At 37.7% G+C, this 144,179-nt stretch overlaps 1 protein-coding gene across 1 annotated transcript; it reads right to left on the reverse strand.

Annotated features, from left to right (window-relative positions):
• Positions 1-20,959: 20,959 nt before the first annotated feature.
• On the reverse strand, positions 20,960-84,829 carry RTKN2 (rhotekin 2). Its single transcript, XM_074236307.1, has 11 exons — positions 84,641-84,829; positions 74,941-75,029; positions 62,110-62,163; positions 60,307-60,424; positions 56,861-57,058; positions 42,764-42,858; positions 37,188-37,294; positions 35,598-35,729; positions 27,598-27,763; positions 22,868-22,975; positions 20,960-21,432 (listed from the first exon to the last, which is right to left on the reverse strand). The coding sequence occupies exons 1-11, from the start codon at positions 84,796-84,798 to the stop codon at positions 21,035-21,037; spliced, it is 1,623 nt and encodes a 540-aa protein (XP_074092408.1). The 5' UTR covers positions 84,799-84,829; the 3' UTR covers positions 20,960-21,034.
• Positions 84,830-144,179: the final 59,350 nt, after the last annotated feature.

Raw genomic sequence — 144,179 nt, forward strand, 5'->3', positions numbered from 1 at the left:
GCATCCTGGACTCTCTACTGAATTTCCTCCATGACAGTGATGAACATACCTTTGGCAAGTGTATGTGTTTCTGTTTTATGCTTCACTTGAACACTTTTCTGCTGTTACATTTGTCAAGGAAACTTCTACAATATTGACATTTACATGGGAGACATCTTGTCAGAGGAGAGCCGTCAAGGCAGAATTTTTGGTCTATGTCAATTTTTTTTTAGAGTAAACAAATACTGGATTTTCTATTACCTAACATCTTTTATTCAGTTTTGTGATAGTAAAGATATGATTTTCTGTGGAATAATTGCTACCTATGCTCCTCTAATTCTCTGTTAGCGATGTCCTCAAATTGTATTTGAACTATTAACATAAAAATGTTATGTAGATGGGAAAGGAGGCACTCATTGATGTTCTCTTTGTCCTCCATTTTAGTAAAAAAAAAATTATTAAATAAAGAGCTCTTGCACATCTTTGCTAGCTTTACCTCCTTCTTATACCTTGAAAATCAATCCTTTGTGCTCTCAAAATTGTGTTGCCTTCAGTATGCATCTCCATTAGTCTGATCCATCTTCTTTTCCCATCTTCCTTTTCTCCAGTGCCATTTTCATTTACTCAAGAAACATAACTGGGTCTGTGATGTTAAAAGTCAAATGGAATTCTTACTGTGATAATTGATGAAAAGAATATTATGAAAATCTTTACAGATTTTTTCTACCTTTTGTCTATTTGCTTTCTTTCTTCCACTCTCATCCTTAATTACCCTCTTGATAACTGAGCATAGTTGGGTTTCCTGCCAAACTTTCGTTAGATTGGTTTTTCCTTCCCGTGCTTCTGTTTTTAGAAGGCAATAAGGCTTTACAGCTTTCCACACTTACCACACTCCTCCAGAATTGTTTACAAATGAGTTTATATTCTAAACTAGCATTACCTTTGGCTGCCATATCTCTCTTTGACAAGCAGATCAAATGTTTGTTGTCTGAGAAAATTTTTAGAATTTTTTGGTTTCCTCATTACGGCAATGGTTTCTATCAGTTAAACCTCTGTTCACAAATGTCATAATAGGTGTCAATGTGTTTTCCTCTGTGTGGTTTCCATTTTTCAGAGTCAATAACTTGTTAAATAGGACAGACAAGGGTTGTTTTAATTACATACCATATCCTTTTCTCATTTTTATTTTTCCTTTCTGTTTTGTACTAATCTGCTCCTTGCCCTCACAGGTTGGTGGTCTCACCTCAATAATAAGCCATTTCCTGTTTGTTCAACCATAATCAATTTCATTTTAAATGCCATTTGTGTTCCCCATGTCTGGAGGCCCCCAATTCTTTTCTCAAAGTTTTAATGATATAAAAACACAAGGCTTTTATGTGGTGTACAGATCTTTGACCTCTCACATTCCTTTCTCATTGTAAACCATATTTTCCCAACATATTTTCAGTATGCCAGCCTTTGCATTAAAGTCACCGAGTGCCATAGTATATATTGATTTAATTTGGATGGTTTTATTGAATTTTTCATTGGATTTCACTTCCTCTTCATCTTCTGCAACAGATGTTGGAGTAGAAGATGAAATTATTTTCATGTCAGTCCTTTTGTAAAAGTTCATCATGAGCACTGCAATATGAGATGGTCCAAATGCCTCATGAAATGATGTTGTTGCTTGTAGCCTTTGGAGGCAGGCTAAAACCAATTCTCTCCATCTGTTCATCTCTCCAAGGAGAACCTATAAGCCTTTCTTCCCCTGAACTGGCATTTTTTCTTCTATCTTCATTTATAGCTCACACTTAGAGTATCCAAAACAAAATTAATGTTTCTAAACTGCCTAAGAACTTGGTAATCCTTAGCACCCATCCCCTTTTCTGTTACTTTGCTACTCTCAGTGCAGAAGGAGATGGGAACTGCATGGGACCACCAAGGAAGATTCTTCTTTCATTCTTCATTCACCATGAGAATTGGTCATCAAACAGGATTCAGCATGTTGATGATGAACCCACTAGAATGGGCCACATAGTCTATCTGCACCCTATTTGAAATCTTGCCAGTCTGGTCAAATCTGCTCTCCTCTGGTGTAGCCCTGGAGAGCCCAGGGTCACCTCTATAATAGGAGAAGGCATCAGAGGAGGATTGTGTGAGCAGAGTAACACAATGTTCCATGAGGCTGTTTATGATAAAGGTGTGCAGGTTTATTAGCTTGTTTGGGAAGTGAAGGCTTTGACGTGATAGATGTATTGGGACATGCCCTACAGCATCCTTGCAATTAGTAATCCACCCAGGACTCAGATTAAGTGATGATTCAGTGTCTCTGATCTCCTTTTTGTACAATACTTCCTTTCTTTGTGTAGCTAACTCTGTAGCTTTCTGATCCCCTGTGTACTCTCAGAACTTTCACACACACACACACACACACACACACACACACACACACAAAATTACAGAGTTCCTCTCAAAGGCACAGGTTCAGGAACAGAGAAGAGGGAAATCCAATTTGAGGAGAGAAGTGAAAAAAGAAGCGACATAGAGGGGACAGATGAGCAGGAAAAGAATACATAAAATCCTCCTATTCTCTTCCTATCTTTTCTCAGCCTTCTACACCATTATGAAGAGAAGACTTAGAAAGTGACCTCCCAGATGGAAGCAAAATATTCTTCTGACCTAGAATCAAAGAATGTGAGAACTGAAAGGGGCTTTAGGGGTCATCAGACCAACCCCATTATTTAAAGGATGAAGCCATCGAAGTCCAGAGAAGGGAAGAGGCATATCCATCATTCCAGAGCCAATGAGGGCAGGGCTAGGATGAGGACCTCAATCTCTTGATTCTAGCTTTGGGTCTCTTTGCCATTTACAATGGGGAAAAGAGAAGCTGAGAAGTCACACAGATTTCTATATTATACTGTCAAGCAATAAAAATTAAATGCAGTGAAATTTCCCAGCCAAGCTTTAGTGTCCAATTGATTTCAACTAAAATCAATCATCAATCATCATAATTGAATACTCTTGGTAGAGTCTTAGGAAAGAACTGGATTGACTGTTTTGTCAGCAGAGTTGCGCTGGTCAGTTTCTCATCGGCCTTCCTCTTTAGGAAACAGTCCATTTGGAAATCTTAAAGTGTCAAAATGTCACATTCAAAAAAACCAATTAGCCAATATTTATTGACCAACTCGAGTTTGGCTCTAAAGCTTCTATAATCAACTCTCACACTCAATCCCTTCCTCATTCAACTCATTTTTAACTTTTGTGCAATTTTCTTTATGCTGACCATCTTCCTTTATCTTCCCTTCTCCTTTGGATTCTTATGACCCTCCTGTCTCCTGGTTTGTCTGACCACTTCTCAGCCTACTGTGCTGGATTACTATTGATAGCCCGTTCCCTAGTTAGAGATGTTCCCCAAGATTCTATCCTGGGATGACTTTTCTCTCTCTTCCTTTTTTTCTGTTTTATTTTGCAAGGCCATGGGGTTAAGTGACTCGCCCAAGGTCACACAGCTAGATCATTATTAAGTGTCTGAGACTGGATTTGAACTCAGGTCCTCCTGACTCCAGGGCTGGTGCTCTATCCACTGTGCCACCTAGTTGCTCCTGCTCTCTTTCTTTAGGATTGCCTGGCATCATCTGTCCTATGGACCCCCCAAGCTAAGCATGTCTAAAACAAAACTGATTATCCCCCCATAAAAACAGAATCCTTTCCTAATCCAAACTTCCCTATTTCTAATGGGAAATGTTATCCTTCTCCCCTACCCAGCTTCATAAGCACAGGTTCATCCTCAACTACTCCCTTCCCAACTTCTATCTCGCAGCCCTGAGGAATTTTTTTCCAGTTTCTGGTTTGGAGGTATTGATCCGGGTAGGAAAGAATGAAATAGTGGCAGGATGGATGGCAAGCTGGCTAGCATTGGTTGACTGGATCTGTTTATTTGGTATTTCAAGTCCTTCACACTGTGTCTAACCAGTATTTCTAGGATCCACCACACGTCATGCTAAGCTCCCCATACTTTGTCTTCCAACCAAACTGGGGTTTTGTTGCTCTCTGTACATGACATGCACCTTCCATCTCTGGGGTACTCTAGATATCTTGGCAGATGGTGAAATCGGGGATGGACTAAACCCTACCCCTAACTGGTCTCTTTCAAGAGTGATATAGTAAGAAAAAGATAAAAACAAGTATTAGGAAATCTGAATTCAGTCCCGAACTCTCCTCTAGTTTCTTTTTCTATTTGATGAGAAACCCCTTCCAGATTGATTTTTTTTTTTGATGAGGTTTTAAAGCCATTCTCTGCCTCATTTCCTACCTAATCATTGCATGGGCATTGCCCCAATCAAACTGAGACCTTTAAAAAACCTTAACTTAAAAAGCCAAGATCTCTCACTGCTTTGGGAGCCCTCTTCAGTCCTTTTTTACCTTGTCACTAGACCCAGAGGGCTCCAGAGGAGAAAATGAGGCTAGGGACTGCATAGGCCTCCCTCACTTAAATCCAATTCACTTGTAAATCAAAACATCCCATTCTTGAAGTCAAGGTCCTCTGGAAAAACAAAGGATAGACTATGACAACTACTACTTAGTGTAACCTTGGGCACTTCCTCTCTCTGGGTCTTAGTTTATATAAAATGAATTAATTGGATTAGACGACCTCTAAGGTCACTTCCACTCCAGTGGACTCTCTAAATTCTAAATACCAAAAATGACTTTCAGGGGCGGCTAGGTGGCGTAAGTGGATAAAGCACCGGCCTTGGAGTCAGGAGTGCCTGGGTTCAAATCCGGTCTCAGACACTTAGTAATTCCCTAGCCGGGTGGCCTTGGGCAAGCCACTTAACCCCATGTGCCTTGCAAAATCTAAAAAAAAAATGACTTTCACTAGGGTCAATAGAAAAATGACTTGAATGAACAAAAATACTTAAGACAGATTTGCCAACTGAATAATATTCTATCCAATAAAAGCTTTCAGGTTTACTTTCATTTTTATAGCTTGGTTTTATGAATTTTATACAATTTTAGTGACATGCTGAATGGACAATTAAAGAAGTGTGAATTGTAGTCATAGAATAATTTCAAGTCTTTATGACAAAATCCTATCTATTTTGATGAAAATGCTTCTAATGAGTTTGTTAATTTTGTTTTTGCTTCATTTCTCTGTAGAATTCATGGGGACAGAATCAAATACTTCTTAGTGCTGGGACAATGGAAAATTTCAGATTTTATTGTACCCAAATAATATGTTATAATATGGATTTTTTCCTAAGAAAATCTTGCCCATACCTCATGGCAGAGTTACTTAAGAGCAATTTCCAACCCAGGCTCCCTTTGGTTTGAGGAATGGGGGCGGAATTCATGGAAAGAATATTGGAATTGGAATTGGAATGTTGCATTGAAATCTTGGCTCTGACACTTTCCAGCTGTGACCCCAACTACTGATTTTAGCTCAGTTTCCTTATCATCTATAAAATAATAATTGCATACAAAGAAATACTTTCAGGAGCAGCATACAAGTTTGTAATTTTTAAAAAGTCTCAGATAGGGACATAAAATATAAAAACATTTAAAGAAACATAAGAAACATATTTCAAATTCATCAGTAGACTATAACCCTTTTGAAAACAAGAGTTCTATTTTTTTTGTAGTCCCGGGATCTTGAGGAGAAGAAAAAGGAAGAAGAGGAAGAAGGAGGAGGAGGAGGAGGAGAAGAGGAAGACCAATGACAGTAATAACAATAACAAGGAAGAGAGGAAGAAAGTAGAAGGAAAAAAAGAAAGAGGAGGAGGAGGAGGAGGAAGAGGAAGAGGAAGAAGGAGAAGAAAGGAGGAAGAGGGAAAGAGGAGAAGAATGTGCTCTTTGTGGACATTATGTCTTTAATTATTACATGTGCTACCAGAATGAAAGTTGCCGCTCTCCTTGGATTGGACTCCAAGAACACCCTACCTTCTCCTCACCTGAAATCCCATCACCACTGAGTTGGGTCCAGTCTTGATACTCAGCACTTCTTCAGTATCCTCAGTTACCTCTTTACAGCCTCCTTTTGCATTGTCTTTCCCTTTTAGACTGCAATGTTTGCTGACTGACTAACTGACTGTCCCAGCTATGGTTATAGCGATCTGCCTAAGACCAAACTACCAGGAGAGAAAGCAGAAATTGAATTCAATTCAGCAAACCTTTCCTAAATGCCTGCCTTAAAAAAGAGTGTGGGGCCAGGGGCTGGAGGACATGCCAAATTTAGCAAAGGCACAATTGCCATCTTTGCAGAAGATATACTATGGAGGGGAATTGGCATTCTCTTGTCCCTTCTCTGTGACTGGCTCAGATGGCTCCCCATAAGGCTTATCTCTACCTTGAGGAGTCCCTAACCCTCTTCAGCACCTAGCTCAAGTCATCCTGATGTCTCCTACCCCCTCCTCAACACTTCACACTCTGTAGAAATGAGAAGCTTTTTATGGGAAGGGCTTGGTAAACTTTAAGGCTTTATGTAACAGGCCAATGGATATTAGTGCCTATTGATGGATATAATTGACACAGATGCAAACCTGGAGGGAAGGAGCTGAGAAGCCCCAGCAGGACCGTACAGGAAGGCTTTAGCCATTTGCCAGAAGGCCCACAGAGCAGTCAGGATGGGTGATGGTAGTGGCGGCAAGGACATCATCTATCCCTGACCCAGCAGCCTCTGCACCCATGTGGTTTCACTCACCACATCACAAGGCCAAGAACATTGGGACTCCTAGATGATATTGGGAGCCTAAGATTGGGGCTGTGTAAGCCACTTAGTCAATGAGCAATCATTAAGCTCTATCTGCATAGGATGCAAATCAAGATAGAAACACAGTCCCTCCCCTCCAATGGAGGAGACAACAGGCCAATAACCAGATCTATGCAGGCGATCTCTGAGAGAAGGCTTAGGACTGCAGTGGAGTGGGGGGAGGGCCCAGGAGAGTCTTCCTGCTGAAGTGGGGAAGCCAGAACATATAGGGGAGTCGGCAGAGCATTCTAGGGGAGAGTCAGAAAGTTGGGAAATAAAGTAAGAGGCACAAATGGCGAGTGGGGCGGCAGGAAAGGCAGGGAAGGTCCAGGTGTAAAAATCAACTTTTCTATCTGAACCTGAAAGTAACAGGTAACGTTGGCCTTTATTGAGCAAGGTGGTGACAGACCTTATGGATATTAAAGAGTCATTTCAGACATGTCTGAGTCTCCCTGATCCCATTTGAGGGTTTCTTGGCAGAGCTACTGGAGGGGTTTGCCATTTCCTTCTTGAGTTTATTTTACAGATGAGGAAACTAAGGAAAGCAGGGTTAAGCCACTTGTCCAGGGTCATACAGCTAAGAAGTGACTGAGGGCAGATTTGAACTCAGGAAGATTGCAATTTCCTGCTTCCAGATTCTATCCACTTCACCACCTAGATGTTCTAATCAAAGCGATACTTGAGGAAAATCACTTCAGCAGGCAAATGGAGCATGGAGGAAGGAGAGGCTTGGCCCAAGGAGACCGACCAGCAGGTTACTGCCCTAGCCCAGTTATATAGTGATAAGAGTTGTCAGAAAGGTAGACACGACAATAGCCTAAATTTGGGGAGTGAGTGTGAGTAAGCATGAGAATGGCACTGAGGTTGGGAACCTTGGCACATGGAAGATGATGGCGCCTTTGGCAGAAATAGGAAAGTTGGGAAGACAGGAGGGTTTGAGAGGAAAGATGATTTCTTTTGGATGGGTCAAGTTTAAGATCATACAATTCAAAGATGTCTAAGAAGACGCTGATGATGTGAGATAACTCAGGAGAGACATCAGAGCTAAATATAAAGATCTGGGTCTCATCTGTAAGGGTTACAGTTGAAACTATTGGAGCTGATGAGATCACCAAGCAAGAGAGAACTCAGGGAGAAGGGAAGAGGACCCAGGACAGAGCCTTGGTGGGCACCCACAGTTGGTAGGCAGGACATGAATAATAATGATGATGATAGCAACACCTAGCATTCTTATTGTACATGGAGGTCTGCAAAGGGCTTGACATAGATTTTCTCATTTGGCTCTTACAATAACTCTGGGAGGCTATTATCACTCCCATTTTATAGGAGCAAACTGAAACTCAAAGAAGTTATGAGGGGCGACTAGGAGGCGCCTTGGAGTCAGGAGTACCTGGGTTCAAATCTGGTCTCAGACACTTAATAATTACCTAGCTGTGTGGCCTTGGGCAAGCCACTTAACCCCGTTTGCCTTGCAAAAACCTAAAAGAAAAAGTTATGATTGTTCAGGGTCACAAAGTTAGTAATTATGAGGAATATCCCACAAAGGAGACTGAGAAGAAGCAGGGAGAACCACCAGGATGGAGCATGCCATGGAATAGAAATGGAATTCTATACACTTTATACTCCCATCTTTTGCCTTTTTCCTCACCCACTCAGTCTCGCTGGTGAAGCAAATCTTTATCAGTCCTTATGTCTTTAAGGCTGGCTTGATTTTGTCGCTTGGTTTAAAGATCAATTTGCTCCTCCTAAGACTGTGGTCATTATTATTGGACTAGTTTATGTATGTGTTCTTGCAGGTCAAGTTGGGGGTACCCCTAGCATGGCAGCTCAGAGGTGGGTGCCACAGAGATAATATTGATTCATATATTTATAGCTGCTTAAGAGCAGAGAGAGCCTGGGAATCCAGGTTGAGTAATGTGGTTTCCAAAAACTTTGGTATCTTGACCTGTACCTTCCAATGAGTCCCTTGTAATGAGGCAGCTAGGTGACTTGGTGGCTCCAGTGGTAGACCTGTAATCAGGAAGATCTGAGTTCAAATCCAGCCTCAAACACTTAGGAGCTGGTTGTGTATACCTTAGGCAGGTCAGTTAAGCTGTATGCCTCAGTTTCCTTGTGTATAAAATATCACAGTGGCAATATTTGCAAAGCACTTTGCAAACCTCAAAGCTATGTAAATGCTAGCTATTGTAACTTTGTTCATTTATGAGGAGACGCTAACCTTAGGAATGGATCTTGTAAAAGCGCTATGCTTTTCCCATAGGCAAAAACTGTTGACACCCGAGACACTCTTGGAGGTCCAGTGAGCAGCTTCCTCTTCTCCCCTCCAGTTCAGAGTTAGGTAGGTTCCAGTTTAAAGGCAGGAGACCTCTATATTGTTCATTTCTCTCTGATGGTTCTTAAGAATAATCAGCATCTCGTATCTTGACCATTTATTAGATCTTAAAAAGAAAATTTTTCCTTCCAAAACTGATATTAGAATTCTAACACTGATTCTAAGCATTCTAATTCCCATCCCCTTCTAACTCAGAAAGAGATGATGGAGCCGAGGTAATGTTCTGGCTTTCCAACCACATCACAAGTTCCGATTTAGAAAAAATGTTAGAGGTCAACTCCTCTCATGCTCTCGATTTTGCACATAAGGAAACTGAGGCTTAGAAAGTTTAACTGGCTTATTTGAGGTTATATTGTAAAGATCTGAGGCAGGTTGTGAAAAACATCTGCTTGATTTCAAGTTCAGAAATCCTTTCCCTTCTAAGTATCATCTTGGGGTTTTGTTGTTCAGTCATTTCAGTCTTCTCTGACTTGCTGTGACCCCATTTGGAATTTCTTAGCAGAGATACTGGAGTGGTTTTGCCATTTCTTCTCCATCTCATTTTACAGATGATGAAACCGAGGCAGAATTAAGTGACTTATTCAGCTAGGAAGTGCCTGAGGCCAGATTTGAACTCAGAAAATTTGAATTCTTCCTAACTCCAGGCCTGGCACTCTATCCACCTAGCCACCCATCATCCTCTTGGAGCTACTATGTTCTATCTAATATAACCCATTTTGGGTGATCTGTCACTAACATTGGTTCTTTTGCAACATGGCTAATATGGAATTAAGTTTTGTATGACTACACATGTAAAATCTAAAGCAAATTGCTTGCTTTCCTAAGGAAACAAGAGAGGGAGAGAAATTGGAACTAAAAATTTTAAAAAACATGGTAAAATTTTTTTACATGTAATGGAGAAAAAAATTAAACATTTGCATTTAAAATTTATTTTTATTTTTGCCCAACTTTGCTTTTCCTTTGAAGATCTCAGATATGGGGACACCTGAACCATTGTTCAAGGCCCCTTATTTTGATGAGAATGGATCTCATGAAGAGAAAATATTATAACAAACTATGGTGGCATTCACTATTGGTATTTCAGTGACTCAACGATTCCACCCACAGAGACAGTGAACTTTGAATTAACTGCTTTAAAGAGCACGGTGAAGTAAATCTTGATAAAAATCAAAGGCTGAAGAAATCTTGTTTGACAGAAGGCACGAACAGAAATGCTCCAAGTGCATACGGCTCGGGGAGAAACACTCCTTCCATGACAGACTAAATGAATAATAACAGTTCAAGCATCTTGAAATGCCGTATGATCAAAAGGCAGAGACATTTAAAAAAAAAAAAGTCTTTTAGTACCCAGGGGGAGCTCAAGCCTGGCCCTGATGTTGGGTCTCTCACAATGCCTGAACATGTTCTTGTGTCCGGCCTCCTGCTTCCGGTGGCGGCTGGAGGAAGGTTCCGGCATTATTGGCAAGAGGAAGCCAGGAAAGCAGAGGAGACCCCCTGGAGCAGGGGAAAAGGAGAATCCATGAAGCCCCCTTGGGTGCTCACTCTGAAAACTAGAAGAGGCTCTGGGGGTTCCCCAGGGTGGCAGGGGACTGTGATATCATGGATAGAGGGGCTCCCCTCCTTGTCTTAGCTGTCTGAGAATGAAAGAGGCCTAAATGCCACAATTCTGCAACCGAGAATGGCTGACAATAACTATTTTGTGTACATATATGATCATATAATATATAAGCTCTATAGCCTATTTTAGTATATATGTATATGTATATATACATATATATATATATATATATATATATATATATATATATATATATAAATAAAATCCCCATTTTGCAGGTATAAAAATGGAGTCCCCAAATGGTTCCTGATCCTGCAACGAAATGAGAAAGAGTACTGGATTAAGAGGTAGAGGAGCCGAGTTGGAATCCTGGCTCTGCCTCTCTTTACAGTGGTGAAGTCTCTGAACCATCCTGGGTCTTGCAAAATGAGGATGGGCTAGAGGATTTCTAAGCTCCACGTCTAGGTCTGCACACCTCTGACATTTCTACAGCTGTTGTTTGGCCTTCATTCTCAAAGAGGACCATGGCATCAAGGAGATGATTTCATGATGTCATGTCATGTCATATGATGTCATAAGAAGGGAGTTGGGCAATCTTCAGAATCACTTTCTCCTCTGGAGTCATCCAGGTCCAGTGGTCAGATATGAATCAGGATGACTGGAGATGGTCCTGGACATGGTGAGACACCTTGCCTTTTTTAATCTAGGGCCTTTAACTGGTCTCAGTTGGACTGAGGCAACATTCATTCAGTGATGAAGGCTAGGGTAAGGTAAAAAGTGGGATCTGACCTCAATCCTCTCCTGGTTCCAACATGCAGCACTTAACTAGCTGGTCCTTGAACAATAGAAATATGGTCCATTCCAGGGCTCATCTTCAAGGCCCTTCCAATTTGGTGGGACCCAACACTGGGCAGTGATGTGGGGCAGAGCCTGAAGTCAGAAATACTCATCTTTTTGAGTTCAAATTCAGTCTTAGACACTTCTGAGTTGGGTGACACTGGGTACGTCACTTCACCCTGTTTGCCTCATTTCCTCATCTGGAAAATGAGCTGGAGAAGGAAATGGCAAGTCACTCTAGCATCCTTGTCAAGAAACTAAAAATATATTTATTCTTGCTGGCATAGCTTCAAGAGCTCCTGCTCAAGTCAGCATCATAAAGAAGTGTTGGGAAGACTTCAATGGAGGTTGTCTTGCTTTATGTTCATTGAATAACAGGTATCTGGGTTTGTGGAGGGCCACAAAGCTAAGAAAATTATACAAGCAAAATGTTGCATTGTCCTTCTAGGACCAACACACACAAGTTCATGCATGTGACAGATTTTGAATACTGAGGAAAACTCATTAACAAGAGGGAAAAATCTTTTCTCATTGGTTCAACAGAGTTCTCTGAGCAAGGCCTGGCTTCATTTCCTTTGTATTCTCAGACCTCAGCTCAGAGCCTTGTGGCACACAGGAAACAATAAATGTTTATTAACTTGATTGGAAGTCACGAGCTTAGAGTTATGAACTGACTTTCGGAAAAAGACAGCTTTTAGGTAGCAACAAGAGTGTTTTGTTTTGTTTTGAAAATTCCATAAGCTTTTGCATTGGAAAAATGGAAGCATTGTGCTAGAGGTGTGGTTTTTATGAAAGAACCTCTCACTCAAGAAATATCCCAATCAATGTTATCTCAAGAAGCTGTTAGGTGTAGAATGTAGAATGCTGGGTCAGGCATGAGGAAGACTCATTTTCCTGAGTTCAAACCTAGCCTCAGACAGATTAGCTGTGTGACCTTGGGCAAGTCACTTAACCTTATTTGCCTTAATTTCCTCATTTGTCAAATGAGTTGGAGGAGGAAATAGCAAACCATCTTAGTGTCTTTGCCACGAAAACCCCAAATAATGTCATGAAAAACTGAACAACACTTGCTCAAAAATGGATTACAAACCATCCTTGCCTGTCACTCTGCTATGTCCACTATAAATTCATCTCAGTGTCTTAGGGGCCTTCTTTATATTCTTGTGACATCATGACAATCCCAAGGGAGTTTATGAGCTGCTCATTGAGTGGTTAGTCTTCCTCCATATTCAATCCTTAATTTTTTCCTTATTTGTTTGTTTGTTTTTAGGGGTTTTTTTTGCAAGGCAATGGGGTTAAGTGGCTTGCCCAAGGCCACACAGCTAGGTAATTACTAAGTGTCTGAGACCAAATTTGAACTCAGGTACTCCTGACTCCAGGGTCATTGCTCTATCCACTGCTCCACCTAGCCACCCCTGAATCACTATCTTAGGAGATGCTCTGACCACTTTCCTGCTTGTGCTCTGGTCTGTGGTTGACCACAAGTGCTCCCTGGGCAAGTCTGGGGCCTGGACACATGCTCAGTCATTCCATTTCATGAACCTAAAAGCACCCATTGTGTCCTCCTTGGAAATCAGTCACTTTTTCATCAGCAATTCTACTGGCCTCCTACTGAACCATCTTGGTGGACACAAGAATTCCAATCGACCTTCACTCTTGAAATCAGGCCTCTCGTGGCCTTCTTCTGCCATGGCGTTTTCAGCCAAGTTTCTTCTTTCTGGAGTCAGTCTCAGATTGTTTTCCCAATTGGAGGAGGACCAAACTGACATTCAGCAGCACGATTGCCATTCACTTTGAACTTGAATTCAGGATCAGATGAAAATCTTTTCTGAATCATTTTTGAGCAGAATGTGCCAAAATGTAACCTAATATGCCAGTAACAAACAAATTGAGTCAAACAATGAGCAAAGACAACAAGTGTGAAAAGCAAGTAAAAAAATCTACAAGCACTGTAGATGTTTCCAGTTTTTAGACCCCAAGTTTTTTGAACAAGGGTACTTCCTATACATGGGGAAATATGGTACATAGTTGAAATATATTTTTTTAAATTAGACCTGTGATTCTCTTGGTTTAAGGAAACACTAGTGTAGAAAGTCAAAGTCCCTCCATCAATGCAGGCGAGTATCTGCTCAACAACTTAGTTTTAGTGAGTGACCAAGGACACTGGAAGGTTAAATGATTTGACCAGAGTCACAGAACTCTTAAGTATCAGAAGCAGAATTTGTTTTTTTTTTTTTAAGGTTTCTGCAAGGCAAATGGGGTTAAGTGGCTTGCCCAAGGCCACACAGCTAGGTAATTAAGTGTCTGAGGCCAGATTTGAACACAGGTTCTCCTGACTCCAAGGCCAGTGCTCTATCCACTGGGCCACCTAGCTGCCCCCAGAAGCAGAATTTGAACCCAGTTTCCTGACTCTTAAGTCCAATCCTCTATCCACTAGACCTTGAGGTCTTCCACTAGGGGAGTTATAAGCATGGAAAATAAGATAGTCCCTCCCTTCAAGGAGCTAATGGAGGAAGAAGCCATGTACACCAATAAGAATTGGGTAGAATCTGGTAGGCAAAAAGAAATTATGACAGAAGGCAACAAAAGATGGGAGGAAGGAAAGAACAGTTGCAGCTTGGGCAAAATAGTCATGTAAAAAAATGGAAAGGGAGCATTTTGTAAAGCAAGATTTTCAATTGTTGAAGTTGTCACAGAGTTTTCATGATGGGGATGGCTGACGTTAACAGGTCAAGATGGGGAGGGTAGGACCAGATAGAACTAAGAGCTAACAATCCAGTCTGCCTGGAAATGGAAAGCATGCCATCTGTGACTGCATTGGCACAAGGCCAGTCTTCTTGACTCTAAGGCTCACCTTCCCTTTATCAGACCGTCCCTTAGGAGAGATGATTATATGGATCAATTTAACACTTGCTGAACCCTGCTCTTTATTTATTCTCATCCCCAACTCTCCTACTCTTGATCATTTCAGACATGTCTGCCACTAAATGTGACATTTAGAGGTCTTACTTCCTTGGTATCTTTTCTCCCCCATGTAACTCATAAAGTACTGTGGGTAACATACCAAAGTCTACTTAAACCAATAATGTATCTCCCTGTTACCCACTGGCTTCATTTGTGATTCAGTAGGCTTTATTTTTTTCCCCTTTGTTAAAATTACATGAAGAAACATATGGAACATATTTTGATTGAAAACACTCATTGATATATGGAGCCAGTAATGAATTTTCATTAAAGGGAACATGCTCATATGACCACATACCCTTTATGACTACTTCTGAAAATGTAGTTTGTGCAATATTAAGTTGGCAATATTTGGTTTGCACTTCTCAAAAAAACTATTTTTAAGGGGATGAAAATTCACCCAACTTATTGCCTTGTCTTCACTTCCTTTAAGGTGTAGTTTTAATAGGCCCTCTTACATGAAGCCTTTCTTACTGCTACCAACTACTTTGTAAATATCTTTATTTATTTCATATCAAAGCTTCATATTTTAAGTTTCTTTCATTAGAATGAGAAGGGTCTTTTCATTCTTTGAATATACATCCCTAGCACAAAGCCTATTCCATGACAGGTGATGAACTGCAGTCCATCTTGGTGATCCTACTGCATCCTTCAGGGAGTAAAGGTCTCTCCATGGACAGAGCAAGCTCATTCCCACACCAAGTGAGGTTTTAGCATTGGGTATACTATAGGTTTGGAAAATCAAATGAAGACCTAACATGGTAATTGAGTGACGACTTCATTGCTCTTTTCTCTTCCCATCCCCATCTCTTAAGTTGTTCCTGGGGAATAAATTAGGTGCTAAGGAAGGTGGCATTAAAATAAGTGGTCTCTGAGTGGCAAGGAGAGACAGTTTCTCTCAAGTGCCTAATTTACTATCAGAGTTACTTAAGACATGGGGGAAATTCCACTTCACCAGGCTATGAGTAAGTCTACAGTTTCCATTTCATGGATTGTTGATAGTATGGACTATGAAAAGAGGAAGTCTAGTATTCAAGGAAAGGTTATAGGCAAAGAGCGTGGGATGCTAAGTATGTCCAATTCTGCTTTTGATAAATGTTAGTTACATCAGACAAGGCTATGAGGACATTAGTTTTACAATTAACACAAGCGCCTGGCATGTCTGTCTATTTGCCTGAACTCAGGTCACATACTGTTTATTATTGTCAGTATTAACCCAGAGGAAAGTTCTTTGAGGAAGAGGCAAAAAAAAAAAAGGTACTCATGAATTGGTTCTTTGAATTTATATAGTTGCCATGAACTCATGGCTTCTACTTGCTTAAAGAAATATAAGTACTTGATATAATAGATCCCTTTAATCCATAAATTCAATTTAACACAGATTTTTAAGGGGGGAAACACAGAGAAAACAAATTATACATATTTCTGAGCAAAAATAACATTCCTTATACAATTTCATTTCAGAAGAAAAATTTTATTTTTTAAATAAAAACATCCTAGCTGTTAAGACTAAAAAGCATTAACTGCAAAGTTAGACCATCCAGAACAAACCTTTGCCTGTGATTGGTACCCATAAAGCAATTAAAAGTAAATATGTAAACATTTAACTACGGCAATGTCTTTGAAATGTAAGTGTAAAAAGACATCGCCATCGACATTACAGTTGAAGACTAATGGAACATTTAAGACGTACCAGGAAATTAAACTGTCATCAGTTAAAGTTTAATTAGTGTTTTAATATTTCACTCTTAAAAATACAATTTGTGTTTTGCTAAATTTTTACCATATTGGGGGAAAAAATTCTTAGAGCAATGGCATTTCTCTGCCAGTTCAGAGTAAAGGATTCTATCTCGACTACCTCTCCTCTCCTCACCCTGCATTACAGGTGATTGCTTTCTAGAATGGCATTTCACATAAATTGCACCACACTGCCCTATAATTCCATTTGGGGCTGAACTAATTAACTTCTCGGCAGGTGGCTGAGGTGCTTTGAATCCATGCCTGAAGAAATACTTCACTGCTTATACAATACAAACATGTCTAACTGACCTTACATGGGTTGTCTCTAAATCATCACAATTTCCATTTTTAATAGCACCAGGTAAAATACATTTAATAGAAGCCTAAAGGGCAAAGATAAGGCATTTATAAATGGATTTAACTTCCCATACATTTGAGTCCGCTTAAAAAAAGGCGCTCTCATAGGTCAGGGGCTACCTGAGAAAGTTAAAATAGATTTTGCAAAACTCATGGGAGAACTGGCATGTCTAATATTTTCTGAAAAGCTGTTTACCTTAGGAGGTGTAAATTATTTGCTAACCAAATGTCTTCTAGATTTACATCTTGGTCCCTACTCTGTGATTCCATTATTTTTGTATTTAACCATACTGTGACTGTTAGTGCTTAAAAATACATTAATGCTATTAGAGGGAATTCACATTGAGAGACATAAAATACAAATTTGCTACAAAAGTAGAGTCTTCTTCTATGCATTGGAATATCATCACAGAATTGCCATCCATCTATTAGCTCTATTGAGTTTCAGCAATTAGACTAACAGTACTAAGACTAGGTTGAAGTTTCTAGTCAAAAAAGGCTTTGTTTCTAGTTTATCGTCTGTCGACACGAAGGAACAATTTAAAAGGGCAAACAAAGAATGTGAAGGGGCAGGCCACTGAAGCTGAACCGGCATTTTTTTACAACTCAGTATACATTACTCTATATCATAAACTGCTGCCTTTCATTGGAAATGAGATAAAATGAACAGGACTTTGAGGAACTTCATCATGTGTTCAACTCAAAACCTTACAAACAATTCCTTCAAGGGAGATTAGAGGACTGAAAGGTTTTTGTATGATAAGGATGTCTTCCCTAGGGTGTGTATGTTTGGGAGAGGCAAAAGGGAGACAGCTTCTATTTTAGAAAACATTCAATTTAATGTGTTTGTTTAGGGGGAAAAATAAGCAAACATTCCATACCATAGCAATCATGTATAATTGAAATTTGTGGGGATAAGGAAATTTAGAAGTAATTAGAGAACTTGATTTGGATGAGGAAATAGTTTAGATGACTGACCTATTGATAATTAAGCAACTCTTAAAACAGGAAGATTTCAGGGAGCCATTAATATAGTCTTATTCCTGTTCTTTGTATCTTTCTCTAATATTTCCATATTATGTAAATTACATACAAACCTTTTACAGGCATATTTTCTAAAAGTTGTTTCTAGTAAACATTACTTTATGGAGATATCTTTTCACATCTAGAGTGATGACATTTATTAGGTCATGGCATGGCTATGAGACAGTAAAGTCCCTGTTCTATTATAATAACTTTGGAAAGAATTTCATTAATTTATCCTTGATTCTTTTTTTAGAGCTAACATCGATACCTTAATGGCAATTATATAGAGTTGTCTACACCAGAGCATAATGGAAAAATCTTCAATGTAAAATACTTTTTACTACACTCCATGCTCTCATGCTACTTAATCTAATAAACTGTAAGCAAACAGGTCCCAGATCTCACCAATAGCAAGAAAGGAAACTGCTTAGTTTTTTTTTTGAGGCAATTTAACTCTTTCCAGATATTATCCTAACAATAATAAGTTATTTCCTTCAGTGCACAAATGGTACCGGAGATACCTCAGAGTCAGTGAAATTCTAAAGGGCAAACAATTTACTTGGGGTTCACAAAGTAGGATCAGATTACCCCAGACTAAGACCTTATTGCATCAGATGCTGGATATTCTGCTTAATAGTCTCTTAATTCATATACATTTCTATTAAATTACCATCAACATAAATTTTCCTTTGCATATTTATAAACGATCTACCTACCTATTTGGAATATGTTCATATAATCTACCTATCTATGATCACTATATAGCCCTTAAAGTATTATACAACTGGGAATTATCATTCACTTTATTTACAACCTAAGTTATGATTCAAGATGTAGAATTATGTGGACATTTTTGGATATAGTCAGTGCAGGACATACTTTACTTGATTGTGCATATTTGTTAAAGGTCTTTCTCCCTTTCTTTCATGGGAGAGAACAGAGAAAGGGAGAGAAGAGATGTTTGTTTACTGAAAAAATATAAAATTTTGAAATAAAGAGAACCAATGTTATTCTTGCCCATCAGTAAGTGTCTCCAGTTCATCCATGTCCAATGGTAGAGCAACAATGGAGACATCTATCTCTAAGACCTTCAAAGTTGCCCACTGAGAAAACATGACTGGTGTGCAAATTATTTTTTTTAGCCAGGAACTTTTAACTCACATCAAACTAAAATCCCTCTCTGCTGTAATTTACATGAGAAATGAGAAGAATGGAATTCAAAAGTTTCAAGAGAGGTTATACATAAAGTGGTTCCAACTATGAAAAGAGAGAAAATGGCCTATCCCAGTGACACAAGCCATTTTGCCTCTGGCATAGTCTAGATATACAATTAAGTAGAAACAGATGACACAAAATACTATCTAAAACAGCCGTATTAAAAAAAAAAAGAATTATTTTACATTTTAATGCTGGTATTTTCTTTTTAGACTTTCAATGTCATTTGTTAAAAGGGCAATCAAAACTGCAATTAATATAAACTTCTTTGACTGGAGAAAGGAAGTTAGTTTTATTTCTAGGATTTCATGGTAGAAACGTCCATAAATTACACTAGCCAAGCATTCAGGCTTGCCTTCTCATCAAGGATCTTGTCCCATCTCTCCTTGCTTCTCCAGTGGTTGGGAAATTCTCCTTCCTTTCTATATATCTTGGTCAAGCAAAAACATGTATATGAGTCCTGTTCATACAAAGAGCCACTATTCTATGTGTTCACCTATATACAGATTATATGTGTGTATATATATATATATATATATATATATATATATATATATATATATGAATAATGTATATATACATATACACATATACACACACAAACACACACATATTCTACACATAAAAATTATATATATGGCAATAGATATTATCAGGGGGAAAAAAGGCTCCAGTTAAATTAACAGAGACCCTTTTGGCCAAGCACTTACTTTGCATTGTAATAATGCAGCCCTGATCCAAGATTTGGAGCTTTTAATAGCTTTAAAAAGATCCCCAGAGATTAGAGAACAGGGCAGTAATTTAATCCCTGTATTTTTATTTCCTTCTTCCAACAACATTTAGAATTCACTAAGATTTGAGATGGTTAGTGTTGCTACTGACACCTTATGGAAAATGCTTTGTTTGGAAATTTGGATTAGATTTTTTAAGAAACAACCCTCTGTTCTTGCTTACAAGGAACATTATGACAAGAAAAAAGGGTTTTTTTGTTCCTTTAAGGTGTTCATCTGTTCCTGCTGTTTATTCCTCTCCTTGAATTCATAATCCCATTTCTGTCACCATGATTAGTTGCTATGGAAATTACCACCTATGGAAATTATGTCACTGTTGTAAGAATCTGACTTTTGTTAGATAACAGAGACAACACATTATAAATCTTTAACCAAGAAAGGAAGAGCAGGTTTAATACAAATACTATTTATCTGTGTTAAATATGGAAAATTAATACCATATTCAACTTTTCTGAGAATTCCTAATCTGCCGGTTCCTTTGAACACAACTGCTAATTAAATGTTAAAATGTTGGCCAAGCACTCAATTACAAACCAAAATTTGAAAATCCCATGTTACACAATAGGAAATTAGCACTGGATAGAGAAAAGTGAATTTCTTATTCCATAGTGCATAGAATAGGTTGTCATGTATGATTTCTGAAGGCAAAAATTGGATATTTTTGACTTTTAGGGACTAATGGTAAAACACAGCTATGGGGCTCATCAAGGAAACAATTTTGAAGAGTGCATTAAAAATTCCTTTTTAAGATGAAGAATTCAATATGATTCCAGAATTTATCCCAAGAATTTAAAAGGTCAAGTCTATAAACTGGTGACTAATACTGAATTGGAGCCAGTAAAATGTCAGATGAGAATTCCAGAATATTAAAGAAACTTTCTTGGGTGGATTCAGCAATTTGTGGTTTGAATAAAACTTTTGAAATCTGAATTAAAACAAACTTTGATTCCCATTAAAATTCACAGGATGAATACATGACACATATTTAATAACATAAGTAAAGATTCTCTCCCCAACAACCCTCAATTTTTCAGCTCTATTTTTCCTGGGGGCAAAGTTTACACCCTGGTGTGGAAGTAGGTGCAAGTTAACTCTTCCAGACTTGAAGACTACATTTAGAAACTGACTCATTCATTCTGTTGTGGAAACTACTTGGAGACAATTAGAGAGAGAACATAAATATACCCCCCCCAACACAGTTTTCTCCCCTAATTAATATTATAAGCCATTGCTGCAAATCACTATCCATCGCAATATAAATAGTTACCACAGCCATTAATTAATAACACATCTCAAATGCCTCTGAAGCAACAAGCCTTAATGGCAAACAGCAACTAATATTGGCTTTTGCTAAGCCATGTATTTAGTAAGAGCTACATTTGGGATTGCAACCAAGATGTTGGGTCAAGAATATTTTTGATGGATTTCTGTCCTGGTGCTGGTACTGGCTTGGTCTCTACATCTGGTTTCATACCTGAAGAGACCAAGATCTCATCCTAATTCAACTATTATCTCCTCTGGAAAACAGCTGATGAAGTGCTGTCATAGGTTTGTGTAACCAATGTATCAAAAGATGAGGTCTGAGACACAAAGCTCAAATTTTCCCAGATGTTCTCTTTATCCAACTGTTCTGCCTTTGTCTCCCCATTCTTACCACATGGTGGCTTATCTGAAGGAGGCAGAGGGGCTCGCCTCTTTTTTCCCTTCCCATCATTAGTGTTTAATTGTTCACTTGTTGGAGACAACTCAACATTTTTCTGGAAGACCATTTGATGAGTTCCATCAAAGAGTGCACCCCATGCGGGTGATGCTTGTTTTTCACCAATGAGGAATTGTCCATTAGTATCTTCAATTTTCTTCTTTATTATATCAGTTAAACTCTCAAGTTTCACAGGAGAATCAATACCTATAATGATTTTAAAGGGGAAAAAACTGATGATAAAATTCCAAAGTTACAATAATTTTTCACTAGAAATTGACTATTCATTTCCTAACATTTCCTAAAAGCTAAGTTAGATGCTGTGACACCCCGGACTAGGATGCCTGCAATAAAAGATAAAAAAAAGTAAAAAGCTAAACAATTCCACATTTATGTTATCGAATCTCTGAACCTCAGCTTATGCCATCTGGAAAGTGACTGATTTGTATTAGATGCACTCTATGATCCATTTCAACTCAAGGTCTAAAATGTGATGATTCTAGGGTTCATAATCAATGCAATTCTCCTGGAAGCATCTGATTAGAAGAACTCTACTCATGAAAAGAAAACACTGTTTGGGGATGTTACCCCCAAACTAATACTGTTCTTGAAGTTTCTTCTCCAATTTGGAAGTCTTTATCATGTACATACAATCACACACATAATATATAAATTTAGAAAGTACATCTGTAGAGTGCATAACATTACATATCTTACACACACATTCATAGATTTATATACATATATAGGAATAACTCTAGGTGGAAAAATTTCCCTTCAAGTAAGGGGAAAGTTTCCATTTTCACAGTGGTGTGCATCACAAAATTTTAGACTATTGCGACTAAAAAACATTTGTCCTCCAGACTGCCAGTCTTTTGGGGGGGGGGGGAGAAGCCCAGAGACACTGAGTAAGGCCTCTCCACTCACATCTCTCTACCTTCTTCTGTAAGGAAAGGATCCTGGGCATAGTTAGTTGAATATTTACTCTTAAACAAAATATAGTATTTTTGAACACTCAGCCAGGCTTGAGGAGTGTGTGAGTTTAGATATGAGGATGATAGATTAAAATAGAAGGTAGTTGTGATTTCCTATCTATTCACAATATGGCTGAAAACTCACAAAGCTTAGATTTTTAGATACCCTTTAAATATGGGAGATTGGAATATCAATGAGACTAAAAGTTTCAAACTTTTCCAAGTACCAAACATTGCAATTTTCTTTGGCCAAAGATGAAAGCTTTCCATTCATTAATATTCATTTTCCAAAACCACTTAAAATGAATTTAATAAAAGAGAAAAAATTACAGTACATGACTGTAATTTGGAATATTGTAAGCTTTCATTTTCAAAATTTTCATCAGCTACTCAGTTAATGTTTATTTCCCCTGTACCTTTATTCATACTGAAGTCTTAAAATTGTGTTTGATCTTAAGCATTCAAGCTATGAAAAATGCGTATTCATTAATTTTGTATTAATTCATATATTAAACATGAACTCCTTAGGATGTAATCATAGTCTTTTTTCATTCATTCTGACGGCCCCTAAAAAATTCAGCATTTTAATGTCAATAGAACAAGCTGTTTGAATACAGACAATGTTGTTTTTGTTACCCTGCAGCTTGGAAAAGACAAATCCCACTTACTCATATCATGGTAGACTGAGGTCGCCTCTTTTGTCAAGAACAAAGGTGGTTTCCGTGGTGACATAATCTCAATTTTCATAAGTTCTTCACAACAATGCTTCCATTGGCCTGAGAAAGAAAAGACTGACTAGACTAAAATATAAATGCAAATCCATATAGTTTATTTTTAACAGATGCTGGTAAATTTAATTTGATTTGTGAGTAAACCTGAAAAAAAAAATCACCTTTCAATAAACTTGCATAAAGCCCCTAACTCTCCTTTCTTATAGTTTTAAAAAAAAACAAACTTCAAATCTTAATGTAATGACAATACTTTAAAAATGGGAAAGGAAATATTTTTTATTAAAAGAACAGTAACCACCACTTTATGATTCCCACTCATGGTTAAAATATGGAGATGTTCATTTACATAATGAGAAAAAAAAGCAGTCGAGATTTAAGACAAAAGCAAAAGCAAAAATTGTTGCAGTTGAAATTAGATAAAGCTAAAAATGTGTAAAAAACAGTAGTTTTGAAGCATGATTTTAATTTGGGAAAATGTAACAAAGAAATAAGAACTGCCAATTTAACAAACAATTGTTCTATTATCTAAGATGATTATCCTTCTTTTGACAACCATATAATGTTGGAAAATCACTCTCTTTTCTTTAAGTGAAACCAGTTATTAATAAAAGATTGGATAGATATCATACAATCTATTTCTAACTTGAGCAAATTTGTTTTAGGAGAGACATTTTAAAATGAGTAGGCATTGGAATCTGAAAAAAATCTAATCTTGGAGAAAGTTAAATTTAAAGAGCTTGCGAAAGATTAACTGTTCTTTCAAAACTTTTATTTTAAAATCAACCCCTCAGATTGAGCTCCCTTGGCAGGGCTCCAGGAACCTACATTCATCGGCTGGTTCCTTCCTTCTCTCTAGGACTTTTTGAGGACCTACTATGCACAGGTGATAGTGCCGCTCACTATGTGTTGTTAATGACCCACAGTCCTCCCTGGGCACAGTGTTTACGTCCTCCAACAACCATGGTACAAAGGCATGGGGCTTTTAAAGAGGGATTTATGGCCTACAGTTCCCTGCATTTTATTAGGTTCTCATATCCATGCTCAGGATCCAGTCTGACTGGTTTTCCTGGCTTGGAGAAATTAAAGACATCTCATTTTCGGGCAAGTTATCTGCAGTTTTCTGAGTTTTGTTCTAAAATACTAGCGGGTTAATTAATACAGTTACAACTGCTCAATCCATTCACCTCAAGTAAATAAGGAAAATAAAAAACCTTTCAGTATGTTTTATTACGGCCTGTTAAGTAAGCTCTATGGTAAAGATAGGGAAACAAGAAAGACAGCAATTTATGAAAGGAATAAAATTCTGAGGATCAACCTTGGAGAGTGCTCCAAGCCAAGTTTGAATCTCCGGGGAGCCAGGCCTGGTCCTTGCCCCCTCTTTTCAATAAAGACATAAAAGCAGGCTGCGCCCCTCCCTCCCCCTCTCCCCCTGCAAACCAAGCTCTCGTCTAATGAGAAAATAATGAAACAGATTGTGGACAAGCCAAGCAGGATGTCTCTGCTGCCTTTGCCGACAAATTCTGAAATGTAGCATTTTTACTGTGCCGATTAGCTGAAGGAGTTTCATTGTTAAAGGGCTGGTGGAATTTGGTAAAAGATACTAATCTTGTTTGAAATTGGAACCTAATACCACCTTCCTCACTGTACCCCTCACAAGAGCAAATCCCACTAAAGACAGAAGCATAAATTTAGGTGAAATGTTGACTGACTGAATCTTCAACCAAATGCAGATATTCTGGCAAGGAAATAGAATTGGTGCATATGGTTGTGGGTGGCTGCATCTCACCATCCAAACCAAATCTCCCTTCAGAAATATTAAAGACAAATGCTGAGTTCACACAGAAGCAGCCTCCACTCTGCAGAGGGAACAGGAGCCTCCAACCGGATAATTGGCCATCACGTGTCCCTCATCATGTACATGGCCGCTATGTGGGCTGAAGTAGGGCCAGGTGGGCACTGAGGAAGGAAGGGCTACAACACCTCAGACCCAGTTGCCCAAACAATCTCCCCGATGCCTCTGCCAGACGGGGCCCTTACCCCCCTGCCCCCAGAGGGTCTCTCCTGCCTCTGGTGGTGTTCAGTTGTTTCAGCCATGTCCTACTCCTTGTGACTGTACTTGGGATGTTCTTGGCAAAGATACTGGAGTGGTTTCGCCACTTCTTTCTCCAGCTTATTTTACAAGACAAACAGGGTGAAATGACTTGCCCAGGATCACACAACTAGTAAGTGTTGGAGGCTGACTCCAGGTCCAGCACCCTTTGCTAGATGGGGCCACCCAGCTGCACACTACTGTCTAGGACAGCCGAGAACGTCCTCTGCCTGGGTCCAGAATGGCAGCTGGGAGCTGGAAACTTGGTTGCAAGTGTTTGGGAAGTGGTCCAAGCCAAAGAGCATGGCTATACCCAGTGAGGAGTCTCCACTCTGCATTCAAACCCACTGCACTTTCCTATGGCACTCCCCTCCTCAAGTCTATCTACTCAAATACCTTTTACCTCCTATTACAATATATTTTGAATCAAGGGATGGTTTTTAGGGGGAAGATGGGGCAAATCAACTACTTGTCAATAAGTATTTTTATCTACCTGATTCTTCCCATGTGGACAGCAAGAATAAACCTTTCAGAGAAATGATGGATCTCACAGAGCATCTCAGACATCTGATTCAGAGACAATTCAGACAATGGTAACCATGTGTTAAGATAGAATTAATATTTTTTTGGTTGATTCTGTTATATATGCAGTGCCATCCAGTTTTCTTCCTCACAAAAGTATTCAAGATACATGTGAAACTTTGGTGTAGTCTATATGCTTTCTTCCCCATTTGTTGCTTATTTCCAAGTTCTATGTTTCCAAATGTATTTTTTTACAGTCCTATCTTCTCCTTTGCATTGGAATCACTGGATATTAAGTAGATAGTGATTTTAATTTAGAAAGTCTTATCAAATTCTTGAAAGCATTTTTGGATCCTCATCTTCTACAACAGACATTGGCACAAAAATTACTATTATCTTAATTTTTTTGGGGGGAAAATGCTCATCCTGCTCTTTGGAATGCAAGACAGCTATGTCTCCCATGAAATATTTTTTTTATTGCCTTGAGACATATGGCAAAAACCAGTCACAGCACTTATTTGCCATTTTTGGAAGGACCTGTGAGAAACATTACCCTTAAGCTGCAATCTCCTTTTTAATATATGTTAATATTGATAGGATTCAGTTGCTACAGTCATATGGCTGTTCATTAGTTAATATAGAATTCCCAATTTGGAATACCAAGTAGAGTTAATGTTGGTTTCAAACCTTGTGATTATTAGAACTTCTATTTCCTTTTCAGCTTAGGGTTACCATTACTCCCCAAGAAGAAGGCTTTAAAAGAGTTCATAGCTTAAGACAACCTGATTTACTCCACCTATCTCTCAATGAACTTCTCTCTTAGACTTTAAATGTGGGTGTACTAAAACTCTACTGGGTTCTCATCTATTCTCTCTAGATATAGTGTCCCCATCTCAAGGCAGATGACTCCCAGACCAGGTGAGTCTCTCTCCTGAGCTCTGCCTGTTTCAGACTGGAGGCATCTCAAATGCAACAGGCCCACAAATGAACTTATTCTCTCTCATCATCTCCCCCCATGCGCTGGCAAGGGTACCATTGTCCTTTGCATCCATCAGGTTGGCATTATGCTTGGTTACCAATTCTTTCTCACCCCATATATTCAATCCATCATCAAATTTTATCATTTCTACCTCCACAATATCTCTCAAAGATGACCCCTTCTCTCTATTCACATGATCATCATCCCCCATTCAATCTCTTTACCCCTCTCATCCATTTGATTTTTCTTCCTGTCAAATCTCTCCCTGTCTAATCCATCCTCCTAAGAGCTAACAAAGTAATTTTTCTAATGTATGGGTTTTATCAGGTCACTCTTCAACTCAATACACTTCAGCAGCTCCCACTGTCTCTGGAATTAAATATCCACTCCTCTATAAAGTTTTTAAAGCCCTTCACAATCTGGCCCTCAACTACATTTTCAACTCTTTAATTACATAAATTAATACATTAGCCACAGTCTATTGAAACTGGCTTTTTTAATCACATATGATGCTCTTTCTCTTCCTTCCACACCTTTATATGAACTGTTCTCCATGCATAGGCTGCCATCTTTCCTGCTCTCCTCAGCAGGCAGTGCCCATATTTACCTCCTTTACTTTGTTTTTATTTTATTTATTTATTTATTTATTTTGTCTTTTTTTTTTTTTTTGTAAGGCAGTGGGTTTAGGTGACTTGCCCAAGGTCACACAGCTAGGTAATTTTTAAGTGTCCAAGGCCAGATTTGAACTCACGTCCTCCTGACTCCAAGACTGGTGCTCTATCTACTGTGCCACCTAGCTACCCCCTACCTCATTTACTTTGCACAGACTTTGAATATATTTATTTGGAGGTAGACTTCTTGAATAAAATGTATGTTCCTTTTCCTATTTGTATCCTCCTCCTCCTCCATCCTCCCCTCCCATTCTGCAATTAAGGAAAGTGAAGCAGTGAGGTCCAGTCATACAGTGAGTAATCTGGGTCTTACTGACCCCTCAATTCTGGTGCTCTTGCACTCCCATCCCCCAACAGCAATGTTACACACAACTATGACCCTAAAAAGCCTCAAATATCTACTTACTGAGGTCAAAAAAATGTTGTCTAAAAGCATCCATCCATCCATGAAGCTCTTGTGGACTATCGGCAGCAAAGGTCTGTGTGACTGCCTTGCCAGCCATAAGGTTGAGAATGAGGAAACGATTCACCCTTTTCTTGGGATCTCTTTCTATAGTGCGGATTCTGGTTTCCTAAAAGATAAAACACCAACAGATGCTTAATTCAACAATCCACCCAAATACTATGGTGTTCAGTTGGCACAGCTGCCCAGGACACAGTGAGAAATCTGATCAATCCAGGTCTAGAAGGACTTGTTCCTAGGATGATTTTCAAAATTCAAACTCATATCAAGAATGCAGGACTTTTCAAAAGACTATCATGTTAAAGTGAGTTCTCTACAGAGGCTGAACTAAATTTCATAAGATTAAAATCAAGCTGCTGTTTGAATCTTCCTTGGTGTGAGGAGGAAACTTTTATTTGCAGCTCTTAACCTGGGCAATGAAACAAGAACTGCATATAATAACTGTAATGCAGAGTATACCTTATCTCTACTTCCAACAGTAATAAACTGGAAAAGAATCCGTTAAATGCTCCTCATTCTGACATTCATGCCAGGAATCAGAAGGCTCAGCTGAGGCAGGGAAAGGACAATAGAGCTTCTACAGTAGTGAGACATTTTGAAGGTTTCCTCATTAACATTTATTTTATATCTATCATTCATTTATAAAGCTCATAGCTAAAGGTCTATAAAGCGATATTACTCCCATAAGATGTTCAAATTCAATTTTTTGAATGCTGGAAAGCACTGGAAAAAAACAGATCCAAGTCCTTGAAAAGGCAAGAATTCTATTGGGCCACAGAAAGGGAGGAGAGTCAGGACACTCCATACTGTTAGATAAGGTCTAGCTGAATGCTGAGGGGGTAGAAGGCTTCCTCCAGCTGCTGAAAAGGAAATAACATAATTAGGCAGACTCAAAATGGTTATAGGACCCAGACTTCAGAGAGCAGTCATCTCAACTTAGGGAGTCAAGAGCAATGAAGGAAGGCTATGACCTCTGTGTGCTGATCAGTTTTTAAGAAATAATTTCCTGGTCCTTTTCCCTTACTCCTCCCAGACACCCATACAGTTATCTCATTGAATAATTTAAAGAGAGAGAGAGAGAGAGAGAGAGAGAGAGAGAGAGAGAGAGAGAGAGAGAAAATCTCTTTCTAGAGTAGATAAATTAGAAAAAAATATGACAATGTGCATCATGTTCTACATGACAAAGACCCCATGGATCCCTGCCTTTGCCCTTGCCCACCTCTTTCAAAGGAAGGGGAAGGGGTACTTTTGCCATTTTTTTATGGGGGGGGTGGTTTGTTCTTTGGCATTCCGCAGAATTTCCCCTCCCCACCTCTCTAAATTTGAATTCCTTCTGTCTCCATTCCTATTTAGCCTGTATATAGCTCACTTTGTATATTTAGTTTGCCTGTTGTCTAACCTAATAGACTGTTAGTTCCCTGAGGACAGGAAATATCTTTTGGTCATGCATTATGTCCTGTGTTGATTGATAAATAAATGTTGACTGAATCATTATTCTGTGGTTATGTTTCTCTCCATTTACTGTGTTATAGTCATTGTGGGTCGATTGGTATTTTGCTCTGATTGTTTTACCTTGCATTCATGTTTCTATGTATTCACCATATTTGTTTCCTAAAATAGAGTCACATTTCTTTACATTCACATACTGCAATTCATATATCCTTTCCCCTACAGGGTATTTACTTTGTTCCAAGGTCTTTGCTACTACAAAAAATGATGTTATAAATAAGTTGGTGTATTTTGGTCCTTAGCATCTCATTTCCAAAGGACAAGTATATTTCAGTCACTTTATTTTCAATATCAAATCCTTATCATAAATTTAATACAAGTATCCTCTTCTCCATTTGACTGATTCTCTTTTTACTTAAATGTGTTCATTTTGTTTGTGCAGAAGCTTTGAATCACATTTTATCAAAATTATCTTTTACTTGACTCTTTCCCAAGCTCATTTCCCATATATCTCTTAACCATAACTGGAAAAATACATAATCTGCTTTTCTTCTAATTTTTTTAAAATGGCACATTTAACATCCAGGTTATATATTCATTTTGAATAATTATGAAATATGGTATAAGATGTTGACTTCAGTCAGATTGCTTTCATATAACTACTGGTTCTTATCAAATAGGGAGTTCTTTTCTAAGTAATTAATGTTTTTAGGTTTATCATATACTCCATTATTTATTGTGTTCCATTATTTCCAATTCTTTCATGTCTACTCCCTATCATTGATTTATTCATATGTAGCTTAAATGGATACCAAATGGTTTAGATGACTGCTACAGTTTGAGGTATGGAAGTATCATTTTCTTTATTCCTATTTTTTTTTTTTTGCGTTTTTCCTTGATAGTCTATCTTTTGTTTCTTTAAATAAATTGTTTTATTTTGTTGGGTTCTAAAAAGTATCTTTTTGATAATTTGATTGCCATAGTATTAAAACTGTATATTTTTCAAAGTATTTCCATTCTCATAATGTTGGCATGGACTAAACCATGAGCATGAAATGTACTTTCAATTGTTTATGCTGTTCGTTATTTTCTTAAGGAGTCGTTTGCGGGAACAATCTACACCATGATTGTGTGGATGACTTGCTTCTTTAATATTCTATCAATGCTGTGGATAAAGGCCCCCAAAGCAAGTCTCTGAAATAGCTGCACAATGTGAAGACTGAGGGAACAGCTATACTCTGGATGACAGAATCAAGGTCTGCTGTGGTTCCTCCACAGGGCAAAGCCTTGAGTTGTATGTAAACTGGATTTGACTGAGGCAGAGTGAACTCTTTCTTCCAGAACCAAGAACTAGAAGATCCTGCTATTCTAAAATAAGGAGCCCTATCCAAGATAAAACCAAAAATCAACTATCAAGACAGACTGGTTTAAGTAAAACACAGCCAGAAAAAGATCAGCTAGAACAAGTTTGTGATGAACTTTAAAGTAGTTTGTTTTTATCCCAGGGTTATAAGGGAGCAGCCCCTGAAGTTTCTTGGCCAGGGGAGAAACATGTTCAGATCTGGGCCTGAAGAATCACATTTGGTGATATTTGTGGGGTAGAGACTGGAGTGAGGAGGGAGATTGGGGGCAAAGAGATCAAACCAGTGGCCTGTGCAATCACATGTTGGAGGATAAAGGATGGCCTCAATGGGTGATGAGCAGAGAGCTGACAATGGACAAGGGAGAACAAGGAATCATGGCAAGATGGCAAATCTGGAAGATTAGAGGGATGACGTTGATGGAGCTGAAGGATGACAAATTCTGAAATGTGCCGTACTTGAACCCTAATTATTTCTCTCTTCTTCCAGAGTAAATAATTCCATTTCTTTCTCTTCAAATATTTGTCTCTCTGCTCCTCATACCAAAAGAAAGAATTGTCTATAATTTAAAAGGAAAAATTTAAAAACAAATCACATAACAGGATAAGTTCATTAAAATGGGTATAAAATTAATAAAAGTAGGCAAGAAGGGGAGGATGTTAAGGCTTGCATCAAATCTCACAAGCAAACAATAAACATGATTAATGGCCTACTAGGGGTTCAGGCACAATATTCCATCCTGGTGACACAAAAAGAGGAAAAAAGATTGCCCTCAAGGAGCTCACAGGGATCCGTATTTGATCAAAGGCCTTGATAAAGATAACAAGAAACATGCAACCAAAGGCTATTAGCCAGCAGATAGGTTGTGAAAGGATGTGGTCAAACAGCTCTCAAAATAAAATTTTTTTTTAAAGTATCCACAACTATTAGAAGAATGCTCCAGGTCAGTAAGAATAAGGGAAATGTAGATGCATACAATTCCCAAGTTTTTCCTCACACCCAGAAAGTTGTTAAAAGTTGACAAACAAGGGGAACAATTAATGATGGAGTGGTAGCAGAAATGCAAGAACCCTAATGCATGCCACCCATTCTAAAATGCAAATAAAGAGATTTCAAGAAGCATATCCAAGGAAGTTGAGGAATGACCAAAAAAAGGGGGACATATATATGTGTGTACACCCCCCCCCAAAATTTGTAACTTTTTTTGTTGTCACCAAGAATAACAAAAAGGGAGAGCCTCAGCAGTAAAAATTAGGTAAACACATTGTGGTATATGAATTCAATGGAATGTTATTATGTTGAAAAAAATGATGAATATAATAAGTGAATTTTACCAAACATTTAAAGATTAACCATCCCAATATTAAACAAATTATTTGGAATAATAGGCAAAGGAGACCTATCAAGTTCCCTTTTATGAAACAATTATGGGGCTGATACCTAAGCCAGGAAGAGCAAAGATGGAAATAAAATTATAGGCCAATGAAAATTAATGAATGCAAATGATGCAAAAATCCTAAATAAAAGCTAAGTAGGATATATACATATATATAACAGCAATATACATATATATATGAAAAACAATACATCAGAAAGATTATACACTTTGACTAAATGGGAGTTATACCAGAAATTTTGGAATGGTGTAGTATGAGAAATTTTACACAATTAATTATATCAATAACAAAAATTACGATTACATGAATAGATACAGAAAAAAAGATTGACAAGAAGCATAGGTCTAAAGGAATTTTTTCCTTAAAATGACAATAAATATCTATTTAAAACCATCAGCAAGCATTATTTATAAAGGGGATAAGCTAGAAGTCTTCCCAATAAGATCAGGAGTGAAACAAGGATGTCCATTATCATCAATATTATTTAATCTTGAACTAGAAATGCTAACTACAGCAATGACATGAAAAAAGAAATTGAAGGAAAATTGAAGGCAATGAGGAAACAAGATGATCACTTTGAAGATATGATGATATACTTAGGAACCCTACATATACTTGGAAAATCTGAAAAGCTCCCTAAAACAATTTTAGCAAAAATAGCAAGAACTAAAATAAGCCTACATATATCATCAAGATTTCTATTTATCACCAACAAAACCCTTAAAGAAGAGATAGGAAAAGATTTAAAATAACAGCATAAAATATCTGGTACTTTATCTGTAGAGACAAACCCATGAACATAATTATAAAATGTTTTCTACAAATTAAATCAGATTTATTATAACAGGAGAAACGTTAATGTTCATGGGTAGGTAGAATCAACATAATAAAAACAACAATTTTACCTAATCTACTTATTGCCAAATATTATTTTATTGAGATAGAAAAAGATTATTCATCTGGAAACACAAAAGATTAAGAATATCAAAGGGATTAATGGAAAAAAGAAAGGAAATTTAGCAGTAGCAGATCTTAAACTATATTATAACTATCTGGTACTAATTAAAAAAAGAAAAGTGAATCAGTGGAACAGAGTAGATATATAAGCAATAAATGAATATAATGACTTCATGTTTGACAAATGCAAGATTTAAGCTTTGAGGATAGGAATTCACTATTTTGATAAAATTCTTGGGAAAACTGGAAAGCAATCTGGCAGAAATTGAGTATAGACCAATTTCCTATATCATTTACCAAGATAAAGTCTAAATGGACATAAAATCTAGATATAAGGGAAGATATCAAAAAAATTAGAAAAACATGGAACATATATCTATCAGATTTAAGGATGCCCATCAAGTGAGGGATGGCTAAACAAGCTGTGGTATGATTGTGCTATAAGAAATAACAATCAGGATGACTTCAGAAACAACTAGAAAGACTTACAACAACTGATGCAAAATAAAGTGAGTAGAACCGGCAATAATGTATGATGAAGATTGATGGGTCTCCCTCCCTCCCTCCCTCCTTTCTTTCTTTTTTCCTTCTGTGCTCTCGAAAAGCTCAGTTTAATGTGTACAAACAAGACATATTGAGGCTAAATTGTATAGAATCAACAAAGTTGCAGGAGGATGTATGGAGGATAACTTAAGATACAAAATGACTAGTATGGAAATGTTTCATATGATTGTACATCCATAACCTATATTGGATTGCTTACCATCTCAGCAAGAGGAGAGAGAGGCCTCAAACTAACAACTCAAAACTTTTAAAAAAATGTTAAAAAATTGTTTTTAAATGTAAATGTGGGGAGAAGAATAAAATATAAAAGATATTCTACCATACTGACTCTCTTCCAAAGCATTTCCCATCCATATTTCAAAATTATTCAATATTCCTTGTAAGAGAGGATCAACTTAGGGTCAGCTAGGTGGCACAGTGAATACAGCACCAGCCCTGGAGTCAGGAGTACCTGAGTTCAAATCTAGCCTCAGACACTTAATAATTACCTAGCTCTGTGATCTTGGGCAAGTCACTTAATCCCATTGCCTTGCAAAAACAAAAGAGAAAAAAAAGATAGGATCAGCTTTCATGATGAGCTCAGAACAGAAATAACTGTGAGGTATTACAAAGAGAAGCTTGCTCCCTGCTCCCCAAAGGTGCTCATCAACAGTCACGAAGGAGATCATGTTGAAGAGGTATTCCACATATATATTTTTGTTCAGGTGTGTCCAACTATGTTCCCACTTGACAAAGATATTAGAAGGGCTTGCCATTTTCTACTTCAGTTCATTTTATAGATGAGGAAACTAAGGTAAAAAGGTCACTATGCCCTAGGCATATCCTCCAGTTGTACAGTCCCCCTTACTTTTGCTGCACTGCCTCTGTGGAATATCTCCAATTTATCCTGAATAGGCCTTATTTGTACACAGTCGTTGGCATGTAGTCCCTTCCATTAAATTCCAACTTTTTGAGGGTTGGGGCTATTTTCTGCCTTTCTTGGTCTATTCAGGACTTAGCACAGTATTCTGAACACAAAAGGTAAATATTCAGCAAATGACTGATGGTGAGTGTGTTTGTATGTGTGCATAGGTGTACAAATGGTCAACTGGGCAGAGAATTCAGAGGGGAAAGAGGGCAGCTCAGTGGTACAGTGGATATAGCACTGGCCCTGGGGTCAGGTTCAAATCCAGCCTCAGACACTTAATAATTACCTGTGTGACCTTGGGCAAGTCACTTAACCACATTGTCTTACCAAAAAAAAAAAAAGGGGCAATATTGCTTTCAGAAAACTATAGAGCTCCTTTAATTACCACCTGCTCTGCTCAAAGGGGCCTCTTTTAATCAGGTGCTGTTGAGTCCAGAGAGAGCGATGCCAAGGAGGAAGATGACAGAAGTGAACAGGCAATCTGTAGAACCAACAGCGAGTTCTGAAGAAAAACCATAGGAAAGATGTCCTGCCTAATATTGACCCATTTTCCCACTGAAGTCTTTAATTTTAAGCTTCTGCATAGAATTTTATCTCTGCTTTCTATGAAATTTTTTTCTCCCATGATCTGGATTTTGAATAGAGCTTTTAGAGCAGGGGGCAAAGTGCAGAGGCTGTTCCCCAAGGGGTACCCCTTTTCCCCACTGGGCCTGTCAGCCTTTCCAACAGCAATCTGGGTCCTAACTCATAGGTTCTCAAAGAGGAATGGACTGAAATGAGAAACAGAATGTGCTTCATTACAATGCCAATGGAGAACCAGATAGTCTTCACATCATACCAATTAACCAGTGCTTAGACATAGCCTTTGTCTTGGGTGCTGGTTTCCCAGCTGAGACCTTAGTACTCTGTCCACAGGATGGGGATGAAGCCACTGTCCTGTCCCCTATGGTGTAAAGGGGTGTGGAAGATTTTCCACCAAAAAAACAGGCTTTGAGGTGGAAAGAAGAGACTGAGAGACAGATTCACCATTTAAAAAAATAACATTTTTGTGAATAACATGTTCCCAATGACTCATTTAAATCTGGGGGGGGGGGGGCAGAATTGAGGTGGCTAACTCAGAAGAGACCAAAAGTCATGTCTTTTTCAGAATTTTTTAAGGAAGGGAGAGGAGGGAGGGGAAAAAATGTGGAACTCACAATCTTGCAAAAAATAGGTGAAAACTATCTCTGCATGTAGTTGGAATAAGAAATTAATTAAAAAACAAAAGATTTTTTTTATCCTTACTGGATAAAGAGCATCATATTTTACCTTGTTAATAGGCACTACCAAAGTGGGTTCTATTTTAGCTTCAATTTCTTCTGGGGTGTAATAGCAGATGAGCTGGCCACCTCTCAGCACACAGTAGAGCCTTGTCCAGATAATTAGGCCTTTGACTGTTAGCTGAAGAAGAAATAATGAGCAAATTAATGGCTTTTCTCCATTTTGCTAATTTTAATAACATTTTGAAATTCTCCAAATTCACCCTATTTTGACAATTTGAAACCAACAAGAGACGTCCCTGTGAAGTAAATCAATTGACTGAGATCAAAAAACTAGTTTGCTTCAGGGAATTCAAGTCCCAAATTTCACAAAGACTCTAGTCTTAAAAAAGAAATAAAAAATACCACAGAGCTACTCCCCACACAGCATCATAATCAATACATTGTTCTAGGCGATCTTTCACCGGATGAAGCAAGTCTATTAACAATTAGTGTTTCAAACACAGTAGCAATCCATCAAATGACCCGGCAAAATTAGAAAAATAACTTGGTGATTTTCAAAATCTTGTTTTGCCACACTTTGCTGGCAATACTGGAAATGTCAACCACTCAGTAAGAATGCAGATTTTCTTTTCTACTAATAATGGAATCTCTCTTGGAAAAAAGCTATTGATTCACTATAGTCCATAATGAATTATTTACTGGATGGAAATAACTATTTATGGTTATAAATAAATCAGTAGTAGGTGGCACAGAGGCAGATTTGGAAGCCTGGAGGCCTCCACAGTGCCAAAGCCCATCTCTGCCAGGAACTGCCTCATGGGAAAGGTGTCAAGCATCCCCCCCTCCTCCCCAAATCAGGACTCCATGAAAAGGGGCCTTTGGTTGCTACTAGACATCTAGCTCAACTTACTGGGATGGGAGAAAATGGGGGTGGGAGGGAGGAGTCACTGATATACATCAGGTCTTTCTCTGCTAAAACCCCCTTTCCCACAGATACCAGTTCTTGACTGCTGTGTGTCCCAGACACTTGGTGTAATCTGAGACCTCTTCTTTGAATGTTATTAAATGCATAAAACAAAATCCATAGGATTACACTGGAAACCAACTACAGTGATATTATCAAAAAAAATTTTTTTTTACATTCATGGACCCAGGACACATACATATGCAAACACATACAGTCACACACACATATGTCCTTGCATCTCTGACAGTGGAGAAGGACACCCTCTTGATACCAATCCTCCTCAAACCTCTCCAGATGTTGGGGGCAGCTGAGTATCTTCCAAAGTCCCCCCAGGACCAAGCTTTGGAGTGGGAAGCCAAAGAGCCCGGGAACAGGAAGCTCTGAGTTTCTACTCTTTGTTGGACATTCCTCTTGTGGGCCCAACTCCAAGCAAGATCATCTCAGTTTATAATGAGTACATAAACACACCCATATTGGTCTAATGATTGATCAGATTTAGACATAACACTTTAATAACCCCATAAACTCTGATATTCCACAACAGACTTTTCCCTATTGGAAGAAGGCCAGGGAGCAACATCAGTATATACAGATTTAATTGGGTGTAATATTCTCTATTACCTTCAACAGACATTCACTCTGCTACAGGATATAGAAAAACATTCTAACCTGCTGATTAAGAAATCCTTTGAACGCATCTTCAGACATGCAAGCTGGCTGCGCCACTAATCGGCAGCACATGTTGCCGTATAAGGGAAGCCAAAATGACGACTCTTCTGTTTAAAAGAAAAAAAAATCAGAAGACAAATCACACCCATTGTGTAGTGAGAGAAACTCATTTAAAGCCAGTTACAAAATCCATTTTAATTTTGGGATATATTATTTTTTGGTAGAACAATAGGTTTTAAAATTCATGTTTTTTAGCTTTATGTGCTGTTTGGATGTTTATTATTCCAGTACTGTCTGAGGCTCATTCTATACAGAATATCAATGTCCTGATCAGATACAAACAAATGCTAGAATAAATCCAAGAGATCAGGATGAAATTTGTGGGTCTGGTCAGGAGGGCCACAAGAAAGAAATGGTAGCAATAGCATTTATCCTGAATTTCTTCAAACAAGGGATTTTGGTAGGTTACTGTGTGTGTGTGTGTGTGTGTGTGTGTGTGTGTGTGTGTGTGTATGGCTGGGGTGGAGGGGGCTGGTCTACTGTGATGTCACACTATTCACTAGACTTGTTCTAAGAAATTGTTAGGAAGAAGCTGATTCTATGGCAAATACTATTTTTCTAACTGGTTTAATATTATGAAAATTAATCGCTTCCTTTTTTCAAAAGTGACTCCTAAATAATAATGATCACATTATAGTAAAAGTTTCAAACATTCACTTTAAAAGAAAAATTACTTGCTGTTAGAATATTAATAATATAAATATGAATACTCAGTAAACAGAATTCAGTCTTTGGTTTGGTTGGGTGGCTTGCAGGGCTTAAAGGGAAAAGAATAATGAGTTAGTTTAACTAAGAATCAATGGAAAAACCATGGAGCCTTTTGATCAAAGCCCTTTTCCAACAGGACACAGCAGGATAATACACCAACACTTCTCTTGGGCTTCTGAGAGACCTGGTTTCTCAGCAATTTGTTGAAGCTGCTACTAGCTTTTCAGAATGAATGGGAACCTCAAACCCATCAAAATGAAAAAAAAGATGAAAAGCAATGAAAGTCATTGCTCATAGCACTGTGACAAATAAACTTACTTCTTCAATGTTGTTTCAAACAGGTTCAAATGAGTTGAGATTTTTTTTTTGAGACAAGTCAAGATAACAGTTATTTACTTATGTGAAAGATGAGAGGCAATATGATGGTTAAGAAGGTTCAGGTGGGAGTCCTTCCTCCTCCATACTGGCTGTGTGACCATGGGCAAGTCATCAAACCTCTCAATGGCCCTACAATGCTCAGAGAGTCTAATTTGGAGGTGACTTGCCAATCTGAATTGAGGAAGGGGATTTCCAGACTAGGTGTTCTTTATATGAATGAAATCACAAAGAAACACATTTAGCCCCTTAAGGAAAAACAAAAATTAGTATGAAGGACACTTGGGCAACAGTGATTGAAAAAAAATAATATTTACCTATAAGGTTATATTGTGCTGGGATAACTAACGTCTGTACACAATCAAGGTTATATTAGGAAAAGACCCTTTGATCTAAAAATGGAATTTTGGAGGAATATATCCTGAAAAGGTTATCAAAAACAAAGAACTATCAGTTTAAAGATTTTCACAGAAGCACTGCTGTTGTATAAAATGGGAATTGATCCAAGTTCAACGGGAGGGAAATAGTTTTAAAATTATGGTATATTAACCAAACAATCAATAAGTATTTATTATGTGTTTAATATGTGCCAGTCACTGTGCTCAGGTTTGGGGATAGAAACTTTGCCAGAGGTGGAAGGGATAATAAAGACTGATTACAGGGAGGGCAGACCTACTGTAGGTTTCCTTCTGATTTCTCTGCTGAGGAGAATCACTGCACTGGAAATGACAGAGCAAAAATGATTAAAAGGGGGTTGGGTTGATGTCCAAGATAAGAAGAGAATGAGAAAGCAATCAGTTGCCCTCCATGAAGTTAATTTACTTGTCACAGATGAACTTCATGTTCAGGTCCTCAAAGAAGTGGCTAATGCGATGACTAAGACTGTTGCTGATGGAGGAAAGATCATGGTGAATAAGAGAGGTGCCACATAGTTGGCCCAATTTCCAGTTTGCAAATTGGAGCCCATAAGCTTGATTTTGTCTCTTGGGAAAATTCCAAAAAGCGTCCTTAAAGAGATGGTTGATCATTAACTAAGAAAGGGAAACTTTCATTACCAAAAAAAAGGCAACATCAAGAATAGATCATCCCATACTAACCTCATTTCCTCTTTTGGACATGACCACAAAACTAGGAAATGAGCAGATGCTGTGGATTTTAACTAGATTTCACTAAAGCTTTTGATAAAACTGCTATTTTGATATAGATGGAGAGTAAATGATATTATTAGATGGACTGAAGTAGTTGTTAATGGTTCCATGCCAACCTGACAGAAGGTCTCCAGTGGAAGGTCCAAGGCACCTGTGCCTGGCCTTGTGTGGTTGAACATTTCTGGCAATGGCTTGAATAAAGGCAGGCTTATCCAATTTGTAGAGGAAACAAAAATGGGAGGAACTGACAATACCTTGGATGACAGAATAGGGATCCAAAAGGTTTGCCATTGATTTGAAGCTATTTAGTTGACCGACATTCATTGGGAATTGATATAAAAGTTTTACACAAGTGTAAGATGGGAGTAGCATAGTTGCCAAACAATTTGGTTGTTTGGTAGATCTGAGAAACATATGGGGGATTCATTGGGACAACAAGCTTAACGATGTCTTCAGAGTGATAGAGCAGCCACAGAAGTCTAAGGCTTTTGAACTGCAATGACTGGAATAGTTTCCAGGAAGAAGGAATGGTAGACTCCTCTCAGACAACATGGGGTCTATTTAGTCTGGAGAGGACATGAAGAGGAAATTTGTTCTGGTTGGTTCCAAAGAGTAAGTCAAGAACAACTGATGGTAGGTACAAAGAAGACAATACAGACTCCATGTCAGGAAAAATTTCTTAACAATCAGAACTATCCAAAAATGAAATGGAGGACTTCAAGTCGTGGCAGGGTGACCACTTACTTCTACCATATGTTATAAAGACAATCTCATTGGTGTGTGGGCTTGAGTGCCAAGTTCCTTAATTTTGTGATTCTATGATTCCAAAAAAAAAAAAGCAAAACCAATCTCTGATTGAATGGAACTGAATGGAACACTATATAAATATAAATATGAGGAATAAAGCTAGAAAGGCCTTCAGGAAAAAATGCAAATTGACATAAGCAAACCCAAGAAAACAGTACAATAACTGTACTCACAGAAAGGGGAAAATAAAAGAGAATGAATGGACAAAGAAGCAAACCTGATGAGCCTGAGGAAGGTGTGAAGGGGTCAAGGGAACTGGACCATTCAACTAGGGCAGCCATTTCCATAAAGGTCAGGCAGACCAAGGGACTTACAATCATACACAACTTGGGGAAGGCCCGCATTTAGACTCTGAATACCTTTTTGGAGCTAGTACAGCCTAAAATCTAGCCAGATCTGAGTTGCAATCCAACCCAGCTTTTCAGTGGCCCTGGCCAGTACACCTTAATAGAGAAGAGGGGCCACTAAGTTGTACATAACGAGCCCTACAGCATGCAAACAACTTAGTTTTTAAATGTGATGTTAACTATGTTTTACTGTATTTTCAGTTGTTTTGCTAAATATTCCCCAATTCCATTTTAATCTGCTTCAGGCTGTACCAGAGGGTTACAGGCTGTGTGTTTTGACAGTTCTACTCTAAGCAACCTTCTAAGACTGGTAGATGCAGATGATGTATCAATTTGCATTAATAGAGGGAGTTTCTCTTCACCTGGGATTTCCCCACACCAACCTGTATCCTTATCCAGTTTCCTATAAACACTGGTCACTACATTTAATGACTAATCCCTATATTACTTTAAAATAATTTGTAAGTTCACCATTATTGCAAAGCTATTAAGAATGTGCTAAAAGGTGACAGTTCAAAAGTTTTCAAGTATAACATAGAGTGTTTAAAACACATAACACAAAACAGATTATTAATTATTTTATAATTATTTATTTTAGCTCTTTACTGAATTAACTGAACTTTGATTAAATTTTCATTCCCAAAATATACTAAAAATCTTACACTGAGCAATACTATAACTGATCCAAGACAACATAAGCTAGTTAGAAGGCAGAGACAATTTTCCACTTTTTTCTTCATATCTCCAAGAGTTAGCACAGAGGTCCAATAGTGGGATCTAAAGAAATGGATGTTGAATGGAACAAAGTAATAAGAGTGAACCTAGTCCTCTGGTGAGCTAAGATAAATAAAAGGATCCTCTCTTAAAAGAAAACAGGAAGTCAAGATAAATCTGTTTTTGGGAAGATGAAGTCTCTTGGATGGCTGAGATTGATTTTCTCAAAAGAGGAGCAGTATTTTTGTGTATTTTTTTTTTTTTGCCTTGAGACCATTGCTGGATTATCATGCCAGAAAAACAAAATGGTGGCTATTCTTATTTATTTTTAAATTTGAGGACATCTGGAGGAGTCAACTCCACTAATTTTAAACTCTATGGTATCACAACACTATGCCCAATATTTACCATATTAGATACTAAGAGATAAGGAATTTAAACATTATATTAGATGAGACCATGATAGTTATTTTTGAGTTTGAATGGCTTCCTGGGAAAGCTGACAGTGCAAAAAAACCACAACCCAATAATTCCAATCCACACTCTTTCTCATCAGAACCTGAACATTATTCTAATTAGTATATGGTCATTAAACTTGAATAGTGAACTTTATTCATTATAATTACTATTATGTTGATTTTATGCCTCACTCATAAACCAAAAAAAAGAAAAAAAAAAGAAAAAATTTTCCAAAATCAATTTTTTTTAATTTCCTTAGGTGGGATTCATGTGTGTGTAAGCTTCCTAAATTCCCATTTCCTCCAAAGCAGAGCAGATGTGAAGAGATAAGCACTTTTGTCTACTCGGCCATCCCCTGACATCTATCTCTTGCTATTGCCTACAAGATCACCCAGAAGTACTAAAAAGGGGAACAGTTAGGTGGTACACCCTGGAGATAGGAGGACCTAAGTTCAAATCTGATCTCACACACAGTTCATATTTACTAACTGTGTGACCTTGGGCAAATCACTTAACCCCACTGTCCCACAAAAACAAAAACAAAATACTAAGAAAGGAAGCCCCATTCCTTTGCATTGGACACCGACATCATCTGCTTCTTACCACTGGGGGGGGCATTTCAATTTCAAGTTTGTTGGCAAAGTCTCCAGTTGCCCCTCAAGGTTCTCAGAACAACTGCAATGGGACTGTTTATTTCATAAGAGGGAAGATCTTCCTTTTGGCTCCTATTGTGATGGGAATATCTCAGACAAACACTCCCAACCCTTCCCAACCAAATTCTCAATTATTCTGTCCCTAGAAAGCAAAGAGGAAAGAAACTCTCAAGTCTGCAAGTCAACTGTCAATAGTATTCAAGAACACAAATCCACTGACAGTTTAGAAATGCATCTTTGAGAGAAACATGTTAAGATGTGAGTTCTGTATCAGCTATCTGTTTTATGAAGATAAATAGACTTACCATTTCCAGCAATAGTAAGAGTATGGGTCTTGAAGCTGTCTTCAGTATTTTCCAGAGTCAAAGTAGCATGGGCTAGCAAACTGTACTTTACACCCCTAATAGCAAAAAACACATTCTAAGTAAATATTTCAGAACAGATCCTGAGATATCTTAAAAGATAAAGCATTTGGATACCAGAGTATATGTGGGGAGGAATTGGGGGGGGTCTGATTCTATCCCAACCACTACATACTAATACCCAGATAGTGTAATATGCTTATTTCTCTTCCATGTTTAACTAATGTTTGCAAATTATTTAGGAAATTCTCTATAAAAATACACAAATATGCAAACACATAATCACATAAAAAGATGTTTCTTTGGAACATTTACTCTAGTTTTATTTTTCTAAAGTTTAATTAGTTCAAAGTTTTGAGCTTTTCTCCATGGTATGAGATGGTTAGGTAACTTGTTTTTAAAACCTCATCCATGTTTTCTTATTTTTTTGTCTTCTACATTTGCTATATACTAAAATAGCACCCTTGTTAAAGCTTCTAGGAATTAGAGCAATCAATTTCATCATATTGCACTGAGTACACTCTCATCTAAAATTGATGAGAGAAGTAAGTTAATTTTCCTGCTTTTTGTTTGTACCAATTTTCAAAAATAGTCAAGTTGTAATGGAGAAGAAGCTGGCATCAGCATCAGGAAGACCTGGGTTGTGACCCAGAATGTGTTCTGGATGTGTGACCCTGGGTAAGTCACTGAACTTAACTGCCACCAGTGACTAACACTTTGTGGATGGAACTACCTCATCAGTTTCAAAAACATGTTAATTAGTCCTTAATGAACCCTTTAATTTTTTTTAAAGGATAATGAGATTTAGGATTGCCTTTGGCTTAAAAATTAAAGGTATAGATATATCTGATCACAGCAGAATTAATTATCTCCAATGATGTCTGTTGTAGAATGTTATAATACTAGTGCTAAAGGGCAAGTAGAATATTTTTGTTTATATATATATATATATATATATATGTATATATGTATATATGTATATATGTATATATATATATGTATGTATGTATGTATTTCTATGTTAGGGAAGTGTGGGAAGATATCATAAACAAGAGTCAGTAAAAGTTGAATGCAAATAAAACTGTTTGCAGAGCTAAGACTGGTAATCTCAGGATGGGTTCTCCTGCTGATGAGGTTTACAACCTCTATGATTTAGTCAATGTTTTTTGAAAATTGTCATATTCCCTAAATTCATCACCCTACAGCAGTCTGATGAGAATCAGAAAGATTTTAGAATTTCTGCTACTCTGGAAAAGCCTTTTGTCAAAGTAAAGAACTAAAAACAAATTAAATATCCATCAATTAGGTAATGACTAAACAAAGTATGATTGTATCACAAGAAATGATGATTATGAAAAATTTAGAGAGGCATGAGAAGGCTTAGATGAACTGATGCAGAGTAAAGTAAGCAGGAATCAGGAAAACAATTTATACAATAAAGATGGGGAAAAAAAACTATAACAAAAAAGTAACTGAATATTGCAATCACAATGCCCAAGCTGATCCCCAGGAAAGAGACTTCAAGAAATATACCTGCCTTCTCTTTGCAGAGGTAGGGAACCAGACTGTGAGATACTGCACAGAAAGTCACTCTCAAATGGATGGGTTAGTTTTTTAAATTTCCTTTTTGTTCTTCCTTTTATTTTGTTCATCATTACAGTGATGGTTTGATGAAAAAAAAAGAGGACAATAAAATCTTCTGAAAGCTTTTAGAAGTCTCAAATTATGTCAGAACAGCCCTTGCTATATGATTTCTAATAAATTTTTCAGTCTCTATTTTTATTTCTTAATCTGGAAGTAGCATTTGAGTTTTGTTTTGTTTTTTAGGTTTTTGCAAGGCAAATGGGGTTAAGTGGCTTGCCCAAGCCCACACAGCTAGGTAATTACTAAGTGTCTGAGACCGCATTTGAACTCAGGGACTCCTGACTCCAGGACGGGTGCTTTAACCACTACGCCACCTAGCCGGCCCTGGAAGTAGCATTTGAAAAGGTTCTTGGAGAAACTCCTTGCAAAAGAGGAGGGATGGTCATTAACATACCACTGTTGTCACTTTCTAGGAAATGATTGGAATCATCCAAGAAAAGTCACTAAACTGTTCATTTCTTTGACCTGGTGATCTCACTACTAAGTAGATGGGGGAAGGGATGTGTCAGACATTGTGCTAGGCACTATACAAATATTATTTAATCCTCTAAGGAGGTCCAAGACAGCAGAAAAGATCTCATACAAAGCAACATTATTTACAGCAACACTTTTTGAGTTAGATAGAAAAACAAAACTGGAAACAAAGTGAATACTCGTTAACGGAAAATGGATGAATAAATTGTAGCCTATGAATGATTATAATAAAAATAAGAAATTTACAAGTATGATGAAACTTACCTAAACTGATGTAGGTTGATGTAAACAGAACCAGAATGTTCTGCCCAATGTCTAAAATAATTTAAAAACACTAAAGAAGCAGCAGAAATACGATTAATTATAATGACCAATCTAGAGAACACAGAATCAAAGCTGTCATCTGATTGTCAGAAGGGCCTACACAAAACCTACCTGATCTGAATCATTCTGGAAAAAGTTGTACCACAACTGACAAGCAGTCATAAAACCTCTCCCACCTCCCTGGGCAGCCCAAGGTACTTCTGGACAACTTGAATTATAAGGAAGCTTTCCCTTACATTAAGCCATACTTAGGCCTTGTTGCTTTTTAGCAGCTGTTCCTGATGTTGTCTACCAGGGCTAAAAAAACCCCAGCCTACTCCTTCTTCCATTTGAGACAAGTATCAATTCTCTTCTCCTAGTCCTTTTTCGTCTAAGCTAAATATTCCAGCTCTTTTAAGCAATCCTCATGGTTGGCCTTCTCTGGAAGCTCATCACTTTATCACTGTCCTTCATATGATTTGCTTAGGATTGAACACAGCACTGAAGAGGACAGAGGGTCAAGTGACCTCTTTACCTCTCTTGATGGAGGGGAGTCCAAGTCACCTTGATGACTCAAAGACAAGTGTTATTGAACCAGGTACATCTCTTCCATTTTACATCCACAGAATCAATTTTTTTTTGGGGGGGGGGCTGTTTTTTGTTTTGTGTTTTTGCAAGGCAGTGGGGTTAAGTGACTTGCCCAAGGTCACACAGCTAGGTAATTATTAAGTGTCTGAGGGAAGATTTGAACTCAGGTCCTCCTGACTCCCGAGGGTGCTCTATCCACCGTACCACCTAGCTGCCCTGAATAAATTTCTTTTTTTTCCTTTTTTTAAGATTTATTTTTATTGAAGATATTATTTGAGTTTTATAATTTTCCCCCTAATCTTACTTCCCCCCCCCCATGGAAAGCAATCTGTCAGTCTTTACTTTGTTTCCATGTTGTATTTTGATCCAAATTGGGTGTGATGAGAGAGAAATCATATCCTTAGAGAAGAGACAAGAAGTCTAAGAGGTAACAAGATCAGACAATAAGATATCTGTTTTTTTCTAAATTAAAGGGAATAGTCCTTGAACTTTGTTCAAACTCCACAGCTCCTTATCTGGATACAGATGACACTCTCCTTTGCAGACAGCACAAAATCGTTCCCGCTTGTTGCACTGATGGAATGAGTGAGTCCTTCAAGGTTGATCATCACTCCCATGTTGCTGTTAGGGTGTACAGTGTTTCTTGAATTAATTTCTTAATCCAAGTATCAGGCTTTATACTTTCCTCTGTTAACTTTCATCTCACTAAGTCTACGGCAATCCAACTTTGTCATTCATTACATTAAATATCATCACTAACATTGTGTCCTTTAAATTTAATAAGAATGGTGAATAAGCTTTTATATATTAGCTCAAGACCAAAAATGGGTCCTTGAAATAAATTCCACTATAGCTATCTTTCTAAGCTGCCGTTGAAGTAATGACTACTCTCTGGGTCAAGTCATTCAACCAGTTCCAAAGTCATCTAATGACATTTATTAATGAATTCACATCACTTGTCTTTTCCATGAGAACAGTATGAGATCCTAAAAAAATACTTTGCTAAAATCTAAGTAAACTATCTACCCCCTCATCTACTGGTTTGGTAACCCTAGGAAAAAAGGGAAGGGAAGGGGAGGGAAAAGGAGGGATTAGCCTAGTGTGTTTTAACGAAGTTGTACTGGCTATTTTTAGGATTGCTACTTCCTTTTATAGAAGCTTACTAAGAAGATCTTTAATAATACACTTTCCCAGGAATTGAACTGGTGTTCACTGATTGCCAGTTTATAGACTCTGTTCTCTCCCATTTTTTGAAAACTGGAACAGTGTTGTCTTTCCTCAGACCTTCAGTACATCTCTGGCTTCACTACCATGATCCCTCACATACCAAACAGTTGTTTGTTAATCACACCTGCCATCCCTTCCAATATCTAGTCATGGACATTTAAGTGGCCTCTTATTCTCTCCTTTCTTGTGTATCAACTACTGATTAGCTATTTTTAGTTAACATTTAGACAAATCAAAAAATTACTGGTTGCTCTGCTTTGAACAAAATCCATCCACAAATGTCTGGATAACTGAAGTCGCCCATCATTATTACATCATGCCAGTGAACCAACCTTGTCATCTGTTTCCTGAACCCATCATCTGTTTCTTCTTTTTGTCCAGGTGATCTATAATAGAGTCTGAAGACAAAATTGCTTCCACATGTTGCACCCCCATCAGTTGATATCCAGTCAAATGCCCTCCATCATATTCTTTCTGGTTCCTAGAATTCCTAATATGGTCAAACCTGCATAATCTACCATGCTGCTGCTCCCCCTTCTACCTGTTCTTTTCCTTTCTTTAAGGAATAACTAGTAAAGTCACATTCCTATCAAGGCTCTCATCTTCCCAAGTTTTGTGATGTCCATTTCCTCTTGATGTCAAGATATCAGGGGCCCAAAATTTTATTTTGAAACTTTTTGTATTTATTTCCCTTGAACTTTGGAGCTCTAACAGCTACTTTTCCTGCACTTCTTTCAATGATCTCTGGACAATGGTTTTCTCCCTTTTCCTCTGGTCCTTTGTAGCTAAAGTCTTTTGATTACATTTGCAAGACATTCAGCATATGCAACCTTTCAAGACTGTTGGATATGCTCCTTCCTTCTCTTAGCAGAAGGGAGGCGGGGCTATGAAAAAGAACAAAAGTAAGTTTTGCTTAAATGTTTTTCTTTGCTTAAGACAGGGTTCAATGGGTGACAGTTGAGATTCAGAGGAAAATGACTAATGTAAAAACACTTGTGTTTTTTTTTTAAAAAGAATGAGGTAAAAAAATGAGGCACTTTAAAATATCAGGAAAGAAAATATTTTTAATTTTATCATATTGTTTTTTTATCTAAAGATAAGATTCTAGACATTTATATGGACACTTTCAGGCTTATAAAACACCTCATTTTTTTGATCTTCAAATAAGCCCTCTGCAGTACACAGTAGATATTATTATCTCCATTTTACAGATGAGAAATGTCAAAGGTAAGATTTAAACTGAGGACTCTGTTGAATCTAACTAAGGCTAACACATTTTCCATGCTAACAACCCCATTGCTTTTCTATATTAGTGATTCATTATAATTTAATCACTTTCAGAAAGCTTCAATGTTTTTCAAAGCAGTGAAGTATTTTAAATAAAGTCCATCTCGCTTTTCCTCTATGCCTTATCATGGCATGGAAGTGACTCAAGGAGTCTCTAAAGTTATATTGGGGAGCTTTAAAAGGTACTCCCCAAAAGTAGTAAAGGACCACAGGCCCAGTCTAGTTGGGGTCAGAGAGGATACTCATGGCAAGTTTGCCACCAGGAATGTTTTGAGAGGAAGGTACAATAATTCACAAAAGTCATGAGGAAGGGCAATATCAATGGAGATAGTGTCCACCCTGATGGAATCACAGCTGCTCCAAGGATTCAAGTAAGTGCCTCCTTTACACAATAGCTTCATATTCTTTTTTTCTGTTTTGTTTTGCTTTTTTGCAAAGCATTGGGGTTAAGTGGCTTGCCCAAGGCCACACAGCTAGGTAATTATTAAGCATCTGAGACTGGATTTGAACTCAGGTCCTCCTGACTCCAGGGCTGGTGCTGTACCTACTGTGCCACCTAGCTGCCCCCTACAGCTTCACATTCTTGACAGATCCACATAAACCACTTTTCCAAATTAATCTTGTTGTTAAAGGTATTAGGGGCACTTTAAAAGAATCCTAAAGTGACTCATTTTGTAAAGTGATTATCTGTTTGTAAAACCAGGTTTTCATCCTAAGTCCGCTTAAAGCAAGGAATACCTAATAACAATAAAGCAGTGATTTATTGAAATCAGACCTAAGTGACATAACAGACAGTTCACAAAGGCACCTAATCAGTAAACAGTGAATTGAAGGACTGAGACTTTAGCTACAAGTTCTGTAAGACCAAAGTCCAATTATTGCCAATAAAATGGAGAAACGAACCCAATCAGGAAGCATATGAACAATTTTCCCCTAAAAGTTCTGAGTCTTCTTTTAAATAAAACAATGCATGTTGATAGTTCAAGTTACCTCATTGTTCAAACATGACTAATTATAACAATTCTGCCAAAAATAACAATGACCTCACTTGAAAAATATTCTTGTCAGTATTCTTCTTTCCTTCTAAAACATTACATTCATTCCTTTTAGACAGCATCAACACTGAGTTCCCAAAAATTTAATCAGTGACTATTTTTCAAACCAAATAGACTAATCAGCATGGCAATTTATTGTCCAGAAAATGTAGAAGAAAACAGAGGGGCACTTTCAAAGGCAAGCTGGAAAACTCTGCCATGCTTCTAAGATTCACAGCATCCTACCCCAGAGAACAAGGTGGGACATAAACCATTTCTAATGTTAGCAATGTTCCTGCCAGACGACAGAATATCACTGTAGAACTGGTGTTCTCATTACTGAAGAGGGAGCAGGAGAGAATTGTAGAATTTTAAAATCCTATGATTTTAGGGATGAAAAGGGTATTAGATCATCTCTTTCAACCTTTTGTTTTATGGAGAAAAATTAGGTTTAGAGACATTTTGACTTAGGCAGTAGTAGAAAAAACTAAAAGGACCTGGAGGTTTAACAGATGAGGTGATTTGAGGCCCACAAAGGTAACGTGCCCAAGGATACCCACCCAGTTAGTATCTATGCCAGCACCAGCACTAGAATTCCAGACTCCCAATCTTTCCATCAGCTACACTGCCATTCTTTCCAACTGCTCATGGATGGATCTGGAAACACTTCTCCATTAAGGCTGGTTGGTTCATGACACTGCTTCAACACCTGTTACAAATTTCTAATATGTGAATTTTATTAGAATATTCCTTCCAGAACCGAACCCACTGCTCAGATACTGTAAGTGCTACTCTTCTTGAATTATGTACATATTTTTTTCTTTGTTTGACTTCACTGGGAAGGAGTAAACTTGTTCCTTTCATTTCCCTCTTCTAGTTCTATATACATGAAACCATCCTCATTTAAAAAGTCAAGAAATCGAGTGGCTGGGTGGCACCGGACCTGGAGTCAGGAGTACCTGGGTTCAAATCCGACCTCAGACACTTAATAATTACCTAGCTGTGTGGCCTTGGGCAAGTCACTTAACCCCATTTGCCTTGCAAAAAAAAAAAACCAAACCAAAAAAAAAAGTCAAGTAATAAGGTTGAATGAATTTTCTTAAACTGAAATAGGACAAAACAGCACAAAGACAGGTTTCCATATAGTCTATCTTTGGTTGTTTGCTGCTGGCACAAAGTCTCTGGTCAACAAAATTACTCTCAACCAACAGCCTAAGTGGGATTTATCAGAAAAAGAAGTCATCTATTATGCTAAGAAAACAGAAGAAAGGTGGTAAAGCTTGATGGTAGCATTTTTGTGATGCAGAACCATAATTTCATTGGAATTGAGAACTCTTGAGTGAAGGCAACTCTTCTAGTGGTCACCTTCTCTAACCCTAATTCTTAATAGTTTTTGAAAGTTGTCTAAGCCATTGAGAGGTGACTCCCCCAGGGTCACCCAGCCTGTATGTTTCAGAGGCACAAAGATCCTTCTCAAAGGTTTCCAATCTGACTGACAAGAAGAAATGACTGCTGCCAAGAATAATATGTGCTTACTCTTACCCACAAATTATATAATTTAAGACATATTAGTCAATTATGCAACTTTCAAAAATCCCTTTCAAAAGTCTCAAAAGTATAGCATCAGGATCTTCAATAAACTATTGATTCTATTATTTGGTCATCTTTTGGCACAAAATGGTGATGAATTAAGAATCAGATTCTCCATTTCTAAACCTGTGCTCAGTATTCTAAACAGTATTGCCTTGGTGTACATTCACAAAGCTTTGAAAGAATACTGGGAAACAAGATGGTCAAGGACTGGCAGCAACTCGCCCAACATTCCCCACCAATGTTAAAATGTCTCCAAGATTAAAATTTTGCATCAGCAGAGCCAAAGGAGGTCAGAGTAAGATATGTTTCAAGTCCAGGAGGTCAGCAGGGGAGGTTTGTGACACAGTGGCTGCAAGCCCAGAGTCCAAGGGGTGGGCCTTAGAGGGGCTGCAATAATGGCAGCAGCAGCAACTTCAGGAGCTCCAGTTATCACAGTAAATAGGACAGAAAGAGATTACAGGCAAGTTTTGGTGGCACTAGGTAGAGCTGGCACTGATTGCCAACTATTGCCCATTTGTAGTTTCGGGTCACAATTCCAGGGTAGAGAGGAAGGTCTAAGATCAGTCACAAGGAGGCAGGGATCCTCCTTTCGAAGGCCAAGGAAAGCACTAGTGCTGAAGGTTGCACCAGTTAAGGGAATTTGGTCAAAGGTCTAGGGCCAAGAGGAACACTAGGGCAGGGGAACCCTTCCTCTCCCATGTTTACATCATCTCAGAAGCACCAAAAATTGCAGACCCCCTCAGAACTAGCTCTGAAAACAGCAGCATGAAAAAACCAGAAGCTTGTCATAGTGCCTCCTCATTACAGGTGCACAATGTCTGACTTTATTTTAAAATCCAGTCAAGAAATAGGCCTTTAAAATGAGCAAACAACAGCAAAAGAACTGGATCATAAAAAGCTACCATGAGAACAGTAAAGTCCAAGACTCAGAATGAGAAAGCAGCTACAGGTAAAGCTTTGAAAAAAAATGCTTATTGGACCCATGCCCAAAAAGAATTATTGGAAGAGTTAAAGAAAGATAAAAGTGGCAGAGGCAAAATCGGGAAAAGAAATGAGAGTGATGCAAGAAAATTATGGAAAAAAAAATTAAGAGCTTCTCAAAAGAGGCACAAAAATACAAGAAAATAATACCTTACAAAAAATTAGATTAATGATGAGAGGTATAAAAAATTTACTTAACTCTTTAAAAAGCAAAGCTGACCAAATGAAAAAAGTAGACTGAAAGCTCACTGAAAAAATAATCCTTTACCATTCAGAATTGGGCAAATAGAAGCAAATGACTCCATAACAAACAGTAAAACTAACTTAAAAGAATAAAAAGATAAACCTGGAAAAGATCTAAAAGAGAGATTATTTAAGAATAATTGTTCTAGGGAGGCTAGGTGGCGCAGTGGTTAGAGCATCGGCCTTGGAGTCAGGAGTACCTGGGTTCAAATCTGACCTCAGACACTTAATAATTACCTAGCCATGTGGCCTTGGGCAAGCCACTTAACCCCATTTGCCTTGTAAAAACCTAAAAAAAGAAAAAGAAAAGAAAAATTGTTCTAAAGCTCATATCTCAAAAGTCACAAAGGAAAAGTGCCCTGATTATTTTGCCCTGGAGGGCAAAATAGAAATTGAAAGAACCCACCGATCATCCCACGAAAGAGAACCCAAAATGAAAACCCCCAGGAATAGTCAAATTCCGGAGTGCTAAGGACAAGGAGAAAATATTGCAAGCATCCAGAAAGAAACAATTAATGTATTAACAACCCACAGTCAGAATCACATAAGATTTAATTAACAATTCCACTTTAAAGGAGGGCTTGGAATATCATATTCTAGAAAGCAAAGGAGTTAGGATTATAACCAAGAATAACCTGCCCAGAAAAGCTGTCTATATAACCCTTCAGGGGAAAATATAAATAAACATATTTAATGAAACAGAAAACTTTCAAGGATTCCTGATGAAAAGATCAGAGCTGAGTAGAAAATTTGATTTTCAAATACAAGATGCAAGAAGAGCATAGGAAAGAGAAAACATAAGGGAGTCAATAAGTTTAAACTTAATATTTAACAAATATTAATTTAACTGTTAATATTTAATAATTATTGATGTTGAGGACTTCCAAACATCCCTGTTGAAAATACCATAGCTGAATAGAAAATCTGATATTCAAATAAAAGAACTGAGGTAAATATAAAAAAGTAATCGTAAGGGATTCAATAATTGTTCCTACAAAGATGCTACATGTAACTCTTTTAACAACTTCATTATTAGAGCAGTTAGAAAGAATCTACAGAGACAGAAGATATGAATAAAAGTCAATTATGTTGGAATGACCTCCAAAATAAAAAAGTAGGGGTAAGAGAAAGATGCCCTGGAAGAACTGTAAATGAAGTAGTAGAATGACGAAAAATTTCTCAAATAAAAGAGGTCAGCAAAGAAGAATTTTTATAGTGGAGGGGAAAATGGGTAGAGAGTTTAATGAGGGGGTGAAAGGTATCTGAACCCAATAACATGCTTTTTAAAAGAAATACACTTGTCTTACAGAAGTAAAACAAAGGACTGAAGCACAATTTATTAAGCTTCAGCTGAAGAAAAAAGCCAGAAGTAGCAATCTTGATCTCAGACAGAGCAAAAGCAAAAAGAAACTTGAAGGGCATAATATCTGGTTATAGACAATGAATTAATATCAAAAAATTTTATAGCAAGTTTCTCTGATAAAGGTTTTATTTCCCAAATAGTGAAATAAGTCAAATTAAAAGAGCTATTCCTTATTGATAAATGGGTAAAGGATATGAAAAATGCTCTAAATCAGTCCTGATTAGAGAAAGGTAAATTAAAACAATTCTGAGGTAGTACCTCATACTTATCAGAAACGTTGGAGGGAATGAAGGAAAATAGGTTCACGAATGAACTGCTGAAGGAATGGTGAACTGGTCCAACTATTCTGGAGAACAAGCTGAAACTATCCAAAGGGCATATCCTTTGATCTAGCAATATCTATTAGGTCTGGACCCAAAAAAGATAAAAGGGAAAGGACCTCTCTATATACAAAAATATAATATCTCTGTTGGTGAAGTTGTGAGTTGGCTCAGTCATTTTGGAGAACAACTGAGAAGAGGCTCATTAAGAGGGGAATTGGCTGAACAAGGCACACGATTGTGAAGGAGCATGATTGTATTCTAAGAAATGATGGGGGGGTGATTCAGAAAAAGATATATGAAGAACTATATGAACTGATGCAAAGAGAAGTGTGTACAGTAACATCAATGTTGGCGTCTTTGATCAACACAATGATCCAAGTCAATTCCAAAGGACTAATGATGAAAAAATATTATCCACCCCCAGAGAACGCATGAACTGTGAGTACAAATTAAAGTACAATTTTCTTTTTTTGTGATATGACTAATATGGAAAAGTTTGGCATGGTATAATTAATATCATACTGTTTGTCTTTTCAGTGAGTGAGGGAGTAAGGGGAAGGAGGAAGAAATCTGGAACTCAAAATTTAAAAAGAATGTCACAACAAACAAATAAAAAAATAGGTTTGTTTTGCTTTTAAAAATAAACAATGGAGAGGCAATAACTATTCTAATCCCAGCTCGACCATGACCATGCCATGTGGTGTTATTTGGGCCCATCTGTAAAATGCCTGTTAGATTAGATTGTCCCTGGGGTCCTTCCCAGCTCTCCCATTTTATGAATCTACCATCCTACCTAAAAACACCAGCACTATGGTGTTTCATAGCCTGTGAAGCTTAATGAAAATGAAAAGTACATATCTTTTCTGGGAAAAACTTCTGGAATAGAAGGATTAGCATATTTTTAATGATCACTTTTTCCCTCTGTATTTTGCATTGATGATTTATATTGATAAATGTTATTAATACTTCTAAGCCTAAACACCACTTAATGAAAAAGTAGAAGCTGAGGTGATAGGAAATCACACATTGGTGATTAAAATGGATTTATCAATTAATTTTATAGGTATCACTGGACTGGACATCTCCTTCAAGTGATATAAACTGTAAAATCATGTGCTAGTGTTTTTGTTTTTAACAAAACTACTATGATGTACACATGCTCCCTGTCCCCTTCAGAATAGTCATCTCAGAGCATAGCGATCTAGACAAGGATGTCTTAACGCTTTGGTGGAGCTTCCTTTATCTTTGCATTGAGAAATTAAGCAAGCAGAAGCAGTAGAACATTGTACACGGTAACAACAATATTGTTTGATGATCAGCTGTGAATGACTTAATTATTCTCAGCAATACAATGACCCAAAGACAATTCTGAAGGGCTTATGTTTGGTGAAAAATGCTATCCACTTCCAGGGAAAGAAATGATGGCATCTGAATGCAGATTGAAGAGTAGGGTTTACTTTTTTTTTCTTTTTTGGTCTGCATTTTCTGTAGTAACATGGATAATATGGAAAAGATTTGCATGACTACACATGTATAATATATCAAATTGCTTGCCTTCTCAAGGAAGGACGAGGGGAGGAACTCAAAAATTAAAGAATGCCAAAAATGTTTGTTTACGTGTAATTGAAAAAAAAATTAAAAATCCTTCAAGGATTGAAAAAAAATACCTCACTATAATCCTCCAAGCTAAAAAAAAAATTGCTTTAATTAAAAAAGAGAGAGAAAAAGATTTGCTTTGAGAGTCAGGAGATGTTTTTTAATGACAAAGAAGCAATTTGGTGGAGTAGAAAGAACCCTAAATTTGGTCAGAGAATCTGGGATAAAACTGTGGTCTAAAAGGTGAGTCAGGGGGTCAAGGTCCCTAGACACCAGTTTTTTCATCTGATAAGATTTAGAATTGGAGAAAGGCCATCAGTTCCAATACCTCATTTTATGGATAACAGAAATATAGAAAGATGAAGCCTTTTCCCCAGGGCTATTGTTACAGCTACTAAGTGTGTGAGCTGAGATCTGAAACCAGGTCTCCATATGGACCTTCTTGAGGGCTACCATAGAACACAGCCAATGTGAGCACATGGTTTTCTATGTCAGTCTGCACAGGGATCTTTAATAAGGGTCAGGAACCCCAGTTTCTATTTGAGTCAATACCATGGCAGGCCATCAAGCTGTCTGACTTCCCTCGAAAGTCCTACATTTTAAATTTGCATTAAGAGACAGGCAATTTCATTGCAGCTATTCATTTTAGAGAAAACTCATTAAACATTTTCAGGATTGATCATTCCAGGACCCTAAATGCCTTCAATTTATAGAGAAACTACTGACATGCCAAAGTGCCATCAACATTAAACCCATCAAAAGTTTTGGTCAAACATTTGTGGCTAGGTGGCTCAGTGCCTGAGTTCAAATCCAGCCTCAGACACTTAATAATTACCTAGCTATGTGGCCTTGGGCAAGTCACTTAACCCCCACTGCCTTGCAAAACAAAAAACAAACAAACAAAAATAAAACCTTAAAAAAAAATAAAGAATTATAGACCTGATGGCAACCATTCATTGGCCAACAAAAACAAATTTAACCCTGTTGAGTTGGTTAAAATTTTAATAAGGAGGAAGGCATAATGGACTTACTGCTTATGAGAAACAGCAGGATGTCCCAACTATTTAAGACAGAAAACAAGTAAACACTCCAAGCCACAGATAACCCTTATGAGCAATGTAGACCCTAAGGTTTCCCAGCCAAGTCCTCTTCAATGAAAACAGGCAGACTCTAGACTTCCTAACCTTGAGGAAGTTATCACTAGGGGTACCCTCGCTGATTAATTTTTGGGACAACAGTAGCTTCCTTTCTATATTTGCATTTTCCCCCCATTTAAAATACAAAGGTATACTAGACAGAGGCCAAAAAAATATGATATTATTTGACATAAATGCATATTATATTCATATATATTAAAATAGTTCTATTTAATTAAACTACTTACACCCTTTCTGGATTGATGTAAAAGTCATTTTCAAGGTCATTTCCTTGAAGCACACAACTGATTTTTTTCCCAGCAGCTTTATTGAGAGATGTCCTCAGTCTCTTGGCCAGGGTTTTTGGTGCATTGGTTAGAGATGACTGGTCTGCACAGCAACTATATACCTCTACCTTTATCTGAAAGTCTGGCCCCGCTTCATTACTAAAAACAAAACACATTCATAATTTTAGCTGTTTCAGTCAGTTAAAAAAATGGAAATGTAGAAATGTCATAAAAGACTATTGATAAGAGCCAAGAAATTTCTCATTGGGGAGGCTAGGTGGTGTAGTGGATAAAGCACAGGCCCTGGAGTCAGGAGTACCTGGGTTCAAATCAGTACTCAGACACTTAATAATTACCTAGCCCTGTGGCCTTGGGCAAGCCACTTAACCCAGTTTGCCTTGCAAAAACAAAAACAAACAAAAAAAATTTCTCATTGATGTTTTCTTAACAGATACTCTAAATCAACATTTGAAATCGGCTTATGTTAATATATGCTAATAAGTCAGATTCTCAAAGTCCTTACTATTTAGTACCTTAATCACATGAGTTATTGAAATTTTTGGTTACCAAGGAATAGTTTACACTGCTTACCTTAGCTCAGAATAGATATTCAAAAAAAATGTAATTGGTCTGGATGATTTGCTTTTCCCATGTTATTATTTTTGTCGTTTCTATCATGGACATCCTTCTAAAGTATTTACATTAAGTGCCTCATTTCCTGAAGTAACTTTATTGCTCCAAAACATTATCTTTTGCTGAAAGATCTTGTGTCAATATCCCCCTCTCAAGGGCTAATTTGTAGAATTTCCCCTAAAGTCTGTAATGTTGGCAAGATTCTCTACCCTCAGCCCAGTCTGCCCCTGCTCCCTGGCTACAATTCATATTTCATTATTTGGTTTAATTTGGGGTAGGTATAGCCATATTAGGGGATGACATCATAAACCACAGAAATATGCTGAGGCCAGTTTGGGCCATTCCAGATAGCCTTTTCCATGACACCAGCCTCTTCACAACAGAAAAGTATAGTGTTTATAACCAACAAGAAAATGTACTTAGGACCTAAGTAAGTGGATCATCAGCAGCAGATGCTGCCTGCAGATGGAAAAATGAAAAGCCTTAGAGACTTTAAAAATGCAGCTTTAGCCTTTTAAGATTTAAATGAACAATCTATAGTTTGGATAAACCCAAGAAATAACTTCCAGATATTTCTGTAGTTTATTATTTGGCAACTTTTAAACATACAGTATTCCTAGTAATGACTAACAAATGTCAATATTTAGAGGAAAAACAGAGATTCATAAATACTGAATTCTTATTAAAAGAAACAATTATCATAACAAAAAGCACATTCTAAAAAAGCATTTTAAACATTTGTCAGGGTTTATTTTTTAAACAATTTAAAATATTTACCAGGATGATTTTTAGTTGTAAATTATGGGTTTTTTTTTTCAAAATAACTTTTAATTTGCTTTTTTTCCTACAAAGAGTTTTTGGAGCAAAAAAAAAATTTGGTTTAGTCTATTTACCACACAAGCAAAATTCAGGTTCATTCTGGCCTAAAAGGGGATAAAAAATATTAGTTAATGGAGATAAAAATCTCAGGTAACTTGAAAGAAAGTACTTACTTTTAACTGCCAGGCTATTTTTAGGAAGAGTGTTATTTTTCAAGACCTAATCTGTCCAGGTAATGCCTTCAGTATTCCAGACACAGCCTGGCTACACCCATTTTTGCTACTGACTGGCAATAATGTGAACTCTTTGCTTTGAATTCTTTGTGTGTAAAATATAATACAGGAAGAGAATTAAAGAGCTCTAAACCCTACAACTTATCATTAGAAAGCTTGACACTAGGACCACACATGTTGGGCTGTGTTGGTCCATGGTCATCTTCAATGCAGCAAAAGTCCATCATGTCCCTTTCACTGATCATGTGAAAACTCCCTTAAACTCTTTCAGTCTTAGAAAATTAATCTATAAAATGGGAATAACAATGCCATAGAACTTATCAGTCCAGGTTATAGGGAGGAGCAAATGAGGGGTGCCTACCACTCTAGAGAAAGGCGAACTAGTATCATTCTCTGGCTTTCCAAGGACTAAAAGTGGTCACTAGCATGACCAAGGCACAGTTGCTATCAATTTTTGGAGACTCAAGGAAAAAACAGGAATCGCATAACGATGGAGGTTCAGGAGGATCTAAGAGTGCTTTGAAAAGTCTTCATTTAGTCAACAGTGATTTTTAAGATTACCAAAGAAGTGGTTTTATAATCTGACAATAAAAACCTGGAAACAATACCGATTATCTTCAGTTTCTTTTTTTTTTATTCTTTTGTGGTATCAGAGGGAAAAAAAGTATCACCAGACAAGAAGTCACTAGAGCCAAAAGGATCGCTGTCTCCATATTTCACGATCACTGTGGGGTCAAGCTTACATCATCATCATCATCATCATCATCATCATCATCATCATCATCATCATCATCATCATCATCATCGTACTAGCCTCCTTGTTTGGGATTCAAGATATACTTGCTTAGACCAAATGTGACTCATTCTCTTTGGGCATTCTTAAATTGAATTCTTAATATAAACTATTAAAACTGATATAAAAATATTCTATATTTTGACATATTTCATATTCCAAATATATGATATAATGATATGGTTTCCTTTGAAATTTTTATATTATTTTAGGCATTTTGAAACATTCTGAGAAGGGTTCTATAAAGCTTCACCAAGCTGGGTCCATGCAGGGGTGTACTGGAAGATGTTTAATAACCAAGTTTGAGGAGTAAAGGTACAGGAAATGTTCATGACACAAGTTTAATATGCATTATTACCTTTTTTTGTCCATCACTTTTCTATGTCTAAGCAATCAATAAAACTACAAATTAAGTTTTGACTTGTAGCATTTGTCCATTTTTGAAGTATAAATGCTAACACAGAAAATATAATAATTGATTCTCACAAGCTAGTGTGAGCTGACTGGCACAGAAAGTTAAGAAAGACTGCTCTAAAAACAAATGCTATTTTTATGAAATTCTAAAAAAGTTCTATTTTAATTATGGTAATAGATCGAGAAACTGAACCCTCATAAATTTTAGAAAAGCTGATCCAATCCAATAAATCTTTAAATATTCATTGTTATGAATATACTAATTCCACATCAAGGATTTTAGATTTTAAATTTTTAAAAATTGCTTTCAAAGTAGATATATTCTCTCTGCAGTCATGATATTTTCAAGTTCACTTCTCAACATGTGTTGTATCTGAAAAGTATTTAAACAGTTGAAATAAAATGTCATATGCCTCCCAAATAATTCAAAACATGAATTCTTAAGTCATGTGCTATTATGCTTTTTTAATAAGAGATTAGCCTGTCTTTTGTCTTAGTAGATGAAAATTACTCACAATATAGTTACATTTTCAAAACATATGTCAGTGATTGTTTTATCAACAATCACCATGTCAGTGTCAAAGATCTCCGCTCCCATCTTGAATAAACAAAAAATGGCATAATGCTGTGATCCTAAAAAAAAAAACAGAAAAAATTTTATCTAAGGAAACCAAATGATAATAACAAGGTTGTCCTTTTTTAAAAAAAGCATGATAAAGAATTTTAATATGAAAGTAGTAACTGAAGGCATTATCCCCCCAAAATTCTTCTTTTCATAAATAACAGCCCCCAAATTACATAAAGGGCATGTGCTAAAGTTTGTATGTTAGAAACTTGAGCTCATTTTCCCATAGAATCAATGTTATATATGGAAGAATATTAATATTAAGTCTTTGAGAAGGATTCATAGAAGGTTCTCTATAGAAGAAAGGAAGGAGGTGGAGTAGATGGTTAGTGATGCTTCTAGGGAGCAGCAGTAGTGAGGAAGGGAAGGGTGAGCAGCAACACTGCCATCCTTCCTTCTCACCAGGGTCACGTCAGCTTCTGGAGCTAAGGGAGAAGTAGGAGCAAGGATGTAATGAGGGGCAGGTATCATGGAGAGAAAGGACAAAGCCTGAAACTCAAGAGGAGAGAAACTCCTGTGACCAATGGAACATCTGTGTAAGGGGCAAACACTTTATGCATGGGAGGGGATACATGATATAATTTGAATACTGTCTGTATCATTCTTCACATTTTATTGTTGAATCTGTTTAGCAGCTTCACCAACACAGAACACCTCACCTTTATGGAACTTAACTTCATTTAACTGGAACACAGCTGAAAACCAGTCAAATAAACAACAGATCGCTAAGCTGCCACAACTGATGTTACAAAGTCCATGAACCAATAAATGCTCATGTATTTTAGTCCCAGGAGAGTCAATCTCCTGGTGCCCTTCTCACTTCAGATCTGTTTATGCTGATTTAGACATAATTTCAAAAAGCCAAGTTATCTGGTTTCCAAACATATATAGAGGAAATTTGATGTAGCAAATCAGAAGGGAGATTTTACTGTAATCATTGGAAAGATGATCTTCCACTTTGACACATGCTCCTTTCTAAAGGTGCCTCTAACTCCTTCCAGGGAATAATAGAACACTAACCAAATTTCAGACATTTCATGCAAAATTAATCATGCTTAATATGATCCAGTTATTAAAGAAATATCAATCAGTAGAAAAATATGCTGATATAATACAGAAGAAAAAATGAATTAAATAAAAGATCTTTGGGAATTTTTTTTCTTTGTGGACTCTCTGAATCCACTGACAACAAAGGTGAATGTTATGTTGGATAACAGCTGGAAATGATTTGGGGTTAATCTCCGTGACCTTGGAAAGTACATGAATTTGTAAAAGCCATCCAAGACGCCATGAAATGTTGAAAATCAGAGACTAAGCTGCAGATTCTTTCCCTACCCTCTACACTACATATTCTGAAATATTGGAATGAGTTATAAATAAGTAAAGAGGCAGTAAAGTATTTCGAGCTGCCAGTCCAATTATAAATATCAACTTTCTTCCCCTCACGACTTCTCCCCTATTTACTTTAACCATAACTATAGCTTTGCACATTTTCCCAGGGACAACCAAAAATACACTAGATATGCATAATTCTAATTGGTGGGAAGTTACAACTGAGAGACAGTATAAGTCTGTTAAATAATTCAGCAAAATTCTTTCAATTAATCAAATGATATTTGCATCTCATTGTGGAAAGAGACTAGCTTTCAATAATCCCACATCTGATTTAAACTAAGAAAATTTTTACACATACCTTCTTTATTACTGAAATGATCAGAGTCTTTCCACATTAATGGTATTCGAATATCTAGAGGGAGAAAAAGAAATGATTACGTGTAATAATTTTCTTCCAGATTTCATACCTTGAAGTTATCTTAGACTGTGAATTTCATAATGGATACTGACTACTAATGCAAGAAAGTTTATTATTTAAATGTCCCAGTATGAGCTACCATTTTGTTTTTTAAAAAGTGCTAAGTTAGAAATTTTAAATCTTACAGGTCTTTAATATTAATGAAAGATTACTAAAAATAACATCTCTTAGAAAAGAACTATAATAAATTTACAATTTAACATTTTCATTTTGTGATATTCTGCCCTTGAAAAGTAGATCAGCTATGGGAAAACTATTCTGTGTATTTGTTTTGTATAGGCATTAATAACAAATGGAATGGAAAGGGCAACGACATATGATTTTATAGAATCAAAGAATGCTACAGCTAGAATGAACTTGGAAATCACCTTGTTCAATCTTTTTTTTTTTTTGCAAACTTGGAAACTGAAGCCCAGAGAGTTAAGCTCCAGGATTGTTCTAGGTCTCCTGACAGTCCTGGCACTTTCTTCTATGATTTCATAGAAGAGTCCTGGGGGGTGGCCACTAATCCCAAGTTTTTTGTTTCATACAGGAGGAGGAGGCAGAGCCAAGATGGTGAAGGCAAGGATGCGTGCCCCTAGGCAAGGTCACATTTACAGCAAGTAATGGCGCTTCTGCCTCCCAGTCCAGTGGTGGCGGCTTGGGACCTTCACTCTTCAGGCTGTATCTACTCCTGGCTCATAGCTCTTCCAATACTCAAATACTGATAAGAGGTACCATGAGCAAACTGATGCAACTAGAACAATGGAAAGTGCACAAAGCCATTTTTAAGCAAGTGAAATGAGTGGCCAGTAAAAGAAGGTAGAACTGAGTCTCAATCAACCTGAGCAGACCTTCCTTTAAATTTCAGATATGGAGTTTCTAATAATACTCCTTCCAGAGTCTCTAAAACAAAGAAGTTCCAATTGTTTTTGTTTGAATTTTTTGGACAGCCCTCTCAATTTTCCACTTTGTTATGGAAGAGACGAACTTACTTCATGAAGGCTACTAATAATTCTTCCTTGGCATCGGTCTCCCTTCCTGATCTCTCTGTACGAATAATCACACAACACAGAGAAGCACGTGTGGAGAATGAGTAGATGAAATGGTTCTTGGACCTCAACCTGAAGGAGGATATTGTATCATCCAATTGTGTCTACAGACACAGCCAGGTGGCGGGTGAGTTTCAGCTTGAAATACCTGGAGATTTTTGCCTAAATTATCTAGATAATTGCTTCAACCCTCTACTCCAATTTATTTCCTGAGAAACTGCCTAAAGCAGGTCTTTAATCCCTACTTAAAACTTTTTTTCCCTCTATCATCACTTACCAAGTTTACACATGAAATTTTCACACCTATTAATTATGTCAGTTTTAATTAGTTACAAATCTGTATGGATTTAAGCTAGATACATTTATGAAGTGCTTCCCTGTTAGACCCCATGAGATCTTGACTGTTCAATTAGAACTTTATCAGTCTGTCATCATCATTCCCTCCATATTTTGGCTTTCTTTCTACTCTCTGATCTCAACTTAGCACTGGAAAGGATATCTAAAAATCTAAACTAGGAAAACAGGTAAATTGAATTAATTATTTACTCTAAGAATAGATTTTTCATTTCTGTGAAAAGATTACAGGGAAGAATCCTCTAAATAGTAAGCTCCTTTGGCTCACATAAACCATGATTCCATTTGTACAAGTGTGATTTACAGACCTTTAGGAAACATATTTATTGCCATAAAGTGAGACACATCTGTTGAATGTCATCCATCTCTGAGAACAACTAATGGCTTTGGGGGAAAAAGCCCAACAGCACTATTCCTAACTAAAAGAGAGAGGGCAGACTTGCTGATCCTTATTTTTCTAAAGAGAAATCAGAAGTCAAATCAAGGAAGAGAGTAGACAGAATAATTTGATGTTTGATCTAAATTAGAAGGATAAATGTTTAAATAATCCATTTTACTTGTTAATGGAGAGATGACCTATAAGTAGCAGAACAAGAATAGGAATGAGACTTCCTATACAATAATGTTATCTGAAAAAAGAAATTATGAAATTTTATAACAAAAGAGCCATTTGATAATTTAAAATTCACAATATTTACTAGCCAATGTCAAAAAGTTAATATGTAAGGGTGAAAAAGGCAACATATTATCTACTAGTATGACTACCAGTACTAAGATTTAGATTAAACTTTGGTTAAAAGCGATCATGTAGGGGTGGCTAGGTGGCAGCCCTGGAGTCAGGAGAACCTGAGTTCAAATGCGGCCTCAGACACTTAATAATTACCTAGTTATGTGAGCATGAGCAAGTCACTTAACCACATTGCCTAGCAAAAACCAAACAAACAAAACAGCAATCATGTAGGGGTAACTAGGTGATGCAGTGGACAGAGCACCAGTCCTAGAGTCAGGAGGTCCTGAGTTCAAATTCAGATGCAGACACTTAATAATTACTTAGCTGTGTGACCTTGAACAAGTTACTTAACTCCATTGCCTTGCAAAAAACAAACAACAAAACATATTTTAAAAAAAGGATTACATACCTGAGGAGAAAATATGCTTATATATTTCACCTATATGAATTCTTGTGAAAAAAAAAGGTGGAAGTAAAAAAATCTTTGCTTTTCAAAAGCCAAAAGTTTATGCATACATGAAGACATATGCATATATCTTTAAATACCTACAAGGAAATTCCAGATCCAAAGCAAAGTCTTTAGTCAGGAATTTAGTGCAATGGTACCCAATTCCTATTTAATTGTCATTGACTATAAATTAGTTAATTTTAGAATGACATTAATTCCATTGAGTCATTAAAGGTCCTATTAGTAATTTATTTCCCTTATACACTGAATTGCTCAAATGGCAATAAAGGTACAAGATCTTTTTTGAAAATTCCCTTCTAAAGAAATATGTATATTTTATTTATGAAATATTTACTGAATCCTCATTTGTGAGACAGCATTATAGGCGCTTAATAAATTACAAAAAATATTTTCTTTCCCTAAAGGAACTTATTCTCTATTAAAGAGTATTACTCAAATAATGAGAATTAGAAATCTCTGCTAAAAGTTATAAGAGCAATGTGAAAAGGAAACACTACTTAAACTCCCCAAACAGATCAATTTGTAAGGAATAGCTTATAGTTCATCAACTAAAGCAAACTTAATAAAAATTAAAAAATTGAAGCAAGCACAATAATAGAACAAACAACAAAATGACAAGTTTTCCCCCAGGATAAAGACAAAAATGGCAAAATTCCAGTTTTCATTAAGACACTGTAATCAAAGTTAAGATGCTAAAAAAAACAGCTTTCATCACCAAAGAAGGAAACCAACGTTGGACCCAGAACAAAACTAAAATAATAATAATAATAATAATAATGATAATAAGGACCCTTCTAGAGGCAGCAGTTATAGTCACAATATAACAAGCTGCTAAAAATCATTTTTAAAAATGAGCAGACAAAGGAGAAAGAACCCAACTTCTATCTAAGTTACTATGGGAATAAAGAAAACCAGGACTCTTCTTCAGAGGAGAATGCTGAAGCAAAAACATTGCCTCTCCTACCCACAAAGAGTCAAATGGTTACCTACCCAAAAAGAATCCACAGAAGAATCCTAAAAGACTTTAAAATTCAAATAAGAGAGATCTAGGAAAAATTTTAAAAAAAGAACAATCCAAGGAAAACAAGATTAAAAGAAAGCCAACAACTGGAAAAAGAAATCCAGAATGTTAAGCAAGTAAACAACTTGTTGAAAATTAGAATTAGGCAAGGGAAAGCCAGTAAAGTTACAAGAGATCAAGAAATATTAAAACAAAATATAAAAAATGAAAAAATAGAACAGAATGTGAAACATCTCATAAGAAAAACAACTGATCTGGAGAACAGATCAGGAATAGAAAACAAAAAAATAATCAGACTACCTGAAAGCTATAATTAAAAAAAAAAGAATTTTGATACAATAATAAAATATATAATTAAAGAAAATTATCCTGAAGTGTTAGAACAAGAGGGGAAAGTAGAAACAGAAAAAATTCACCAGTTACCTCTTGAAAGAGATCCTAGGAGGAAAATCTATAGCAGTATCTTAGTCAAATTCCCAAACACCCAGGTTGAGGAGAAAATACTATAAGCAATATCAACAACAACAAAAAAACCCAATTCAAATATGGCATGGCCCCAAGAATTACACAAGAACTTGCAGTGCCACATTAAAAGAGTGCAGGCCTTGGAACACTAAATACCAAAGAGTAAAAGAATTGGGATTGCAACTGAACATATAATCAGCAAAGTTAAGCATAATCTTGAACAAAAAAAAATGGTAATCAATTAATTGCCAAGCTTTCAGGATTTTATTGCAAAAAGACCTGAACTTAAGAGAAAATTTGACATATAAGATCCAAGAGAAATAAAAAGTAAGTATCAAAGACTAATTACAAGGAATTCAAGAGGGACAAATAGTTTATTATTTATATGTGGAAACGCAAACCATATGTCTAAGATTGTCATAAATAATTGGGTAGATCGAAATTAAGACTGAGGCAGAGCTGAGTGTGTTGTGTTTCTAAAAAGTAAAATGGTATAGGAAAGGATAAAAAGAAATTATCTCATAAATGAGGGGTGAAAGGAAGAACGAATATAGAGGAATTATATGGGCAAGGAAGGTTAGTAGTTCTGAAATCTACTCTTATCGGAAATGAGTAAAGGGGACAATACATGTATATCTAGAAGAGGAAGGGTACTGAGTTAAAGGGTAAGGGGGGTCTAGAGGGGCATGAAGATTAATGGAAATGGGGGTATATAAGAGTGTGTGGTGAGGGATTTTTAGAGGGAGTAGATTAAGGAACAGGAAGGCAAGGTAGAAGAAAAGCAGGAGTGAGGAGGGGTTGTTGTTTTCAGGAAATGTTATCCAAATGAGAGATACACACAAACATAAAATAAAGCTCAAGAGTAGAATTTATCATGTCAAAAAATGGGATAGTAAACATGATCTCAAATAAAGTTCAATCTAAAATAGATTTAATCAAAAGAGAAAAATAAGGAAGCTATACTATATGTCAGCCATGCTAATCAATATTTTTTAGACTATTTAAAATAAATAGCTTAGCATGAACTAGGAATATTGTGGTGGTAGAGGAAATGATGAGCTGATGGAATTAGAAAAAATTTGGACTTATGAAGGAAGACACTATCCACCTTTAGAAAAACAAGGATAAGTAGAGATAAGCATAGTATAATTTTACATAAATGTATATGAATATATGTGCATATATGTGTATGATTATGCATATATATGTGAATAAATATGACTAGTTTTAGAATATGTATTGTATATATTTGTTTGTATATCTGCATTTAATTCTAGCCTTCATGGTGGTAGTGGGGAGGAAGGGGGAAAAAAATAAGGTAAAAAAGTGCACAGCCGAGAACAAAATTAAGTCTACAAGAAAGTAAAAAAAGATGGAAAATTTTAACAATGTGCAGTATTCTATAGACTTTTTTGAAATGAAAATTTATTTCTTTATATTTTGAATCCTCTCTAAAGTTCTGCAGTTTTTTCCTTTTCTTATTTTGTATTTAAGCTTAAAATAAAAAAGTATTAATTTTTTTTAAATTCACCTAATTTCCTTATAAAGAATTGAAAAGGTTCCATATGTACAAAAATATTTAAAACATTTATTTTTTGTCATGTCAAAGAAGTGAAAACTAAGGGGCTATCTCATCAACTGGGCAATGAATTAAAAAGTTATGATATATGAACATGATGGAACACTACTGTGCTATAAGAAATGACAAATGGTCAAAGGATATGCAAAGATTACAGATTACAGATGAGATCAAAGCAATCCATAGTCATATGAAAAATTGCTCTAAATCATTACTTATTAAAGAAATGCAAATTAAAGCTTCTCTGAGGTACCACCTTACACCTCTCAGACTGGCCAATATGACCAGAAAGGATAATGATCATTGTTGGAAGGGATGTGAGAAATCTGGGACACTATTACATTGTTGATGGAGCTGTGAACTCATCCAATCTTTCTGGAGAGAAATTTGTAACTACGCCCAAAGGGCAACAAAAATGTGCATATCCTTTGATCCAGCAATACCACTACTGGGTCTATACCCTCAAGAGATGATGAAAAAGGGTAAAAACATCACTTGTACAAAAATATTCATAGCAGCCCTGTTTATGGTGGCAAAGAATTGGAAATCAAGTAAATGTCCTTCAATTGGGGCATGGCTTAGCAAATTGTGGTATATGTATGTCATGGAACACTATTGTTCTATTAGAAACCAGGAGGGATGGGAATTCAGGGAAGCCTGGAGGGATCTGCATGAACTGATGCTGAGTGAGATGAGCAGAACCAGAAAGACACTGCACACCCTAACAGCAACATGGGGGTGATGATCAAATTTGATGGACTCTCTCATTCTATCAGTGCAACAATCAGGGACAATTTGTGGCTGTCTGCAATGGAGAATACCATCTGTGTCCAGAGAAAGAACTGTGGAGTTTGAACAAAGACCAAGGACTATTACTTTTAATTTAGAAAAAAAAAAGTCTGCTATCTTATTGTCTGATCTTGCTCTTATACTTTATGTTTCTTCCTTAAGGATATGATTTCTCTCTCATCATACTCAATTTGGATCAATGTATACCATGGAAACAATGTAAAGACTGACAAATTGCCTTCTGTAGGGGGTGGGTGGGGGGGAGTAAGATCAGGGGAAAAATTGCAAAATTCAAAATAAATAAAATCTCTAAAAAAAAAAAGAAATTATGGGAATGATTCCAGAAAAACCTTGAAAGACTTGTATGAACTTATACAAAGTGAATTGAACAGAATCAAGAGAATAATTCATATAATAAAAACAATATTAAGACAAACAACTTTGAAAGACTCAAGAATTCTGATTAATACAATAATCAATGATGAATGTCAGAGGACTAGGGATGAAACATGATATTCATCTCCAAATAGAGATACAGATTGAAACATATTTCTCAAAGGATGGGGAAGGGGATTTGTAAGGGAAAGAATTTAGAACTGAAATAAAAATTGAATTAAAAGTTTTTTTAAAGAAATAAGATGGAACTGTACAATTCAGATGTCAATTCTATTTTTCTATCAATGGAAATGGTCTTACCCCTGGAAAGGATAAAACAAAGACTCAAACTGCAAAAGATGGCAATGGTAAGGAAGGTATCTACCTAGCTCACCTGTTAGCTTTCCAGTCATTTAATTTACTTTCATTATATCCATGGGCACTAAAATAACTTATAGATATGATCTCTGAAAAACAAGTATGGATGGGCAGATGTTGCAATTTTGGCAAAAATTAAAGCTTCTCTGAGGTACCACCTTAGTGGTAGTAATTTGTAGTAATTTGGCAAAAAAATAAATAAAAAGATGCCTCAAACTATAGTCATTCAACCTGATGTTGATTTCTAGTTAAAAATAAAATAAAATTCTAGAAAAAAGTAGAGAAGATTCATGAATACTTAATAAAGCTAACAAAAATTCATTTCAAAGCCAAGTCTCAATAGAAAGGCAGACTGAGGAAGGCCAAAGTCTAGATTTTAGCAAGACATTTGGACAGTCTGTCATTATAAGATATGGAATGGATAAAACTACAGTTTCCATCAGGTTTGGAAGTGATAGACTATTAGGACACAAAAAATGCTGATAAGTGGACTGATAATTAATGGACAAATGCTAATTAATGGCCAACTGAAGAAAAGTTTCTGGGCAATGTCATAATGTCCATGCTTAGTCTTGTTCTCTTCAACATTTTTTACAGTGACTTAGAAGAAAGCCATAAATGATATGTTAATAAAATCTAAGGCAGGAACAATGCTGGAAAGGGCAGCTAATACATTGACATTATATAGATATAAAAAATGTCAGCAGGTCAGTGGGTTACAGTTAACAGACTGAAATTTAATTAGAAAAAATGAAGATCAAATATTTCTGCCTAAGACAGTTTGTAGGCTCTTTTAGCCTCTTCACTGTGCTGTGACTTACACTGATTAAACTTTCTTTAGAAATGGTTATGGTCAATGTCAAAGTCTGTTCTTTTATCCATTTCTCATTATGTGAAGTTAACAGCTTGTTTAAATAGGTCAGGTATCAAATATCTCAACTATATGCTGTATCACCTTACTTTGTATTCTTTCATCTATTTTACTACTGATTTGGACATTTGCTTTTAGAAGTCAGTGATCTGACTATACATAGAATATTCAGGAATCTGATTCAAAAAGTTGTCATTTTTGTCTGCTAAAATGTGATTTTATTTGATGCTTGCCTGGTTCAATACCTCCTCTTTCTGAACCCTTTTCTCATCCATGACTGACCTGACCCCCCTCCCCCTTGCTATATCTGGAACCATAGAACACTCTCTCCTCTTGGATACTCTACCCTAAATTTTCATGACACCGTTTTCTCTTGACACTCCTACCAGTCTGATCATTCTTTCTCGGTCTTCTTTGTAGGTGGATCCCTTGCCCCCCTCCCAAGATTTTGTATTCATTTTCTCTCTCTCTCTCTCTCTCTCTCTCTCTCTCTCTCTCTCTCTCTCTCTCTCAACTAATCCAAGATAATAACTTTCAGGTCTGCAAATATAGCCCTAGGTTATGCCTGAAGCTCTAGTCTCACATATCCAGATACATACTGGAAGTATGAAAATTAAACTATATCCCACAGGAATCTCAAACTAAATATGTTTAAAACTGAACTTCTCCAAAAGTTTCTCCAAAAACTCATCCTTCATTGAAACTTCCTTATTTTTGTCTAGGGTACCATCATTCATCCAGTCACCCAAGTTCATGATCTCAGTTATGACAACTTCTCATTCTTGAATATTTAAACTGATGACGAATCCTGTAACTTCTATCTCCACCACATAGCTCACATTATCCCCTATTCATCAATCCTCAAATGGTTTCCATGTTAGTCCAGATCCTTGTTATTGCTCATCTAGACTTTTTATTGCAAATACTTGTAATTAGTCTCTTAAGAGCCATAAGTCTGTCCCTATTCTAGTCAATTCTGCACATGGCTGTCAAACTGATTTTCCTAAAATGCAGCCTGGTCATATCACTGCCCCACTAAATTAACACCAGGGTTTTCTTGTTACTATTTGGTGCTCTTCCAGAGTTGGTCCAATCTACCATGCCTCCTTTATTAAACATCACTTTCATATACATTATAATAGAGGTAGCTAGATGGTATAGTGGATAAGAGTCAGAAAGACCTGAGTTCAAATGTGAACTCAGACATTTGATTCTTACTAGCTATGTAACTTAACCCTGATTGCCTGGAATCCAGAACTATCTCCAGTCATCTTGATCCATATCTGGTCACTGGATCCAGAAGTGATGGTGACTTAGCACCACACCCCCTCACTCAAATCCAATTCACATACATGTCATGGCATCACCAGCTTGATGACATGGTCTTCCTTGAGAATGAAGGACAAACTATAATAATATTATATTATAATATAGCCAAAGAACTTGTTTCTTGAACACTTGCCTCTGCATGGGAAGTGCCCTCTACCTGGAGTCCCTGAAGTTCAGATACCACAGGTACCTTCCTGATTCCCCCCCAGGTACTAGCACCTTCTTCCCTAAATTATCTTGTCCCTATTTTCTATACTCCTCTGGGTGTGTGTGTGTGTGTGTGTGTTTATGTGGTGTGTTGTCTTCCCTAAGGCAGGAACTGTCTCAGTGCTATCTTTGTATCATCAGTCCCTAGTACTGTGCATGGGTTTACAGTAGTACCTAAAAAATGAAATGTCTTCTGTGTCCTTCTCAAAGCCAGTACTCAAGATATGTAGGTGGTAACTTTGGTGTAATCTATAAGCCTTAGGCCTCTCTCATTTCTTACTCCAGTACTATGATTTCCAGTGTATTTGGGGTCATGCTATCCTCACGTCTACTAAAGTCACTGAATAATCAAGTAGATGTTAATCTACTTTTAAAATTTATTTTACTTTTAATTTATGAAATAAAACAAGCATTACTATAATGTAGTAAAAAAGATGATTACACATGAAACTGTAAATATATTATGTGCAACTTGCTATTCCTTCTAATTACATAAAATTTGTTGTGTATTTTTTCTTTTTTTTCTCCTTCCCTACCCCTCCATTACCATTAGACACAAATAGCTGTGTGTGTGTGTGTGTGTTGTGTGTGTGTGTGTGTGTGTGTGTGTGTGTAAAATTATTCTATCCATACTTCCAGTTATTCTAGATGCAGATAGTGGTTTCCTCCATAGGTCCTTAAAAGTTCATTTGCATATTTATAATAATCAAAATGACTTATTTGCTTAAAGTCATTCTTAAAAATATTGCTGATACTGTTTACAGTATTCTCTTGGTTCTGCTCATTTTGGTCTTCATTATTTCAGGCAAATTTTTCCATGCTTTTCTAAGGTCACTGAGTTCATCATTTCTTATAGCATACTAGTATGCCATCACAGTCATATACCACAGTGGGTTCAGTCATTTCTCAATAGATGGATATCCCTGTAAATTTCCAATTCTTTACTATAAAGAGAGCTCTTATATATATTTTAGAACATATAATTTCTTTTCCTTTTTCCTTAATCATATACGGAAAGAGATCGAGAAGTAGTATTGCTGGGTCAAAGGATATAAGCAGTTTAATAACTCCTTGGGCATAATTCCAGATTGCTCTCCAAAATGGTCAGATTCCACCAACAATGAAATGTGCCCTAATTTTTCCATAATCCCTCCAACATTTGTTGCTGTGGCTTTCAATCATTTTAGTCAATCTGGTAGGAGTAAAATGATATCTCAAAGTTGTTTCAATGTGCATTTTCTCTAGTCAATAATAATTTAGAGCAATTTTTCATCTGGCTATAAATTGTTCTGATTTCTTCATTGGAAAACTGTCTATTCATATCCTTTGACTATTCATCAATTAGAGAATGACTCATATTCTTCTAGATTTGACAAATGAGACCTCTGAGAAACTGTCCATAAATTTTTCCTCCAATTTTCTGCATTCCTTTTGATCCCAGCTACATTTGTTTTATTTGTACAAAAATTCCTTAATTTAATGCAAGTGAAATTATCCATTTTATATCTAACTTTGCTCTCGGTGTCATTTGTTCATAAATTGTTCTCCTATTCATATATTTCATAAGTAATATATTCCATGTTCTTCTAATTTTCCTGTAATCTCTTTTCATTTCTAGGTCATGTATCCATTTTGACCTTATCTTGCTTGGTAAGTGGTGTAAGATATTGGACTATGTACAGTTTCTGCCATAGCGCTTTCCCATTGATGGTGATATAATTGGTAGGGTCTTCTTAAGTTCATTCTCTGAACCAATGCATAATTGACAATTATTTTCACAATGGCAAAAGCCCATCATGTATATTGCAAAGGAAGATGAACAAATATCTCAAAAAGTTGTGTTTCTTAATGTGCTTGTTCATACAATAAAACCAACTCCTTTATTTGCCTCTTCAAAAGAAACTTGTGAGTCACTGATGCATTGAATGGCAATTGTAGATTTGTTTCAAGTCAAGTGAAAAGGTCAAGATTTATGTGACTCACTTCCTCTGGGAGTACGTCTAATGGTCAGTCACTGATAAGGAGCTCTCATTTAGGCACAGTCCAAAAATTGTGACTCTTATTTTTCTCTGCTCCAAAAGAGAAGGAGGGAAGGGGTGTCGTTATAGAACCATTTAAAATCTTTCTTTATGGTTGTCAGACCCAGTAATTCATCACTAAATGACCAGACTAACTGGGAAACGTCTCTCTGAACTTAGCTAGATTGGTCATCAAACACCAAGATGGAGTCTGCTGCTGGGACCATCTCTAGAGTCCTTCTGTCTGTCACAGGTATTAGTACCTGTTGGAGCTGGTACTCCCCCTAGCTAGGACTGGGATCTCACAATAAGGCATCTATGCAGGAAAAACAGACTTGCCCTGAAATATAACAGGCTATAATTCAGGATAAGAATTATCTATCTCTGGATACCAAAGTCACTCGATGAGCTGGAGAGAAGGAAAACCTGAGTTCAAATTCTGTCTCAGATACTTCTCAGGTGTGAGATTCTAGACAAGTCACTTAACCTCTGAGCCTCACCTTTCTCTTCTGCAAAAGTAGGACTGGAATAGTATCTAGTTTGCAGGGCTGTTGTGGAGATTAAGTGAAATGTTATTTGTAAAACCCTTTGCAGATTTTAATGTACCATCTACATTCTAGCTATTCTTAGGATCCCTAGAGGTCTTCTGGCAGAATTTGGGGGACCCTGGGAAGACAACGTGGACCAGATCCATGACTTGAATAAGTCTGGAGGGGGTTGACTGACTGAACCCTGTGTTTCTTCCAAGACTGCCTATGGTTCTGTGACTTTGCAACAAAACTGGCAAGCAAATAAATAAACAAACAAACAAACAAGCAAATAAATGAATAAATAAATAAATAATAGTAATAATTTTAAAAAATGGTGATGGAAGGTAAAAGGAGAAATATGGGCCTGAACTGGGTGATGGTTGGTCTGGAGCATGAGTCTTAGTAAGTAGGGTGACCCAGCAAAATCTCTCTGGGATTTCTGAGTGGGAGAGTGATGGGATAAGAATGGTTTTTTAAGATGAATCTAACAGCATTACAAAGAATTTAGTCACTCATTATGCTATGAACAAGGTCATTAAACTTAGGAATAATGAATGCCACATACCTGAGAGTGCAATCTTTCCTTTACAAGCAGTTCGTTCTTGACTTTTAGAATCCACACATCTGTCACTTACCAAATGACCCAACAATGAACTGGAAATGATAAAAAACAAAAGCTTCATTAACTTCCCAAATATGAAACTAAGAGAATTAACTCATTCTGACCAAAGAGGGTGCTTCCCCTCCCCCACTGCATACAACTTGTCTAGGTAGAACTGTTTGCATATTGTTCCCCCATCCATTGGAACATAAGCTCCTCGAGGGCAGGATCATGTTGTTTGTTTGTTTTTTGCAAGGCAAAGAATGAGGTTAAGTGACTTGCCCAAGGCCACACAGTTAGGTATTTATTAAATGTCTGAGGCTGGATTTGAAAGCAGGTATTCCTGACTCCAGGGCCAGTGCTTTATACAGCCACCCCTAGGACCATGTTTTTAACCTTTCTTTGTAGTTTTAGGGCCTAGCTTCTGGTTTATAGTGGGGGATTAATAAATGCTTTGCTGATGATAATTATAGAATTTATGCACATATGAGTGTCTGTTCCTATGTATGTATAAGTAAATGTATACATGCATGCACACTATATTTACAGAATTCTTCCATCACAAAAAGATTGGGAGGTATATAGTGCAGACATTATTATATATGATCTAGATTATTTATAATTGCATTATATAGAAACAATTATATTTAAGCATATATTATTTTTATCATATATTCACAGATGAAGAAATTGAGGCTCAGCAGGGGATGTGACTTGTCTATGGTTATAAAGAAAGTCTCAAAGCCAGAATCCAAATCCAGAGTCCAGCTGCTTCCCAGTAACAGACCACACTGGGCTGGGCAGCTACGTAGAAATGAATCAAAGGGATAGTTTGTAAACACTCAAAAAGGGAAGCAATCCTTAGGAGCCAACATTGGCTCACTTAGTACAAGTCATCCCAGATTTGTAGGCAGACAGTTGATCATGGAGATGTATAACCACACACAAATCATTATGTGTATTTATTATGCATGCATACTTTCCAAAGTAGAAAGCATATACTAAAAATAAGCTGAGGACTATAGGAAGACATGAAGAAATAGGAAGCAAATGACTCTAACCTTGAACCACCACCAAATAACACTCCTCAGGATAAACATTTAATCCCAACCCTGCATATCCCTGATATTCTATGTCCTCATCTAACTCCTCCAGGTCAATTCTAAATTTTTTTTTTTTGAAAATGTATTTATCTAAGTCTTATCTGATTTTAAATAAAGACTAAGGAAAAGATCAGGTCAATGCTTGAAACAGGAAGTCATCTCATTTATTTTCTACAGTTTAAAATTATCCTCATACTTTTCAACAGGACTGCAAAGACAACTGTTGTTGAGAATCACCGACTCAGCTTAACTTTGTACTGCTAATGGAAACAATATATATTAACTTCCCACTTTAATCTCTAGATTCAAATACTTCAACACAAAAATTTCTGGAAAAAACCAGTTCATTTAGAACCTTTCTATTATCTAGGATACTTGAGTTGATAAGTGACATGGGATATTTAAAGGACATGGATCAGATTCGCACAGGCTGGGTTGAAATCTACAGTGGTTGAGGGTATACCCAAGCACCGAGACCCCAGTTCCACGCATATGCAGACCCTTGCCCAAGCTAGACAATAAAATGAGACTAATTCTGCAAGCCAGTCATCAGCCTCATCACTTTATTATCAAATCTCAGATAAAATACATTTTATAGTACATAAAAGGAAATTCATTTTCCTTTGAAATAGAATTACCATTCATAAATTCAAACTCCTATCTTTTCTGACATATAAATGAGATTTCTTTCAAATTTCTGTAATAATAAGCAATGAGCAATATAATCCATCAAAATATGAATTTCACTGGAGATAACGGGAAGGGCTAATAAGTCAGGTTATTTAAACAGCCGAGTAGATGCAATGGAAGGGTTTGTAAATTATTCTAAAGTTAAAATCCATTAAACCTAATTATGAATGGCATCAAGATGAATAACGGTATGCCCAGGTAGGTAAAGTTTAGAAGCATTGGTTCTCTGAAGTAAACACTGGACATGACCTACTCCTGGTTTCTTTTTCATCCCTCCTCCAATCTTTTCAACATCATGGCAGCAGATTGAATAAGAGAACCCCGATGGGGTCAGTCTGAGGCAGCCCACAATGGGGAATAGGCTCCTCTCTCACTCTAGAGGGCCATCACCAGCTCTGGCTGCCATGTCACACTGTTGGATCACCTGAGGGGGCAGTTCATTCAGTTCATTCAATTCAATTCAACCAATAGTGCCCGATGATGCTAGGTGCCTCTGGTTCGGAAGCTGAAAAATGGCAGCCTCTATCCTAAAGGAACTTTTGAAATCGGCCAGGGATAACCCATGAATACAAATAATTATAACATGAATAAGAATGTTAATAATTATACTACAAGTTAAGGAAGAACATTAGGCAAGGAGGCAAAGGGATTCCCTGGAGCTGTGCAGATCAAAAGACCTTATGCAAGGGTGTACCTGGCTGGGCTGGCGCTTGAAGGCAAAGGAGAATGTCAACAGTGGAGCTTTTAAAGGAATGAATATCGGGCCTGGAAGGATACAGAGACAAGAGAGGACAAGATGAGATCCGAAAACCTCTTTCTGAGTCATTTGCCTAGAAGCAGCATTTAAAAGTGTTGTGAAATGATTTGGGCAGGGCATTGAATGCCAATTTAAGTAGGTTATTGATTATCTGGCCAGGAACTGTGGAGCTTCATCAAATGCCTCCATGAGGAAGATGGTAGTGCTATGAGAAATAAAATCGAAGAAGGAGAGAGAGAAGTAGCTGAGCAGTGAGTCAGAAAGTTCTTAGAAAGAATTTTGAGCAACTCAATAACCATTTATGATTTCAGAGGACCAATGATGAAGAATAATCTTTATTCTATTTTGACTCCATCACACTGTACAATATATTTCCATGCTACAGAGAGGTGAGAGACATGATATTTGAGATATCCATTCTTAGACATAAACATAGATAGAATATTTAGTTTAATTATGATGCTTGCTATAACGTTCTAAATTTTTTAACAGGGAGGAGTTGGAAGAAAAAATGCTTGTAAATTTAGAAAATCAAATTAACTAACTTGAAAATAAAAGTACTATAAAGCAATTTTTTTACAAAGGCCTTTTTTAGGTCAGACTAAATCTGCCTTTGCAGTCAGCTCATTGATTCTGGTTCTGTCCTGGGTGGGGGGGCAAACAAAACCAGTCTAATTCTCTTTTCATATCATACCTTCAAATATCTGAAAACTGCATCTGTTCCTTTTCACTACCACCCTTCCCCTGGCACCAAGAACATCTCTTCTCTCTCCAAGGCTAACCATGTCAAGCACCTTCAACCATTTCTCATATGACATAGTCTCCTGTGTCCTTCCCATCCTGGTCACTGGCCTCTGAATATTTTCCAGTATGTCAATGACTGTGGGAAAGGTGGCCCCTAGCACTGAGCACAAGACTCAAATAGAGTCTGGGCAAGGCTGAGACAACAGGACAACCATACCCACGTTGATGAAAGCCTTCTCTCACTGAAACCTCAAATTACATTTATCTTTAAGTATCATAGTAGATCTCTTAACTCATATTAAGCTTGTAGTCCATTAAAACCTCTGACTCACCTTCTTCTTAGGCACTTACTTTGAAATCACTAGTATAACTTCACTTTTGTCTCTATTAAATTTCATCTTATTAGATTGTAATCAGCATTCCTACCTCGAGAGCTTCTATTTCGATTCTGTCACACTATGCATTATATTTCCATGTTACCTTTATGGCAAGTTTAAATTTGTTAAGCCTAGTACCTAATCCCCCCCCCCCAAAAAAAAATTGAAAAAAATTGAAAAGCAGGCCCATAGATACCCGGGGCAATCTCCAAGTTGATATCAACCTCTAAATGGCCATTTTGAATCCATTCATTCAACCCACATCTCTTCAGCTCAAAAATAGTACAAGGATCAATGCTTTGCAAAAATCTAATGGTATACCTATGGCATTCCCTTGATTTACCAATCTAACAAAATGGAAAGTAAGTCAGAATGAAACGACTTGACCTTGAAAGCTATATTGAATATTAGTAATCACTACTTACCTTTTTAAATCTCACAAAGCAAGAACGATGCTAAAAATAAGTTAAATTTAATGGTTTCTAATCTGAAGAGTACTCCCTTTTAGGTTTGTTTCAAAAAAAACTATCGAATGAAATAATCATGTGGTTTTGTATGTTCTTTTTATTTGAAACGATTAATTATGTAGACTCCCTAATGTAAAACTATCCATAGCATAAATCCAACTTGGTTACAGTGGGGGTTTTTTTTGGATTAAATACTATGATGTATAAAGATTTTATCTAAAAATCTGAATAAAAATTAATATTAGTCTATAAACTCAGTAGTTTTCCTTCTTTGCTGTACTAGTATTCTTTCATTCATAAAAAGAGCCTGGTAGAATGCTTTTTTTCTTGATTTTTGAGAATAATGTGTATAGTATGACATTCGTACCAAACTGTTCTTTAAAACTATCAATCCATCAGTCTAAAAGTTCCCAGCTCCCTTTGGTAGTTCTTTAAGAGGTGTCCTCAGTTTTGACAACTGTGAGATGAACAGATTCTGATAATGCTTACTATTTCTCTAGACTTTGATGGGATGTTATCTTGCTTATTTGCTACTTTTTGAATTGCTTACCTGTCCTTTTAAATTGGATTAAACATTTACCCCTCTAATTCTCTCAAATTTTTCTTTTTGATTTCTTTGATTTTCATCAGATCCTAGTTAAAAACCTCACTTTCTACAAGAAGTCTTTATGGAACTAACTTACTGTTAGTGCCTTTCCTCTGTAAATCATCTCCTCTATTTTCCTTGGGTATATATAGTTGTTTGCCTGTTGTCTTTTCCATGAGACTGGGAGATCCTTGAGAACAGAGCCTTTGACTAGTACAACACACATTTATGTTCAAAACTCATAAAATATAGGCATAGGGCCAGCTAGGTGGCACAGTGGATGGAGTACCAACCCTAGAGTCAGGAGGAAGCTGAGTTCAAATATGGCCTCAGGTACTTAATACTTAGCTGTGTGACCTTGGCAAGTCACTTAATCCCATTGTCTTGCAAAAAAATAAAATAAAATAAAATAAAAAAGATAAAAGAACTGAGTCTTGTAAAAACCAAAAAAAATAAAATATAAGCATAGGGGGATTTTTAAAAAATACAATTCTCTCACAAGTCTTATTAGTAATGGAAATACTCCATTACAGCTGTTTTTATTACAGCCAATACAGCCATTTCTTTAAATACAGGAATAAAACAAGGAAACCCATCCTCATTATTATTTGATACAATTCGGGAGTTGCTCATAATAACAATATAACAAGAGAAAGAAATTAAAAGCATAAAGATAAAGAAGTAAACCATTCCCTTTTGCTGATGACATGATAGTATACTTAGAAAATCCTGGGTAATGCAGAAGGCTAATTAATTAATAGTTTCAGCCAAATTACAGGCTACAAAACTAAATAGCATTTCTAGATAATAAAATTCTATATAAAGAGATGATAACAGAAAGGAAAATTCTGTTCTAAAGAAGATTAATCTGCAGAGGAACAAAGGTACAGCTTCAATTATAAAATGTACCGTAAACATAAAGAACTTAAAGAACCATTTATTAAGGACCTACTATGTATGTATCAGGGACTATGCCGAGTCCCTTACAAATATTATCTCATTTGATCCTCGCAACAACTGTCGGAAGTAGATGGGGCTATTCTCATTCCCATTTTACAGTTAAGGAAACTGAGGCAGAGAGTGATGAAATGACTTGCCCAGGGTCACAGCTAGGAAGTACCTGAGACCAGTACACTATTCATTGTTCCACCTACTTGTCTCCTAGAAGGGTAGATGTCTTTTTAACCAAACAAAAGCTAGAGGTAATTACAAATGATAAAAAGTGATCACTTTTATTACATGAAACTGAGAAGCTTCTGAACAAACAAAAATTACTGCACCAAGAAGAAAGGAAAAAGTGGCAGGAAGAGCTAGATGGTACAATGGTTACAGCCTAGACCTGCCATCAGGAGGACAGAAGTTCAAATCTTGCCCTCAAGACACCACCTAGCAATGTGACAAATCATTTAACAACTCTGAGTCTCAGTTTCCTCTTCTGTAAAATGGGAATAGCAGTAGCTACCTTCCAGGGCTGCTGTAAAGATCAAATCAGGTATCTGTAAAGCACTTTGCAAAATTTTAAATTCTATAAAAATACTATTAAGTGACTCTGGCCAAGTCACTTAACCTGTCCGAAAACCTGAATGAGAAAAATAAATCACATCTACCTCGCAGGTTTGTAATGAAAATCAAAGGAGATAATATTTGGAAAGTACTTATACTTAATTCTAGTGGATTCTGAGACCAAGAATTAAAAATACTCTTTCTGATACAGCAGTTGATGGTTAAGCAAACATCAGCGTGATAAATCTGTTATTATCAATAAAGAAGTCTACATTTAATAGAGTCAGTTGGTGGTCAGACAAGGAGCCTGGCCCCAAGCAAAAAAGCCCCTTCTTCATTCTTGGAACTGCGGTTTGCAAATGATCTTGTACTGAGTTTTAGGTGAATATATTTTATTTTTTATATTTAGAAAAATATTTAACTAAGGTTGAAAGTATTTCTGAATGTAGGGACTGACCTAGTTGCAGTAAAGTGAAATGACCAGCAGAGGACGACAATTAGCCATTTTCTTTCAAAATGTCTTTTAAATTGAGTAAACAGATTTTTTTATATTTTCTAGTCTTCCAGGTGAGGATTTAACAAAGCATCACTTTGCTAAACTGAAGAAGATCCAGGACAAACCAGTCTAACAATAAAAGCATCCCATGTTTTCTAAAGAAGTGTTGGAAGGATGGCAAATACGCCTCCTAAGGAGGGTGTACCGTTTTTCATGAGGAATTCTCAGTTATGAGAGGGATTCAGATGGATCACATCCAGCCCATGGGACAAGCTTCTACTTCGCCTCTTGATCCAATAGAATTTGTTAGTTTTTTAAAACTATTTTATTGAGTTTTCATCTTTACATATCAATCACAAGTAAATGCCTCCAATTTGGAGAAGACTGAGCCCTCTTCTCATCAGAAACCAAACCATCAAAGCTTGAAGGACAGAATCGAGTCAGACTTGTAGGGAAGCTGGTCCAACATATTTATGAACACAAGGCAGCCATCCCATGTTAGATGCAAGGGAAGGATGGAGAGGAAAGGGAACCAGGGCTCCCAGAAGAGGAAGTCCCCTCTCTATCGATGCAACTCAGCAACTTATCTACACTTCAAACAAGAGACAGGGCATGTACTCCTTACTCCTGGGAAAATCTATATTGCCTATATTTATTATCTACCTAGATAATAAAATTAAATACATAGGATTACAAAGGAGATAAAGAATTTTTAAACCCCAAGTTTATGGACCCCCTGAAAACTATCCAGCCCGCGGGGGCCCAAGATTAAAAAACCCTGTTTTAAGAGAGTGCCTGGGGGCATCTAGGTGCTGTGAAGAAGAGGAAAGAGAAAGAAGGAAAATGATTTTGAGAAAGGCCTCTCTGATAGCCTCCAACAAAAAAGAAAAGAAGGAGGAAAAAAAGAAGAGAAGAGAAGAAAGTTGCCGAAACTACTGGACCTTAGTGACTTGACAATCACACAGACAATACATGATAGAAGCAGGACTGGAAGTCAGGGGAATCCTGGCTTCAAAACCAGGCTCCACCCACTCGATACCCTGCCTCTCCTTGCATGATAGGGTATAAAGAATAAGCAGTTCATGCAGATAACTTCAACGGTACTTTTAGAGAAGCACTCCTAAAATAAGGTAGAAGGAGGAATGGGGAGTTGGAAAAAAATCTGCAAGTTCCTCCGATTGTACCCATCTAGACCCTTGGGTAGGCATAAAGGCCTTACTCCCCTCTGAACCATTCCAGTTTGGGGTCAGCGAAGGACTTTCACCTATATCATCTCATATATCTACATTTCTATAAGGCTGTCGGGTTGAGAGATGGGGGAAACTGAGGCATATAGGATGATCACACGGGTCTATGGTCACTCACACTATTAAAACTCTTCCTTTCCATGGCACTACATTTTCCTTCCTTGTCTCAGGGAGGATCTCTTTTAGTCAAACCACACAGCCTAGGAAGCCATCTGATCCACCCAACTCAACACTGTCACTCTCCAAAAACAAATTTAACAATTAACATGGCGTCCTACTGATCTAGTCTGGGAGCATCTGAGCATCTGACTGCCTAACTAACCCAGGAATAATGTAATTTTCACATTAACATTATTCTTCCCTATCTTTGGGACATTGTCTCTTTAAACTTCACTATTACTTGAAGGGGAATGGGGTGTGGTTTTCTCCATGTTACATACCAGGGGTTTCTAACCTTTTTTTGGCTTTTATTTGGCCTGACAGACCAGTGATGCCTATGGACCTTTTCTCAAAATGAAAAATGAATAAAATCAAACCCATTGATATTTGAAGGTTAATAAAAATCAATGTCCCATCTAAATTCACAGGCTGACTACAATCTCAACCCAGATTCCTGGAGATTAACAGACCTCAGATTAAGAACCCCCATCTTAGGCAACCAAAATAATTCATCTATGCATGAAGAAGACTGCAAAATCAAGGAGAACATCATTCAAAATGGAAATTTGGATCTGAAATGGACAGATAATTGAGTGAAGATGTGTGGTGACATTTTTTTTTAACATTTTACTTAATTTTTTGGTTTGTCACTTTGTTTCTGTTATGCTGCTAATTCCCTCCATCTGCCACTCCCCTTTCCACATATCAAGGCAGTTAGAGGAAAGAAGGTAACCTCGGCAGCATTCAGGAGGGAGCTGGGAAATCACATGTGTTCTCAGCTAGGCAGTCTTTTTTTCCCTTTTTCTCTTGCCTTTGTTATATAACAGACAACCCTGCTAGGACCAGCCTTATGTAACATTTTTATAAATGAATAATTTTAGAGCAGCAGTAATAATTGGATTATGAAACAGCCACTGCCTACCTCCCTGCGCCTACAGATTGAAAGATCATCAGACAGGGAAGGCCCAGGAAAACATACTCAATCAGAAATGTGACAATGGTATAACATTTTGGATGCTGAGAAAGGCATTGGTGGGTACGGCAGAAGAGAGTGCTGTTAAGGAATCAGTGGAAAGGCATGCAAATATCTTTTTTTCCATCTAGATGTATGAGTCTAAGCAAGTCACTCTTTGTGAGTCTCAGTTTCCTTTTCTGCATTGAACTAGATTATGCCTACAGTCCCCCTTCCTGCTCTAAGATGCTATGAAATTCTTTTGCCTACCCATCTCAATTTTCAAAGCTATCTATTTGCTTACCAGGAAAACTTCCTAACAATTAAAGCTGTCCAAAGTGGCTCCAGTCACCTCAGGGGGGAGTGAGTTCATCCTCTCTAGATCATAGGATAAAAGTCAGGAAAGCACTTTGGAACCCTGAGAGAGCTATCCATGTCTTTCTATAGCATTTACCTTTAAAATAGTATGGGCTGCTTTGACATTTCTTCTTGAATCCAAATTATGCAGTTTCCATTCAAATGTTTAAGTTCATTCAAAGCTATAAATTCCACTTGGAAGAGCAAACTTGAATCTGTAACTCACCGTCTTTGGGTTCCATTTCCCATCTGCTCCTCCAGTGTCTGTAGCTCTTCTGTATAAGCCGCAATCCGAGCATTGCAGACCATCAGATTTTTAACTGCCTGTAGGAGTTGGTCTTGTTGAGTACTCAGTGAAAGGAGTTTGCATATTCCTTCACGCATTCGGTTCTCAAAGTCAAGTTTTCCTTGAAGGCTGCCATCCTAAAAGAAAGCAAACTGATGGTGAAAAGATTGGGGAATAACAAGAATGGTTGTTTTTTTTTTTTATGAAGAGAAAGGAAGGGAAAGAAAAAGAGGAAGAATTTAATTTTTCTATCCCCCAGCATAAGGTATTGTACCTGTTAGATAATTCATATATGTTTATGGAATTGAACTACGCTTGTTCTATATATTTCATGAGAATGCAAAGGACTAATTGCATTTTCCACTTATGTGACTCTTAATTAAGCTGCTGATCTGAGGGAAGGGATCATAATTATAGGTGCCAGCAAAGCTTACCCTAACATTTATTTCTCTGACTAAAAGTAAAACTTCCTTCTGGATGTAGTTTAACAGATAAACAGAAATATCAATTTGAATAAAAAGATGAGTAAAAGGCACCAAAAACTTTTTAAACTTAGTATCTTAAAACTGATCAGGAAATGTGAATAAATTAGTCATTTAGAAATTCACTACTTTAAGGAAATGGGTAATCTCTACAAGAAAAGGAAACTGATGCTTAAGAGTATTAACATTTTGCATAGATTACCAGGAGAGATAAGCTTTACTAGATTTCTTAATTTTGCTTATCCAAATGAGGTATATTAATCACATGCCAAGAAAACCATTTATTTAATTAGAGTCCTTTGGTGTAATTTTATTACATTGCAAAACACTCTGGTGTTGTGGTGAGGAAAGCTTGAATTTACTGTGTAAATACATCTAATGAATGAAGGATTTTCTATCAGCAATGCCTTTATACCTGTTTAATTTAAATTATCCCAGGTCTTTTCTTTTTTCTAAACAATACTTGCCAGTTCCCCAAATGAACTTCTTTAAAAGAACTAGTAAACAATTTAGTCTTGTTTTATTTGGCCTTGAGTAAGTCCCTGAATGCTGCTGTGTCTTAGATTCCCCTCCTGTATGATAGGCACAAAGTGCCTCAGAGTTAGTGGGAAACATGCTTTGTAAGCTATAGAGCATTACAAGTAAATGTGACCTGTTTTGAGACCAAGCTTATTTAGGACCCAGAAAAGTGTATGAGGCCACAGGGAGTTGAGATGAGCATCCTGAATCTCCCTAAACACAACTTAGTTCCCCAGATCTCTCTTTGGGACCCAGAGCCATCCAACATGAAGCTAGCCTAAAGGAGGATGGGAGCTGAATCTGACAGTCAAGGAAATGGGTTTAAATCCCAGCTGCCATTTACTAGCTGGATGATCTTAGGCAAGTGATTTACTCCCTCTAAGATTTTTTACTTTTTTTGTGTGATGGACTCCATTGGTAGTTGGGTGAAATCTATTGTTACGGCTGTTTCCAGAAAATGGTAAGTTTCAGTGAGAGACTGGGAGATGTACTTTTTTCTCCTTCCAGACTCAGAGACCCCCTGAAATCCATCCGTGCAGGCCAGGGTTTGAAGGCCTGGGATGATCTCCAAAGTCTAAAACTCTGTGGGCCCTCTCTGAGTGGACCCTATTTCCATGTCAAGTTCAAAAGCTGTCATACCCGGGAGACGCCACCAGATGGCGACAGCTACACTAGAAAAGCAGCTTCTACCTCTCACCACGCAGGGTGCCCCCAACATCTCCCCCAACGCTCACTGCAGATCTGAGGGGGGTCCAGAGAAAGTCATTTGCTTTTCTGAGGTGACAGCTATGTAGCTCACATTTCTTTGGATGAAGGTTTGTCCTTAGGAGGTAGATGTGATTATTAGCCCCACTTAATAAGCGAGGAAACTGAGGCAAACGAGTGAAGTGACTTACCCAGGGTCATACTGCTAGTTAGTGGCTGGGAAGTTTGAATTCATATCTTCCTGACTCAACATTCAGCCCTCTGAACTATGTGGAAGGGGAAAGGAGAGGAATACATCTAACAAGAAACGGATTCTCTTCCTAGGAAGGCTAGTTAGGTTACTTAAAGTCAAATAGACTGGGGGCAGCTAGGTGATGTAGTGGACAGAGCCTGCCCTGGAGTCAGGAGAACCTGAGTTCTATTCTGAACCTCAGACACCTAATATTTACTTAGCTGTGTGACTTTGGGCAGGTCACTTAACCCCATTGCTTTGCAAAAAAAAAAAAAGTCAAATGGACAAAGAAAAGAGAGTCTGTAAGTCTCTGAATCCATTCAAGGCCATTATAAACCACTTCTCTCTTTAAATGTGATCAATCAGCAGGCTAGTTTTCCACATCAGATAGAGATATTACGATAGTTAAATGTGTTCTAATGATAGCAGTCAACATTTCTAGAGCTTTCCTCATACTAGGGCCTGGCTCTGAACAAATATCTCCTGTTATTCTCACAATAACTTTTGCAAAGCAGGTGTTCTTATAAATTCCCATCTTACAGTCAAGGAAATGGAGGCAGATAGAAGTTTTGTGATTTGCCCAGGGTCACAAAGCTAGTAAATGTCTGAAGTCAGATTTGACAGTTGGGAGGAGAGTCAGAGGCAGAGACAGAGAAAGAGAAGAGGCAGAGACAGAGAGAGAGAAAAAAAAGAGAGCATACACATATATACTTAACTCTACTGTCAGAGAAAATTCAATGACTTGGAATAGATGTGGAGTCAAGACATTTGATTCTGGTTTGTGCAGACAAAGGAAGTTGGGCTCTTTGAGGAGTCAAAAGGAAAGAATAGAAGGAGTGTGTGTGGGAAGAGAAAAATTCAGGGTAAATCCACCCAAGGTTGTGGCAACTCTTGAATAACCGAGTACAGATCCCAGAATGAGAATTCCTCGTGAAGAAGAGTTGCAGATCTGACCCCTGGCTGCCACCTCTGACTAGTCTCCCTGCCCATCCACTCCTCAGCCACCAAAGGGATCTTCCGAAAGAATGTCTGACCACCCCCCTCTGTCCTAACTCAATAACCTGCACTGGTTTCCCATTAACTAACCCTGGCCCTTCCTACATTTCTGGTCTTCTTCCCCCAACTCCCCTCCTTGCCCACTATGATCCAGATCCACATGCCTTTCCACTGGTTGCCTCCCAGAACCCCCTAAGTCTGGGGTGCTCTCCCTCCTCATCTCTGGCTTCTGGTTGGTTTGTTAAAACTCAATTGAGAGAGAGGGTACTTAGATTCAGCACACTTTTGGACAGGGCCAGGATGAAAGGAGAGAATAGAATGAGAGCGGGGAGGAATAGAGTGGAGGTACAGCTAGTAATAACAACTGTGGGAAAAATACTGAAGCAACCCCAGAGACAGAGCCATTGGAATCTGAACAGTCTGAAGTACATTTTTTTCTCTCTCTATTCTGGAGGTTTCTCATTTTCTCGGGGCGGGGGGGAAGGAGGTTTATGTTTATTCTTACTCTTATAACATTCAATTTATATCAGTGTATGGCATGGAAACAATGTAGAGACTGTCAGAAGCCTTCTGTGGGGGGGAGAGGGAAGGGAGGGTGGGGAAAATTGTAGAATTCAGAGCCTTGCAAAACATGATGGGTACATATTACTATTGTATATAATTGGGAAACAAAATGTTAAAACGTTAAAAACAAACTCAATTGAAATCCCATCTTCCTCAAGAAGCCTTTGTTAGCCCCCACCTCCATCCGCCTTCCCTGGGATTGTCCTCTAGTTAGACTGTATATGATTTGTATGTACAGTATTTTCCCTGTAACATCAAAATGCCCTCCTAGAGGGCAGGGTCAGCTTTTCTGTCTTTCTTTGCATCTCCCCAGGACCTGCCACGTTGTAGGTGCTGCCCAGTCTGGCAGTCAGTCATAGCCTCCAAGTCCTTCAGACTGGCAGGTCAAGGGTCCAGGAAGACACAGGACTCCATCCTGGTTGCCATAGGCACAGAAGCTGAGGACGTTGGGAGTCCAGAGCAAAGAGCAGCCTTGGTCACCATGGAAAGGAGCGTGGCCGTGGGGTTCAGGGAGAACCCACTTTAGGGAAAGGGTTGGGGGGTCAGTTCTGGCTCTCAGTTTTACAGACAGGAGGGACCTGGAATCCAAACCCCCTCATTTAGCAGATAAGGAAAATAGGACAGTGATGTGCCCCAGGGTCAGCCAGCCAGGACACATCTGGGGCAGGATTTGAAGACCCAGGTCATTCCTCCTGCATTGGGTAAATCCAGCTAAGAGAAGCTCTCCCAATGTGGGGACAAGGAAGGCGATGTTTTAATCATTTAGGAAAAGCACGTTAATACTTCTGACACTCATATGACTATGGTACCATTAATTCATTTGAGTCCTATTAACACCTCTGCAGGAAAAGATGGGAAAGGATTTATAGTTCCCACGTTACAGATGGAATAATGGAGGCCCAAGTCCCAGGTTACATGACTAGTAAAAGGTACTTTGTAGATGGGCTCAAATCTCTAGAGCTGGGAGGGACCCCATAGACTATCTCATCCAACCAAGGAAACTGAGGCCTTCTAAAGAAGTTAAATAACTAGACATAGGGATCGAGTTTCACCAGCAGACCTTGAACCCAGGTCCTGGGAGCTATATACTTTCCACTGGTTGGACCCAAGTTTTTCAGACACTATGGCTGTCCAATGAACAAGAAATACTCAATTTCTATGAATTATTTCTAAGTATCCTGGTGAAGTTTAAACTATGATCTGGATTTTATATATTTGCAAAATAAAGGTAGCCCTTTGACCCAAAGGTGTGGATGGTAGATAAAAGCCAAAGGATTGTGATTTTGAGGGTGGAGTCTTATCAGAGCTAATCTCTTGTGGCCACAAAAGCATTCCAGGAAGTAATTGTATTAAATTTAATTAACTCCCAAACAATGGAAAGTTTGCATTATGGTACCATAGTAGGTACAGTGAAGAACATCTGAATTCAAGAAAACTATCTCAGACTTACTAGTAGGTGACCAGAAGCAAGTGAATTAAAATCTGTCTCAGTTTTCTCATCCATAAAATGTGAGTAACAATGGCACCTACCTCAAAGGACTGTCATGAGGATAAAGGAAATTGAAATATGTAAATATTTTATCCTTAAATGCTTTATAAATGCTAACCATTATTATTATCATTTCTATATTTTGAGGAGATAAATGCCATTTTTGCCTGTAACCCCCCCCCCCATTAAATCCTCATTTCTTTAGGAAGCAATAGGGTACAATGGAGGCCAATAAATGATGCAGTGGATGAAGCTGACAAGCCTGGAGTGAGGAAGATTCAGTTACCTGAGTTCAAATCCAGCCTCAGACACTTACTAGCTGTGTGACTCTGGGAAAATCCTCTCTTTGCTTCAGTTTCCTCATCTGTAAAATGAGCTGAAGAAGGAAATGGAATACCATGTCTGTATCTTTACTAAGAAAATCCCAGGGGCAGCTAGGTGGCACAGTAGCTAGGGCACCGGCCCTGGAGTCAGGAGGACCTGAGTTCAAATCCAACCTCAAACACTTAATTACCTAGCTGTGTGACTCTGGGCAAGTCACTTAACTGCTTTGCTTTGCAATAAACAAAAAACAAAAAAAAAGGAAAATCCCAAAAGAGGTTGAGCACAACTGAAAAATGACCAAACAACAACAAAGGGAACAGTGGAAAGAAAGCAGTCCTTGGAACCAGTCTTTCATTCTCCTCCAGCTCTGCTCTTTACTACCTGCTGCATGACAACTGACACATTATTTGTCAATCTAATCACTGTGCCTCAGTTGTGCTATTTGTAAAATGGAAATAATATTAGCTGTGAGGAACCTCCCAACCAGAACAAGGAAAGTGCTATGTAAACTTTAAAGCATTTCAGAACTGTGAGTTATGAGTTGAATTACATTGCCCAGGCCCCAGAGCAATGTGTCCAATACCACTTTTAATTATCATTGCCTGAATAATGAGTGAGGACAGGACCCACTGGACATTCTGGTCCAGCATCAACTCCTACTAAGAGTTGTCCTAGGAGGATGCTAGGAAATATTTCTTCAATTAAATAACAACCCCACCTTGAATTTGCATGGTATGTCTATAGTTTAGAAAGCCTAAACATTATCTCTAGTGATCTTCAAAACAACCTGATGAGGAAACTTGGAAATCCTTAATGAGATGTTATTTCTTGTGGGTTAGGATACCTATAAATCAGTCACAGAATTATTCTGGATGAATTGTCTTCAAGGTATTACGATATCACTGAAACCACTGGAGAAAAGCCTGAAGTTTATCAATGAACTTAGTAAACACTTACTGTAAAGGTCAGGAACTGGGGATACAATACAATGAATCAAACAGTCCCTGCTTATAAAGATCTTATATTGTACTAAGAAAATGAGGGATTACTTTTTTAATTTTTTGAATTTCATTTAAGGCAGTGGGGTTAAGTGACTTGCCCGAGGTCACACAGCTGGGAATTATTAAGTGTCTGAGGCTACATTTGAACCTGAGTCCTCCTGACTCCAGGGTTGGTGCTTTGTCCACTGGGCCACCTAGCTGCCCCCCAAAATGTGGGGTTTCTTAACAAAAAAAGATGCATCAGAAAGTAATACAAGAGCCAGAGATGAAAATTCAAGTGAAAATCCACTCTTAAAAGCAGCTTTTATAAGGTTTGAGAAGTGATGGTAGGGAGTGATGCAAGGTTTTAGTTGCCAGGATGGATGGATGTGTAGAAATGTGGGACAGAAACCGAGTCACAGAGAGCTCTGAAGTCTGAAAATCGGACTGAGATTTCTTCTGGTTCTTGCTCTCGTTAAATCAACCTAGTAAGTGGTAGGACCCCAAGGAACCACAGGGGTGATCACTGAGCTGCCTCACCAGCCCGGAGGCCCTGAGGTCACACATGGAATGAGGGATACTTGGGCTCCGAAGCCCAGCCTGAGGGATCAAGTGCCCTGAGTGATGCTCATGGGAAGAGGGAGGATGCAGGGCGGCTGGCCTCCATCGGGCTTCCTGGAGGGGCCGGGTAGGGGGCCGGGAAGGGCCTACTGCAAAGGGCCTTGGAGGTGATGAAGACCAATGCCCTGGGAGGAAAAGGAGGTGACCAGAGCTCCAGAGACTGCCCCAGGCTCACAAAGTCAAGGAGGAGTTGAACTCGGGTCTTCTGGCTCTTCACTGAAGACTTCTGTTCATATTATGTTGTCTTTCTCTAAACTTGCCCCGAAGCCATTGATATTTTTATCATCATCAAAAAATAAGGCAAGTATTCTGTAAACTGAAAATATTAGAGAAAGTTTGGGGGAAATGTCTGTTCAAAATACGAGTTCTCCCAAAAGTCTTCGTGCAAAGGAGCAGGTCGTGGCGCAGGGGATGGAGCCCGGCCCTGCAGTCAGGAGGACCTGGGTTCAAATCCGGCCTCAGACCCTTCCTCAGACCTCGCCGTGTGGCCTCGGGCAGGTCCCTGAACCGCAGTGCCCTGAGGGCGCCGGGTGCCACCCTGCGCCCCCGAGCTGGGCCGGGCCGGGTACGGCGCCCGGGGTCAGGCCGGCCTGCGGGCTCGGGCCCCGCGCCCCCCGGCAGGTGCCCCCCGCCCCCCGGCCCCCGCCCCCCCCCCCGCCCCGGCTCCCGCCTCCCGGCTCCAGCCCCCCCCCCCGCCCCCCGGCCCCACGACCCCAGGTGCCCCCCGCCCCCGGCCCCCGCTCACCTGCGGCCCGGCCCCCGCCGGGCGCCCCCCGGCCCGCTGCATGGCCCCCCGCCCCCCGCCCCCCGGCAGGTGCCCTGCGCCCCTGCGCCCCCATGGCCCCCCGGCCCCCCGACCCGCCCCCGGCCCCCGCTCACCTGCGGCCCGGCCCCCGCCGGGCGCCCCCCGGCCCGCTGCATGGCCCCCCGACCCCGGCCCCCCCGCCCCCCGCCCCCGGCCCCCGCTCACCTGCGGCCCGACCCCCGCCGGGCGCCCCCCGGCCCGCTGCATGGCCCCCCGCCCCCCGGCAGGTGCCCCCCGCCCCCGGCCCCCGCTCACCTGCGGCCCGGCCCGCTGCATGGCCCCCCGCCCCCGGCCCCCGCTCACCTGCGGCCCGGCCCGCTGCATGGCCCCCCCGCCTGCCGCCGCCTCCCGCCGCCCCTCGCTCGGAGATTTGAAAAATCCCGCCCCCGGCCCGGCCCGGCCAGCGCGGGGGGGCGGGGCGGGGGGCGGGGCCTCCCGGGCTGAACCAATGCGCGGAGGGGGAGCGCGGCCCCGCGGGCGGGCTGCGCGTGCGCGGCTCCGGGGAGGCGGGCCGAGCGGAGCGAGCCGCCCAATGGGAGCCCCCGGCCGCGGCCCCGCCCCCGCCCGCGGCCTTCTCCCGGAGTCCGTGACGTCATCCCGAAACCTCGGCCGGGCCGGCCTCCTCCTTCCCGGGAGCTTCCGGCCTCCAGCCACCAGCATCCATGGGGCGCCGCCTGTATGCCCTCCGGAGGGGCGGCTGCGGCTCCGCATCCGCGCGCCCCCGGGGCCGCGAGCCACTCTTAAGCGCCTGCTGTGTGCGTCCGCGTCCTGCCAGCTCCCCCAGGCCCGGGGAAGAGCCCCGCGTGCTGCCAGCCTCCTTTATGGGTGGGGGAAAGCATTGGGGGCGCCTGGTGCCCCCGAGCGGCCGCCCAGCAAGCCACGAATGAAGACATGAACAATAACTAAGCAAACAAATGGAAATCCGTAAATGTCGCAGCTCGCCCCGGAGCCTAAGAAGGCGGGAGGCCCCGGGCACCGGCTCCGGGGCTCAAAGTCCGGGGCATCGTTATCTCCTCCAGACTTAGAACCAGGCCTCACCCCCGGATAGGGCTCGTTCCTCCGACCATCTCCAGGCTAAGGAGGAACCCATGCCACCCTCTGCCACGCCCCCGAGCTGGGGGCACCCTCTGCCATACCCCTGAGCTGAGGGCACCCGCCATGCCACCCTCTGCCACGCCCCCGAGCTGGGGGCACCCCGCTTATCCCCACCCCGCACCTCTTTTCAGCTTCCTTTTACGCGTTTTTCACTATTAGCTCTTTGTAAGCTCTCCGAGGGCAGAGACTCGCCAAAGCTTACAGACGACAGCTATAATACCGAAACACAAGTACAGCCCTGATAGAAGGGCCTTGCTAGCCACTTAAGACTGACAGAATCACCCGAGGCTCCCAGGTCACTTTGAGCTGGCCAACTCTGGCCAAGCCGCAGAGGGCAGTGGAAGGCATCCGGGAGGCAGAAGTTGCCCCCGGGGTCCAAGGCGAGTGAGCCCCCCCAGGAGGATGGGCATTGTACCTAGGAAGGGCTTAAGAAAAGCTGCTTGTCCTGACAGAATTGTATGGAAAGGCAGTGCTGATTGCTTTAGGGTTTTTCCAACCTTGTTAGCTATTCCCAGCTCCTTACACAGCGACTGGCCCTTAGTGGAAGGTGAACAGGAGTTTGTGGATAAACTGAAAAGACAAGTTGTATCCCCATTTTATAGATGAGGAATATAGAAGGCAAGTGGCCCCGGCACTCACAGCCCTATGGAGGAACCAATAATCAAAACACCCGTCCCTCTGGCAGAGAAGCTACTTTCCCCAATTTCATTTCGATGCCTCCCAGTAAAAGATAGTACCGGCGTTACCATTGTCATTTTAAAGACAGGGAATCAGAGAGGAAGAGATTACCCAGAGTCATTCCCAAAGTGACAGCTGGGGTTTAAATGTATTTTTTCTGACTGCAAGATAAAAGTTCTTTTCAACTCTGCCTCAGTGACTCACAATAGTCCCATGAAATCTTGAGGAAATCTAATCATAGAATTTTAGGAGTGAGAAGAGAAGGACCTGAAAGATGCTCCAGCCCATAATTGTAGAAACTCAGAGCTAGAAGGGATCCCTGAAATGCATTTATCATCCTCCTCCTCCTCCTTTCCCCTTTACAAAAGCCCAGATGAATAAAGAGACCCAATTTCCACTTGAATACCTCTGATGACAACATCTTAAGGTTTTTTGGATCTCAACAACTTTGAGCAGTGGGCAATGCCCACCTCCTAACCAAGGTGTGAGAGAGATGATACAGACTGAGACATGTATCTTTGCCTGTGGACATCGTGGGGGATTATTTTGCTTGTCACAAGGGCAAGCTTGCTGCTTACTTGTCACAAGGAAAGATTTTTTTTGGTGTTTTTTTTAAGAAGTGGTGTTTGGAGGTGAAAGATAATGAGGTCTAGAAAAAAAGAAGCATGGGAAAGAAAAGGGTCCTTGTACCAAAAAGAGAAAAGAGAACAAAAACCAATTTGGAGGGATAGCAGAAACTTTAACACACTTATATGCTTTTTAAAGATAGACGAGTTGTTTGTAATGAAAATTCATAGTGTCCTGTTTTTTCCTATTATTCATTGCATACAGAAATGAAAGTGTTAAATGGACTTTGCTAAACATAAGATAGGGATATGTGATTGTGTTAATATAGGGACAACCCAGAAGAGGAAGGTTCCTCTGCCAATGCAGGTTGGTGTTTTCTCTACAATTTACAGTCTGAAAAGAGTCACCTAGAGCATTGGAACATTAAGGGAATAGATTAACAAAAAATAAAATATTAAAGCAAAAGTAGGTGGCACAAAGATCCACAATTTCAGCAGAAGACTCCCTTACAAATACAGGTACATCTCAGTTCATACAAGATAAATCTAAGAGAACTGTCCAATATCATCTCATGCAGAATAAAGGAGGCTCTATCCACACCTCCTCCTCCCTTCAATTCTAACATGTGGTTTGGGAGACCATAATAATTCTCATTCAAGGCTTATAATAGGCGACATAGCAAAGTAGAGACTGAGTTGGACTTCACCAAACCTTGTTTCAGACTCTGTATGGGAAATCACCTAACTTCACGAAACTTCTGCTGTTGAATCTATAAACTAGAAATCATAAATCAATCAACAAGCATTCATTAAGTGCCTAGTACAAGTTGGACGCTGTCCTAGGTGCTGGAGATACAAAATGTTGTGTTCTGGCCAGGAAGGAGCCTGTGCACATACACAATATTTTAGGAGGTTAGAAGAGCTTAATAGGACCTTGGGAGAGGAGGAAATAGTTTATAGAGGAGGAAGTTCTCACCCTAGGTGAGGATGAAGCATAATTCAGGCATGAGGAACAGCCTATGCAAAGACCCTGGGATGGGAGATGGAATGTCATAGATCTAGAGATCAATTTGACTGCACTGATGAGTGAGTGAAACAGAATATTGTAACACAAATCTGGAGAGGTGGCTGGGAGCCAGGTTGTGAGGGCTTTAATTGTCAAGTCTCTGAGTTTGTATTGAATCCTAGAGATAACTAATAGTCACTGGAGTTTGGAGAGTAAGGATGTGACTGTATTTATTAACTCACAGGGTCATTGTGCAGATCAAATGCAACCAGAACTTTATATAGAAGTCTGAAGGGCTTGTATAGAGATGTCATTTATTAAAAGTTATCTAACTTGGGGCGGCTAGGGGGAGCAGTGGATAGAACTGGAATCAGGAGGACCTGAGTTCAAATTTGACCTCAGACACTTAATAATTACCTATCTGTGTGACCTTGGACAAGTCACTTTAACCCCATTGCCTTGCAAAAACCCAAAACAAACAATTATCTTACTTACAGATAAGAAATTCTTGTCCAAGTCCCACAATGTGAAGAGACAGAGATACAATTCAAACTTAGATCTCTCCGATATGATTTTGGATCTTGATTACCTTGGGTCTTTGAGAGTAATAAATAATACAAATAATCAATCAATAAAGTCAATCATCAATAAAAGATTTAGCTCCATCAACAACCTGGTGATGAAGCTCTGTGAATTGAGCTAGATTGGTCCTTGGATAAGGTCCACACCACACAACAAAAACCTAAACTTTGAGTAACAAATAGTTAATAAAAGCCTGCTTTGCTCTGGGTATTGTGTGTCTGAATCCTACCTCAGTCAATTAGTAGTTCTGTGACTTCTCTCAACTTTTTTCCTCATCTGTAAAATGGGGACAATATTTAGCATCTTAACTTATTCATGTCTTTCTTCTTATTTGTAAAAGAGAGATAACTACTTCGTGTTGTCATGATGGCCCATTGAGATAAAGTATATAAAGTGCTCTATCAACTTGAAGTTTTTGTTGTTTGGAGAGGCTGACTAGCCTTCAATAAGCTACAGCCAATGAGGGGATCTTGAGTTTTGGCTCCAAAAATATCGTTATAGGATCCTAGATTGATAGCTGAAAGAATCCTTAGAGCTCTTCTAAGCCAAAAAGAAGAGAAGATTGAGATCCAAAGAGAGGGTACTTGAATAAGACTGAACAGGTATAAGGAATAAGGGTCCCCATGTGGAGAAGGAATAATATGCTTTTAAGAATCATCAAATGTTAGACAAAGCAGTGAAAAAAAAAGTGCAAGTCAAATGTAACAACCCCAACCCCACATTCAACTCACTGACATATTTCCTTATTCATTCTACCTCCAGGTTCAAACACAGTCTCAGGTATATTCGGTAAGAAGTACAGGACTGCCACAAATTGCAGAATCTCTTTCTCTGACTAGGTCTGGGTAAATCTCTTAGTTTTCCTTTGAAATCTTGGAATACAAGGGTCTAGTAAAAAAATCACTATTAATGACAGTTTATTAGTCATATTAATATCATAGAATGCCTAGATATACAACCAAAGTAGACCATGCTGTGATATGACTTGAAGTCAATGTTTTTTCTTCCCCTCCCTACGTGTGAGGTCCTCCTGACTTTAGGTTGAGAATTGCATTTATCAAATCGCTTCGAAGTAAAATCTATGATATAGGAAGACAAATTTGTCACCTCTGTGACTGTAGTGTACCTGAAAGATACAAGCATTGTTGTTGTGGTTGTTGTTGGTATCATCACAATTTTACAGGTGAAGGAAGTGAGGCAGAAGGAGGTGAAATGATTTGCCCAGGATAACATAGCTTGTAGGTATCTGAAGTAGGATTTGAACTCAGGTCTTGCTGACTCCAAGACCAGGGTTCTATCTACTGTGCCACTTAGCTACTATCATTATTCTTCTTATAAAATGTACCTCCCAACTCAAGGTTGTAAGTAAAGGGTGTTAGAAGTCTTCAAACTCTCTATTTTTCTAAGTTATCAATCAGGTGGAGGAATTCATTTCTGTCTCAAGGAACCTGGGACAGGCACTACCGTGTCGAAGTAGTTATTTTTTCCTTTAAACTCAAAATACATAATCATCCTTTGAAGCTGATACAGCATCCAGGTGGGGCCAACCCTCTAAATAAATCTCTCCCTAAAGACAAGAATCATTTTGGCTCCTTCTTTCCCTTTATTCTATAGCCTTTCCTTTTTTTTTTCCCAAAAGAGAGGTAAGAGGAAAAAGAAATCAAATAAACATTTTTGCACCAATTTTTATCTGTTTCCAAGAATTTTTATTATGAGATTTTATTTTTAAATAACTGACAATGATTTAATTATGAAAATTTAAATCATCCAACTCAGATCTATATATAATGTCTCCAGAAGCCACTAGATCAGGGCATTTCCCTGGCCACTCTTTTACATATATGTGGATGTATATACACATATATGTGTATGTATGTATTCTTATTTTTTATTTATTTATCTAAGGCTTACAAAGTACCTTAACCTGGGAAGAGTCTTACCAATGTAGGAGATTTATAGCAGTCAGTTTGTACCTTACAAGTTTCTGAAATCTCTGGATCTCAGGTTATGAACCTTAAAAGAGAGTTTGAAATATACTTATTTTGGATTGGAAAGTACTCCTGAGAACTGGGAGGCAGGAATATATAAGGTCTGGATTCCTCTTTTGAAAAATATTTTATTTGTTTTCCAATTATATATAATAGTAGTTTCTACCTATCATTTTTGTCAGGTTTTTGAATTTTACACTTCCCCCCTTCCCCAACCCAGAAGGCAGCCTGATAATCTTTACTTTGTTTCCATGCTATACATTGATCGAAATTGAATGTGTAGAGAGAGAAATCATATCTTTGAGGAGAAAATAAAATATTAGAGATAGCAAAATTATGTAGTACATAAGACACTTTTGTTAAAAAAAATCGAAGGTTATTAATAGACTTTGGTCTTTGTTTAACTCCACAATTCTTTCTCTGGATACAGATGGCATTCTCTGGCACAAGTACTCTAAAATTGTCCCTGATTATTGCATTGATGAAATGAGCAAGTCCATTAAGGTTGATCACCACCCCCATGTTGCTGTTAGGGTGTACAATGTTCTTCTGGCTCTGTCCAACATCAGTTCATGCAAGTCTTTCCAGTCTCTGAAATCCCATTCCTCTTGGTTTCTAATAAAACATCAGTGTTCCATCACATACATATACCACAATTTGTTCAGTCATTCCCCAATTGATGGACATTCACTCGATTTCCAATTCTTTACTACCACAAACAGGACTGCTATGAATGTTTTTGTACAAGTGTTGTTTTTTCATGATCTCTTCAGGGTATAGATCCAGGAGTGGTATTCCTGGATCAAAGGTTATGCCCATTTTTATTACCCTTTGGGCATAATTCCAGATTGCTCTCCAGAAAGGCTGGATGAGTTCACAGCTCCACCAACAATATATTAGTGGCCCAAATTTCCCACAGCCTTCCCAAAATTGAACATTGTTCTTTCTGGTCATATTGGCCAATCTGATAGGTGTGAGATGGTACTTCAGAGTTGCTTTAATTGCATTTCTCTAATCAGTAATTATTTAAAGCAATTTTTCATATGACTATGGATAGCTTTGATTTTCTCATCTGTAAATTGCCTTTGCATATCATTTGACCAGTTGTCAATTGGGGAATGACTTGTTTTTTTTAATAACTTTGACTCAGTTCTCTATATAGTTTAGAAATGAGTCCTTTGTCAGAAATACTAGTTGTAAAAATTGCTTCCCAATTTATTACATTTCATTTTATCTTGGTTACAGTAGTTTTGTCTGTGCAAAAGCTTTTAATGCAATCAAAATTATCTAATTTGTTTTTAATAATGTTCTCCATCTCTTCCTTGATCATAAACTGCTTCCCTTTCCATAAATCTGACAGGTAAACTATTCCTGATCTCCTAGTTTTCTTACAATATTGTCTTTTATGTCTAAACCCTGTACCCATTTTGATCTTATCTTGATATAAGGTGTGAGATGTTTGTCTAATTCAAGTTTCTGTAAGTGCTGGATTCTTAAACTGTGTAATAGAGGTCCTCCAAGAGTCTATGAATAGATTTCAATTCAGTTGAATTAAGAAAAAAAATTCATTTTTCTTTTCACATATCTGAGAGATTTAGCATTTCCTTCACTTATTTAAAAACATCATTCTGACACAGGCAAAAATGTCCAAGATAAAAAAAAAAGTTAAGAACCTCTGATCTAGGGGAATGATATGCTAAGGTTTTCTCTTAAGTTAAAATGCCAAGGTCACACTGAATGGGAGATTCTCTTGAAAGGGCCTTTTTGACCAAATCGGGCATGTACTTACAGTATTTGTAGCATGGCTTACAGGAGTCCTCTCTTTCAATGTCACAATTCAGTGAGGATAGGTACTATGAGATTGTTTTCTCCATTTCATAGGTGAGGAAACTTCCAATGTCTCTCTTAGTTACTGTATAAACCTTCATTGGGGCGGCTCTGTTATGCAGTGATTAGAGTGCCAGTGGATAGAGTGGGCATTTCCAAATGGTCATGTAGCCTTTGCTTGAAGATTTCCAGTGAGGGTGAAGCCATTGCTGTCCACAACAGTTTGTTCCCTTTTCAATAGTTCTAATTTTAAAAATGGTGGCTAGTAAATAAAGAGGACATCAAAGTAGATAGAATGCTGCACCTTAAGTCAGAAAGATTCATCTTTCTGAGTTCAAAAAAGTCACCTGACCCTGTTTGCTTCAGTTTCCTCATTTGTCAAAAGGGGGAGAAGGCAATAGCAAATAGTATGTTTTCCAAGAAAACTCCTAATGGGGTCACAAAGAGTTGGACATGACTGAAATGACTGGGCAACAACATCAACGGCAGCAGGCAGCAGCATTACAACTCTTCCTCAGGTTTAGATAGTCCTAAGTGTCAGGGGCTGGGCTGGAGTCAGAAGACTCTTGTCTCTTCTGTGGCCAACTCTTACTACTTTAAGTATTATCTATAATCATCTGAACATAGAAACCCAATTCTTTCCTTAGCATTGGAAGTCCTTCATGGTAAAGCTCTCACCTACCATTCTTAGATTTTTCTTCCTCCATGCCTCTTCTATTACCACTACCAATAGATCAAACTGACCTTTTTTGAGTTTTCCTGAACTTGGTGCCTAAGTTCCCACCTCCTTGCCTGTTGAAAGGTTAGCCAGACCTGAAACAGACTCTCTCCTAACATTCCCCTTTTACAAGGTTTTGCTTTCCTTCCCAACTCTTCTCAGATGGTCCCTGACTGGCTGGAAGCCTCTTCTGATCCCCTTCATGGTTAACCTCTCCCAGGCTTAAATGAACTAGTTCTTACTTGTGTCTGCCAAGGTTCTGTCTGCCCCAGTGGGACACAAGTGCTTGGAGGGAGAAGATGCCATTGATGATGCGTTTGCCTCTGAAGTGCCTAGTTCCTCACTGCACACGTGGAATAGTACCTGTAGAAGGAGAAGGGCTGTGGGAGGTTAGCCAGCCCAAATGCCTCATTAAAAGGAGGAAACTGAATTCTTGGGAGACCAAGTGATATTCCCAAGATAGTAAGCAAGGTGGAAATTCAAACCTCAGGTCCCAAGATTCTAAAATCCACACTCTTACCTCTGTAGTTGCATTGCTGGGACACACTAAATGTGCATTGGTTTAAACTGAATTATACTGTCTGGGTTTCACTTTCCCTATTTCTAAAATGAATGGGTTAGACTAATTTGCCTCAAAGGTCTCTTTCAGCTTTAAATCTCATCATCCCAGGACCTTATGAATACTTTCTTTTGGGATATATAGTTTTATCCATGTGGAGTTTTGTTTTTGTCTGTCTGTCTGTCTGTCTGTCTGTCTGTCTGTCTGTCTCTCTCTCTCTCTCTCTCTGTTTGTCTCTCTCTCTTTCGACTCTGTCTATGCTTCTCTAAGTCTTTCCCTCTATTTCTGTCTCTGTCTCTCTCAAACTAATTTCTGTATAATGTGACTGATAGTCTTTGAAAATTATCTGGTCAAAAATGCAATATTACCTTGTGGTCAACCAGGTCATTCTCTGAACTTGATTGGGCTTGTCCTTAAATAATAGTCTAAGATCAGACTGTATTTAAAGTTCAGTACGACTTGCCAAATCTTGCCATCCAGTGGTATAATTTTGAGAGTTCAAAGTTATTACCAAGTTAGTATGAGATATCAGGAAGAGGACTTTGGTGAAAGTCTGTTTGGAAATTTTATTTAATGTTTACTTTCCTTTAAATCATAGTAAAAACTCTTTTGAAGGAAAAATTTGTTTTGAAGGAAATCTTTTAGCATTAGCTTGGCAGATAGTAATTACTTAATCAATTCTTATTGACTTGAATTACAATATTATATGAGGAGGTGGGGGTTGGACTGAATTAGGCAAGCTCAACAGTCCTTGTGGGGAGCTTCTACACTCCCCACTTCTTCCCTGTTGTAGACGTCAGCAAGTTTTCAGTGTAACAGAGCCAGAAAATCTGGAATATGAGTCAGGGTGGGTGTGGAGAAGGGGCGTCCTAGAATCTGGCCAAAAACCATTCCCTGCCTGGGGTCTCTACTGTTGGAAATGTCACATAAAAACGGACATAATAACTGTTTTTGGTGATATCAGCAGTAGCCCCTCTCCTGATCTCCAGTTTATTCTGTTTCCTGTATCTAATATTGTCCACAAGACCCTGGGGAAATTATGGTGAGTCTACAAATAGAATCATATAAAAATCAAATGAAAAGCTGAATATATTTAACATGTCAAAGCAGTGATATATTATTCTATCTCATTTATTCATTTAGTGAATGCAGAGGAAGCCTGGTATGGTGGACTTGGAGGTAGAAAACCCTGGGTTCCACTGCCTCCTTTTAAACTCAAAACATATCATTTGACTTCTCTCAGTCTCAGTTTCCTTATCCGACAGATGAGGTTAACCATATATACATTACGCACTTCACAAAATAGCAAAAAGTCTGCCAACCTTAAAAGCATTATGTAAGTGTGAGATCTACTCACTGGACCCTCTACCTTGGAAAGAATGAATAATGGAGTCTTTCTATTGGAACATCCTTCAGAATTAGTTTTCAATCTGCCTTGAAGCTGAAAATGGGGTGACATTTGCAGTTCTTGTTTTGAAACAGGCCAGCATCTTGAATAATATCTGCCTGGCTGTTTGACAACTCTCTATTTCTCAGGGAAGAAAAGACAAATGACTGTTGAAACTGGGTGTTAGCCAGTACAAAGTAGCATCAGAGTTCAGCACGGAGAGGAAGGTTGTTTCTGGTGTCATCATTTGCTGGGAGCTAGATGGCAAGATTAGTGGACAGGGAGGCTGTCTTTATTTGTCCTATAAAGAACTATGCTCATCAGAGCCATCTCAGTAATGATGGTAATGAATCGATATGGATAATTACAATTGAAACTCTGAGGCCTCATCTTCTTTGCAAACTATGTCTTAACTGATTCCATATCTCTTCTCCTTTCCAGTTTACAATGGTCTCTCTACCTCAAGTCTCTTCCTACATGAACCCATCCTTCATATAACTGTCAAAATGAGGGTAGAATTGATCATGTCCTTACTCAATATCTTCTGATGATTCCTTATTACCATTAGGGTTAAACATAAACTGCTCTGTTTGTCATGGCCCTTCACTACCTTGCCCTAACCTACCTTTCCATCTTTCCCACATGCTATAGTTCAGCCAAAGTGACTTCCTCCTTTTTCATACACAGTCTCCATTTCCCATTTCCATGTCCCATTTACCAATTTCTATGCATAGAATTTATTTTCTCTTCTCTTTTTTTTTTTTGCAAGGCAAATGGAGTTAAGTGGCTTGCCCAAGGCCACACAGTTAGATAATTATTAAGTGTCTGAGGCCGGATTTGAACCCGGGTACTCCTGACTTCAGGGCTGGTGCTTTATCCACTGCGCCACCTAGCCGCCCTCTCTTCTAACTCTTAACATCCTTTCTTTCTTTTAAGACATAGCTTGAGCACCAACTTCTAAACAAAGCCTTTTCTGAACCCTCCAGTCCCTGAGCTCCACCATCACTTTTGTATTGAAAATATAGATTATGGACCTATTCAGTTGAATCAATATAGAGCTGGAAAGCACCTGAGACATCATTTAGTCCAGTTCCCCTCAGATTTTACAGATGGGGAAAACAGAGACTCAGAAAGATCAAAATAACTTGATCATGGTCATGAAGATATTTGTTGTGGAACTACTGGAAGACAATATACTTCTTCACAAAGTATGACTTCATATCTAGTCCTGTTCCCACTGCAGGTGGGATATCTCACTGAGGTGAGATAAGGTTTTGATATCTAATGAAGAATAATCTTATAACCTGGCCTTATGCAGTCCCCAATATTTTAATTAAAGACTGTGAATTTGTTGATAATATCAGGTCACCCCAATTACTCTTATCTTTTACTTAATTTTAAAATGGTGGTTCACAGTATTGGGAAGAGCTCTCTCAAGACCCATTATTACTACATGGCTGTCTCCTTATGTTCATAGACTATGCAACAATGTTCAAAAAACTCTTGCAGAGGTTGGTTCCGTCCCTCCCATCTGTAAAGCCAAGAGTTACCAGTGCTGTATGGAAGGCTTGGCAAAAGGAAAAAAATGGTCATTACAGCTAGGCAGCCCTGCTGTGATTTTTTGCATTTCTGTCCACCTTGCAAAATTGTCAGGATTTATATGAGATTCAAAAATCAAGGAGGAACCCTGTGGTGGTGATGATGGCAATATCCTTTTAAAAGATGCTACTTTAGTAATCCCACAAAAGCATCATAGTATAGATTATACTGACTTTGCAACAAACATGCATTCATTCATTGAAAAGTAATTTCCCCCTTGCAACATCAGTATTTTGTCCCTTCAAAGAAATACAATGAAATCCAACAATGATGCATAATTGTCAGCTGTAGGGTGATAATTTAATTTTCAGCCTTTGGGAAGGTGGGGCTGGAAGTAAGTGCATCATGAGAATTTGATCCACTCGAGGAACACATGCCATACCACCTCTGAGGTCACCTTCCTAGATGGACACAACTCCAGGTTGAAGTTTCCATGGGATTTGGATTGTGGATCCTTGCATTTGAGTCCCAACTTGTGTGCTTCCATTATTAATTTTCCAATTAGTTTTTGGGAAAGGGTTTGCTAAGACTGTAACAGCAAGAACAGAAGGTACAGCAGAATGTATCTCCTTCCTAAATCATGGCCACACTCTCCCCTTGGCCACATCATGGCCCTGGAAAGAGCGGACAAACAAGTATGAAGATAGTAAGGCCCATGGATAGGGAACACAGGTCAAAGGAGTATCTCCTCATTCTTGGCCATAAGTAGTGTTTTTATGAAACTTGTGTTTTTACAAAACTCTTTGTTCTACTACAAGGATCAGTTCCTTAATTGAGTCCACAAAAAGTACTTTTCTCTACTATAAACATCTCACTCCCTGAGATCATTATTTTTCTCAGTTGACTATACTGACATCTTTCCTTGTTGGTCATCTTTGTTATGGTGTCTACTTCTATCATTCACAGTCGCTGGTGGAGCCTCTGATAGGATCTAAATTTGCCAGGTTTTCTGAGTATTCAGATTTTCCTATCACCTTGAAAATTTTCACAATACAATATCTTAACCTTTAGACTCTGATGGTTGGAATTATCCTTACAAAAAATTCCACATGATTGAATTGGACTGAAAGCAAGTGTAGAATATCTGTTCATGCTTCAGATACTGTTTACCTACCCCTAATAGTCTAAGCCTAAAAACACTCTTAATAAGAGGGTCTACTCTGTTGGAAGGCCTTCTGCTAGTTGCTGAAGATTGAAAAGTACAAAAATGAAAAATTCTTGTTTTCATGGCTCTTATATTCTATTGGGTGATGTGACATGTAACTCAATAAATAAATTCAAACTTCAATTTTCCCTTCCACAGCATGGGGATTAGGGGTGCAGCACCTCTGTGACCTGGAAAATTTGCCTAAAATTTGTTGGCCTTCCCTTCTTACCAGAGAAGAAAGCTGAATTTTTTTCTTTTTCTTTTTTCTTTCATGGGGTGTTTACAGTACCTCCTTATAAAATCTGAGTTAAGTATTTGGTCATAGGCTCTATGTTGTCTTTGGGTGTTATCTGCAACTTCCACAAAACCCTCCCAAATTTCCATTTCTTATGCTTACCTGCAATATATTGAAACTGTGATGGGGAAAGTCATGATGTAGAAGGAATAACTATAAAAAGAAAATAATATCAAAACCAAGAAAGTAGTACCAGCTGAAGTCAGAGAAATAAGATGCGGTCTCATAGAAGAAGGTGGTAGCTGAATTGTGCTTTAAAGGAGGTTAAGTGCAGTGGATAGGGTGCTAGACCTGGAGTCAGGAAGATCTGAGTTCAAATTTGACTTTTACATTTATAACTGTGTGACCCAGGACAAGACACTTAACACTGTTTGCCTCAGTTTCCTCTTCTGTTAAATGAGCTGGAGAAGGAAATAGCATTCTACTTCCAGAAGTAAGAGTCAAGGATGAAGCAGAAATTAGAAATAAGAGAATAATTTCATCAATAAAAATGGGAAATTTGAAATGAAATCTTTAAAGCTGATCACTGCAGGCAGACAACCCGGCTGTGATTTTTGTATTTTTGTCTACCCTGCAAATCTACAGATCTTCAGTGTGTCACACAACCCTGCAACAAACATTTCCCTCTTCCATCAAGATGAAAGGGGAAATCTAGAGATTTCTTCATTGCTCTCTCAGTCTCTAAATATAGGATTTTATGATCCTTCCCAATAGACATGTAGTCTCCCTGAATGATGATGATGATAATGATGATGATGATATTAGTTGGCATAGTTATACCAGGTTTGCAAAGTATTTTATATATGTGAACACATTTGATCCTCACAGTAACCCTGGGGGGGGGGTAGTTACTATTTTATCCCATTTCTCAAATGAGGAAACTGAGACCCATTTAGTTAAGTGACTTATCAGGCTCACACAGCTAATACATATCTGAGACAGGATTTGAATTCAGGTCTTTCTAACTCCAGGTTCTTTGTTTGCTTTTATTCACTGTGCTGACTTGCTGACTTTTATCAACTAAGATATTATGTGTTGAATTAAACTAAAAGAAATGAAATTAAACTCAGATTTCATGTGTTAAATTAAACACTAAGGGTCAACTGAAGCTTATTTGGATGAATAAATGCTGAATTAATAAACAAATCAAAATAATCAAAATCCAAGGAACAATACCAGAGACTGGGGAATAAAAAGAATTATAGACATCCAGCAGGGAGGGACCTCAAAGATATGGTTGACTAACCCCTTCATCTTTCAAATGAGTCAAAGGAGGCTCAGAAAGGGAAAGAATTGTGCCTAAGGTTTCACAGGGAGCTCCCAGGGGCAGCATTAGAATTCAGGTTTTGAGATTTCAAATCTAGCTCTTTCCACACTGCCTCCCCAAAAGTCAAACCAGATGCAAGTGACTCCATAACTGAATATCTTATTTAGGATTCCCATTTATCATTAGATGAGCAAACTTATTCATTTTGGGATATTAACAAGACGTCTTTCATGTATCATTAGAATAAATTATGTCAAATTCTCCATTAAACTATTGAGCTATTTTCATTATTAATGGCTCCATTCAAGGGACTAGCAAGACTAACCAGTCAAAGTTAATTAGTGATCAATTGGGACAGATTATTGTACTTGACTCTCATTTGCTTTCCTACACAGCAACTAATTTTTCTCTAAACCAGATCAACATACAATGAGACCTGATAATTTCGAACTTGTATTTTCTAACAACACAAACAGAGATAAATTCTCTCTCTCATTCACACAGTTTAAGAAACTGATGCTTTCTGTAGATCACTGATTGATCAGTATTGAATGGATCTCCTTCCAGCCTCTGTAGAGCCTTCCCCATCATGGCCATTTCTTTTTTCCAGTTCATTTTGCAGATAAAGGAACTGAGGCAAACAGGGAAGTGACTTACCCAAGGTCACCCAGCAAGTTAAGTGTCAGAGGTCAGATTTGAGCTCAGGAAGATAAGTCTTCCAAACTCCAGGCCCAGAACTCTATCCACCATACCACCACCCAATTATATATACTTAGTAATCTATTCCAATAAAAGTCTTCAGGAAGAACTTGTGTAACTGAGACATCCAGAGCCACTTAGTTCTCTTTTACTATTCCCTAACCCCCAAAGTCATCTCTGGGTTCCAATTGTCCCCTTGTCCCCTACATGGTGACCACAAATTTCGTGTACCCTCCAGAGTCTAGTTATATCTCTTCCACTACCACCCATCCCCCATCCACTTGATCATTTCCAGTTAAATCCCCCAGCTCCCCCTTTGGAGTTGAATTTGCCAAGAAACAAGCCAATGTCTTTACATCACTGGGCTGTGTAATTTTTCAGAGTCCCAGAAACAGACCACATCAAGCAAATTCAGTTTCAGAAGGCAGGGCAGTATATAAAATGTTTTAGGAAAAATAACTTTTCGAATGTGGTTAAAGTAAAGTATGAGTGAGTTTTGGCACTTAAAGGAGAAAGCATCTGCTATCTGGAAATTCACTCATGTGGAGTCCCCTTCCAGGCATTGCCTAATAAATGAGGTATTAGTGTCTTGTATGTTTGTGTAATTCTTTTAGCTTATGAGGGGTTGACATGTTCCATTTCTCTGTTTCCTCACAATCCACCTATCATTATTCTCATTGCCTAGATGAAGAGATGCAAAGAGAGATTAATAATGGGGGCTGAGGACCCACAAAAATATAATAGAGGAGAGGTGAGAGAGAGAGACAGAGAAAGACAGAGACAGAGAGAGACAGACAGACAGACAGAGACAGAGAAAGAAAGGGACAGAGAGGGACAGAGAGAGAGAGAGACAGAGAGACAGAGAGAGAGAGACAGAAAGACAGAGAGAGGCAGAGATGGATGAGATTGTCATTTTGCAAGAGGTAGTATTGTATTCTATCATTACTGAAAGAGCTATAGAAAAGCCCCCAATCCATTGAATAGACTGTATGTGGTGGGCTTATAGGAGGTTGTGGGCAAGAGCTTCCCAAGGTGGACACAAATGGATAGGTTGTGATCTATATTGATGAAGAGACTTTAAGTTTAAAACTGGAAAACTCAAGACCCATAGATTTCAGGAGGTCTTAAGCTTGCACGGCCAAAAAAATAAGATTTTTTTTCTCTTTAACATCTGACTAAAATTTAGCATTTCCTTCATTTCTAAATGTGGCCCCAAACCAGATTTGTATTAGCAATAATTCTGAGTTAGCTATAGAGAGAACATATCTGATCATATCACGTTAGTGTTGCTTCAGATATCCCGAAATTTCATTTACACTCTTCACTACTTAGAAATTACTATAATTCTGAGGCTAGTCTATTTTTCTTTGTAACTTGAGGTACCCCATTTTATGCATTTTGGTTTTACTAGACAGCCAAAGGGATCTATTCAAGGTAGAATAAACAGGTTACCACTCTCAAATCTAGACCAAACACCCTCATTTGAAAGATAAAGGAACTGAAATCCATAAATTCACACACACACACACACACACAAATACACAAAATACTAATACCCTCCCCCCAACCAAAAACCCAACCCAGAGTAAAGCTGCCTTCCAAAAGCTGATGTTTTGACAACTCTACTACTTTCCTTGAGTCCCAGTCCCACCTCAAGGAGAATGACTATAACAATGCAAATTGTGCAAAACCACAATAACAGTGACACTGTTAAAACTGTGAAATTATAATAACTAGGCTTGGCCCCAGAGAAGAGATAGGAAATAGGTTCCTCCTACCTTTCTTCTAGGAGGTGGAGTACAATGGGTGAGGAACTTTGTATTTAAAATGGGTATTTTTTTTCTGAAACTCTTTTTGTCTGTTTCGGTTCTTTGTAAGGAAAGGTCCTTTGGGAAGAAGTGAAAAATGAATACATTAGAATTATGAAGATGATCTAAAAACCAAAAATATCAATAACATTTTATTTTTAAAATAAAAAATGCTTGTTATTCATTCATTCATCCTCTTGATTGAGAAAGCTGAGCTTGACAATACAGATCATTCAGAACACAAATTAAGGATGTACATACTTCTGTAGGGAACCACTTGAGTAATTAACAACTGGCATTAATGAAGCTACAAAGAATTAAATTTACCAACATATGGACAGTGCTTGATGCTAACATCTTTTCGAGGAGATATATCTAAATATTTTGATCATCCTAAAATGTAAAGCTCTAATTAACTGCATTAAATCAACTTTGATTAGGTTAAGTACATAATTGAAAATATGGCAAGGGCTGAATAAAAGCCTTGAGTCATTTTAGAAAGAAGATAAAACTGCAACTGGGACCAACACTCACTTTTGTTCTCCAGTTGAATTATGTTTTTTACTATTTCACTGAACTATTGATGCCCTCATGGAAGTTTGCTATTCACCATAAAATCAGGAATTCTGGGATAGAGCCCAGCTTTTTATCCCCCTCCTGCTAATGTAGCCCAGCTGCTGTAGGACAGTGGCCATCCATTCTATTATGCACAAAGAAAATGATTTATTTTGACCCTCATGTTCTGCAAATCTTTTAGCAGGTCATCCCTTAAAAGGCAGTTCATAGACTTGTTTCTCCATAACGAATAAAATTCTTTCAGTAAACACAAGGTTATTTCTTTCATTAAATTTCCAGCAACAAATTTCTACTTTAAACCACACATAAATTAAACATTCCTTCTAATTCTTTTAATATCTTTATTTTTCTCCCAAAGCAACAGAACTGTAACTAGGGTGGGTCAGCTAAGACTTTTTCCAAGAATTTATTGGGATTTGACAATATCAGACATTTGGCTATAAGAAACAACAGAATTGAGCACCTACTTACAAGAATAGGCAGTTAAAATGGGAAATTACCAGGTAATGAATTTCCTTCTCTGCCTTAGCACGCCCCTTTTTACCTGGAGTTAGCAAATACTTTCATGACCCAGATGCCCACTCCAAATGAATTTCCCCAAAGCACCCATATTTTCTATATATAGTCTTGAGGACAAAAATTTAATATAATCTTTTGACATAGTTTAGGTTTGCTTTTGGGGATGAGAACACGTTACCATGGTAACAGCAACAACAAGAGTACAATAGCAACTAATTTTTCCTACAGCATTTTAAGATTAGCAAAGTACACTATGTATATGGTTTTATTTGATCTTCTCTCTTATCAACAATGTTATAAAGTAAGCACTATAGGTATTATTGAACCCATTTTATAGATGAGAAAATTGAGTCTGCTCTCCAAAACTAATTTACCCAAGGTCACATAGCTAGTGAGGGTCAGAGGTTGGATTTCACAATCACAGAATTTGAGAGTAGGAAGGGACCTTAACAGCCATCTAGTTCAATCCATATATGAAGAAATTCCCACCATAGCATATGCATGTAACTCCACCCCTAACATAGACATATGGAGGCCAAATTACATGGATGCTGACTTTGGTAGTTGGATGAACAGGGTATAAAGTGGTCTGGGAGGACATGGACAGAATTCACACATCATGAGGTGTGGATGGGTTTTCATTTACACATTAGAGAGAATAACCACAGTGATCAAGAGAAAACATGAAAGAGGAGACAAAATGAGCCAAGAAGACATGGGTTACCTTAATGACCAAGGGCAAGTCAATTAACCTATGTGATATTCAGTTTCCTTAACTATAAAATAGGAAGAATAATCATACCTAAAGGCTGATTGTGAATCTACAATACGCTGTAAGAAATACACCAACTAATCATAGATCCAATGAAGAAAGAAGTCATAACATAACAAAATAAGCCCATTCACTGCTTTTCCATTACTTTTCCTCCATAGTTAGTCCTTTTTTTCCCCAACCATACATTTCATGGATGACATCCTTTATCCCTTTTGGCATTCCTCCTCATTTGTGATCTTTTGCAACCTGCTCATACCCAACATACTCCTCTCCATTGTGTTTTGAGACAGATTCCACTTTGGAGACTACAATGTCCCATAATATGCAGTCATATAAGATTACCAGGAAAAGATTAGTATCAAAAAGATGAACTTTCCTTTCAAAAAAGCTTTCACCCATGAAACCCACACATGAAAATAATCAGGAAAAAATCCTAAAGGGTGTTATTTGTGACATCTGAATAAGAGGCAATTAACAATTATAGGAAACTATCACCTTTGAGGTTTTATATTCTTAGTGGTTGGTGCCCTTGATGTAGTCAAGAAATTATCTCCAACAAAGGGTGTGCTTCTGTTTTTCCTGAAGAAATTAGATTGTAAATAACAGAGAGGACAGGGATAGTCTGTCTCTTTGCATGTGTTAATTTAATGGACAGAAACTGATGGGGAAATTATTTTAAAAATGAGATGAATATTAGCTGTATGACATATCAATTTGCAAATATTCATTATGACAAATAACAAGAGGAATAGAACGCCTTGTTTATTTAAGTGATCAGAAAACTCATTTAGAAGAGTAATGGGCATTCTCCAGAATGTGACATGTCAAACCAGTAGAAAGCAAAGCCTGCCTAGGTATACAAGACTATTTCTGAGCAGAAGAGATTTAAGTATAATCCTAATCAGCCGGACAATCAGTCCATCAACAAGCATTGATTGAGTGAGCCAAGTATACATCCTTTGAGTGAGCCAGGTATACCTCATCAAAAGTTGGTCATTGAGTTGATCAGAGTCCTTAAGTCTTTTGAGATTGTCTTTATGATATTATCCAATTGTATTATGTTGTATTGTATTGATATTAACTTATTCTCCTGGTTCTGCTCATTTGCTGCATACAGGTTTTCCTGAAGCTATCCCCTTAATGATTTCTTATACCAATATAATATATTCCATTATATTCACATGACATAATTTGTTCAACCATTTTGCAATTGATGTTTCTAGCTTCTAGTTCTTTATGACTTTAAAAAACCATGCCTACAAATATATTTTTTGCAAATCTAGATCTGTTTTTCTTTTCTTGATCCCTTTGGGGAAAAGACCTAGGAATGTTATCTTGAACAGATACAATTTAGTACCTTTCTGGATATAATTGCAAATTATTTTCCAGAATGATGACCAGTTCATAGTTCTATCAAAACGCACTAATGCACTTGTCTTTAGCAGAGCCTCTCCAATATTAACCACTTTTAGATCAGTTTTACTAGTCTGATGGGTTGGAGGTAGAACCACAGAATTCATTTGAATTTTTTCTAATTATTAGTGATTTGAGGAATTTTTCTAATGGCTATTGGAAGTATGCATTACTTCCTCCAAAAACTGCCCATTCATATCTTTTGACCATTGATCACCTGGGGGAAATAGTTCTATTCTTATAAATTTCAATCAGTTCCTTATATAGCTTGGAAATGAGAACTTTAACAGAGAAATTTGCTATAAAGATTTTTATTCAGTTACTTGTTTTCTTTCAAAACACTGGTTTTGTTTATGCAAAAATTTTTAAATTTTGTTTAAGCAAAATTTTTATTTTCATCATTTGTGATCCCTTCTGTCTTTTGTTAGGTCATAGATTTTTCCCCCATTCACAAATCTGAAAAGTATTTTCTTCCTTGATCCTCTAGTTTATTTATAATTTTACCCTTTATGCAGAAGTCATATACCCATTTGTAGCTTTCCTTGGTATTTGATGTGAATATTGATCTACCCTTTGTTTCGGCCAGATTACTTTCCAGTTTTCCCAGAAGTTTTTGTTAAATAGTGAGTTCCTACTTGAATAGCTGGGATGTTTGCCTTTATCAAAAGTTAGGCTACTGTGCTCTGTTGCTTATGTATATTCTGAACCTATTCTGTTACACTGGGTAACCTTATTTCTTAAATAGCATCAAATAGTTTATAACTTTGTGTATAGTTTATATTTTTTCATTGTTTCCCTTGAAATTCTTCACTTTTTGTCCTCCAGATAATTTTCCCCCCAGCTCTTTGGTTTTGTTTGGCACAGTTCCAAATAAGTGAATTTATTTAAGTGTATTATCATTTTTATTATGAAGCTATTTTATCTCGCATAAAATATCAGAAAGTTCAATTTGCCAAGAGACATTTTGTTGTATTTTTTAGAGAGACCTTGGGTTTATTTTCAATGTTTCTTATGATTCAGAAATAGATCACAGTCTCCTAATGAAAAGACCATCTCATCTGTTTACATAGAGAAGACTTATTTTCCATCCTTCACAAAAGAATAGATATTTTCTAGAGGCATTGGAAGAAAGAGTAACTATTTCTTTTTCCCCCAGGCATAATCGAGAGGAATTTTCCCAGTGGGTTGATAATAACCTATATGGCAAATCATATATCAAAAAGCCTGGTGGGATATTACCATCTTCTTTCATAGGCATAGAATTTTCCCAAAAATGATATTTTCAAAAATGTTGTGAGTAGTACAAAGAATGTTACATACAGGGGTCCATCAAATTAAAATCCAACAAATAGTTATTAAGAGTCTTGGGGATCTTGTCTCTTCTGGTTGTAAGAGAGCAGGGGCTCTTCCTGCTTAGGGATCTGAGTGAAGACCAGGAGAACAGTGACCATATACCTCTCCACAGACCACACTACCTTGTAAACACTGGAAACTTTCAGACCCTCAGAATTAGCTCTGAAAACAACAGTGTAAAAAAAAAGTCTATGCTTAGGACTCTTCCCCCAGGAAGAGTCAAAATTTTGTTTAATCGTATCAGTCATGTCCGACTCTTTATGACCCCATTTGGGTTTTCTTTGGCAAAGATGCTGGAGTGGTTTGCCATTTCCTTCTCCAGTTCATTTTACAGATGAAGAAATGGAGGCAAACAGGTTTAAGTGACTTGTCCAGGGTTATACAACTAGTAAGAGTCTGAGGTCAGATTTGAACTCAAGAAGATAAATTTTACTAACTCCAGATCCAGTGCTTTATCTGCTGTTGTACCACTTAGATGCCAGAGCTCAATTTTTTTTTTTAGGTTTTTGTAAGGCAGTGGGGTTAAGTGACTTGCCCAAGGCCACACAGCTAGGCCATTATTAAGTGTCTGAGGCCGCATTTGAACTCAGGTCCTCCTGACTCCAGGGCCAGTGCTCTATCCACTGTGCCACCAAGCTGCCCCTCAGAGCTCAATTTTAACATAAAATAAATCTGAAAATCAAGTAGACTGAAAAGCAATAAGCAAAGAACAACAAAAGAACCCGACCGTAAAATGTTCCCAAGGTGGCGGGGAACATCAAGACACAGACTCCGAAGAAGACGGCGAATTCAAACAGGCAGAAGCAAATCGCCAAAGGGAAAATCAAGTGAATCGGATGCAAACACAACAAGAATTCTTGGAAGAGCTAAAACATTATTTAAAAACTCAAATGAGAGCGATAAAGGAATCACTACTTATTAGAGAAATACAAATTAAAATGACACCTATCATAAAGAGTAACAAGATAGAAAGGGAAAGTGATAAAGATTAGAGAATATATGAGAAAATTGAGATAATAATACATTATTGGTGGAATTGTGAACTGATTCAATCATTCTGGAGGCTAATTTGGAGTTATACAAAAGGACTATATAACCATACATGTGATAGGCCTCTAGAGAATAATAAATGATAAGAGAAAGGCATATACCTTCTTTCTCAGTCATACATAATACTTTCATAAAAAACGATCATTTATTAGGGCATTAAAAACTTCTCAAACAAATGCATGAAAGCAGAAATATTAAAATCATCTTTTTTAGACCATAAAGCAAAACAAATTACATTCATTAAAGGGTTTGGTAACATGGATTAAAAATTAATTGGAAACAAAATAATCTAATCCTAAAGAATGAGTGGGTCAAAGAACAAATCCTAGAGACAATCATTAATTTCATTAAAGAGAATGACAACAATGAGACAGTACCAAAATTGTGGAATGCAGCCAAAGTAGTACTTAAGAGGAAATTTATATCTCTAAACATTTACATCAATAAAAGAGAAAAGGAGCAGATCTATAAATTGATCATGCAATTAAAAAGGACTAGAAAAAATAAATTAAAGCTCCCCCAGTCAAATACCAAAATGTAAAAACTGGAAATCAAAGGAGAGATTAATCATTGCACTAATAAATATAGGAGAAAGTTTGGTGGGGAAAAGCTATCAAATAGATAACTCATTGGTTAATTTGACTTAATAAAAAAAAAGGAGAGGAAAAACACAAGATGACTTCATGCCACTCATTAGACCAAACACTGAAGATACCAAGATGAAATGAAAAGCAACCCCTGTCCTTACATTTTCCTGGAAGGAGCCAGATAATAGAGGAAACTGGTAGACAAATTTGTACTTGACAATTTGAAGATGAGGTATTAACTTTGGGGAGAGTCAAGAAAACCAAGCCCTAAATAGTAGTTTACGGTTTAGGAAATAGCTTACATGTTATATGTTACATGTTACAAGTAAATAGCTTATATTTTACTTAAAAAATACAACATTGACACAAGTAATTATAATACAAGGAAAGATGAGTCAGGAGGCAGCACCAATACCACCAGAAGAGATCAGGGAAGGTTTCATAAAAGATATTCTGTCCTCTTGAGTGGCGTCCCACAACGACACCATGAAATAGGTTCCTACTTCATTTCTCCACTCCATTACACATTCCAGAAGGGAAGAGATTCTATCTGACTTCAACTTTGTATCTTAAGCGCTGAATACAATTTTCTCATCAAATATCAAAAAGCTGGGATTTTTTTGTCCCTCTGCAGCCCTACAGAAATCATTTTAATATGATTTAATATGACAATATGAATCTACAAAGTGCTGTGAAGGATTTGAACTGGAAGAGAGATCACTTCAACTCTTAATTTTTCTAATTCTATGAGACATTGTATTTTAAAAAATTCTATCTAAGAACCATTTGACTTTTCTGAAGCATTTTTCCTTTAATTTTCAAACTACTCCACCTTTTTACCTAAGGATGACTTGTCCTGAAGTCAGTTCACTGATTGGTGAGTCTCTGTCCAGGAACATTATAGCTTGTCCATCTGAGGCTTGCCATTCTTCAATTTATGTTCATTCTCTAATCAGCCCTACTTCCACATCAGCTGAATTTTGTTTTGTTTTTACTAATTCTGTGAGTTATATGGACTGTGAAGGTAAGAAAAGGGTTGTTTCTGGAGCAGAGATAGTTTTTTTTCCCCTCAATGCCAGATTAGTACTATGAGTTTTATTTTCATTCATTTTGGTTATGACTGACTCTTTGTGACCCCAACTGGAGCTTTCTTGGCAAAGATACTGGAGTGACTAGGCATTTCTTCTCCAACTCATTTTTGTAAATGAGAAAAAAAGAGACAAACAAAGGTTAAGTAACTTGCCTAGAATCACACAGGTATTAGTAAGCATCTGAGGCCAGATTTGAACTCAAGAAGATGTTTTTCTGATTCCAGTCCTGGTACATTATTCATTGCACTACCTAGTTGTACCATAAATATAAGTTAGGAGGACTTTATTGGTTCCTAGAGGTGGTCTGGCTTACCTTAACTCGTTTTCCTTTGTATTATAGTTATTAGATTGCAAGTGGGGTTCCTGTCATATATAATTTGGAACCCCAGAACTTTACAAATTGTTCTTAATATAATAAGTACTTAATAACTAATTATATATTGAATGAATAATATTCATCTAGCCTTTTGCAAGAGTGTTTGGATTCTGTGTCCAGAGATTCCCAGAGGTAAAAATTGAAGTTTCACTCATCATGGAACAAGTCAAGAAAATTTTGGGGAAGAAGTAGGAGAAGAAAGTAGGAGAAGAAGAAAGAAGAAAGAAGAAGGAGGAGGAGAAGGAGAAGGAGGAGAAGGAAGAGAAGGAGGAGAAGGAGAAGAAGAAGAAGAAGAAGAAGAAGAAGAAGAAGAAGAAGAAGAAGAAGAAGAAGAAGAAGAAGAAGAAGAAGAAGAAGAAGGGAAAACAAGGAAGCAGGAGGAGAAGAAGAAAGACCCAATCAGAAGGATGTCAATACGATAAATTTATGAGGATTTCAGTAGTGGGTAGAGATATGATGTAGGATTATCCTGAAGTTTCAGATATTCAGACACAAAGAAGCTCTGAATTTAACAATGAATCTGAGATGATTTTCTGGGTTTTTTTGCATATATATATGTTTTTGTCTTTTCACACATGAAGTCAGGACAATCTTCAAAAGAGTATTCACTAGTTTTCTACCACTACCAATGTCTTAAAGTAGCAAGACATAAAAATGGTGAAGTGAAAAATCTGCAAAAAAGGTTTCCCTTTCCACTGACCTGGAAAGGCTGGAACTCTTGTCTTGATCTGATGTCTCACAGTCTTAATTTCACAGGAATGGTTCTCAACAGTACTAACTTTTTCAAATGAACTATTTCTCTTTTATCACTAAAATGCCCATTTACAGAAATGTTTCCTTGATAAGTAAAAAAAATTCTTGACAATTAAGGAATGAGCTCTTAAGAAGAGTGCATTAACTTAGCAAGGAGTAGAAAAGAGTTCTTGAAAAATTCTTCTGGCAATAACATGACAAAAATTTTTCATCATACCTTTTTGTTTATACTCATTAAATTTTTATGTTTTTGTACCTTTATCTATTTCTCATTGCCATAAATTCCACCTTTTCCCACCCCACATAAATAATAAAAATGATTTCCTTGTGGGAACTAAATATTTAAATATATTTAATTTGAGAATTTTACAAGAGTTGGGAATATGAAAATGTTAATATTAGCAAAAAAACTATAAAAATTTTTAAACACCTTGATTTTGAAATCTTATGGTGGAAAATTTGTTTATATATGAACATATAGTTACGTATACATTTATATGTATATATACACACACACGTGCACATACATACATACATATGTTTCCCAGTTTCAAGAGTCTTTGTGGGAGCAGAGAGATAGTTCAGTGGATAGAGCACTAGCCTTGAAGTCAAGAGGACCAGAGCAAATCTAATCTCAAAAATGTACTGTGTGATCCTGGGCAAATCATTTAACTCTGATGGCCTCTAAAATAAATCTTTGTAATGACTAAGATGTCTCTGTGTTGCCTACATTAGATTGCTTTCTGTCAGAGGGAAGGGGAAGAAAGGAGAGGGAGGGAGAAAATGTGAAATTCAAAATTTTGTGAAAAAATGATTGTTGAAAACCATCTGTACATGTAGTTGGAACAATAAATAAAAAATAAATAAATAAACTATTTTTTTTTAAAGGAAAGAGTGACAGGTAAAAATAATAACTAATCTGTCTGGGATCTTTAAGTCTCTGACCAAAAGGGTCTCATGATACAGAGACTTTAAAATTAGGTAAAGTTCCCTCTCTGCCCTTTTTCTACAATCTGACATTCATAGATTTCAGGTTATGTTTTTTTTGCAAGGCAATGGGGTTAAGTGATTTGCCCAAGATCACACAGCTAGGTAATTATTAAGTGTCTGAGGTCACATCTGAACTCAGGTCCTCCAGACTCCAGGGTCAGTAATATGTCTACTGGGCCACCTAACTGCCCCTTCAGGTTAGGTCTTTAGGGGATGATTATAACCTTAGGTTCAAGACAGTGGTATGCTGGTAAATATTTTATGATCATTATCTGAGGGGGGAAATATACCCCCCAATGCATTTTAAATACAATCTACATTATCAAAAGCATTTTCCCTTTGTTTTCTCAAGTTTAAAAACAACCATCAAAACAATAAATCAAGCCTTGATTTGTAGTGTTTGCAATTTCAGAGCTGTAAATACTGATATGAAAATTTAAAATTTAACTATTGATCTCAAGAGGCAGTTGAACTGGTTGCAATACATCCCTGGTTTAAGGAACTCCTATAATGATAGTTCACAAAGCAATGTGCTCTCCTTGAATAGTCAGGCAAGAAACACAATTATCTCTAAGCAGAAATTTATTCAGATGGCATAGAAAGAATAATGATGCTAATGAGGATGCATTCTTCCATATTGTCAATGAAGAGAGTAGACACCCATGTAGCATACTTACACTGTTTGAAAGGCATATAAAAGTATGGGATACACCTGGTCAGAGAAATGGGTATCTTTAACACTAATGGACTCTAAAGTCTTTTTTCTTCAATGATATCCTCCCACTGCTCTCCTCAATTGCATTGTCTCTATGGGTTTCATAGGTTTGCTCTTTGCTTCCCTCCTGATCACCACAGATTACTCTCTCTTGGTTCCACGGTTGCTCTTTTCTGTTGCCGGGGCCATGCCAGGGCTATTTTGATGGACACCCTGAGCCTCTCCAAATTAGAATCAATATTTCCTACTGGTCAAATAGCTCTCCTGCTAAATTCCTTAGTGATAAAGGTGAGTAGAAGAGAGAACTGGGTCTTCCCCATCATACATGAAACTTCTTTCCTAGAGGTTCAATGACAAAGGCAACAAGTGATCAATCCCCTCTCATTAGATGGGCTGTTCTTCCATAGATGGCTCTCCTCTAAACTGCCAGGGTTCATATTGCTTGGAGTTTCTTTTTTACTTTTCTTGTTTTTATAGATATCTTTCAATCTGCCAATAGCAAACTGTCCCTCTATATCCACCAGAGAGCTTCAAACCTTCTAGAAGGGTAAAAAAAGTGAAAAACCCCTCTTTGTATTTTTTAAACCCATTAATACCTTGTCTCTATTACCTTCCTTTCTGCTGTTTCATCCAATGAACTGGGCCAGGAAAATCAATTGACCAAGAATGTCCTAATCCACATGAAGAGGGGACCAGAGGGTTATGAAGGATGTATAGTTATCATTACCTTTATGACCCAGGAGCCTACCTAGGGTTTCAGGTACCTTACAGTCCAGAACACGTCATATAACATAACATGTCATAAAAACACACAAGGAAAGACACTGAGAAATGGAAATGATCCAGGAGCACTACTGTTCTCCCACGCAGAGGTATCAATCGATTCATTATCAGTCTCTTACTGTCTCTTTTGCACTCTCTCCTTTCAACACAACTATCTTTTTGTTGTTGTGAAGTTGTCTTTCAGTGGTGTCCAACTTTACATGACACGATTTGGGATTTTTTTTGGTATTTCTTTTTCAACTCATTTTATGTATGAGCAAACAGGGGTAAACTACCTCTGGGCAGGTCCATTCACCTACTAAATGTCTGAGACTGGATTTGAACTCATGAAGATGTATGCTTCTGGGTCCAAGCCCAGTGATCTATTCCTTACAACCCCTTGCCGTCCCCAAATATCTCAGACCAATCTTTTAAAGAACCTCTTCCCAGTGAATCTGCTTCTTCCTGATTTTTCTATATTTCACTTTTTCAATACTAAACTTTAACACTCCAAAAAAGGGGCATTTTTATGTACACAGTGGAACACAAAATGAAGCTTCTATTATGAAACTTTGAATCCTCATTTCATACCACTCATTATTTTGTAAAAGTGTATAATAAATTCTGCATAATATTTTGAAAACTCTCCTGTTCATGTTTCCTTCTGAAATTTCTTCTGTTCTCTTCTGTGCAGAAAAATAAATTACAATGGCTATTTTAGGCAACACTATTGCCAATACCCTTCTGATAATACCTTCTCCTTTAACAAAACAAAGAAAGAAGAAAATGAACTCTTCTAACAAATGGGAATAGCCAAACAAAATGAATTCACACAGTGGCCATGTCTAATCATCACCAGTCCTCTGGAGAGATGGCTGGTCATTGCATTGATCACAGTTTTTTTTTTTACTTTATTATATAAATATTTTATTTATTTTCCAATTACATACAATGGTAGTTTCTACCAATCATTTTCTGTGAGGTTTTGAGTTTTACAATTTTTTTTTCTCTCCCTCTCTTCTTTCCCCCTTCCTCCCAATAGAAGACAATCTGATACAGACTTGACATTTGCAGATTGATCAGAGTTCTTAACTTTTTCAAGGCTGTTATTTTTGTATAGTCTGTTCTCCTATTTCTACTCACTTCAGGAACAGTTCATACAGGAGGGCAGCTAGATGGCAAAGTGGATATAGCACTGACCTTGGAATCAGGAGGAAGGGAGTTTGACACCAGCCTCTCACACATCCTAGCTGTGTGACCTTGAGCAAGTCACTTAACCCTGATTGCCTCTCATCCAGGAACATCTCCAGATGTCCAGATACATATTTGGCCACTGGACCCAGTTGGCTCTGGAGGAGAAAGTGAGGCTGGGGACTTAGCACATCATCCCTCACTCAAATCCAATTCATGTGAATGTCATGGTGTCACCTCCTTGATGTTGTGGTCTTCTTCAAGAATGAAAGACAAACATTCTATCCAATATTTTCCAAAAGCACCTCTTTCATCAATTCTTTTGGTGCATTCATGTTCCATTAGCTCAAATAACCTAATTTGCTTAGCTAATCCCCAATCTTCTAAGAGGCAATACAAGGGGTACTCTTGGATTCTACTGCTTTTCTTTTCTTTTTTTAACTTCCTTTATTTTCCTCTTCCAGACCTGGAAGTTTGTCATACCATCAATATTCTTTTTATGGCATTATGCTTCCTCTTAATTGATGCCATATCCTATCCCTAATTGTTTCCCTTGCTTGATGCTAAGCTTGATGTCTTTCTACATCAAAGCATGTATTCTTCTGGTGTGTTGAAGTCTCCTTTATCTGTTTCACATAAGGGTGAGCCTCCTATGATACCCACTCTCTCTGACCCATTTCTACATGTTTGTACATTCTTTTCATTTTTCATCTTTAAGAAATAATAAGAGCTATTACCAACTTCCTCTTTTCTACACTAGTCAATTCCTTTTTTAACCATATTTTCTCTTTCCTATGTTCAAATCCACAGAACAGAACAAATATGTTTCTTTTTTAGAACCTCTGATTTTTTCTTATTAATTCCCTCAATATCAATGGAAGATGTATATATATATATATATATATATATATATATATATATATATATATCATCTGTAGAGACACATCCTCTCCAATTAGAATATTAGCACTATAAATGAAATATTTGTAAAATGCTTAGCATAATGCTAGATACATAAGCAGATGCTCAATAAACGCATATTTTTCTTCCTTTCCTCCTTTCCTTCCTTTCCTTTCATTGTCATACTCTTCCTTCTAATTGTGCAAATAAGTTTACCTTTCTAGGTTTCTCTAGACTTTTGTGCTAGTGTGCTCTTTGCATCAGAAAGGCTTACAGGACTTCTAATCTATTAAAGGTCCACTTTATGGCTTATAATAATATATCCAGTTTCCAGAATAGATTTATTCTTGGTGGCAAGTCTTTCTGTTTTGCCTTTTGCAATATTGTACTCCAAGATCTTTCCTCACATTTAGGAGAAACTTCCAAATCTTGTGTGATCCTGACTAGGTCCTTTGTAGTTGAACTGCTTCTTTCTGAATGGGTGAATGAGGTGTTCAGGAAGCGTTAGCACCTCTGGTGTGAGAGTTTGCCATGTCCTTTTCAGGGCTGCCCTTCCACCTTTGGTTCCATCCTTCACCCCTCTCAATTGTGGCTCCAAGAAGCTATAGCATGCACCAGAATCACACCCCAGTATAAACCATCTCAATGGACCGGGCTAACCCTGGTTTGAAGGTAACCAACAGACATCAAACCTGTCGGTGAATTAGGGGAAATGTCTACCCCAAGCTCATATGGTTTCATATATATATATATATTAATATATATATATATATATATATATATATATATGTATATGTATACATATATATGAAAATTTTTTCACAAAAGGGAATGTTGGCAAGAAGAACTCACCATATGCCACATTTCTCCTGAAGCTTAACCAGATCAGTTGATAACTGAGAGAATTTGGAAATCTGATACTCTTCATCATTAGAACATAATGAGGCTATTATCTGTAATCTAATATGAGATATTTCAAGAAAATTACACTGGGGGCAGCTATGGATAGAGCACCAGCCCTGGAGTCAGGAGGACCTGAGTTCAAATCTGGCCTCTGACACTTAATAATTACCTAGTCACTTAACCCTATTGCATTTCAAAAAGGAAAAAAAAAAGAAAATTACACCTGATAGGAAGACTCCTCTATTTAAGCAAGTGCTATGTCTACAAGGCTGCCATAGAATGGCTGTGGATGGTTTTCTAAAGCCTCTACTTTTGCCACCCTGGCTCAGTATTAGCCAAATGAACTGGAGAATGGAAGTAATTGTCTGAAAAAATTCAAGAAAAAGAAACCATTGATTTATTTAGTGGACTAATTTTTTAAAGGAAACATACCATTATTTTTAGAACTTCTTCCAGACAGTTTCATGGGATTTAATGTTTTTAACTGCCAAAGTTTGTTTGATACTTCTGAGAATTACAGTAGTTCATGATAGATAGTACTTGGGAATAGATTTTCCCTTTTTTCCTCCATTTTGGAAATTAAGAATGAGGGATGGAGTTGTGGGAGGTCAATGTACTTAGAGGCAATATGCCTTTAGGGTCTTGAGTTCAGGATCTGACTTCAAATAAAGCTTCTGACCCTTAACTAGACAAGAACTAGTCATTTGACTTCAATTGATCTCAATTGTAAAATCGAGATAAGATTTTCCAAAAGCACCTCTTTCATCATTTCTTATGGTGCAATCATGTTCCATCAGATCAAATAACCTAATTTGCTTAGCTAGTAAGTTCTCTACTTAAAAATCTCCTTTGAATCTCTATCATTTGCTTCTTACCTAGGTATTAAGAGGAAAGAAAGGGAATAAACATATAAATGGCACCAATTTGTACCAGAAACTATGTTTAGAGCTTTTACAAATATTATCTCAACAACCCTGCAAGGTAGATGCTGTTATTATCTATGAAGGGTTTGAATATTCATTCTGATTCTTACTATTTATTGAAAACCTTGCTGTGGCAGCCTCCTGAAGTGTGGTGGTGGTGGGGAGACTGATTCCATTGCATTTTTCTCCACCTTTAGATGCCAAATAGAGATAGACACGAAGAGTAGGATAATCTTAGGGCTACCATATAAGTCAACCATAATGTTGATACAAATTTGTAATCTGCCACTCTATTTTTATTTTTTATATTTTTAATTTTTTTCAGGGTTTTTTTTTTGCAAGGCAAACGGAGTTAAGTGGCTTGCCCAAGGCCACACAGCTAGGCCATTATTAAGTGTCTGAGGCCAGATTTGAACTCAGGTACTCCTGACTCCAGGGACAGTGCTCTATCCACTGTGCTACCTAGTTGCCCTTGCCACTCTATTTTTAAAAGGGAAATCAGTATGGCAAAAACTATTAAGCAACTACTATGTGCTAGCATGCTAGACACTGGTACTTTGTAGTCTATGTATTGCGATCAACTTTCTGGCTAATTCGAGCTCCTGGGGGTATGGCTGTGGCATAGGGAGAAGATGGTAAGGATATGTTTGACAGCAGATGATCTGAGTAAGGAGGAGAGAGAGAGAGAGAATTTTGGGGATCCAGTCTATGAAATCCCTAAGAGATTAACTTCTTCTCAAGCTTTCTGCTTAAATAGTTGGTAGATGTAGAGAAAGAACCTTGACCATATGCAATGAGTCAGGACAGTTTTTTGGAGTCAGCTGTTGAAATATGGAACAATAGGACTTAACCTGGTTTTTCAAGAGAAGATAAAAATAAAAGATGAGTATTGGTCATCAAAGATTGTTTATGAACTGGAAGGTGGTAAGATGTCTTCCTTTTCTTCTTGTTGATCTTAGGATCCAGTATTCTTGCTAGTACTTCTCTGTGAAACCCTTTGGGTGCAATTCTTCCCTGTGAGAACAAAGAGGTTTTGATGTCAAAAAGAATGGGAAAGAATTGGAATTTCAGTCATTATCAAAACAACCGATGACTATTCAGATATTCGTGCTATTATAGTTCTTGAGTTTCCTTTTCATTGTTTTAAGTGTTCAGAGTAACTGATTTCTTTAGGTATACACAGAAGGGAAGAGAAGTTTGGGGTTCAAGTGGCTGAAAGCACGAGGCAAGAGAATGATGAGTTATTATCGAGATTGTTCCATACTTCTAAACTGAAACCAGAACCATAGAGAGAACATCTAATTGTTGGAAGCTGTGGGGAGAATATATAAATACAACTGATCTTGTTCAAGCTTTAAGTATCACCTGAAAGTTTGCATGGATTTGGCACCTGAGCAGCTGGCCCAATCTATGTTTTCTCTCTCTTTTTTTGTCTCTTAATTGATATTTTATTTTTCCAATTACATACTATGGAAGTTTTTCATCCTTCATCCATTTGCAAATTTATAAGTTACCCATTTTTCAACCACCCTCCCTTCTTTCCCCCTGCCCCTTGGTGATGAGCAGTCTGGTGAAAGTTGTATATGTACATTTGTGTCATTTTAGTCATACTAGTCATTTTCTGGAAGAGGGATTAGGATGAAGGGAAAAGAAAGAAAACCCATGAGATAGGAAGGGAAAACATAAGAGAAGTTTGTTTTTAAAAGTTAACATAGTATACACATTCAGATTCTGTGATGGTTTTTTTCCCCCTCTGGATGTAGATGGCATTGTCCATAACAGGTCTCCCAGGGTTGTCCTTGATTCTGGAACTATGGAGTGGAGTTGCGTCCATCATAGTTGGCCAACTCACAATGTTATTGTTTATGTGTACACTGTTCTTTTGGTTCTGCTCACTTCCAAGCCATGTTTTCTTAGTGCTAAGAGATATCCTGTCCTCACAGTATCCTCTGTGCAAGAGGAAATGGCATTGTCTTTCTATGACTCTTGTCAAGTGACCTTATCTTTCTGATTTGCCATTTTCTCATCTGTACAATGGGTATAAGAATAATTATAACATATAACTTATAGTGTTATTTTGAAGAAAGTACATTACAACTTTAGAATGCTATAAACATTCATTCATCATTAAAATATGATTTACAGGAACATGTGAATTTTTTGAACAAGTCTCTGCCAGATCCCTTGGACAGAGCCTGGGTAGTGAAAATAGACACCCATTTTGGAAGGTGGCTGCATTTAAACCTGTAGCTTGAATGTTTCTTCAATGTAGGTTTCATTTATATGAATTGGAATTTTTCAGTCATTTTTCTTGCTCGCCAAGAGTGATGAAAACAAGCAAGTTAAGATTTTAAATGTGTGCCATCTGGGTCTTTGGGATCAAACAAAATGGTTTGGGCATTCTTTTGAATGTGGCTGACTCTCTTCTTATTATCATGGAGAAAGAGAAGTGAAATTACTCCAAACCTTGAATGCTTTCTTTCTGCTTACCTTGAAAACATTCAGGAAGATAAATTATATATTGTCAGTTGATAATGATATTTGGATTTGTGTGGGCTTCTCCTCACCCACAGAAAATAATACTGAGCATTCTAGCACAATATCAGATAGAATTGGAACAAGGGCACGTGATTGGCTTCTCCTTTGCTGTTAATTCTGTACAATACCAGAAGAATTTTCCTCCTGTGGAATGAATGATTTAGAGATTGAAAGATACAGGGGGAAAAATAGTGCCAACTATCTCTTGACTTTAAAGTTCCCCATCAAGAATTTGTCACATAGTAGTATCTAATCAACAAACATTGAAGGGGACTGTCCTGAGTATACGAAGACATGGAGAAGGGAGTGTAGTTAGGAGGGTGCCCTATTTCCCAGATACAGGACCAGGATCCCACATGGCTAGAGTAGTTAATCACCTACCTAGTGGTCATTTTTGTACTTTAAAATTTGTTTTACTTAATATAATCATTATAATATAATATGTTATTCTAAAATGTATTCCTTAGTAATTTAAAATTAGGAAAAATGAAAAGAATTTGATGCTGTCATGCCAGCTAATAGTCCCAGTGCAGATTCCTATTCAATCTTGTTATACTGATGAAGGTCTTTGTCCTATTTCCTACCTCACATAAGAAGACTGTTTCCCTAACCTACAGTTCCTTAATATCTGTGAGATTAGGCTCAAAGTCTAAAAAACGCTTTTGTCAGCTGCAAATACATAACAAAGGGAGGAGTGTGGCTATGTAGGGAGGGAAATAATGACCTAGACATTCAGCATTTTGTTCTGACCTTTGGAGAGGAAAATATGTTGGAACTGAGAACTGAGGGGACCCAATAACTCACTAGGATAGCTGCTGAGAAATTCAACAGTGAGCCAAAGAGATTTAAGCCAGAAAGTGGTCTGTGGAGGAGATCCATGGCTCTGTGACCAATAAATGCAGTTCAAAAGAATAAATTTAAATTTGAATGCACTAACTGTAAATGCTTCTCCTCAGTTTTCCAGAGAATTTGACACTTGGTACAGACTGTCCTTCTTTTAGGACAGCTAAGTGAAACAGTGGAATAGGTCATGAAGACCCAAGTTCAAATCCAGCCTTACTTGCACACTGGGCAAGTCATTTGATCCTATTTGCCTCAGTTTCCTCATGCGTAAAATGGACTTGTAATAATACTTACTTTCCAGCATTGTTGTGGAGATGAAAGGAGATAATACTTGTAAGTTGCTTTGAAAACTTCAAAGCACAATAAAAATGCTAGTTATTATAATTAGCTAAATCTCTTAAACAGGCATGTTATTCTTCATGGAAAGAAGAGCCACAAAAGGGCTTTTCTCCCCCCTAGTTTGATGAATGGGTCCTGTTAAGCATTATGATTTTTTTTTTATTAAAGATTTTATTTGAGTTCTTGAGTTTTTACAATTTTTCTTCCAATCTTACTCCCCCCCCCCCCCCAGAAAGCAATCTGTCAGTCTTTACTGTATTTCCATGTTGTACATTGATCCAAATTGAGTGTGATGAGAGAGAAATCATATCCTTAAGGAAGAAACGTAAAGTTTAAAAGATAGCAAGATCAGACAATGTGATATCTGGTTTTTTTTTCCCAAATTAAAGGGAATAGTCCTTGAACTTTGTTCAAACTCCATGGCTCTTTCTCTGGATACAGATGGTATTCTCCATTGCAGATAGGCCCAAATTGTACCTGACTGTTGCTCTGATGGATGGAGCAAGCCCATCAAGGTTGAACATAACACCCCATGTTGCTGTTAGGGTATATAGTGTTTTTCTGGTTCTGCTAAATATTATGATTTTTAAAGGACCTGTAGAGAGTTTTTTTTTTAAAAAAGAGCATGGAGAGACCACTTTTCCTATGAAAAAGAAGTCAGACAAAGAAGCAGAAGAGGGCTTAACTTTATCCTGCCCAGTGGAAGTAGGGATACCTGGCAACGCACAGAGAATGCACCAGTGAGAAAAGGGGCTCCACAAGACCAGTGGAGGGCAGTCGTTCTAGAAAGCAAACGAAAAGTATTTATTAAGATACTGATTCATTCCCAACACTGTGCTAGACGCTGAAGATGACGTCACCAGAGACATCAACAGCCTGGCAATAACCAAGGACAAATTGATGCCCCACAAAGCTGTCCCAGCCACATAGATTGATATTTGATCCTTATTGGCTTGCCCCTACATGTGTGCATTTAGTCACATATGTTGCCCACATGCTTACCTTTCATGCATGCTGCCGCTATGTCCATTCTTTCCACTGTCTGTATTCAAAGTCTAAAGAAGCTTTTGTCAGCTGCAATACATAACAAAGGGAGGAGTGTGGCTATGTAGGGAGGAAATAATGACCTAGACATTCAGTATTTCCACTGTCTGTATTTCCCCAAATTTACAGCGAAAAATGTTCTCTTGTTCCATGGCTTATTTTGTTGCTTCCTTAAATGGTTTTGCTTAGAACTTAGTGTGTCCTCTGCCTGACTAGAAAACATAAACATAGGGATGGGGACATCTGAGCTATTGCTTTGAGTTAATCTAAGACTTACCTGAGGCACACATGGGAATTGAAGGAATGCCTCAAAGAGCTACTCTGGATTAACATCAATCTACTTCCATTAAAGGTGGGTATCTTTATTATGTCATAAACCTTTTTGACTTTCTGATGTAGCCAATGCTCCCTTTTCTCAGGATGATTATTTGAAAGGTATAGTCCATGAAGTTTATCCAAGTTTATCCATTTATCTAGGTTTGTCCACTTAAGTTTATCCATGAACTTCAGTTTAAGAACCCTTGTAATAAAGGGAGTCTGTTATATCTATCTTTGTGTTACATCTTGAAGGAAACGTCCATTGATTCTGTATCTCAGGTGAAATTTGGACAAGCATGAATTGGAGTGTTGAGGCTCAATTCTTTTTCTCATTCTCACCTTTCCTGTCTCCCCACCTTTCCTTTTGTCATCCTCCGTTAGCCCAAGATGAGAGATTCCTCATACATCACTCTTGGCTAAACTTCCTCCCTTCCTTCCAAGACAACTCAGATCTTACCTTGCCCATGAAGTCTTCTTTCTCTTTCCCTCCCTAGGTGAAAATGATCATTGTTGACTCCTCAGATTTCTCAAAACATTTTTTTTAGATTTTTCAAGGTGATGGGGTTAAGTGGCTTGCCCAAGGTCACAATGCTAGGGAATCATTAAGTGTCTGAGGTCGGATTTGAATCCAGGTATTCATTCCTGACTCCAAGGCCAGTGCTCTTTCCACTGCGCTACCGAGCCACCTCTCAAAACATTGTGATTGGACTTTGCCTTTGTATCAGTTTCACTCTCTCATCTGTTATAATTTGTTGCTTATATGTTTTTATCCTTCTTTGAGTAGAAGCTCTTTGAGATTGGCATTTATGTTGCAGCTATCTCTAGATCTCCAACACTAACCATAAGTGCTGAATTATTTCTGGGAATGTGGTTTTGAATTCTGAATTTTCCAGATGACTTTCTCTAATCCTCCACTCATTTTATTAGTGGGTCACAGAGATTGAATCAAACTCAAATAATCCCCAAAGTACCTTTTCTAAACATGAACCGGACTTGAATCTGTGAATTTTCAACTTCCCTTATTTTGTGTTAACTCATAAGTTCATGCAGAGGAAAAATTATTCATTGTAGCATTTATTACTTAGCAGAACAAAGAAGGGTGCAGCGAAATTAAGGTAACAGATGAAGGGTAGAGCCAGGACAAAATATCTAAAGAAAGTAAATAGAGTTTGGGAATTGTATTAGTAATGAAAAGAAGGAAATAATTTTTCTTTTATTTTTGAAAGGCTTAGTGGCACATTCTGTTTTTTTTATACTATCATTTCCTAATACATCACTGCCCTCCTATCCTACAATAATCCCTTTAGCATCATTTTCATCTATATTTGACACCATCTGTGTCGAATTTTGATTTCCTTTATTTTTGTTCATTCATGTCTTCTGCTTTGTATTGAGATTTTTGCTGTCACACAAAGTATTACTATGGATTATATAGGATTTCTCTTTCTGATTTTGCCTCAAAGGACAAACGACAGTGGCAGCAACAATAGCATATATTTGTATAGTATTGCAAAATTTATTCACGTCTACTACTTCTTCCTTTTTTCTTCCTCCTCTTCCTCTTCATCATCATCATCATCAGTAGCAGCAGCAGTAACAGCAGCAGCAGCTCTTCATTTCCCACTATCTATGTCTACAATAAATTCATAATTGGAGAATCTCATTATTTTGCAAGATCCAATAAGCTTTGATACTTACATCTCTTCAGTACTCTCTGTCCCTCTGATTGGAGGATGGAACTATAAATTCTTCAGCCTCCATTGAATCATGTAGCAAATTACCAGGTTTGTAGTAGGTGCTAAATAAATATTTGACTTTCAGTTACTAATAATAGATAGCATTTATACAGTACGTTCAAGTTTCTTAAGCATTACACAGATTTTAACTCATTTGATCTTCACAATGTTCCTATATGAGTCAGGTTCTACTCCCATTTTGCAGATGACAAAACTGCTTGTAGGGCAGAATTTCTTTAAAAAAATTTGTATATTAGGAGCAGCTAGGTGGTGCAGTGGATAGAGCACCGGCCCTGGAGTCAGGAGTACCTGAGTTCAAATCCAGCCTCAGACACTTCATAATAACCTAGCTGTGTGGCCATGGGCAAGCCACTTAACCCCATTGCCTTGCCAAAAAATTAATTAATTAATCAATTAATTAATTAATTAAAAAGTTTAAAAAATTGTATATTGAACCTCTAGGTGTATTGGAGTCAGTACCAACTGATTCATAGAAATCACAGCTTGATTAGTTGTATTGTTGATTGCAAATGAAGGAGAAAATGTGAATTTTCCACATTAACTTAAAAGTGTGTCCCACTTATAAGAGAGCCAATGGTTAGATGTTTACCATCACATTACTGGGCAGAATTTGAATTGAGATCTTCCTGATTCCTGCAACTCTCCAATATACCAACTAGGTGCCAATTTGAGGTATGAAGTAAAAGCAGAGTTTGGATTTGCATTTTTAAAGCATTTTCTTTTTCAGATGAGATTGAGACTAGACCTGTGATTTCATTGTAGGGAATTCCCTGGCTGAGGAAACTGCCTCTAGCAAGACAAGTCAGTACCTGCATAGAAATTTCTCAAATTAGAAAATTATTTGGGGCAGATTGAGGCTAACTGACTTACCCAGAGACACACAGGCATATCAGAAGCAGCACTCAAACTCAGGTCTTTTTGGCTTTGAGATCAGTTCTTTAACTAGCCTCAATGCCAAATAGGCTTTTTTCTTTTCTTGTGATTGTTGATAATTTGCATTTCTTCTTACATATTGAATCAACTTCTATGTATGTAGCCTATCAGAGGTATTAGAAAGAAAGATTTCCTCCCTCCCATCAATGGTTTCCTTTTTTTTATTTTAACTGCATTTATTTTATTCCTTCAAAGTATTTTCCCATATTATGTAACTAACCTTATCAATTTTCTTTTCATTTATGATCACCAATCTTGTTCTGTGATTCTCTGTCCTTTGTCTTCTGTAAGATATCTTTTTTCTCCTCTCTATTTTTAAAAAAATGATGTATTTTTTATATTTCGGCATTTTATTTTTATTTAAACCTTAATATGCTGCATTGTATAATGGAAGGAAATATTTCTAAGAAATATTTGCTATGAAGAAAGATTTTTAAAGAGTTTTAAATACTAAGAAGTCCAAAATAGCACAAGCTGATCAATATTTACCCTATGACCATTTTAAAAATATCTCAAATTGCGGCCTCAAGTGTTTTCTTACAGCTTATCTAACAGCTGAAAAATGTGGCTGAAGATCACTCTCCTTCTATCAGGGTTCACTTACATAATTCATCCATTGTTTTCTTATGAATTTTCAGACAAATTTGTTAGCAATTTTCATGAACACATCCAAAAATGACACATTTTATTTTATGTTATTTTTTCAGACATGAGTTGAACTCAAACTGGATCAATCCTGATATGTTGCAAAAGTAATGAACTGTACTGATCAACTTATTATTTCATTTGTGTAAATGCCTTTTCTTTGAATTAAGTGTTTCTCCTGGCCTGTTATTGAAGAAAATGTAATGGTTATAAGTGAGGATATTCAAAGTACCTTGAAATAAGTCATTGTCATTGGGGAGAGAAGATGGCTGATATATTTTGGCTATGTCAATAGACACTTTATATGTCAATATGTTTAAACTACTCTGTTTGACACCTTTATTAAAAATATACCTAAAATAAATATTCATGGTTTCCTTTATCTCTCAATAAAAATATCTATTGACCTCCAAAAATAAGTAATGAACTATTTTGTTTGGACTTAAGAATATGCTCCCTTAGCCATGTTAGGCTCAATTTACTTAGTCAGTCAATAAATACGCATTAGACACCCAAGCACTGTGTTAAGTGCTGGGGATATAAGGAAAGGTAAAACACAGTTCTAATTCTCAAGGAATTCATAGATTAGAGAATGAGAATGAATGATCTCTAAGGGGATAAACAGCTCTGATAGTCTGTGAAGAAAGGGAATACTTTTATGTTTGAACTCAAATTCAATTAATTAATCAAAAAATTACTTGGTATGATTTCATGGTCATATTAAAGTGAGCTGTGTAGAGTATCATAAGGGACTTAGAGGAGTTGGCATGAAAGCACTTGGAGGTTCCAGGGCTATTGGTTAGAGAATACAATGACCCAATGAACCATAGCTCTGCATACCTGGAAAAGACCTCAGCAGCCAACTCATTCACACCAATTTGCACCTCCTTTAATTCCAATTCACTTGTAAGTCAAGACATCACCTTCCTGATGTCACTGGTCCTCTTCAAGAATGAAGGATAAACACCATTTGAATCCTCAACTGCAATCAATCATCTGCCTTCAATCTGAAGATCTCTGGTAAGGAATAAATTGCAGTCTCCCGAAGAAGTTCATTCCATTGTGGCATAGCTCTAATTATTAGCAATTTCCCCCTTATATTAAGCCTAAATTGGTTCCTTGCATCTGTGGGACTAAACAGAAAGACTGCAATTATTTTTTCAAGTTGATAGACTTTCAGGTTCTTGGAGATAACTTTCAAATCCTTGTTCGTACTTCACCCACTCTTTTCTTCTGCAGGCTAAACAAACCCAGATCCTTCAATTCATGCTCATAGGGCAAGTATTGAAAGTTCATCACAGTCCTGGATGCCTTTCTTTGTATGGTGTTTTTTTTTTTTAGGTTTTTGCAAGGCAATGGGGTTAAGTGGCTTGCCCAATGCCACACAGTTAGGTCATTATTAAGTGTCTGAGGTTGGATTTGAACTCAGGTACTCCTGATTCCAGGGCCAGTGCTCTATCCACTGTGCCACCTAGCCACCCCCTCTCTGTATGTCTTACAAATTATACTTCACAGTATTAGGCTGAAATCAGATTTGTGATCTCATAAATTTGAGTTTTCTCTCTAATGTTAAACAAGAAGGGAAAGGAACAAATATTTATTAAAAACCTAATATATCCCAGGCATTATGCCAAATTCTGTATAAGTATTGTCTCATTTGATTCTCAAAATCACCCTTAAAGGTAAAGTGCTATTATTAGGGCAACTGATTATTATTATTATTATTAATTTTATAGTTGAAGAAACTGAGGCAGACAGAGGTTAAATAATTTATTTTGCTTTGCTTTTTGATTTTTGCAAGGTAGTGGGGTTAAATGACTTGTCCAAAGTCACACAGCTAGTAAGTATCATGTGTCTGAGTTTAGATTTGAACTCAGATCCTCCTGATTCCAGAGCCAGTGCTCTATTCACTGTTCCACCTAACTATCCCAAAGTTAAGTGATTTATCCAAAGTCACACAGCTAATAAATATTAGAGACTGAATTAGAACTCAGGTCTTTCTAACTCTAGACCCAAAGCTCTATCTATATAGCTGCCTCTGTCTTCAATGAGAAGAGATTACAGTTTGTCCATGCTTGCCTATTCCCTTTGATGTCCATATCCTTCTGTAAGTTCCCCCTTCACCCCTTCTTGCTCTCTACTTAAAATGCAAGGAAACTTCTTTGCTTTTTCTTAACATTGAGAGGGTTCCTGTACAGGAAAATTGTGACCATCTATCAGCATACCTTGTCTTCTTTATTTTTTAATTTTCTTCAGTATTCTTCATTGATGATACACTGAAGTGTCATCATATCCACCAGGTGCCTCGCCATTGCTTTCTGTGAGATCTTCAATATTAATGCTTTGGAAATGGTTATAGTCTATGTCTTAATCTACATAAACTCATATATGGATATGTATGTTTAAAAAGATGAATTTTTGTTTCCATGGGAAGCTTGGAATCTAAATAAATTTTGTATCTTCCTGAGGCAGTCTAGACTGTTCTCCTGTCAATCTAGATTTTATTTAGATAGGTTGTCCACACAAATGTATTTTAAATTTGGGCAATAGACATTCTTCATCCACTTGGTCTTTCTGTGTGGTTGGTTGAATGGTCAGACAAAACGCTTGAGTGGTTACAAATCTTTTCATTAAACTGACTTTTATATAGAATCTTTAAGCTAAAAGTTGCTTTACACATATGAATTCATTTAAGCCAGAAAATAACATTCTAAAATAGATACCAACTTATCAATAACTTTGCAAAAATGTGACTTGGAGATAACTTTATTTCCTAAAAAACCCCAACTTATTTATAATAATAATATAGTTTTTTAGATCACTTTATATATATTATGTTTTAAAAAATTATTTGTGACAATGGGGTAAGTGACTTGCCCAAAGTCACACAGCTAGGCAATTATTAAGCATCTGAGGCTGGATTTGAACTCAGGTACTCCTGATTTCAGGGCCGATGCTCTATCCACTATACCACCTAGCTGCCCTATATACTACTTTTTGATTCTTGCAATAACTTTAGAACATAAAACTATTATTAGTAAATTTTACTTGTGGAAAAAAAACTAGGTGTTGAGAGAGATCTAATGGCTTGTCTGGGATCATACAGATAATAAATATTTGAGACTGGATTTGAACTCACTTCTTCCTTATTCTAACACTGTCTACTCTACCACTACTCTACTGCTTTATAAGGAAAACAATCTCACAATTCCAGTATAAATTGAACTGTGTCTCAAGATAATAAAGATGAAAAGCAATGTGGCCAATTTATTGGCTCTAGAGTCAGAGAAGACCAGTGGGAATCCTTGCATTCCTTCTTTTGTATCTCTAGAATGGGAAGATCAAGACCACTCCCTTCATGTTATCCTTGGAATAGTAGCTCCCATTTCTGTAGAGAATTAAGTTCTATAAGGTGCTTTTCTCCCAACAATCTTGTGAGCTTGGCAGTATTATCCCCCTAGTTTTATAAATTAGGAAACTGATGTTCAAATGTATCATAGTTGATCTCTAAGCTCCTAAGTCTGAATCTGTCTTCAGGACTGTGTTTTGCCTCTGTGTCAGTATGGTTATAAAATTCTATGTAGCATTTGAGGAATTTAGTTATCATGTAGATATAGATAGAACATTTGTTTCTGCAGATATAATCTTGCCTGGTTTGGTGATTAGAGCATTAGTCTATCTTTATGAAGTAGCTTAAAATGAGTCCATAATGAAATGAAACAGATCCTTTTAATCTTCCTCTTCAGATTTGTTTGGTAACCTTCAATGATTAATTTTTATAATTAAAGGAAATGGAGTTTATTCTGCAAAATCATCATTAACTCCCAGGCTAGTAGAAATCCTCAATTTTGTATTAAACCTTTTGACCCAGTTTAATGGAAAATACTCCCTAATTTCCTGAAATAACCTCAGGAAGAAATTTATCTTGGACATCAATATGTCAGTCACCATATTGGCCCAACTTTTTATTTTTATTTTATTTTTTCTATTACATATAAAAATAGTTTTCAAAATTCATGTTTTGGAAAGATTTTGAATTCCACATTTTTCTACTTCCCTCCCTTCCCAGGACAATGAATAATCTGATACAAGTTATATATGTATAGTGATGTTCCACATATTTCTATATTAATTATGTTGTAAAAGAGGAATCAGAACAAAAGGAAAATCACAAGAAAGATAAAAACATAAAACAAAAATTTAAGAAGAGAAAATAGCATGCTTTGGGCTGCATTCAGATTTCATAGTTGCTTCTCTGACTGTGGATGGCATTTTCCATCACAAGTCTTTCAGAATTATCTATGTTCATTGTACTGTTGAGAAGAGCAAGCCCACCATAGCTGATCATCATACAATGCCAGCACTTTTATTTTTAAACACTTTTTTTTAAAGATTTTTTCAAGGCAATGGGGTTAAGTGGCTTGCCCAAGGACACATGGCTAGGTAATTATTAAGTGTCTGAGGTTGGATTTGAACCCAGGTACTCCTGACTCCAAGGCTGGTGCTCTATTCATTGCGCCACCTAGCTGCCCTTTAAACACTTTTTTGAGACTGGGTTTCCTTATCTTGACCAGACTGGAAGTGCAGTGGTCTTTTACAGACCCAATTCCAATGATCATCAGTTTATCCAACATAGGTTGTTTTGTCTCTTCACAGACAACCTAGTTTCCTTGTGCTTTATGGGAGAACCATGTTAGTGAGGCCACTTGATTAGCTTTAATCTCTTATAATTCAAAACTCCCAGACTCAAGAAATCTGCCAACCTCAGTCTCCTCCAATCACAGGGATTATTGGTATGAGCCATCAATCCAATATTAAATATCTTATTGAAATATTGACAGAAAAATAATCACTACCCCCATAATGAAGTCCTGCTTGTAACAAAGACAAAGTAAAGCAAAAGTAACGGATGCCTCACATAGTATATGCAGCATTCTACATCCTTAGTCCACAGCTTACCTGCTCCTAGGTGGGAAACATGGCTCTTCCCAGTCTTTTGAAACCAACACTTCCTTCTTTCCATTCTCCCTCTCTCATTCCCTCCCTCCCTCCTTCCTTCATCTTTCCTTCCTTCCTTCCTTCCTCTCTTCCTCCTTCCTTCCCTTCCCTCTCCTTCCTTCCTTCCTTCCTTCCTCCCTCCCTTCCTTCCTTTTTAGTAATATAGGGAATTTGTGGTGAGGAAAGCTCTCCTACCGAAGCAGAACAGCAGGTGTGCTGTAACTTAGAGCATTATAGAATTGGTGGGAGGAGTGAGGGGACACAGTGGGGAGATGGGGGTGGTGGTGGGGGGAGTAAAAGACTTGATGCTTTGTCCACAGTTACACAAACAGTATGTGTCAGAGGCAGGTCTTAAGCATGGCTCTTAATTCCCCACCTCCACCCCCCCAACTACAACACAATGCTTCTTCTGTTTATATTCTTTGACTTCTTATTTACTGGACAGTGATTCTGCTATTGTGTTTGCATCCACCACCAGGGCTTCCCCCCATAGAATGCCCCCTTGTCTCTTGTCACATGTCCCTAACATGTGAGAAGAATCAAATGGTTACTCACCATGCTGGAAGAATAGGCCAATCAAAAATTCTGAAATTTGAAAATAATCCAAATAATTCTATCTGGATGTAGTTTAATTGCTATTTGAAACTGGAACACTTTGCTCTATAAACATTGCCATAGCTCTACACTGGTGTGATTTCAAAACCTGGGCAACAAAAGAAAATATTTGCTCCCATCATGTTGTTTGCCTGACCTGCTGGCATGACATATTTCTACTTGAGACCTGTCCTTCTAACATTGACTTTAGAAAAATGTCAGTTCAATAGCTTATGTCTTTGATAACTTACAGGAAGAAAGGCAGTGGCTCTTAAAAAGTGATTTGCTTATATAGTACATATTCCAGGGACCCTCAAAGACTCTGGGCTCAATTCTTGAGATTGAGTTAATTTCTCTCTACCTTATTTCCTCCCCCCCTACCAAAAATAAATTGAAGAAATTTTCCCAAATAGATCCTAGTAAAAATTCATGTCAAATTTTCCATAAATATTGGTAGTAAGATCCTGAATTCCTGTACAAGCATTTAGTGTTCAATATGGTTATTTCATATGGGAAAGATTTATTTCATTCACAGAAAAACTGCCCAAGATCCTAGGGACATTTTATCATAGCTAGTGAACTTTCAATAAGAGCACTGGCCCTTGAATCAGGAAGACCTGGGTTCAAATGTGACCTCAGATGCTGACTAACTGAAATTCCTTAGGCTAGACACTTAACCACTGTGTCTTATTTTTTTCATCTATAAAATGGAGATAAGAATAGCTTCAACCTCTCAGGGTTATTGTGAGGATCAAATAAGACTATTTATAAAGCACTTTGCAAATCTTAAAATGTTATATAAATCGTCATCATCATCATCATCATCATCATCATCATCATCATCATCATCATCATCATCATCATCATCATCACCTTCCTGGAGCCCATGAATAAACAGAGATAAAGCTCATCAGCTTCTAAAGGAATGGATTGAACCTGTGGGCCCTGCCTGGGCAATCCTTTCTCAATCTAGTGAATACCTTTTCCCCCTGGAATCTTACTTGTTTTCCCCAAGATCTATACTTTCCTGTGATTCCAACTCTTGCTCCGGCAATGCAAGTGTACATTGAATCTGCCATCTTTTTAAATTTGAAATTATAATATCTCTTTCATTTATCCACTTTGTTCTTGAAGGGAGATGTTGCATGAGAAATTTGCGAATGATCGTCTTTAATTTTTTTTGCCATGATGCAATTATGTATCAAGAAATCATTTTCCCTCCAAAACAAGAGATGTTAATGTTTCTTTTTCTTAGGAACCCCTTGACCATTCCAGAGAAGTATGTGAATCCCTCCTGGGAATTATATTTTTAAATACAAAAAATAAAAAAAACATTTTTTCCCACACAAGTTTGCAGATCCCCTAATTTCTATCTATATATGCTTTGAGGGACTATGGATTCCAGGTTGAATATGGATTCCTGCTTTAGAAAGTCTTCTGCTTGAACTCTTATCCTCTAAAATACTCATATTTGGGAATACTCATGAATCTACTTCCAAAGCTGGTGCTGCCCAGGAAAATCTCCTTTCTTTGATTAGATGCTGGGGTTCTGCTGATTAGGAAATTAATGGGAATTTGGGTTTTGTTTGTAATTTCATTGAACTCTCTTAGACTGAATTTATATCAGTGTCATGAGCTTCTTCTTTGAGACAATATTACTGTTTTTGGATGGGAGGATGGAAGAGGAGTGAGAAATGTTCTCCACTTCACTCCTTTGCTAAAAATCAAAGGGGGGAAGGGAGAAGGGGAACAGGAGGGATAAATGAGGTGAGACAGAGAGAGACAAAGCAAAAGGAAGGAGACACACAGAGATAGAAAAAGAGAGAAATTGAGGTATCTTATTCTAAGACAGCAGTCATAAAAAGGAAGGCAGCGCTAATTTCTGAAACCTGAAAAAAGCAATACCAGTGGTCACACTCATCAGGTTCACCTACTGTTTTTGTACTTAACAATAACTGAATTTGTATAGCATTTTAAAGCTTGTAAAACATTTTATAGGTTTACTGGTATTGTATATATACCCTAATGACCCTGTGAGTTTAGTGGTACCACTGACTTATCCCAATTTTTTAGATAATACAATTGGAATAATGAAGCTCAGAGGAGTTAAGCAATTGCTGAGAATTACTCAGGGTTAATGCATGTCAAAGGTGTGATTAAAACCAACTCATCTAATTCTTTCTGATTTTAGTGATCTTTCTACTCTGTCATGAGACACGGCTTCCTTGACTCTGGTTTGTTTAACTTGGTAAGCTAAACAGAACAATATGGACATTTTAAGTCCTATTAATTTAATTGAATAAATTTTATTGAAACAATTTCTATGAGAATTTAGTTTTACTATGAGTAATCTTTGCCCCACATCTCTTTGAACTGAGTGATTCTTTCCCCTAAAATTTGCTAACAGAGAGCCTGGTAGTCGATAGACAACTAATATTTTTTGATATATTGAGACAGAATCAGAACTAGTATTGAGCAGCTGAGGTTTTGCCACAGGCATTGGTATCTAGGGAAATCCACTTCCTGCCTCTAGCAGAGTGAAGATAGCTCAACCAATTTGTTCCCTCTCCTATCTCATGGACTGCCACTCCCAGGCTTTTCCCAGACATTCCCAGACATCCCCACTAGGCTGACTACCTCCAATGAATTGTCTTGGAGACTCAAACCACATGGGGCATCATGAGTGAAGATAGCACTCTGATTCCTACAGTAAATTCTGCTCCAAGTCTTCTACAATACCCATGCTCTTTTGACCTTCTTTCCCACTTCTCTTCTAGAAACCTCCTCCATAGCTAACAATAGAGGAGGAAGTTCTTAACAATTCCTCTTCATTCTCTTTTTCTCAGATTCTTTCCATGTTTGCTCACTGTTTCATTTCTTATTCTAGCCAACAGTCTTGCTGCCATAGAGACTTTAGCTCTGGGATTCTATCATCCTGGTTGGCATATGCTGTTCTCAGATCACGACTTCTGACTGGTACCACCAGGGCAAATATGGAGTTAGGGAAGCTGGACCCATCTGAATCTGTGTTGTATCTGCCAATGTTAAAGAAATGTCCTTTAGTTCATTCTATGAAGGTATTATTTCATTCTAATGTCAAATCTGAGCTATCAAATTGGCTATCAGGCCAAGGCTAGAACATTTGATATTAGTCAACAGGATTGGATTAGAATGACTTTGTGACTGACCTCATTCATTCACCTCTCTGTTAAGAGGTGGTGGCGCACTTGATCAATCATGAAGATTATTTGATCATTGCATCGATCAGTTTCCCATCCCCCGCTTTAAAAATTTGTATTGAAGACAATAGGATTATGTGACTTACCCAAGGTCACACAACTAGGCAATTATTAAGTGTCTTAGGCTGGTTTTGAGCTCAAGTCCTCCCGACTCCAGGGCTGGTGCTCTATCCACTGTGCCACCTAGCTGTCCCTCATCCCCTTTTTTATAAAGAAAAAGAGGATGGTAAAAGAAAAAGATGTGTTAATTTCAATCTAATTTTGCTTTTCTATCTCTTTTCTTTTGCTCCCTCAGAGCTGAAGCACATGTTCTTATCCTTTCTATCCTTTTAAAAACCTCTTGATTATCTACTCTTCTAGGTTAAGGTTTTGCTTAGGATGAATTCCTCCCTTAATCTATCCTCCTTCATATTCTTCCCATATTTTCTCCTATTTCCCTTTCAAGTAAAATATTTTGAAATTCATTTTTTTTATAAGAGAAACCAAGGTCCTCTTTTAAAGGACTAGTGACTTGCTTATAGTCATACCCAAAGTAGAATTGAGATTCAAACCCAAGTCTTCTGACTCCAGAATCAGTGTTCTTTCTATTTTATAACACTACCTCTACTCTCTACCTATTGTATTACTAGTAAAGGGAATTCTAATTTGGTGAGATTTGAACTGGTTAACCTCCAGCTAGGGTCAATTTTATCTCCTATATCTATGATTCTGATTCAAGTTGACTAAGAGAGATGTGGATAGGGACATAGTGATGGACAAGCACTGATACCAATACAGATGTAGACAAGAAGATGGACATGGACGAGGACATAGAAGCAGACAGTCACAGCCATAGCCACAGATACAGAGAGAGGATATTGACATATTTATAGATGATATAATTATAGACATAATTCTGTCAAATATCTACATCTTGTTTATCTACTGGAATAGACCTAGCCTCTAACCTGTGGGTGGCCAGAGCCAAACAGAGAGAGCAGATCAGGAAACAAACAGAAGTTTAATTAATCTCAAAGTGAGGGAAACAGTTTATAAGCAAGGACATATGGCAAGAGGCCCACCCCAATGGGAAGGACCTGAAGCAGTATGAGATCACAACACTTGACACAGTGAACTGTGGCCATGACAATGTGGGGTACAGCAACAATAAGACAAGTTTGACTAATGTTTGGACTTGATGATGGAATATAGGTACTACAGGGGCTTATCCAAGAGATCACTTGATGCTGATATGAAACATTTCTTAGATTTTTGCTGTGGCTGAGATCATCCAGAGTAAAAAGGATTATTGTTATTTCAAATTCAGGGAACAGCCTGCTTGCTGAGTCTTAGCTCAGGAAAACAGGGTGTCTCCTAATATCTTGACACTTTTTGAGTGGTAACTAATGTGGGACAAATAGGGCTTTCCTCAAGGATGCCAACACTCAGTAAGGTTTATTTTCTCTCTTACCTGATCTGATCACTTCCTTATACCTCGTGGTTCTTTTCTAATGCATGGAAAAATGGATCCTAGATCACTGCCTTTTTGGTTCAATTATCCTGGAATCCCAAGGGAGGAAGAAAAGGAAAGAGCATTGGCTCTCCCAAACCTGGGACCAAAGCCTGGGGACCTAACCAAACTCAATCTTGGAAGGATTGGGCCATATAATAGACTGTTCTCAATTGCTATGCCTGGGCCCCTCTCTCTCCTTAACAGTTTTTATTCCAGGTGAAAGAATTCCTAATTATGACTCTGATACAAATGAATTATATAATTGTGTAAAGTGAATAATTGTACTCTTTGGTTTCCCATGGTTATGACTTGGACGTCAAATCAATTTTAAATCTAAATTTGTCTGTTACATTTTAGAAATTATAGTGACATTTGGGTAGCTTATGGCCAATAGCTGCAGTTATATTGAGTTCGGGTTATTTTTGAAGGATTGCTAATCACTTTGATGCTTCACTTTTCACTAAGTCATCTGAATTTTTCTTTAAAAACAATTTAGCATTTTTTTCATTCTTCAGAGTCACATTTTAGAATATGCATGACAGAGGGATAAAAATATGTGGGTGATGTTGTCAAGGCTAAGCTCTAAGAAAATCTAATGTAAGGAAATCCAAACTTAGGAAAAAGATAAATCACAGAATCACAGGAATTCAGAGTTACAAGAAACCTCAGGAACTAACTAGTCCAACCTGTCTTGAACAAGCATCCCCTCTATAATATACATCATAATTAATCACCCAGTCTTTCCTTGGCTTCCACTGAGGCTTCCACATCTCCTCATTCTGGTTCTGAAGAGTTCTGAAAGTTTGGAAGTATTTGATGATGTCAAGTCTAAATTTGCTCCTTTGCCAATTCTCCCCATTATGCTGAGTTTTTACCTTCTGTAGATATGGAGAACAAGGGCATTTCCTCTTCTCATAACAGTGT

This window comes from Macrotis lagotis, chromosome 4, assembly GCF_037893015.1.
Source record: "Macrotis lagotis isolate mMagLag1 chromosome 4, bilby.v1.9.chrom.fasta, whole genome shotgun sequence".
NCBI classification, from domain to species: domain Eukaryota; kingdom Metazoa; phylum Chordata; class Mammalia; order Peramelemorphia; family Peramelidae; genus Macrotis; species Macrotis lagotis.

Coding starts and splice junctions, on each gene's coding strand:
- RTKN2 (XM_074236307.1), bottom strand. CDS start 84,798: ATGCGTGAAGGAATATGCAAACTCCTTTCACTGAGTACTCAACAAGAC. Junction 37,295..42,763: donor TCTTACTATTGCTGGAAATG/GTAAGTCTATTT, acceptor TCTTTTAAACAG/AAGAGTCGTCATTTTGGCTT. Junction 21,433..22,867: donor CTCAGTCTACCATGATATGA/GTAAGTGGGATT, acceptor AAATCATTATAG/GTATTGATTCTCCTGTGAAA.